Source organism: Dipodomys merriami, unplaced genomic scaffold (genome assembly GCF_024711535.1).
Source record: "Dipodomys merriami isolate MVZ:Mamm:240054 unplaced genomic scaffold, mDipMer1.0.p SCAF_33, whole genome shotgun sequence".
NCBI lineage: Eukaryota > Metazoa > Chordata > Mammalia > Rodentia > Heteromyidae > Dipodomys > Dipodomys merriami.
The window spans coordinates 16,913,672-17,028,920 of NW_027204826.1; the positions used below are offsets into that span (position 1 = coordinate 16,913,672).

A 115,249-nucleotide genomic window follows, 5' to 3' on the forward strand; every position below is an offset into this window, starting at 1 on the left:
GCCACACCTGGAGGCCTCTCCCGGTTAGAGCTCTCTCCTCGAGATTGCAGGGGCCTGGGCAGGTAGGGGCAGGGACCAGCAGAGTGGTGCTCACCGGAAGATGGCGGCATCCCCTCATCCTCCAGTGTGTGTGTGTGTGTGTGTGTGTGTGTGTGTGTGTGTGTGTGTGTGTGTGTGTGTGTGTGTGTGTGTGTGTGTGTGTGTGTGTGTGTGTGTGTGTGTGTGTTGTGTGTGTGTGTGTGTGTGTGTGTGTGTGTGTGTGTTCACATCTCAGCCTCTTCAGCTCAAGGCCAGTGCTCTACCTCTTAAGCCACAGCGCCACCTCCGGTTTCCTGGTGGTTCATTGGAGATGAGAGTTTCATGGACTTTCCTGCCCCGGGCTGGCTTTGAACCTCGATCCTCAGATCTCAGTCTGCTGAGTAGCTAGGATGACAAGCATGAGCCACTGGCACCCGGCTGGGATGCTTTTTTTTTTTTTATAACGATGGCACTAGGATTTGAACTCAGGGCTTTCTAGCTTGTTCCAACTTGAGCCACCCCCTCCTCCCTCATTTTTAATTGCATTTAGTGTTTGTTTTTTTTTCTAGAAGGGTTTTGTGGTTTTGTCCCAAGTGGGCCTCAAACCAGGACCCTGCTACTCCCTCTGCCTTCCATGGAACTGAGACTGCAGGAGTGAGCCTCTGTGCCCAGCCTGACTGGTTTTGAAGGCGCTTGTAGCCTCTGGCACATGAAAATCTGGGCTGGGGACTCAGCAGTCTGGCAGCGGGCTCGGTCCTGGGCTGGCTGCAGCTCAGGGCTCCTGGGCTGGGCATCCAGTGCCCGTGTCAGCCGCAGGGGTGTGTCCAGGCTCTTGGGTGACCAGTGTGACCAAATCCCTTGGGGTGGAGACCTGCAGAGGTCACAGGGGGCCTCCGTCTTCTCCCTCTCAGCCTCCTGAGGACCTGTAAATTAATCCACTAACGGAGCGCTGGGGTGGTTTTCCTTTCTGACTGGGGACTCAGTCACCACCCCCTCCACCCCTTTGTGTGTGTGGCGGGGAGGGGAGATCAGACAATGAGAAAATCCACGGCGGGGGGTCAGAGTGGGAGGGTCCGGGCAATTAACCCCACAATCCAGTGAGGGCGGAGTCAGGGGTTCAGCACGGCTACACCCACTGGACATGGCCTGGGGGGGGGTGCCCCACAGGTGGACTTCCAGGACAGCCTTCCCAAACCCCAGATCTCTACTTCCTCCGGTCCCCAGCGCCAGGCCTCTGGCAGGGGTGGGGAAGGGGGGGGAATCTCCCATCCCGAGCAGCAGCTGATTCCCTCCCCTCCCTCTCCCCCCACCCCGCCCCACTCCACTCTACTTTGGAGCAGAATAACTGGTGATCATTTTTTCCTTCTTTCTGGCAACTAATGGACTCCTTAAATAGCAAAAATTGCGGCCTGTAATTAAGACCTTGCTTTTTAAATGATTAATCATTGTCACCCCTTTGAGCAGTAGCCGGCTCCCCGCTCTTCTCACATTGAAATGCAGATGGCTGGCAGGGGAGGGAGGTGCTCGGGAGCCACAGACGAGCAATTAAACCTTCCCAGCTGTCACCGCGCCGCGCCTCCCCGGCCCGGCCAGACCCAGGGTGCGGGCCAGGGCTCACTCCACGGAGCCGGCGCCGGCCTCGCTGGCGGCCTGGCCGGGGCACCGCGTGTCTGCTCCCCACCTGGCCCTGGCCTTTGCTCGGAAGCTGGGCCTGGGAGAGCAGACGGCCCCGCCCCAGCTCAGGTTTCTCAGCCATGAAGAGTTCTCTGGGTTCTCCTCCTCCTTTCGTCCACTTTTTGATGGTCACGGGGCTTGAACCGAGGGCCTGGGCACGGTCCCTGAGCTCTTTGGCTCTATTTCCAATCTTCTGGTGGTTCATTGGAGATAAGAGTCTCAGACTTTCCTTCCCAGGCTGGCTTTGAACCTCAATCCACAGAGCTCAGCCTCCTGAGTAGCTAGGATGACAGGTGTGAGCTGCCTTGCCTGTCTTCTTCTTTTTCTTCTCCTCCCTCCTCTTCTTCTTCTTCCTCCTCTTCCTTCTATTTCTTTTCTTTCTCCTCCTCCTCCTCCTCCTCCTCCTCCTCCTCCTCCTCCTCCTCCTCCTCCTCCTCCTCCTCCTCCTCCTCCTCCTCCTCCTCCCTCTTTTCCTCCTGCTTCTCCCCCATTCCTTGGCTGTACTGGAGGGTTGAACTCGCTTGCTAGGCAGGATTCCACAGTTCTATGCCTTTGGGCACTGGTTATTTGGGGGAATAGGGTCTTTATCATCTGGGCCAGCCTGGACTGCACTCTTCTACTTATGCCTTGCTGTGGCTGGGGTGACAGGTGTGCATGACCACACCCAGCTCCTGGCTGAGGAGGAGTCTCACTCAGTTTCCACCCAGGCTGATCTCCACCCTCCTAAATGACAGGTGCGATTCGTGGGTACCATCTTTACAAACCAGCGGTGTCCTGTGTCCCACAGCTTCTCATTGGCTGAGGACTTACTGACCTCGTGGGTGGGGTGCCTGGAGGCTACACCCCTCATTTTACTTATTTCTTAGTTTTATTATGTGCCAGCACTAGGGCTTGAACTCAGAGCCTGGCTGTGTTCCCTTAACTTTTTCACTCCAGGCTGGTGCTTTCTGCCAAAGCTCCACCTCTGGCTTTTTGCTGGTTAATAGCACTATGATAAGAATTTCAGGGGCTGGGAAGGTGGCTCAGTGGTAGAGTGCTTGCCTTGCATGCCTGAGGCCCTGGGTTCAATTCTTCAGCACCACATAAGCCAAAAGCAAAAAGCTAGAAGTGGCGCTGTGGCTCAAGTGGTAGAGCGCTAGCCTTGAGCTGAAGAGCTGAGGGACAGCGCCCAGGCCCAGAGTTCAGGCCCCACGACTGGACCCCCCCCCCCAAAAAAAGGGCTGAAAGTGATGCTATGGCTCAAGTGGAGAATGCTGGTCTTGAGCAAAAAGAAGCTCAGGGACTGAGCCTAGGCCCTGAGTTCAAACCTCAAGCCCTCCTCTCAATACTTATCCCTTAACCCATCAGGACACCGGCCGGGGACCCCATTGTGGCACCTCTGAATACTGAGCCTGCGATTCCCCCGACTGTACCACCTTCACCCACATGAGGCCTGGTCTGGCCTGGAGAGAAGGAAGCCAAGGCCTCCTTCCTCTCTCCGCAGGCCCTCACCCTGCATTCCAGGACACACACACACACACACACACACACACACACACACACACAGCCCTCCCCATCCACCCCCCCAGCCCATCCCCAACCCCCCCCAGCCCATCCCCAACCCCCCCCCCGCAGCCCATCCCCAACCCCCCTCCCCCCCGCAGCCCATCCCCATCCTCCCCCTCCCCCCGCAGCCCATCCCCATCCACCCCCCTCCCCCCTGCAGCCCATCCCCATCCTCCCCCTCCCCCCCGCAGCACATCCCCATCCACCCCATCCACCCCCACAGCCCTCCCCATCCACCCCCCTCCCCCCGCAGCACATCCCCAACCCCCCTCCCCCCCGCAGCACATCCCCATCCACCCCCCTCCCCCCCCACAGCCCTCCCCATCCACCCCCTCCCCCCGCAGCACATCCCCATCCCCAACCCCCCTCCCCCCCCCGCAGCCCATCCCCCTCCCCCCCGCAGCCCATCCCCATCCCCCCCCCCGCAGCCCATCCCCAACCCCCCTCCCCCCCGCAGCCCATCCCCCTCCCCCCCGCAGCCCATCCCCATCCCCCCCTCCCCCCCCCCGCAGCCCATCCCCAACCCCCCTCCCCGGGAGGCGTGAGGGTGCCTGTGGAGTCACATCCGAGGCCTGGAAATGCCTCCCAATGGCAGCCGAGACGGCTGGGCCAAGCAGACGTCTCTATTCAGCCGTAATTGACGTCACCCAAACGTCTGTAACTCCGTCTGGAGGGACACAAAGCCCCAGGCAGCCCTTTCTGTGGCCACCTTTCACGTGGCAGTCAGAAGTACAGGAGCCACCCTGCTGCGGGGGGGGGGGGGGGGGACACGGACAAAGAAGGATCTGCACACCGCAGGGCCGGGCCTTCACCTCCCGGGGTGTGTTATGCTAATCCACGATCCGCCCAGAGACCACCGTGGGGAGGGGGGAGGAAACCAAGGGCAAATCTACACCCAACTCCTTTTCTCTTTCATCAGACGTTGATGGATGATCGTAGGATGGCACTCAGTCAGCCTGCACACTGCTGGGAGCTGACCGACACCGGGCAGGTTACTAGAAGGGAAGGATTCTCCAAAGAGGAGCCAAGAGGGACGGGGGACCCAGTCAGTTCCACCAGGAGCTGGCTGCAGCTCCTTGAGAGAAAGCAGGTGTTCCTTCTTTTTCTTGTGGGTCCCGGGGTCTTGAACTCAGGGCCTGGGCTGGCTTCGACCTGTGAGCCTCAGATCTCCTCCTCTTGGGTAGCTAGGAGTACAGATCTGAGCCGCTACAGCCTAGCTTTTATTATTTTTAGTAACATGCCTTAGTTGTGCAGAAAGCAATGGGACAGTTCCACACATGGAACAATGTATCCAGACCACCCTCACCCGCCTCCCAGCCCCCTGCATCTCCCTCTCCCTCTGCTTCTTAGAACAACTGCAACAAGTTTCATTGTTCTACTTTTCTTGGGCTCTCTTGTCTTGTCTTGTTGTTGTTGTTGTTGTTGTGTGTATAAATTGCCCTGGCATCTCACGCTGGTGTTTCAGATGCGCACATGTCCTGTTTTCCTCTCCATTGCTTTCTCTTCCTGGCGGGGAGGGGATTTCAGTGCCAGGGGTCTCTGTCCCTGGCCTTGTGCGTGAGTTTGATGGTTGAATCTTGCACCAGCTCTGTCTGCTGGAATGGCGGTGACATCTCAGGACACACAAAGCAGCTTTTCACAAGTAGCCACTTCTTGTCTCTTTTTGTCTAATATGGAAAAAAAACTGGAACAAAAATGTTAAAGCATGTTTATTGTCTGCCAAGTTTACTCTTGGAGGAGGGTGTGCGTACCTCGCCATACAATCACTCTGCTACTTCATAGAAGATATTGAACCATCTGTGGATTCTGCTACTTGTGGGAGATGCCAAAGCATCTGCATAGTCAGAATTATCTGTAGTAGGGCTGGGGCATGGCTCAAGTGGTAGAGTGCCATCCTAGCAAGCACAACCCCAACACTGTCTCACACACACACACACACACACACACACACACACACACACACACACACACACACACACACACACACACACACAGAGCCCTACTAATCATACTAAGAAAACCATCATCTATTATCATCATCATCCATGAGCTCCCCATAGGATCCTGGGACCAGGACTAGGAGGGCGGTACTTCCTGTTTTTTGGTTGAGTTGAAGAAAGAAAGGAACCCATGTGGTTAGGGAAGGATGAGAGAGCAGAGTTCAAACCTCTGCTGCTTCACTACAGGTGTGTGGCCTGGGGAAAGCCTGGGCTTCTCTGAGACTCAGTTCTTCCTTAAGAAACGCCCCATGTCAGCTGTCCTGGGGTGACAGCACCCACAGAAAGACCCAGCAAAGCATAGCTTGTCCCCCCCCCCCGACTTCGTTAGCACCTCTGGGGATGTCTCTTCTGTCCAGCCCTGCCTCTCTCCACGCCCTTCCTCTCAAGGAACCTTCCAGAGAACCATCTAGGCTGGAGATTTCTGGAACACAAATAAAAGCTGCACAGAGGTAGAGCGCTCACCTAGCACACACAAGGTCCCCAGCACCTCGCAAAAAGCCCCCTAGGACTCGGGCACCCCAGGCCCCCTGCCCCCCCACAGGCCTCTCCCTTCTATTTTCCCAGCCAGGAGTCCTGCTGGTTCCCACATTATCACATGAATGGGGCACAAGCGCCCCCCCCCCCACTCAAGCAAACAATTTGGCTAGCAAATTGACATAATGACCAAAGACAGAGAGGGGAAAAAAAAACTACCCACCGCCCCCCTCACAGCTGATTAGAAACCTTGGGGCCTTTTCAAGAGCCCTAAGTGATTGGTCCCCTTAATCTGATTACAATTTGTGGAGCCCCTCCTGCCACGCTGAAGGGCTGCTCTCAAGCACCGGCTAGATGACACACACACACACCCCATAATATGCACATGCATGCACACCTACATGTGTGTACACGCACACACAATGAACACAATACACAATGCACGCATGTGCACGTGCACACAGTACACACACATGTATGTGTGTATGTATGTAAACATGCACGCACAATACACACATGCACACAGGACATATGCATGCACACGTGTCTGAAGGCCCCTGGGTGGAGAAGTAGCAGACCTCAGGGCAGGGCCAAGTGGGCGCTGCCCCCTCCTGCATTAGGTCTCAGTGCTGGGGGACCGTTGGCTCTGCCACCCCAAATGGGTCCTGCAGGGGGTGTCAGGAGGGGCACCACCCCAATCAGCTGGAATCAAAGCGGCTGCTCCCCTCCTCACCACCCCTGCCCCCTCCTAGCCAGAGTTCCAGTCCCTGCGACCCGTGCCCCTGTCCCCTTCACACTGCACCCCTGCCCCCTCCACACTGCCCCCTGCCCCTCCCCTCCACACTGCCCCCTGCCCCCTCCCCTCCACACTGCCCCCTGCCCCCTCCCCTCCACACTGCACCCCTGCCCCCTCCACACTGCCCCCTGCCCCTCCCCTCCACACTGCCCCCTGCCCCCTCCACACTGCCCCCTGCCCCTCCCCTCCACACTGCCCCCTGCCCCCTCCCCTCCACACTGCCCCCTGCCCCCTCCACACTGCCCCCTGCCCCTCCCCTCCACACTGCCCCCTGCCCCCTCCACACTGCCCCCTGCCCCCTCCCCTCCACACTGCCCCCTGCCCCCTCCCCTCCACACTGCCCCCTGCCCCCTCCCCTCCACACTGCCCCCTGCCCCCTCCCCTCCACACTGCCCCCTGCCCCCTCCCCTCCACACTGCCCCCTGCCCCCTCCCCTCCACACTGCCCCCTGCCCCCTCCCCTCCACACTGCACCCTGCCCCCTCCCCTCCACACTGCACCCCTGTCCCCTCCACACTGCCTCCTGCCCCTCCCCTCCACACTGCCCCCTGCCCCCTCCCCTCCACACTGCACCCTGCCCCCTCCCCTCCACACTGCACCCCTGCCCCCTCCACACTGCCTCCTGCCCCCTCCCCTCCACACTGCACCCCTGCCCCTCCCCTCCACACTGCCCCCTGCCCCCTCCCCTCCACACTGCACCCCTGCCCCTCCCCTCCACACTGCCCCCTGCCCCTCCCCTCCACACTGCCCCCTGCCCCCTCCCCTCCACACTGCACCCCTGCCCCCTCCACACTGCCCCCTGCCCCCTCCCCTCCACACTGCACCCCTGCCCCCTCCACACTGCCCCCTGCCCCCTCCCCTCCACACTGCACCCTGCCCCCTCCTCTCCACACTGCACCCCTGCTCCTCCTCGCCATCCTGTGCTCCTGTTCTCTCCACATTACACCCCTGCCCCTGCACACTGCACCCCTGACCCCTCCTCTCCACACTGCACCCCTGCCCTCCTCACCACCCCGCGCCCCTGCCCTCCTCCTCTCCGCACCACACCCCTGCCCTCCTCTCCACACCACACCCCTGCCCTCCTCTCCACCCCGCGCCCCGCCCCTGCGGAGTGCTGTGCACCTCCTCCTTTGTCACAATGTTTTTCAATCCCACGAAGCAAACTGTCCAATTAGAACCTCGGCCCCTGCCTCCGCTTTGCACACGTTTAATTAACATGCTCTTCCCGCAGCTGCTGACAAGTTCCAGAAACAGGTTGTAAAGGGTTTTTGTCTTTACCCAGCGTGGAAAATGAGCGGCATCACATGGCAGAACATGAATAGGCTCCATCTCAGTCCCTCCCCCTCCCCCGCGCTGTGAAGAGCAGCCAGGCCGTGTGTATGCATGCATGTGTGGGTGCATGCGTGTGCATGTGTATGTGTGCACACATGTGTGTATGCACACATGTGTAGGGTGGAGTTGAAGGCAGGAGAGAGACCCCTGCTGTTTTCCCTTACCCTCCCCTCCTTCCCAGGAGCCTTTGTTCCATTGAACGCCTCCTTCTGCCTGGCTCTCTACCAGCCATCTCCTCCCAGCCCACTGCTCTTCCTGGTGCAAACCTTTGCCCTCTATCTGGTAAACTCCTATTCAGCCTCCAGAGCCCTGCTCTGAAGACCCTGCTCTGGGAAGCCACCTGGTCAGCACTGGCTCTCTAACCACACACCTGCCCAAGTTCAGGGTGCCCCCCCCCGTGCCAGCTCCCCCCCCGACTGTGACCCTGACCAGTGCCCAGCATGGGACACCTGAAAGTCACCCACACTGTAGCTGCTGGTTTGGCAGGGAGGGAGGGCCAGGCTGAGGGAGATGGTGCCTTCCCTCCCCCGCCCCCTCCCCCCTAACTGCTGGTGTGCCCAGAGCAGGCCCAGGAGGAGAGGAGGGCACCACGGGCACTCTCCTCAAGGAAAGAGCCCAGCCCAGCGCCAGCCCGCCGGCCCCTCCCCCCAGGCTGGACTTCTCACCCCAGGTGAGGGCCAGGCAGCCCCAAAGATGCATCCACACCATTCTAGAAAGATCATCTCCATCATTTATTCACAGGATGTCTCCTACGTGGCGTGGAGACCTGGGGCCTCAGGGGGCGTGGGGTGCTGGCTGGGGGTGAGCAGGAGGGCGCCAACAGCTAAGAGACCTCCTCCACCCTGAGGCCCAGGCCCCACTCTGTCCCCGCTCCTGTGCAGGACCAGGCCACCACGCCCCAGGCTGGCAGTCCTTCCCTTGAGGACCCGCCTCTTCCTCCATCCTCAGCCTCCAGGGTGTGTGTGTGGGGACAGGCCTACAGGCCCCCTAGGGGAAGAGAACAAGTGAACAAGCTCCTTCCAATGCGGGGACAGGGTGTGGGGCCTGCAGGGAGAGAGGCGGGGGGCCTACAACGATGCCTGCCTCATTTTCTCTTAGGATGAGCCAGACGCTACCTCACAGAACAGGGGGACACAGCCTGGAAGTTCTACTGCCTAAAACCCCAATCTTTCCCCTGCCACGCACGGCACCCCACCTTGGCTCCCAGACCTCACAATCCGTGAGCACTGGTCTCCAAGCAAGTCAAATAGCTCTAAAAACAAGACCAGTGGCCTGGAAAGACACCGGTCACTCCATGCGCCCTCTGGGTGGCCTCGGGGCTTCCCCAGCCTCTCCCTGAGCCTTGATTTCCCTGTCTATAAAAAGAGAGAGAGGCCGAGCACTGTGGTCCAGGCCTGTAATCCCAGCCCTCTGGTGGCTGGGGCAGGAAGATCTCAAGTTCAAGACCAGAGGCCCTGGAGATCTCACAAGCACTGGGCCGGGGACCCCTGAGTGAGCACCCACTGAGGGAAAGAAGGGAAAAGGAGCGAGTCTGGACTGCACTGTTCCACGGAGCGGCCAGGCCCATCCGCGTGGCATCTCCAGAGAAGGAAGCTGCAGGGATTCAGCGATCCCGACCCCACCGGGACAGCCAGCCCAGTCCCCACCCACAGGGCTCACCTGCTGCTCGCCGGCCCCGGTCAGGATGCCGAGGGTCCTGGGGATGCAGAAGGTCCCGAGGGTCCCGGAGGTGCCGGGGGCTTGAGGGTGGTGTCCTCCCTGCTCTTCTCTTCTTCCATCTGTGGAGAGAAGAGGCCGCTGGGCCAGTCCCAGGCAGGACTGACTGCCCCCCCCCCCCTTAGGCTGCAAGGCCAGGGGCTACAAACGGTGGGCGGTCAGCGCCCCCTTGTGGTCAGCGCACACATCGCTGACCCAGGTGCTGGGATCCCGCAAGAACCAGACTCTGGAGTCTTATCAGCAGGCTGGGGGGGGGAGGGGTTGGGGGAGGGGTTTGGAGGTGGGTGCTGAACCTGGTTGTTGGTTGTTGTTGTTTTTTGTCGGACTTGGGGCCCGAACTCTGGGTCAGGGCAAGGCGAGCGCTCTACCACGCTTAGCCACAGCGCCTCTTCAGGCTTTTTCTGCTTATGTGGTGCTGAGGATTCGAACCCAGGAGGCCAGCACTCTACCCCTGAGCCACCTTCCCAGCCCTGAACCAAGTTTTGGAAGCCGAGGCGTGAGAGGCAGCTGTGGACAGGTCCAAGCGTGGGATGGGGGACAGAGGCTGGGCAGCTGAGCCCGCCTTGGCCTCTCGGTGGCCTCCCGGGGTCATCTGTCCTGAGCTCCATCCTCCGGTGAGCAGGGGCTGCCCGAGGCTCCGGCCGGCCTCTGTCCCCGCAGAACTTTACTGCTCTAAACCACACGTGGGAGCCACGGTGTGAACTCGGAGGGAAGGACGGAGCTGGAAACAGAAGCAGGAATGGGAGCCGCTAGCAGTTCTGACCGTTGGCCGGCGCGAAGCAAACCCATGTGGGTGTCTGGGTAGTTCCCGTGCCCACTTTACCGGTAGGAGGAAAAGAACTGTGCTCCGGAAGAAGAGAGCTTATTAAAGATGTCAGAGCCCTGGGCCAATCTTAGGCTACGGAGGTAAAAAGAAAGAGCTATCTCAACAGAGTAAGAAAAAGCTGTGTAGGCAGAGAAAAAGACAGAAAATGTACCACAAACATTAAGTGTGTTTGAATTTGGGTGATGGGCGTTTTCTTCCTTCTTTCCCTTCTCTCCTTCCCTCCCTCCCTCCCTCCCTCCCTCCCTCCTTCCCTCTGTCACTTCCTTCCTATTTTGGCTGTGGTGTTGGATCTTGAACTCAGGGCCTTGGACACATGCTCTACTACTGAGCTGCACCCCATCTTCTTGCAATGAGACTTCTTTATACTTTTCTCTAACTTTCCTTTAATAAACTCTGTGTCCTTTTATAACTAAAGAAGGTGATAAGGTCCTGGGTTCCAGGGGAAAAGGAGGGGCTTAAATCCACAGCAGACAAGCGGGGTGCATCGCTGGCTGGTGGATGATGGTGGGGAGGTGGGCACAGTTACCTTTGTGCAGAAGAAGTTTCTAGAACTCACCTCCCAGTAGACGCTGTCCTCAAAGCAGTTCTCATCCGCCGCTTGTCCCCAGAAAGGTAATCTTAGAATGAGCCCTGCAGACAGTAGGTGTCACCAGAGAAGCCAAAGCACAGGGATGGGGAGCCCTGGGCGCCGGGCTGCCCCTGTGGCACACCCAGGGGAGCCCCGCAGACCCCGCCCCCCCAGCTTCTCTGCTGCTCACCCATGACGCTGCCGCCCACCAGGGCCATGGCCAAAGTCAGGAGGAGCCCAAATATCTGGAACTTTCCCTGTGTCTTCGCCGTCCAGTTCTGCTTTAAACCTTCAAAGTCAAAGGAATGGACAAGCCTGGGTGGAGACAGCGGCAGGTCAGGCCTGCGGGGCCAGCCCCCGTCCTTCCCCTCCCGGGGGGTTCCCGGCCTCCCCCCTCCACTCCACCCCCCAGCCCTGCACAGTGGGGTCTGGGCAGAGCAGAGGCTCCACCGCTCTGGGGTGGGAGGGAGGTGGCGGGCGGAGGGACAGAGGGAGGGCTGTGATCTGGACTGAGGAGGACCCACCGGGGAGGGAAGAGGAGGAGGGAGGAGGAGGGAGAAGGAGGGAGGACCCCCTCCCACCCCGTCCACCCTTACCCCGCTTTCCCGTACACGTCGGGCGTGGCGCAGGCCGCGGTCACGGCCCCCACGATGGCCCCCACGATGCCCGGGATGCCGTGCAGGTTGTGGATGCCACAGGTGTCCTGGATGCGCAGCCGCGACTCGAGGAACGGCTGGGGAGGGCGTGGAGCGGCGGTGACCACCGCGCCCCCCCCCGACCCGGCGCCCAGGCTCCCAGCACCCCCTCCCCCCTTCCAGGAGCCCAGAGACTCGGGCCGGCCCTCACCGTCAGGAACTCGAAGCCCAGCGTGGAGAGGCCGCCGCAGAGGCCGCCCACGAGGAGGGCCCCGTAGGGCATGAGCATCATCTCGGCCGCGGTGCCCACGCCCACGCCGCCGGCCAGCGTGGCGTTCTGGATGTGGACCTGGGCGGGGGGGGGGGCGCTCAGCTCAGCTCCGCCCCCCAGCTTGCTTTGGGCTTGCACCGTGTGCAAGGTGGGGCGGGGACCCCACGGGGACCCCAGGAGAGACCCACCCGCGTGGAGTCCCTCATCTCAGAGTGGTGGACCGTGAGGGAGCTGCCCCCCCGCCCTCCGCTCACCATGTCCAGCCTGCCCTTCCTGTGCACCGCGCTGGACACGGCCACCGCGGCCAGCACGCTGGCCGCCAGGGAGCAGTAGGTGTTGAGGGCGGCGCGGTGCTGGGCGTCCCCGTGGTAGGACACGGCCGAGTTGAAGCTGGGCCAGTACATCCACAGGAACAGGGTGCCTGGGAGAGACCGAGGGGCGCTCGGGATGGGAACCTGGCGCTGGGGGGGCCCTGGGGTACAGGCCTAGTCCCTGCCCTACGGGCTGAGGGTGCTCCCCCCAACCAGGGGATTATCTGAGGGCACCGCCCTCCCTCACCCCTCCTGCTCACCAAGGGTAGGGCTGAGTGCCAAGCACCGCTGTGGACCCCACCGCTGCAGCCTGGTCCACATGCCCCCCGCCTCAGTGAAGGGACCCAGCACAGGGACGGTGCCCCCCACCCCGCTTCCCCCTCCCCGGCTCTCACCAATCATGGCAAAGAGGTCGGAGTGGTACACGGAAGTCTGCCGCCGCTTGCTCTGCTCTAGGTTGCGGCGGTAGAGGATCCAGGTCACCGTGAGCCCGAAGTAGGCGCCGAACGTGTGGATGGTCATGGAGCCTCCCGCGTCCTTCACCTGGGGGACAGGACGTGGGGCAGAGGCTGCAGCCTCCCCCTCGCTTCTCATCCATCGCTGTCAAGTCCCTCACACACACACACACTCACACACTCACACACACTCACACATTCACATGCACACTCACACACACACATTCACACGCACACTCACACACGCTCACTCACACACACATACTCACACACGCTCACTCACTCATACACACTCACACACGCATATTCACACACACTCACACACATACACATGCACACACACACTCACACACATTCACACACACTCACACACATACGCACACTCACACATACTCTCACACTCACACGCACACATTCACACGCACTCTCACACACACACTCTCACACACTCACGCACATACACTCTCACACACACTCTCTCACACTCACTCACACTCACACTCACACACATTCACACGCAGCTGGTTCTGAGTCCTCAGGTGTCCTCAGGACCATCTGGGTGGAGGAAGGGGCATCTCTGAGCCCAAGGGGTAAAGCTCAATGCCAGCTCCTCAGCCACCCCACAGCACTGGGCACGGCTCCCACATGGGGAGCCCAGCGTGGAGAGGGGTCCCCCAGGCGCAGGGCCACTCGCGACAGCCGGTCCCTGGCCTCCTCATCTTCATTCCCAACCAGTCTCTTCCTGTGGCTCCTTTCTCCACATCCCATTTCACACAACCTCGCCAACACCACCCTGCCCAGGCGGCTGCACCCAGCCCGGACCACACCCCCGCCTGCCAATCCTGTGTCCCCAGTCCTCCACCTCCTAGTGTCCCCACCAGTGGGAGTTGCACTCACCAACAACAGGTTGAGAAGCATGAACTCATTCACCGAGAACAGTGTCACTTGCACGAACGTCATGATGAGTAACTGGACCGGGCTTACTTTGCCCAGGACTGCCCCAAAGGCCACGCAGACAGAGGCCACGCAGAAGTCCGCATTGATGAGGCTGGGGGAGGGGAGACAGGTGCCCAGGGCTGAGCCACGGAACTGGCAAGAGTTCTATACACGAAAGGGTCATTCATAGAAAAACACGTACGTCTGGAATGCCAGAGTGCCCTTGTTACACGACACAGGGAAAGTGACCAGGCTCTGTTGGGGCTGGGTGCCGGTTAATTAATGAAGCCGGTGAATGAGGATATGTAGTCAAAGCAGTTTATAAGCATGGGGAGAAACAGAACAATGAGAGCTACTGAGATTGTTTTAAGAAGTGGGGAGGAGCTGGGAGCTGGTGGCTCCTGCCTGTCATCCTAGCTACTCAGGAGCCTGAGATCTGAAGATCATGGTTCAAAGCCAGCTCAGGTAGGAAAATCTGTGAGACTCTTATTTCCAATAAACCACCAGAAAACCAGAAGTGGTGCTGTGGCTCAAGTGGTAGAGCGCTCCCCTTGAGCTGAAGAGCTGAGGGACAGCGCCCAGGCCCAGAGTTTCATGACCCATGACCAACAAACAAAAACAAAGCAAAACAAAACAAGAAGTGGGGAGGGAGCCAGCAGCTCACACCTGTAATTCTGGCTACTCAGGAGGCTGCCATGTGAGAATGGAAGTTCAAAACCGAACCAGAGGTAGAAGGGGCCAGGAGACTCCTCAGATCCATCCAGGCCCCGCCTTCCACCTCATCCCAGTGTCCTGTCCAGGGTCCTACTCTACTAAAGACCCCGCCCACAGGCAAGCCCCGCCCAGGCCATGCTAATCCACCCTTCAGGCCCTGCCCCAGTGCCACGCCCACACAAGGCCACGCCCATAACACAAGCCCCACCCCAGTGCCACGCCTACACAAGGCCATGCCCACCACACAAGCCCCACCCTGGGGTATGCTAATCCTCCCTTCAGGCCCTGCCCCAGTGCCACGCCTACACAAGGCCACGCCCACCACCCGAGCCCCACTCCACCATTCAGACCCCGCCTGCGGCCCCGCCCCCAGCCGCGGCCCCGCCCACCTCCTCCCAGCCCCGCCCAGGTCCCCCTTCCTCTCACTTCTCCACGCCCAGCAGGATGTGGCCATCTTTGAAGGAGTGGAACCAGCCCTGCATCAGCAGCGCCCACTGGATGCCGAAGGCCGCCAGCAGGAAGTTGAAGCCCAGGGCGCTGAACCCGTAGCGCTGCAGGAAGGTCATGAGGAAGCCGAAGCCCACGAAGACCATGACGTGCACGTCCTGGAAGCCTGTGGGGACAGCAGGCGGGGGTCTGGGCCTGGAGCAGGCCTCTGCCCACCCCAGCCCCCCAGGCGGCCTTCAGGAACGGATCAGGGGCCAGCGGGGTCAGGAGCGCCTGCGCCATCCCCCCCTCCACAGGCTGGCAGACCCCGGGGCCCACTGCTGCAGGCCAGACCCCAGCATGCTGAGCCACGGGTACGGGCCGGAGCCTGGCATGCTGAGGGCTGGGGACACGGGCCAGGCAGCACGGGCTCCGGTCCCATAGCTCGGTTGTAGAGGAGGCAGAGGAGCCGCGTGGGCTCGGGTCTGTCAGGGACGCAAGGCCGGCTGATGTCCCTCAGCATCCCGTGCCACGGCCCCACGTGGCCAGCGATGGTTGGAAATGGAGCTCGGGTATGTAAAGCACCGTAAAAGGTATTCTGGTTATTCTGGGGAGAACTGCTGGGTGACAGACTGTGGAGTGGGAGGTGACGCCTCCAGAGGAGAGTTCTAGAAGCAGTGAGGCTGCACGGGCAGAACCGCAGGCCTGGGAAAATGCAGGTGGGAGGGAGGAGCTGGATCCTGGCCTGGCCTTGGCGACCTTAAGATGCCCCCAGGGGATGGGACCGCCGTGCCTGGCTGGGGGGGCAGGAGGGGCTCCTGGAGGCTGGACAGGCTGCAGACGCTTGTGGGTTGGAATGTGGGATGGGAGAGATGAGCAGACGTGTCTGCGTGTGCACACCAGTGGCCGTGACCAACAAGTGGGGGAGGGATCCCCTAGGGAAAGAGGCCTGGCTTTTCAAAGAGGAGGAGCCATTGCCCGGTGACACAGGGCAGTGCCTGAGGAGCAGGTGGAGCCAAAGGGCAGGGGAGAGGGCGCTGCCATTGGTCTCCCAGTGGCCCCAGAGCAGGCGCATCCTGTACCTCCTTCCCCTCCTCCCTGCTGTCCCTTCTGCCCCCAGCTGCCCGCCCCCTGTTGCCCTCCATCTTTGTCCCTCTCTGGACACTGTCCTTTTCTCTCTCCCTGCTCTCCAGCCTCCTCCTGCCTGCACACCGCCCTTTCTCTTCCGCTTCTCAGCAGGTCCTACTCTTAGCATGAAAGGTACCCGGTGAATTAATTTTCATTCCTTGTGTGAGTCTGCGTGCTGCCTAAAAAGGTTGGCCCAGGATCGACAGCAAAGATGCACGCCATAGGCCTTCCGCAAAGGATGTGATCTGGCCCCCCCCTCAGTAGTGTGTGAGCAGAGACTCTGGGGGTGCACTCCGAGAGGGACCCCCGTCAAAGCCCCCGCCGGGCTCTTCAGTGATTACTCAGTGGTGAGCGCTTACTTCTCTTTTTCCCCTTCAGGACCAACAGGATGCCTCACGGTGAGCTGATGAACTCACTGAGGGTCGGTGGAAGTTGACCCTCACCCCCCCCCATGCTGGGGGCTTCCGTGGCCGCCCCCTGACCCCCAGCCCTGAGCTGCACAACAGGAGGTCAACCAGCAACCTGGCTACCCTTCGCCAGAGGCTCCACTAGGGGGCGAGAGTGCACAGCACTTCTGTGCCCTTCCTTGATTGGTACCCATATCTTCCTGCCCGTAAGGGGCAGTAAGAACTAACTTCCTCTTCCCACTATGGTCGGGGCCTCTGGGGCCTTTCAGCGCCCCCATCCCTATCACAGAGGAGGCTGAGATGAGGAGGATCATGGTGGGGAAGGCCTGTCTAACAAGCACAGAGCCAAGTCAGCCCCGGAGCCCGACGCATACAAACACAGCCCCCAAATCCCGCCTTCCTCCACGCAGTTCTGCCTGTGTGCAGTTGTTTGGGGACCTGAGGGAAACTCTAGTTCTGGAGGAAGAGAACAGGACAGGGAGGAGACACCTGGTGGCACGGCAGCTGTTGGAGCCGCGCTTCAGGGCATGACCACTCCGGCACCAGCAGCTCAGGGAGCTCAGAAAGCCCAGGGCATGGAAGGAGTCCCGGGTGTGCGGGGGTGACCTTGGACCCGACCTTCTGGTTCCCAGATGGTGAGCACGGAAAGGCAACCATGCTTCGTGTGCTAGGATCGGTTGCTGGGTTAGGAAGTGAGTGACTCAGACCCAGCACCGTGCCAGAGTTCTGCACACCGTCAGCACAGGTTGGCTTAGGGAGTCCGCACGGGAGACGCTACCCAGCGGGGCTGCAGCCCAGCCCCTCATCCCAAGGTCACACTCTCAGCCCTGGGTACCAGACAGGGCAGGGGAGGCTCCAGGGCCCTCCCCAAGCCTAGAGAGGGGGGATTACCACAGCCTCCCCACGGGGACCGGGGCCATGCCTCTAGTGAGACCTGCAAGCCACTGACAGAACGTCCCCTGGGCTCACACTGTCATCCTTGCTACCCAGGAGGCTGAGATCTGAGGATCACACTTTGAAGCTAGCCAGGTAGGAAACTCTCTGGGACTCATTTTTTTTTGGGGGGGGTCCAGTCATGGGGCCTGAACTCTGGGCCTGGGCGCTGTCCCTCAGCTCTTCAGCTCAAGGCTAGCGCTCTACCACTTGAGCCACAGTGCCACTTCCGGCTTTTTTTTCTGCTTATGTGGTGCTGAGGAATCGAACCCAGGGCCTCGGGCATGCAAGGCAAGCGCTCTACCACTGAGCCCCCTTCCCAGCCCCTCTCTGGGACTCTTATCTCCCCTGAACCAACCCAAAGCTGGAAGTGGAGGTGTGGCTCAAGTGGTAGAACGCCAGCCTTGAGCAAAAAAAGAAAGGAAGGAAGAAAGTCAAGCAAGAGTGTGTGAGGCGGTGCGGGCGGGTGCGAGCCGGGGTCTTCCCCAGGGTCTTCCCGGGGAGGAGGCCGGGGCCGCGGGAGGTGGTGTGGCTGGATCGGCCAGGGACGGCCAGGATGGGAGCGGCTGCGCCTCCCCGCGCCCTGTGCGCCCCGGGCCGGTGACTCACTCGGGTAGCGGTAGTAGAACTCGTTGTCCAGGTCGCGGGAGCCGTTCCCGGGGCTCCGGGCGCCCCACCAGCGCGCGTCCGCGTCCGCGTCGTAGCGCGCGAACACGCCGAAGAGCACCAGCGTGGCCGCCTGCAGCGCCAGGCAGACGGCCGGCAGCCGCCAGCGGAGGTCGGTGTTCCAGGCCATGCGGGACAGGGGCGCGCGGGGCCGGGCGCGCGGGACAGGGTGCGGGCGCGGGACGGGGCGCGGGACCGGGCGCGGGCCGGGAGCACGCTCGGCTCTCACCACCCCGGCTTATAGGCCGGGGCCGGGGCGGGGCCGCGCCCCAGCTCCGCCCGCCCGGTCCGGGGCCAGCGAGGCCACGCCGCCTGGGGTGGGGGTGTCGGGCGGGGGGCGTCCCAAGCTCCCCACCATGGGTGAGGGAGCAGGAAGGACCAGCTCCCCCCCCATTCTGTGCGCCTCCCTGTCCCTGCACTTCCCCGTTGGTTCTGGGCAACGGGGAAGAAAACCAGGGGGCCAGGGGAGAGAATTCCTGGATGTGAGCCCTCTTTTCCTCTCCTCCTACTCTCCGCCCTTCACGGCCACCTCCTCCTCCATCATCCCCATCACTGCATCTCCATCACCACCACCAGCATCAGCTCCATGGCCATCAGCATTGCACTCACTGCCAACTCTTATCACCCCATCCCACCACCGGCACCACCCCACCCCCACCGGCCTCGGGCTGCTCTTCCATGATCACCCCCACCATTGCTGTCACCACCCTGATCACATCCACATCACCACCACCATCTCCAGCATCACCAAGCCTGTCAGTTTCACATTACAGATTCACTGCGGGAAGGGGAAGCTGAGACTGGTGCTGGGGAGGAGGGGGGGAGCTGGGGAGGGAGGGGGTCCTTGGGGTGGGGTTCCCTGGATTGGCTCCTGGATCCACAGGAGGTGTTTGCAGGCCTGAGACCCAAATAAAGCTGGATGGAGGCTTGATTCATGGTGAGGTGGCTTGCTGGACTTAGCTGGGCGGATGGGCCGTGGGAATTTATGCTGTTATCGCTCGTGACCTGAGAGGAGAACTCTAAAACCTCTTGGCAACTTTTCTGTAAATCCCAAATAAAGGGCAGGTAAAGAAAAAAGCATAGAGGCGGGGGGGGGGGGGGGGAAGGGAGGGGGGAGGGGAGTGGGGAGGGAAAGGGGGGGAAACAGCACACCAGGAACAGGGAGGCCAGGGATGGCCCTGGGGGCCAATGGACTGCCAGAGGGAGAAGAGGGGAGGGGGAGAGGGAGAGGAAGGGGAGGGAGGGGGAGAGGAAGGGAGGAGGGAAGCAGGGGGGAGGGGGAGGGAAGGAGAAGGGAGGGAGAGGGAGGAAGGGCAAGGGGAGGGAGGAGGGAAGCAGGGGGAGGGAAGCAGGGAGGAGGGGAGAGGGAGGGAAGGGGAAGAGAGGGAGGGGGTGGAGGAGGAGAGGAGGGAAGGGAGGGGGGAGAGACCTGCTCCCCCAGGTCTACTGGCCCAGGAGTTAAAGCAGAACAAAGCTACCCCCCATAGTGGGGTGAGTCTGGTGGAACTGGGGTGATCTGGGGCTTTTCTCCTCTCTACCCCTGGCTTGGACTTTGACGAACCACACAGGGCTGGAACCCCCAGTTTGTGGTTTGTCCTTCCATACCAGGTCCCAGGACCCGGCTGCTCTGCACCAATCTCTGCAGCAGGCCGGGGCTCCCGCAGGGCGCAGGACACGGTGTCTGACGTTCCCGGGAGGCCGCAGGAGAAAGCGCGGAGTGGGCCTCCGGTCACCCTCCCGCCTGCCATCCCGCGGGAGCCCAGCGGGTGCAGTGGCACTGGGCACGCGAACACAGGAGTCGGGAGCTCTTGGGCTGGTCGCGGGGCAGGGACTGAGCAACACGGCTCCTCACGTGTGCGTGCCTCCCGCAGTCCCCGCTTGCTGTGGGGACCGGAGGCCGCACACCTGGGGACCAACCACGGCCCAGCCAGCCAGGTACCCAGGGAAGCGGTCGCTCCTTCCCGAGCCCAGCGGTGACTCAGAGTCGGCGGGGAGCGGCTCTCTCTGTCCTCTGGTGCGGGTTTCCCCCGGAGCTTTCTGAAAATCCGCCAGGCTGGGTGTGCCCGCCATCGGGGCCGGGCTGGGCACAGCCCTGGCGGTAAGCCAACCTGCAGGCCCCAAAGCCACTGCCAGGGTGCCGCAGCCCCCGGGGTGGAGGGCGGAGGCCTCCCGGATCACAGAGAACACAGAGAACACGGTGCGGTGCGTGCGTGGTTACTGGACGGGACTTGTTCCCCGGGGTGCCCTGGAAGGAGCCAGCAGATAAACTCAAAGGCTACATTGCAACTGCCCTGGACTTTTTCTTTCTTTCTTTTTTTCTTGGCAGTACAAGGGTTTCAACTCACATGCGCATGCTTGCTAGCAGGTGCCCTACCACTTGGGCCAGGACCCCTGCCCCTCTTTTGCTTTTCAGTTATTTCTCAGATAGGATCTCCAATTTTTTTTTGGTGGGGGGCTGGTCCATGATTCTCCTATGTGTTGTCTCCCTATTCATTCAACACCAGGCCCGGCTTGTTCTGTTTGTGCAGATGGAGGTCTCATTAACTTTGTCTCAAATAAGATCCTCTGAATGTTTGCTTCCCTAGTAGCTGGGATTGCAGGCATGAGCCTACTGTGCTGGGACCATAACCACCTTCTAGATTCTTAAACAAATGGAGGGGCTGCAGGTGACCAAGAAGAAAGTGAGGGTACCTGGTCTGGGTTAAAGAGACATAAAATGTTTTGATGGATCTCTGATGAGTTCTTGGGTCAAAATGGAAAGTTATAAATGCTATTGGAACAACTAGGAAAATAAGAACAGTGTATTCGATGATGGAATTCGCTCAGCTGGTGCTCTACCACCACTTGAGCCATGCCCTATTTCTGGTTGTTGTTTTGGTTGGTCCTGGGGCTTGAACTCTGGGCCTGGGCACTAACCCTGAGCCTCTTTGTGCCCAGGCTAGTGCTCTACCACTTGAGCCACAGCACCACTTCTGGCTTTTTCTGAGTAGTTTTTCAGAAATAAGAGTCACAAAGACTTTCCTGTCTGTGCTGGCTTCGAACCTCAATCCTCAGGTCTCAGCCTCCTGAGTAGATGGGATGACAGGCGTGAGCTACCAGGCCTGCACTCAACAGCAAGGCTGAGGGGCTGAGAACGAGAGCTGAACTTCACAACAAGATCTCCCTGATGGGTGGCAGCTGTGGGGAAGGTGGGGGGGGGGGGGATAGGTGATCTTTTAAAGACACGGAAGCACCATGTCGCTTCACACTATTCAGTAGCTAAACCAGCACATGCGGTCCAGAACGTGAAACTGAGGACTGAAACAGGCTTGTGGGGACTTCAGTTCTCCCACGCCCCCTGCGAGGACTGGGGTTGGGCCCTGGAGCGGATCATGTTAAGGTAGGGAAGCATAGAAAGGCCTGGCTGGGTGGCGGTACTGTGCATTCCCTCTAATCCCCTGAGATTAACATCCTTCTCCCTCTTGTCAGAGCATTCAGTCATTCATTCGTCCCAAATGTCACACAGCTGGGAACGGAGGGTTCAACAAAAGTTTGAGAGCTGGGTGTGGAGAGTAGTGTGTGCCGATCGATCACCCCAGCATTCAGGAAGCTGATTCTGAGGATGGAAGCCAGCCCGGGGCAGGGAAAGTCCTGGAGACTCATCTCCAGTTAATCAGCAAAAAGCAGGAAGGACGCGCAAGTGATAGTAAGAGCACCAGCCTCGAGAGAGGAAACTAAGAGACAGCACCTAGGCCCTGAACTCACACAGCAGACAGACACACACAAGTACACACACGCACACACACATACCCGCGCACTCAGGTAAGAGCGATGCCCTCATGAGTGGGGGGCCAGGCGGGGGACCCTGGGTTGCTCACACTCAGCTCCCCTTGCCACCTGGGCTGCCTCTGGTCTGGCTCCTCAGCGCACACAAAGCTCTTGCCCAGAGCACAGGGCACAGACCCACGTTCCCCCTTGCCCCACAGAGGGTAAGACCAGAGCCGCCCCCCACCCGCTCCCTCCTCCTCCCCCCCCCCCCCCGTGCCAGGCTCTGTCAGTCACCCCTGCACTTAGGATCAAGGCCGGCTTTATCTAAGGTGACCCTGCACCTGCAGCAGCCCAGGAGGAGAAGGGGCGTTAGTAATCATTACACCTGGAATGCAGGGGGCGGTAAACAAAGGGCAGTCACCCTAGCATGACAGATGGCTGCGGCCAGGGGGCCCCATCCCCCTCCCCCCACACAGGGTCTTCATTACCCCAGATCTGACTACAATGTAACTGGCCCATCCCCCATTCCTCCCTCCCCACCGGCCAAGCCTGTTGCACCTCCAGCTGCAGCCGCCCTCAATAATGTCACCCTGTCGCCAAGGGTCCCAGGGTATGGGGAGGGGTCTGGCTGTCCAGGTGGCAGGCCCATCCAGGATGCAGTGTCAGCTCTGCTCTCCACCCCCCCCCCCCCCGCCTCCTCCTTCGAGTCCAGGAGCCGTGGCATCTCTTGCCAGATGGACGGGAGGAAGTTGGGGTGCAGCCCTGTGCAGTGGGAGGAATAGAGAACCCACAAGACAGACCCTCAGGACACCTCCGCTGATTTGCTTGGGCCAGTGGCCAGCCGGAGAGGCTCTCTGACCTGGGGCCAGTCCCCTGGGAACACTGCAGGCCCATGAAGACACCCAAGCTTAGACTGGAGGCGTGGCTCAAGCGGGAGAGCGCCAGCCTGAAGCAGAGAAGGTGAACGAGAGCCAGGGCTCTGAGTTCAAGCCCTGGCATGGCGTGTACATGCCAGGCTAGCCTGGCCTGGCAGAGCCCATTCCAACCGCCAGACCAGGCTGCTGGGCGGGCTTTGGGGGTGAGGGGGTGGCGGGAACTGTCCTGTCCGTGCGGGGCCAGGGCAGCGAGCCAGCCAGCAACCCAAGGAGGTGACCTTGAGCAGAGACAGATCGCTGCAGATAAGGTGTGCCCTGCACACTCGGAGGGAGGAGGCGGGCAGCCAGCTGAGACTATCGCATCTGAAATGGGCCTGTAGGCGCCCCACTCTGCCCTGGACAGGAGCAGAGGCGGGGGAGGAAGGGGGCGAGGGGGTACAACCAGCAGGTATGGGGCCCCTTTCAGTGTGGGCTGTGTTTAGACTCACACAGCTGCTGCCGGTGTCCACTGCAGGACCGACCGGAAGCAGGCCGCCCAGCCCCCCGCGACCACCTTCCCTCTCGTGAAGCAAAGATAATCATGCAGGCCGGGGGCGTGGCTCAGCCGCAGACTCCCACCCCTACCCAGCAAGCACAAGGTCATAGGTTCTTGAACTCCAGTACCACTATCAAAAAGGAAAGAAGCGTAATAACATAGTTCTTGTGAGGAGTGAGAACATGTGGAGCTCTGTCTGCAGGTTCGGGGCTCAGAAAAGGGGGTTCTGCTCCACTGCCCTGCCCTGGCCTGGTCTTACCACTCTGTCCTCCCCCCCCCACCATGGGACCTGGCAGCAGCAGCTGGTAAGGGGAAGAGAGCAGGTTTGACATGGAGTCCTGGCCCAGAGAATGCTGGGAAATGTCTCCTTGTCTTTGGCTAAGATGAGGATCTGGCTGCCCAATGGTTCATCCAGAACACGGATTCAAATGAGTGGCGCTCTCTCTCTCCCTCTCCCTCTCCCTCTCCCTCTCCCTCTCTCTCTCTCTCTCTCTCTCCCTCTCCCTCTCTCTCTCTCTCTCTCTCTCTCTCTCTCTCTCTCTCTCTCTCTCTCTCTCTCTCTCTCTCTCTCTCTCTCTCTCTCTCTCTCTCCCTGTGGAAGGATTCTCTGTCCATACTGACCAGACATAGAGAGCAGCCATCATAGTAATAACAATCATTATAACAATAGTTATTATTACTGCTACTCACAACCAAGTCAAAGCTACTTGTCATGTTTACCAAATGAAAGCATAACAACAGAGCCAGGGACTCGCCCCGAACCTGGCTCCCTAAATCCAAACGTGTTTCATGAGGAGAGGCCAGTGGCATAGTAATGATCGTGCGCCGCCCACCAATCTGCTCCCTGTTCTGGCCTGGCCCATGTGCACACTTGTGGCGTGAACATAGGGAATACACTGAAAGCGGTATGATTGATTAATAGAATGTGATGTAATTCACAAACACTTCCCTGACCTCTACAGTTTGGTCCATATGGTTGGTTCATCCAGGAAAGGAACAATTGAGCGTAGCGTGGTGGTCTACACCTGTGATCCCTGCACTGAGAGAGGAGGCAGGAAGATCTTAAGTTTGAACTCAATCAGGACTACCTAGCAAGTTCTAAGCAAGCCTAGACTATGTAGTGGGACCCCGTGTCTAAATAAATATATAGAAAAGAAAACATGAATTTGATTGATCCTAACCAACCCCCCCCCCAAAAAAAACCCAAATGCTGATCTAAAATGTTAACATGAAACATTTCTCTTAGTGTATCACTGAGCTGAGGAAAGCGTGAACTATCTGCAGTGGTACTCAGTAGATACTATGTTGAGCAATTTGTGGGTGGGGACAGAAGGGAAAAACTGGGAGAGAGGGAAGGGGTGACATTTTCCTTAAAAGAAATGTACTCGTTACCTGACTTATGTAACTGTCGCCCCTCTGTACATCACCTTTACAATAACAATAAAAAGATAATTTTTTAAAGTCAGTTATGCACAGAACTCAGAGATAGGAGCAATGTTGACCCAAAGCTGAGGTTTTGGAGGTAGGGGATCCTGGAGAATGAGAGCTGGCGTTGGACGACTACCCCAAATGGGAAGATAGAAGATGAATGTTCCAGTCCTCCAGGGAGTGGGCTAAGTGCACAGCCACATTCACACATAAATCTTACTGGTATAAGAGAAGTACGCCATTTGCAAATAGTAATCAACCCGCCAATCCTTCTTAGGCAATTAATTCTTGCAAAATACTTCTGTTAGTTTTTTGTTTTTTCTTTTCAAACTCCTATACTGCCATTCCAAGGCGGTAATTCATCACCGTGGGGACACGGATGTTGGTTGACGTTTTGATGGCAGGGAGGAAGAAATAATACAAACGTGTTGAGACCTCATCAGCCACTTATTGGTCAATTATGCAAGCTACTTCTTTGCTGAATCACATAATAATTTCCAAACAATGGCAGAATATTTCCTGGCTATACATAACCCCCCCACACACACACGTATTGGCTACGTGGCTACAGATATAATTTTTAATTTAGTTTGAATCCTCTGTATTTTCCCATCACTCTAGTCTAGAGGACCAACACAATAAACCCAGCACTTGCTGATGGCCATGTTGTAAGTTCCCTCAGCACAGCTGACTTCAGGCTTCCAACTCCAACACATCAGCCTGCGATGAAGGGGAGACCAAGTAGCTGGACTCAGTGGCTCAGGACTGTCATGCTGGCTGCCTGCACGGTGAGGAAACACAGGGAAGCTGACCTGCACGAGAGCACTATCAGGCGGTGGGGTGCTGCCTAGCAAATACAGGGCTACCAGTTCAAACCCAGGTACAGGCTGGGAAGGTGGCTCAGTGGTAGAGCGCTTGCCTTGCATGCATGAGCCTCTGGGTTCGATTCCTCAGCACCACATAAGCAGAAAAAGCTGGAAGTGGCGCTGTGGCTTAAGTGGTAGAGTGCTCACCTTGAGCTGAAGAGCTGAGGGACAGCGCCCAGGCCCAGAGTTCAAGCCCCACAACCAAAAACAAACAAACAAAAACAAACCCCAGGTGCAGGCTATGAGTTCAAACCCCAGGTGCAGGCTATGAGTTAAACCCCAGGTTCAGGGCTATGAGTTCAAACCCCAGGTGCAGGCTATGAGTTAAACCCCAGGTTCAGGGCTATGAGTTCAAACCCCAGGTGCACCAAGAGAGGGGGAGGGGGATATGGAAAAGCATCGAGTCCAGTTTCACACATTTAAAAAAAAAAAAAAGAATTGAGAGCTTCGACCTTTTTTTTTTTTTTTAAGTCCTCAGGAGTTTCTAATGTGTAACTAGTTTGTAACTGCTGGTCTGATCCAACCTCCTCCCTGTGGAGATAAGAGCCTGTGAGCTGATCCAGTATGTGCGTAGAAGGGCCTTGGGCTTGGCGGAATGCTCTGATGCTGTCTGTCAGCTAGAAATTCTTAATTTTTAAACAAGGGCCCAGTGTCATTACTGTGTTGGAGGGCGGGACACTCTGTGTAGCCATTAGAAGCGAAGTGGGTTAGCACCCCACTAAAGAAAGTAATGAGGCAGGGCACAGCCTATAGCGCATGGAGCAGAGGGACGAGGCTTCCGGGGGGCCTCTGGAGCCCACAGAGCACGGAATGGCTGCCCCATCTGGGGAAGGAGTACTAGAGAAGAGATCGCAATCAGCCAGGCTTGTGTTAGACCCACTCTCTTCTTCACTGAGAGAGGGTCTCAGAGCCTTGTTTCTCCATCCTTGAAGAACTTCCCTGAGGAGGGGACAGACTTGGTCCCCAGGGCAGCAGAGATTTGAGTTTAATGGGGCTCTAGCTACTGCTTTTCTTATGCAAACTAAGGACTGGAAGTTCTGGGGAAAGTTTTGGTCCCAGGAGGGTTGCTTCTGCTGCCCTCTGGTGGGGCTTTGTGTGTCTTCTCTAACTTTCTTCTGGGGGTGTGTGTGGGGGGGGGGGGAAGAAAGCTTGATCACATAAAAAATTCAACTTAAGCAATTTATTGAGTATATTCTGCCAGGCCGGAAGGATACAAAGACGAAGAAGGAAACCAAGTGCCTTCTATCTAGGTTCAGAAAGCGAAGTCAGCTCTTAGGGGGGTTGTGGGAATAGAGATCGATGGGATATTGTCATTGGACATGGAATTCTAGGTTGACATTTCTTCTCCTTTCAGAACTTAAAAATATTGGGTCATGTGCATCTGGCCCCATATGGCTTTTGCTGACCCCCGGTGGTGTACTGCGCGTGCGCGTGTGTGCCAGTCCTGGGGCTTGAACCCAAGGCTCACTTTTTTTTCTTCTTTTGCTCACAGGTGGTTTTGTGCTGGCTAGCTGGAGATGAGAATCTCATGGATTTTCTTCCCCCTCAATCCTCAGATCTCAGCCTCTTGCTGCTAGGAGTCCAGGCGTCCTCGGGGCTCTGGGACGGGGTCTTGGTTTGAAGCCCAGGCTGGCCTCGATCTTGTGATCTTCCGGCCTCCACTTCCTCCACCCCTCCTCCACGTGCTGGGATTACCAAAAAAGGTTAATTTTTAACAATTGATTTCAATTTACAGAAAGCTAAAAGTCTTCGTCACCTGATTCTCCTTCGCAAAAGGCCCTGGGTGGTTTAAAACTTGTTTGGAACAAAAACAAAAACCTGTTTGGTACAAACCATCCTAAACTCACCGAGGCCGGCAGTCCACACCGCGCCTGCGCACACCTTCCTTCCCGCCTCCTCCCCCCCTCCCCCCCTCTCCCCCCCTTCCCCGTATCTACATTGCGCCTGCGCAGAATTGCTCAGACGCCTGCTTCTGGTTCCAAAGCAGCTCTTGGCCACGCCCCTAAAGCACCGCCTTTTAAATTTTAAACCGGATGCACAAGCCAATGAATGCTACGTTCTTGCGCCCCGCCCCACAGCCACGCTCTCCACCAATCAAGCTGGGGCTTTTCCTTCGCGCTTCCTTTTAGCGTCAAAAATGGGCGTGCCCACGTTACGGACGTGCGGCAGGCAGCCAATAGGAGCCGAGTTCGGGGAAGGGGCTCCGCCAATAGCGGCCGCCCTCGCGGAGCGCGGGAGCTTTTCGAGCCGGGCCCGTCGGGGAAGCAGTGAATGGCGCCGGAGCTCCCGGAGTGAGGGCCACGGGAGGGGGCGGCGGCCCCGGGCGGCGGCGTGGCCGGCATGGCCCGCGCTCACAAGGTCATGCTGGTGCTGGACACCGCGGGCGGCGCGGCCCGGCCCGGCCGCGTCCGGCGCGCCGCCCTGCGCCTGCTCGCCTACCTGGGCGGCCGGCTCGGCCTGGCCGGGGTGCACTGGGCCTTCAGGTTCTTCGACTCCCAGGGCGCGCGCGGCCGCCCGTCCCGCGCGGCCGACTTCCGCGAGCTGGGCACCCGCTCCTGGGAGGACTTCGAGGCGGAGCTGGAGGCGCGGCTGGGCGGCGGCGGCGGCCGCGGCGCCCGCCTGCCGGGCCCGGCGCCCCGCGCCAGCCACACGCACGGCGCCCTGATGGAGACGCTGCTGGACTACCAGTGGGACCGGCCCGAGATCACGTCCCCCGCGAAGCCCGTCCTGCGCAGCCGCGGCCGGAGGCTGCTGGACGCCGAGGCCGAGGCGGAGGAGGCGCGCGCGGCGCTCGGCGGCTTCGCCAACGCCGTCTTCCTCGTGGCCTCCTGCCCGCGCTCGCGCCGGGAGCTGCTGCAGTTCGCGGTGGGCTGCGAGGCGCAGGCGCCGCCCACCCCCGGCCAGCTGACGGAGAAGCTGCTGCCCCCGAGGATCCGCGAGGCCCTGGCCGCCCGCAGCGTCACCCTGTACTGGGTGGACACCACCGAACCGGCCCAGGTAGGGAGACGGATCGGGACCTCGGGTCCCACTTGAACTTGGCAGCAGCACCTGGGGGTCCCCGCCACGCAGGTGTCCTATCTGCCTTCCCCCCGCCCCCCGCTTTGAGCGGCCCCCCCAGAATTCATCGTGGGAGGGAAGCCCAGCCCGGCTCCCCGCTGGTCTTGACCCAGCTTGCTTCGTCCCATTAAGTCACATTCCACCTTTCAGGTTTGGGCAGAGTGAGTTTCGTCCATTCAGGCCATCAGCCTTTGAATTGTGCCTCCCCTCTCTTCCCCTCTGCCCTCTGTCATGTCACCTTCTCAGAGACAGCCACCAGCCTCACATGGTGATCAGGAGGCTCCACGTGTGTGGGACATGGTGGGCGACCTGTAAATGCTTGTTTATTGACTCAGTAAACTGTTACAGATGCCAAGTCTAAAACTAGTTTGGGGGGGCTGGGAAGGTGGCTCAGTGGTAGAGCACTTGCCTTGCATGCTCGAGGCCCTGGGTTCTATTCCTCAGCACCACATAAGAAAAAAGCTGGAAGTGGTGCTGTGGCTCAAGTGGTAGAGCACTAGCCTTGAGCTGAAGAGCTGAGGGACAGTGCCCAGGCCAAGAGTTCAAGCCCCACGACCAAACCCCCCCCCAAAAAAAAAAGAAGGAAAAAAAAAAATAAAACTAGTTTGGGCTCCTGTGGACGCAGAGAGCCCCTCACTCCTGTGATGCCTTCTCCCCTTTTCCTCCAGCTTGTCAAGTACTTCACCAAGATGCTATGATGAGGTGCACTGAGACCTGGGGGTTGTTTCCTTCCACTGCAGAGAGCAACCGATGAAGGAATAAATGAGCATTAACAGATAACAGCTTCTGGAGGAAACAGGATTTCAATTCAGGCTCAGAAGAAAAGAAAGCTGGGTGCTGGGATGGGGCAGGCAGCTGGGGGAAGTAGAGGCAAGTTTGTACTCCGGGAAGACCCTTTTTGGTCAGCGAAGAAGGAGGAGCATGAAGGCTAGGAAAGACTATTCCAGCCTAGGGAAGACCAGGTGTAAGGATGTGAGCTAGAAATAATGAGCTTAGTTTGTGTTTACAAACCAGGCCAGGAGTGCCAAGCCCTAGTAAACAATGGAGAAGATAGTAGAAGTCAGAAGAGACTGGATCCATGGACCAAGGTGTAGACTGAGTTCTGATCCATGAGAAGGCTTTGGAAGGGGCTGGGACCAGATGAGAGGTATGATTCTACTTCATAGAAACACACGTCACAAAACTAGAAATAAATTAAATAGCAAGATTAGAGATATTTGTAAAAATGAATAATGTGTTTAAGTGTGTTAAGATCACCGATGTACTTTCATCTAAGAACCCATCGAAAGACTTGGCAAATGCAAAAATCAGGCAGTTGTGGTTTGGAAAAAATAAAAAAGGAAAGGGCAAAAATGTTTAGGGGGAAAATGTAATTCTAGAAAAAATTTGTTAGGGCAGCAAAAGTGCTTGGTCTTAGCCCAGAGAGATGCCAGCTACCAGAGAAGAAAACACTTAAAAGTCTTTTGTAGGGGCTGGGAAGGTGGCTCAGTGGTAGAGCGCTTGCCTTGCATGCTTGAGGCCCTGGTCTCGATTCCTCAGCACCACATAAGCAAAAAGAAAAAAGCCGGAAGTGGCGCTGTGGCTCAAGTGGTAGAGCGCTAGCCTTGAGCTGAAGAGCTGAGGAACAGTGCCCAGGCCCAGAGTTCAGGCCCCACGACCAGACCCAAAAAAAAAAGTCTTTTGTAGATAGAATAGGTTTTATAACTAATTGAAATCCTATTAAACCATGGTTTTGTTGTTTTTAAGTTTTATTTATGTGTTACTGAGGAATTGAGCCCAGAACCTCATGTATACAAGGCAAGCATTCCAGCACTAAGCCACATTCTCAGCCCCTCAATTTTCATTTTTCTTTTTTGTCAGTCATGGAGCTTGAACTTGAGGCCTGCCTGGGTGCTGTCTCTGAATTCTTTTGCTCAAGGCTAGCACTCTCACCACTTTGAGCCACAGTGCCACTTCTGGTTCAGCCTCTTGAGTAACTAGGATTACAGGCATGAGCCACCAGCATTCGGCTACCATTGTTATTTTGTGTGTGTGTGTGTGTGTGTGTGTGTGTGTGTGTGTGTGTGTGTGTGTGTGTGTGTGTGTGTGTGTGTGTGTGTGTGTGTGTGTGTGTGTGTGCGCGTGTGTGTGTGTGCGTGTGTGTGTGTGCGCGCGCGCGTGCACATTGGTCTTAGGGCTTGAACTCAGAGCCTAGGCGCTGTCTCTGAGCTTTTCCACTCAAGGCTAGGGCTCTACCATAGAGCTATAGCTCTATTTCCAGCTTTTTGGCAGAGATAAGAGTCTCATGGATTATTAACTTTGAACCTCAATCTTCATATCTCAGCCTCCTTGGTAGCTTGGAGCCAAGCTCAAGGAATACATTCTTGAAGACACCTTACATTCTGGGACTATATAATAATGGTGCTGGCTGTTATTTGGGTCTGGTGCATGTTGATCCCATAACTTGATACTACCAACTTTCTCCTCCTCCTCTTCAGCTTTATTCACAAGTGCTTAATGGATACTGACCTGAGCTTCTTGGTTGCTTTTCTTTTAGTTGTGGGACTCCCCAGACCACGACGGGTACTGGACAGTGTGTGAGCTGCTCCACCACGGAGGCGGTGCTGTTTTGCCATCTGAAATTTTCAGCCAGGGTTTTGGTAGACCTGGGGAAGCCAACTTGGAGCATGAAGGAAAGCTGTCCGGCACACCTCACCTTTCTCCGTGGATTTTAGCTTTGCCAGCTGATGCCACTTTAAACAGCTTGCTCCATAACTCTCCTGAGTACAAAGCCTCATTTCCACGGATTGAAGGCACATTATTTCTCCCAGTTAAAGGTAAGCAAAAAATACTTTGGATAGTTTATTTTTCAGTCTTAGGTACATTTATTTCTTCAAGGTGGACCCATATTTTTGAGTTCTTTTTTATAACCTAAACATTTAATGCTTGTAATGGAATGAAGTAAAATCAGAGATAGCACAGGAAAGGATTGTATATTAGTCCAACCCAACTGCTAGCTCATGAATCAAAACAAAAGAGCCAGGCGCCAGTGGCTTTTGCTTATAATCCCAACTACTCAGGAAGCTGAGATCTGAGGATCGTGGTTCAAAGCCTGGCTGGCCAGGAAACTCCATGAAGCTCTTATCTCCAATAAACTACTCTAGAAAGCCAGAAGCAAGTGGTAGAGCCCTTGCCTTGAGCAAAAGCTCAGAGACAATGCCCAGGTCCCGACTTCAAGCCCCAGGACTAGCAAAAAAAAAAAAATCTCATGGACCTTCCTGCCCAGGCTGGTTTTGAACTACAATCCTCAACTTTCTGAGTAGCTGCATCACAGGTGTGAGCCACCAGCACCCAGCTGTGACAGTATCTCTTGCCCTTGTAGGTTCATTTGTGAGTAGCTTTTCCCATAGAGCTGAATGAAGTTGGCAGAATAGCTGTCAACAATATCATAACTGAAACAAAGGAGGAGGCTGCAATGCTTGATAAGAAATGTACTCATTATCTTGCCCATGTAATTGTAACCCCTCTGTGCAGTATGTTCACAAAAAATAAAAATTAAAGTTAAAAAAAAACAATATCATAACTGAAATGTGAATTAAGTTCCAATACCAAGGTCTCAACTAGAAAGCTGGGTTTTCCGACTTACTATGAAATCTCTTTTTAGTTTCTGTCTGGTTTCTGTTGCTTTGTTGTTGTTTTTTTTTTTTTGGTCGGTCATGGGGCTTGAACTCTGGGCCTGGGTGCTGTCCCTCAACTCTTCAGCTCAAGGCAAGTACTATACCACTTGAGCCACAGAGCCACTTCTGGTTTTCTGGTAGTTAATTGGAGATAAGTGTCACGGACTTTCCTGACTGGGTTGGCTTTGAACCGTAATCCTCAGATCTCAGCCTCCTGAGTAGCTAGGATTACAGGCATGAGCCACCAGCACCCAGCTTGTTACTTTTTTTTTTTTTGTCGGCCGTGGGGCTTGAACTCTGGGCCTGGGCGCTGTCCCTCAGCTCTTCAGCTCAAGGCAAGCGCTCTACCACTTGAGCTACAGCGCCACTTCTGGTTTTCTGGTGGTTTATTGGAGATCGGAGTCTCACGGTCTCTCCTGCCCGGGTTGGCTTTGAACCGCGATCCTCAGATCTCAGCCTCCTGAGTAGCTAGGATTACAGGCGTGAGCCACCAGCGCCCGTTTTTTTTTTTTTAAATTGTGATTCTGTTGCTTTTTGAGACAATGTCTTCCTCCATAGTCCAAACTAGCCTCAAACTCTTTGTTGTTGTTGTTGGTCATGGGGCTTGAACTCTGGGCCTGGGCGCTGTCCCTGAGCTCTTCAGCTCAAGGCAAGCGCTGTACCACTTGAGCCACATCTCCACTTCCGGTTTTCCGGTGGTTTATTGGAGATAAGAGTCTCATGGACTTTCCTGCCCGGCTGGCTTTGAGCCAAGATCTTCAGATCTCAGCCTCCTGAGTAGCTAGGATTACAGATGTTAGTTACCAGTGTTCAGCTAGCCTCAAACTCTTGATCCTCCTACCTCAGCCTCCCAAGTGAGCAGGTGTGTTAGGTATTCGGATGTGAGGCTCAAGAGGGAAGTAGATGTAGAGTTCTGTGCACTATGTCTGGCCTGATGGCCACCTCTCAAGGTAGAATTTTAACATTCTTTGTTGTTTTCTCCCAGGCAGAGAGACGGAAGAGGCGTTGGAAGTTATCCTGGAGCCCTTGGCAGTGCATCAAAGACATTTTCAAAAACCAGTCAGCATTTTCCTAAAAGACTCGGTGGTCCAGTGGTCTCTCCCTGTGGGCGGCTCACTGGGCACAGATTGCTGGATGCTGCAATGTCCAGAGGAGGGCAGATCGGCCCAGAGGCTGGTACTCCAGCAGCTGGCTGACACGCTGATGGCCCAAGGCTTACATCTGGTAGGTGCCCTTCATGCCTGTAATCGTTCTCATTAGCGGCACGCTCTTTATGGCATCATCTTTAAGCACTGTGGTCCACACAGGTTCAGGACAGTACCCATTACTGTAGACGCCATTTGAGCAATGACTTAAATACCTTAAATTCTCATAGGAAAATAGAGCAGTATTCGAACGGGAAATGAGCAGTGGTTTCTTGTTATTTGCTAAGTGTTCTGTCTGTATTCCTTTACTGTGAGCATTTAGGAAAAAGCTGCTACACCATAAAAATGGAAATAGTATCACAAGCTGTATGCTGGTGGCTCACATCTGTCATCCTAGCTACTCAGTAGGCTGAGATCTGAGGATCAGGTTCAGAGCCAGCCCAGGCAGGAAAGTCCATGAGCCTTACCTCCAATTAACCACCAGGAAACTGGAAGTAGTGCTGTGACTCAAAGTGTTAGAGCGCTAGCCTTGAGCCAGATTGCTCAGGGACAGCACCCAGGGCCCTAAGTTCAAGCCCGACAACTGACAAAAAAAAAAAAAAAAAAAAGACATAACAGTTATTCAAACTTTGGAATGTCTTCTGAAAAGGAATATAAATACACAGGATTTAACTTTAAGGTGATGCCTACTTTTAAAATACCAGCAATTTCCTTACCTTATTTAGTTTTTGCCTTTATAATCTCAGGAAGCATCTAGATATACTGCATCCTAAGGTGAAAGGCTAAAAGTTGGATGTGGTGGTACACACCTGTAATCCCAGCTGCTGGGGAAGCAGAGGAAGGAGGGTTGAGAGTTTAAAACCAAGCAAAGATAGTGAGACCCTATCTCAAAAACAAAATAGAGCTGGGCACCTTTGGCTCCCACCTAGCTACTCCGAGGCTGAAATCTCATGGGCAGGCAGGAAAGGAAAGTCTGTGAGACTCTGATCCCCAATTACCCCCCAAAAAGCCTGTTTAGTTGGTACAGCGCTAGGCTTGAGCATAAAACTTCGTGGACAGCGCTCAGGACTGGCACGAAAAAAGAAAAACTAAAACAAGACTGGGAATGTAACTCAAGTGACAGAGTGCTTGCCGAAGCTGTGTAACACCTTGGGTTCATCCCTAGCACTGGGAAATTTGAGAGGGAGGGTGGAGAGAAAAGGAAGGAGGAAGGGAGCAGAAGAGAGATTCTGGAGAAAAACAGGCAGTCAGCGAGTGGCGCTGCTCTGAGCCTTGTGTGCTCTGATGAGTGGTGTGCGGGGTGAGGATGGGGACGGTCTGGGTTAGGTCCTGGCCCTCCGCTCACTGGAGGGTCTGATTAAACCCCCTAGATGCTAATATTCTCTCATCGTCTGGAGGGTGAATTTGAAGTGAGGCGTACGTACCTACCTTCTCCCTCTCCTGGCAGGGCGACCTTGGCCCAGGTACTTTTCCTGGGCCTTAATCCCCGTGTAAAACAGGGATAATAATTGTGTAACCCAGTGCTGCTATGAGGATGGAGGGAGTAAGTGCTAAGTGCTTAGTGAATATTCCTGGTTTATAAATGGAAATTTTGGGACTGTATGATTAATACATTCTCTTCTACCTCCAACGGCCAACTGTTACTCTGCCCCTCACTAGCTAGGGTACATTTTTTTGTTTTTGTCAGTCGTGGGGCTTGAACTCTGGGCTTAGGCGCTGTCCCTGCGCTTTTCAGCTCAAGGCAAGCGCTCTACTGCTTGAGCCACAGCGCCACTTCTACTTTTCTGGTGGTTTATTGGAGATAAGAGTTTCAAGGACTTTTCCTGCCCTTTGAACCATGATCCTCAGATCTCAGCCTCCTCAGTAGCTAGGATTAGAGGCGTGAGCAACCAGCTCCCAGCGTTAGGGTACATTTTTAAGCATATTTACAACATTGTTCTCAACTACTGAACCTTCCTTCCTCTCTAGGTTGTCAGTGTGGACCCTGGTGAGGGTTGGCCTCCCGTCTCAGGAGTCATTTCCCCGCTGTCTGCCTGGGCTATGATTCTCACTGTGTTTCGAACCAAGGTGGCTGAGATGCCAAGATGTGTTCTGCAAACAGTTGCAGCCGAGGGCGCTCAGGACACAGATACCCTTTTTTCTGATGTTGTGGATGGTGTATTGAGTCAGCTTCCCGATTCATTTGGAGATCCTGCCTCATGTGGTACGTTTCCCAGCCAGTAGCCAGCAGCCTGTGGGGGTTTGCAGGAGGAAGCTGGGGGTTGCTGGCAGGCTGGGCTCCGGAGCGGGCGAGTCCCAAAGGTGGGATCTGGAGAGTGGGTTGAGGGGACAGAACAGCCAGGCCGGCCATGCCTTGGAGCCACGTTGCTCCAAAAGCAGAAGAGCTAGTTGCCAGTGGTCCGTGCTTGTCATCCTGCCTACTCAGGAGACTGAAGGTTCAAAGCCAGCCAGAGCAGGGAAATCTGTGAGACTCTTATCTCCAATGAATCACCACAAAGCCGGAAATGGAGCTGCAGCTCAAGAGGTAGAGCACCAGCCTTGAGTGAAAAAGCCAAGTGAGCACACGGGTCCTGAGTTCAAGCCTTATTAGTTTTGAGTGCTCTATATAGTTTTTTTTTTTTTTTTTTTTTGCCTTATTAGTTTTGATGCACATGCACAAACACGCACACGAGCTTGTGGGCAAATAGACAAAATGTGGGAAGGGTGTGGTGCACGGTTCTAGGTTCTGCCTTAGTCCTGTTAGTAGTCTGCGGTAGTCCTCTTCTGATTCAGCGGCTGTACCTGATGGTACAGCACATTAGCGCATGTAGAATTATCCTGTCATTGACTACAACATCCATCCGTGCCTGTGCTCAAGTGTGACCTCCAGCTTGTCTGAAGGTGTAAACCCGTGTGCTGACACGGTGCCATCTCCACACCTCAGTGCGGGGAGTGGGGTCCCTGTACATCAGGGTGTACCCCAGGAGGCCTGCCTCAGCCGCCTGGGTGGTGAGCAAGTGACTGTTCGTGTGCGCTACAAACACTTGGCACTGTGTTGGGGACAGCTGGAGACAGCACAAGCCTGTGGGCCAGGCTGGCGCAGATGAACGCTCTGCTCCGGCTCTGATGCCTCTCCTTTCCCGCCTCTGTCCACCATTCCTGCAGCTCCTGTTCCAGAGTGGGCCCAGCAGGAGCTCCGCCACAGCGCCCCCTGGAATCCAGCCATGGTGGAAAAGTGGTTTCCTTTCTCTAACATCAGTGGTGCCAGTTCAGATTTGATGGAGTCATTTTGGTATTTTTTTTCCCTAATTTCTCTTGAGTATTGACTACTAAAATAAAAAACTCTTTGCTAAATATTTCTTATTAAAGAAAATTGTCACGTTAAATGAAGCACTCATATAAATGGCTGTCAGAAAAAATTTAGGAGTAAGTACCAAAGAAAAGAACAAAGTTGGTGGAAGCCAGTGGCTCACGCCTGTCATCCTAGCTACTCAAGAGGCTGAGATCTGAGGATCACGGTTCAAAGCCAGCCCGGGCAGGAAAGTCCGTGAGACTCTTTCATGTCCAGTTAACCACCAGAAAACCAGAAGTGGCGCTGTGGCTCAAGTGGTAGAGTGCTTGCATTGAGCTGAAGAGCTCAGGGACAGCACCCAGGCCCTGAGTTCAAGCCCCAGGATCAACAAAGGGAAAAAAACAAAAGCCAGTGTTGTACACAAAGGTTCCATGAAGATAACTTAGGGGGATGTTTTCTTTTCTGAGAAAATGTATTTTGAAGGTATCTTATGGAAATATCTTTAGATTGGTTTTTATGAGGAGGGATGGTGGGTCTTTTTGTTTGTTTTGTGTTGTTTTAGAAATATTTTGGACAATTGCGATCTTGGCTTTATACTAGATGTCTTGACTTTACAGGTTACTACAGGCCACCTCCGCTGGTGCAGAAGCCTCTTCTGGAACAGAGAGTGAAGTAACACATGACCTCTCGGAGCTCTACCACAGCAAGCTCAGCCAAGAGCCTACCCTGGTGAATCCAGAGGACAGAAGAAAGAAACGTATGCACACGGAAAGACTGCCTCTTATAAAACCTTTTTTGTTTTTTGAGACTGTATATTTTATAAGATTGACATTCCCTGAAATGAGATTGAAATGCTAACCAGATAAGGAGGGGTGACAGTTCTCACCCTGTGTATTTGATATTTTATATATGTGAAATGAGATTGACATGCTAACCAGATAAGGAGAGGTGACAGTTCTCACCCAGTGTCCAGGCTGGTCTCCAACGCTGTCCTTCCATCCCAGCCTTACCCCCAAGGCCACGAACACCAAGAGGAGTGTGTCATTCATGTGAAAATGGCTAAGCTGTCTAGTGCCTACCGTGGTTGAAGGAAAGGCTCTTTCACCTTGTTATGGGTAGCAGCCTCCTGACTGAAGTCCTGCTGAAGTACACACTTGGTTTCAATGTCCTTCCATGGCCATCTCAACTGAAGTCTTTCCTCTCTCCCCCCACAGGCGGTGTCCCCCGCACTCCGGTGAGGCAGAAGATGAACACCATGTGCCGCTCCTTAAAGATGCTGAACGTTGCCAGGCTGAATGTAAAGGCTCAGAAGTCAAATCCAGATGGCAGTCCAGATGTGGCTGGGGAGAAAAGGACCCAAAAGACAGCCAAGACGGTCGGAGGAAGAACGGCCAATAGACTCGAGGACAGAGGAAGAGCACTGAGGAGTTGTAAACTCAAAGGTCTCCCTCCATTCTAGAACATACTTGTGTCTGTCATGCTTTTTTTTTGTCAGTCATGGGGCCTGAACTCTGGGTCTGGGCCCTATTCCTCAGCTCTTCAGCTCAAGGCTACTGCTCGCCCATTGAGCCGCAGCGCCACTTCTGGCTTTTTTCTGTTTATGTGGTGCTGAGGAATCGAACCCAGGGCCTCATTCATGCAAGACAAGCGCTCTACCACTGAGCCACCTTCCCAGCCCCTCTATCATGCTTTTATACCACAGAGAACGTGAGTTTGTCAATATTCATGGGACAATCTCGTGAGGTCTTTTTATTTGTTTAATTTTGTTGGTCAGTGGTGGGGCTTGAAATCAGCCTGGGCACTGTCCCTAAGATTTTTTGCTCAAAGCTAGCACTCTACCACTTGAGCCACAGCGCCACTTCCGGCTTTTATTCTTTTTGCTTATGTGGTGCTGAGGAATCGAACCCATGGCCTTAGGCATGCAAGGCAAGCGCTCTACCACTGAGCCACCTTTCCAGCCCCAGCACCCGGCTTCTTTCATGGTTTTATACTCTTCCTCAGAGCGTATATATTAGATATATTTTGGTGGTAATGTAAATGGTAATGTGTTTTCAATTTCAAATTCTACTTGTATGTTGCTGATAAGTAGTGTAGCAGAATGATGTACTAACGGCTGGGCCTCAAGTATGCTGGTCAGGCACTGTACCACCTGAGCCACACCCCAGCCTTTGGTTTTGCTGTATTTTTTTCAGGTAGTGTCTTGACTTTTTCCTAGTATTGACCTCAGAATGAGATCCTCCTACCTGTGACCTCCAGCGTGGTTGCAATGGCAGGTGGGAAGCACATGGCTGGCTTGTTTTCTTTTTTTGAGGGGGTATGTTTTTTGTTTCTTTTTGCCCTAATTGGCCTCGAACCTCAATCCTCCCAACCTCTATCTCTGGAGTAGCCAGGATCACAGACATGAGCCGGTTTCCTGCCTAGAAATTTATTCTGGGTTTTCTGTCAGACTTACTACAAAATCATGCCTGCCACGAAAAAGAAAATGTTTTTGTTTTCTGTGTGTTTTCTAACTTTAGTGTTTATATTGTACACTTCACGTGTGAAGCATTTCTTAAACCACTTCGTTCCGCAGTTTCCCACTCTGGACACGGTGGGCGTGGGGGCTGGGTAGTCTCAGTTGGGAAGCGGTCCTGTGCTCTGGAGGCTGTTCATGGCGCCTCTTGTCTCCATACATACACTAGGTCCCGTGACCCTTGCCCCACAGCTGACAGTCCACGCCCGGTCCTCTGCCCAAGGGACAGACACCTCACTGAGACAAGATTTCACCTGAATGTGACCCTTGCACTTTCTCCACAGATTTTAAAACCGAAGAGGAGCTACTATCTTACCTACGTGAAAATTACCAAAAGGCTGTGGCCACGGAAGAAACCGGCTTGTATTCATGCGCCCAGAGCATGCTCTCAACCATTAAGGCATTCCTAAAGTCAAAAGGCACTAAGGAATTCGAAGTAAGAACGCTCAGATCGTGTCATAGATGTAGTGTCGGTTGATTGATTGTTCATTGGGCTCGGGTATCTGGGGAAAATTCCATTATTCTGTAAATGACTAAAAGCAGAATATGTACAAGGGAGTGAGTCTGCTTCCAGATTTCGGAAAGTGGGTACAGTGGGCTAAGTGGGCGGGGGTAATTACTGGTAATTTTTGGCTGGTACCACGACTTGAACTCAGAGCCTTATGCTTTTCGTTTGCTTGGTCACAGCTGGTACTCTACCATTTGAGGCATGCCTCCAGCTCATCTTTTTGCTGGTTAATTGGAGGTGGAGTCTCACATTATTCTGGCTGGGCTGGCTTTACGCAGAGATTCACAGACCTAAGCCTCCTGGGTAGCTAGGATTAACAGGCATGAGCCACCAGTGCCTGACAAAAATGGAGTCTTAAAGACAGCTGTGTAAGCAGGGCATTGGTGGCTCATGCCTGTCATCCCAGCTACTCAGGAGGCTGAGATCTGAGGATCACGGTTCAAAGCCAGCCTTGGCAGGAAAGTCCTTGAGACTCTTCTCTCCAACTAATCACCAGGAAACCAGAACTGGTGCTGTGGCTCAAGAGGTAGAGTGTTGGCCTTGAACTGAAGAGATCAGGGACAACTGACAGAAAGAAAAAAAAAAACAGCTATAACTCTGTGTGCCCACTGCTCATAAATACTTGTCACCATATATGATACAGAGGACAAATACTCATAGGAGAAGGAAATTTGCACACGGACATGTTCTTCGCCTTAGGGCCTTAGTTATTAGCTCCTAAAGAAATCTGAAACAGTAATCATTTATTACTTAGTAGTATTTTGTGTAATGATTGGTTGTATGTTTGCAGGAGACCTGCCTGAATCATATAAAAAGTAACCTCTTAGGAACTAGCAAAAGTCTTCTGCAGAATCTAGAAAAAAAACTGAATAATGAAGATAAAGTCAGAGAGTAAGTACTTACTGATTAATAACTTTACTCTAAAACAAAATTGGGATTTGCTCAACTCAGTTTAAAATGACCGCTTGCTTGAAGATGCAACTGATTCTTTATGCTTTTACGGGCAGCTTGATTATTTATCTAACACTAATTGTTAGGGAAAGTGCTGATCCTTTATTACTATTAGGTAGTGGTACAAAGGAGCTACAGTTCTCCAAGTCAGGTTCTGAGTACAATGCTTCTTGGTCAGTGTCAATCTTTCCTTTACTCTCCCCGTCTTCCCCCTCCCATCCCTACCCTCTAGTAATGTAGTTGATTTTTTACATAATGTACATTGCACATAATGACTGTTTGTTTACCCTTCATTCCCATACCCTGCCCCTGTGTCTATCCCCCCAAAACCACTTCCTGGTATTCATTTTGGTAAATAGTACATTAGTTGTTAGAGGAGTTTCACCTCTGGATTCCTCCCCTACCTCTACCCTTTTTAGTCAGAGTGAATGTTTGTGTGTGTGTGTGTACATACATACGGACGTGTGTGTACACATAGAGCCCTGTATGTGTTATCAAAGCAGTGGTTCTCACTGGTGGTTGTTTCTTGGGTAAATATACCTGGGTGGCCCTCCAAGTAGAGATGACTAAGTATCTTTTTTTTTTTTTTTTCCTCCCTCTCAAGGTGCCAACTTCAGGTATTCCTTCGTCTAGAGATGTGTCTGCAGTGCCCTTCTTTTCTAGAATGTTCGGATGAGATGGAGCAAGTAGTGGAGGAGGAGGCAAGTCCCCAGCCTCACGCCCTCGGAACGTGTCCTCCAGCCTCGTGCTGCTCCGCACCGGACACATGCTTATTTCCTCAAATCTCCCTTAGATGACAGATTTGCTGCGCCTGTTGTGTCGAGTTGAGGACTCGGCGTACCTGTCCGAGTTTCTGGAGGAGATCCTGGAATTGTAAGTTTGGTGGCGACTAACGCCACCTTCCAGTGCATTCATCTGGGGGTTCCCCGTGCTGGGTGCAGGAGGGGAGGTCACTGTGCCCCAGGCTCACCCAGGTACATCAACTGCCCCACAGGTACATCAACTCCATCCCAAAGACGCTGGGAAAGCTTTACGACAACCTCGCATTTCAGATCCCTCAGAAACTGGCCGCCGTCCTTCCTGCCGACTTCTTCAGTGACGACTCCGTCACGCAAGAAAGCAAATCCCCACCCACCTTGGAGCCTGTGGGACCAGGGTCAGGTGGTGCAGAGTCTGACCCGCTGGAGGAGCTCCGCACCAGATCAGCCAAGAAGAGGAGGTAGGAGCGTGGCTGGGAGGCTCGCACCACATGGTGATGGTCCAGTGGCCTCTGTCCATGTCCTGTGCAGAATGTGCAGTTGCCCCACATCTGAGTCTCAGGAGCCAATCAGCTGAGTTCCTACCGAGCAGAGTTCCCCACCTGTGGAGGCACAGGCTCCAGGAGCTAGGAACCCGCCAGGAAATAAGCTGAGGTTCCCGCTTCCTTTCTCAGGGTCCCCTGATGCTTTTCTTTTAGGTTAACTAGCTGGAATGTATGGTAGTTCTCTTACGAAATCCTGGACTTGAATCATTGTCACTGCAAATGAAAGAGTGGCACTCAGATGCTGATTTTCTTTAAATAAGGCTTATTCCAGACGCAAATGTACCTTTGACTCTTCCTTACTCGACTGTTTCTTCCTATTTTTAACAGGAAAAACACATTAATACGACACAAAAGCCTTGCAGAGGTTTCACAGAATCTTCGGCAAATTGAAATTCCCAAAGTGCCCAGGAGAGCTACAAAAACCGTAAGTGCTGTCGGGCAGAGAGGCGGCTCCTAGAGTGGAGGCGGTGTGCAGGGCCGCCCCGCCGCATCCCGCCGTGCCCTTGCTGCATGGCTCCTCGCATGGCAGAGTATCTGCATAGCGTGCTGACATTCAGAAACTTTATAATTTTAGAGTAATTCATTTTTTGGACTTTTGGGTTAGTGATGTTCAACCGGCCTTAAATATTTATGACTTGTGTAAAAAAACCATAACCCCTCAAATAAAGAGTTACAAGCTTGTTAGATTAACCATTTCATCCAAGAGTATAATAGAGGTAATGCAAAGAAAAAACAGTAGGAAAAAGTTCAAAATGAACAAACTAACCTGGGTGCTGGTGGTTCATGCCTGTCATCCTAGCTCCTCAGGATGCTGAGATCTGAGGATTGTGGTTCGAAGCCAGCCCAGGCAGGAAAAGCTGTGCAGCCAGAAGACTTTGAGCCAGGCTCAAAGTGGTAGAGTGTTCACCTTGAGGAGAAAAGCTCAGGGACAGCGCCCAGGCCCTGAGTTCAAGCCCCACGACCAGCAAAAAAAAAAAAAGATTTGAGGCTGGGAAGGTAGCTCAGTGGTAGAGTGCTAACTTTGAGCAAAAGAAGCTCAGGGACAGTGCCCAGGCCCGGAGTTCAAGCCCTAGGACTGGCAAAAAAGAGAGAGAAAGAGAGAGGAAGGAAGCAAGGAAGGAAATACTGATGGGGCTAGGAAGGTGGCTCAGTGGTAGAGTGCTTGCCTTGCATGCATGAGGCCCTGGGTTCCATTCCTCAAACAGAAAATGCTGAAAGTGGTGCTGTGGCTCAAGTGGTAGAGCGCTAGCCTTGAGCTGAAGATCTGAGGGACAGCGCCCAGGCCCAGAGTTCAAGCACCACAACCGACAAAAAAAAAAAGATTTAATCTGTACTTGTGCCTTTGCTCTCTAAAACACCCCCATCCCGTTTCACAAAGCCCAGTGGTTGCTGTGTCTAAGCCTTCCTTGTTCTCTCAGCATCTGCACTGAACTGCGTTCGCCCCGTGGGCATTTTCGGTGTAGGTTCTGTGTGACTCCAGTGCATCCGTCGAGAAGTGTCCGCTTCTGTTTGTGTCCAATGAGTGCAGGGCCCAAGTGCTCCGCTCCCCTGGAACTTCCGGCCTTTTCTTTTAGATGCGTGCCTGTTGGGCTGACGCAGGTTTCTCTTGTCTTCCAGGCCAGTTCTCAGCCTGCTCCTCCTCCCCCGGTGAAAGACGCCGCAGTGCAAGGTAAGTACCAGCCACTGGAAGGACCAGTTGCTTTCCCTGCCTGCATTTAAATGGCTGCAATGTATGATAGAATGTGGCATGTAATCACAAATGTCCAAATTCTGCATCTTAGAGATAGAGTAATATGCTAGTTACGTGGTCTCAAAATTCAGCAAAAAGACTGGCCTTCAATCTATAAACATGCCATTGTCATGAAAGAAAAAAAAGGAGCAAAGAGGAGAGGCTGTGGAGCTCTTTCAAATGCAGTCGTTAAAGGGTAGTGGCTGAAGCTACACCCCATAACCATGGCCTGGGTGCTAAACGAAGAAATGTGAAAGCTACAGGGTCTGTGTTAGACAGTTGGAGAAAGCAGAAGGACTGTTTGCAGCACGCTGCTGTGCTGGCCTATGGGTATTGTCTCAGCAGACAGAGACGCTGAGGCTAAAGATCATAGGCTGCTCTCCTGGGTGTACTAGACGGAGAGGGAGGGAGGAGCAGCTATTGACAGCTGGTGAACGTAGTGGTGTTTACTGGGTTCTTTTGTGACGTTTTCTGTAGCCATCACACGTTTCAGAACTTTGGATATCATACGGCAGTAAGTGAAACGCGTTCAGGTCAGAAGTCAGTCTCACATGGAATCTGAGCAGGTGACAGGGACCAGGGATACACTTTGGTGTGTGTCACCTTATTCATGTCCTTAGCATTTCTGACGTTGATAGATGGACCCAAAGGCTGCTCCCATTTGGGGACTCTTCATCTCTGTGAGTTGCTTAGAGAAGAATTCACCCGTGGTGAATTTTGCGTCACCTACCCTGGCTCTTGCCAACTTTGCCAAGGGTTTTTCAGCTGGACCACTGTCTTCCTTCACCTCGAGTCTAGATGGCCAGAAGGGGATTTAAGACAGTCCATCAGGCCAGTAAATTTATCCCAAGAAATGAAATTGGTGCAGTTGAAAAGAATCCTCTCTGCAAAGCTGGATTGACTGCAAGAGAGCAAAAAGTCTAAAATGGGGGAGAACAATGGGAGCGCTGGAGTTTATTAACAGGATGGGTTCTGCGTTGCTGTGACCCAGTATCTGAGCGCACCAGCTTAAGGGAGGAGTTATTTTGGCTCGTGGCCTCTGGGGCGTTAGCCCATGGTGGTGGAGGAGGCGCCAGAGCACAGAAGCTTGCACGTGGTGGCAGGAAGGAGAGGTGGCTTTCTCCTTTCCCCTTCCATTCCATTCCCGCTCCTAAGGGAATTCCCCCAACTATGCTCATCCGCTGGGAATACCTCCGTAGACACGCCAGGCGTGACTGCCTCATCTGGAGAATCAAGTCCTCTTGCTTAAGCATGATGTCTATTTCATAGCGATCGAGCTTTTAATTGAGTAAAAGATGTGGTCGTCCTTATCTTCTGGGATGTGGGTTTAAACTGCACTTGTAATGGATACAATGATAGACCAACAGGTCGCTAGGTTAAATAGACATTCCTAGAAGGTCACAAGAAGGGGAAAAAATGCCCAGGACTAGATGGTTTCATTAATGATTAAAAGAGAATGAGGAACTAGCATTTATTAAGGCCAAATGATTAGCCACAGTGCCAAGACAATTCCTGGGAATGGCGTTGAGACTATTGGATACCATTGCACGCTTATCTTGTGCAGAATCACACACGTTTTTGGAATCTGGGGTAAACAGTTGGAAGGCGCTGGTGGTAGATGGTCTAAGGAAATGTGCTGTAGTAACTGGGACATGAGATGGCTTCTCAGCAGCTGCTCTGTTCCACTGAGGTCAGAGTCAGTTGTTTATTGTCTTCTGCTGCCCTGTGCTTTCAGAAGTTACCAAAGTTCGCAGAAATCTCTTCAACCAGGAAATGCTTTCTCCTTCAAAGAGATCCCTGAAGCGTGGACTGCCTAGAAGCCATTCCGTGTCGGCTGTGGAAAGCCTAGAGCATCAACTGCACGGCTTCAAGACCCGAAGCACGGCATCGCAAGGTACCAGAGGACAGGGGGCTGCTCCACCCGGGCCTGGACGGCTCACCGGGCAGGCTCCGGCAGGCTCCGGCAGGCTCCACGGCCTGCTGCCCAGACTACACACAGCCAAGGGTGCTTGTCTGGTGTCGGTGTCTCCTGGCTTAGTCTTCTCAGGCTTGCCTCTCTCGGCCAGTTTAGCTTCAGGTTGATTCATGTTACCTGATCTCTTTAAGGAACTTGAACTTTTCTCTCATGATTTTCTAATCTTGATTTTGTCATTTACTTTTATTTACTTGGGTTTTAGTTTTGTGTGTGTGTTTCTTCTTTAATTTTATTTTTCAAGACACAATCGCGCTTTCTAGACCAGGCTGGCTTTAAACTCATGTCTCGGGTTTTGAAGGCGAAGGTTAAGTGGCTGATTGAGACTTCTTTTACACAGGAGCATTTACAGGTATAAACTGCCCACTAAACACTGTTCGAGCTGCATCCTGTCTGATGTCTTTTCATTGTTGACATCTAAAAATATTTTCTGTCCATGGGTTATTTAGAAATGTGTTAAATTCCTTGTGTTTGCGAGTTCCCCAATACCCTCCTGTTTTGGGATCTCTATTGAGACCCTCAGATCTCAGCCTCCTGAGTAGCTAGGATTACAGGCGTGAGCCACTGGTGCCCGCCTCTCTGTAGTCATTTAAATTCACTCTAAAACCCTTCCATGCGTAGAATGGCTATCTACTGAGAGTTATTATATGCAATTAGAGTTATTGTTTGCATACAGTTAACTTTATTTAGTCGTAAGCAGCACTGACAGCATGGACAGATGGTTAAGGAGCACATAGTCTCCCTCAGGATTGCTTTTGTGGTATTTTGGATCCGCCTTTGTGGTCATAGGATTTCCATCAGTGCTGACACACTGTTGGACCCTGGGCACGTAGAACATAGCCTCTAGCTAGGCAGAGTCCACGCGTGGATTCCCACTGCTCCGTCTCCCGTACCGCCGCCTGAGGAGGTCCAGCGAGGCTCATCGTGGAAGGTCTTGCCTTGCAGGTTATCACAGACTGCTGACCAAGCGCGTGGCCGAGACTCCGGTGCACAAGCAGACATCGCGGAGGCTGCTGCACCGCCAGCTGAAGGGCAGGTGAGTACTCGGCCTCATCCTGGCCAGGGCGGGCACACGGCCTTATCTGGACTGGCACAAGTGTGCATGTGCACACGCACACTCACACACACATTATTGTCATCTTTCTTCTGTAGACTGGTTCTTTAAGGATTCAGTGGATTCATACTTTTGTGTGTGTGAACTCAAGAGGCTGGTGCTGTACCACTCAGCCATGCCTCCAGCCCAGACTCATTTCTTTGGTCGGTCATGGGGCTTGAACTCTGGGCCTGGGTGCTGTCCCTCAGCTCTTCAGCTCAAGGCTAGTGCTCTACCACTTGGGTCACAGCGCCACTTCTGGCTTTTTCTGTGTATGTGGTACTGAGGAATTGAACCCAGGGCTTCATATGCATGTGAGGCAAGCGCTCTACCACTAAGCCACATTCCCATCCCTGAAACTTTTGAAATACATTAATGGCATTAAGAGTCTGGCCCGGGCGCCAGTGGCTCACGCCTGTAATCCTAGCTACTCAGGAGGCTGAGATCTGAGGATTGCGGTTTGAAGCCAGCCTGGGCAGAAAAGTCCGTGAGACTCTTATCTCCAATAAACCACCAGAAAACCGGAAGTGGCGCTGTAGCTCAAGTGGTAGAGTGCTCGCCTTGAGCAAAAGCAGCTCAATGACAGTGCTCAGACCCAGAGTTTAAGCCCCAGGATTGGCAAAAATAAAAGTAAAAAATAAAAAGTTACAGCTAAGTATTATACTATCTCAGAAATGCATAGCAACGTGGGAATGTCTTCGTGGGAGTTACAATTTCTGTCAGTTTGCCAAGGACTTCTGACTGATAAATTTCCCTTCTCGCAAGTGAATAAAATCTATATACAAATAATGGTCAGATGGAATTTGACCGGATGAAGATGCACCTCTCTGGACATTATAAAACAAACAGAAGAGAGCATTCTTCAGATTGAACATTCCATTTGATGTTGTAAAATTGCTTTCCATAAAATAGCACTTTAACCCCCTCATCCTCAAGAGAAGCCATTCCTGGGGCTGGACTCATGGTTGTGTGTGCCCTAGCTTAAGTAAGGTCTTGGGTTCAATTCCCAGCACCAAAGGAACTAATGACAGTCATGTAGCTTGCCATCCCCTAATGCTGTCCAGCCCTGTGGTCTTTGCTACCTTATTAGATGAGAAGTGAGTGTGTGTCAATGCGTGGTGTTGAGATCTTTGTGCTGCTGGTTTTCAAGGTCCTCTGATCCTGGCCCTGCAGTTGATGTGGTTGAAGAGTCCCCAGAGAAAGGAGAAGGGGGTGAGTGTGCTCTCTTGTTTGCAATCCCCAGACTTCTCTAGAAATCTTTCTGTACTTGGGTGGCCACTCAGCGCATTCTCAGACAGTTTGAAGCTGTGATGGCTCACGGCCACGGGGGACGATCTTCCACAGAGCACTTGCTGAGTTTCAGGTCACACTGTACAGACCTCATTTATCAGCGCCTGTCATGTCTCTTGAAGGTGACAGTCCAGTAGGTCAGTGGGGTTTAGATTTAGAAGTCTCAAGCCGCTGTGGATTTCCATCTCATGGAGAGCTGTATCGCAATGGATGTGCCCCTTTCTGGTGACACGGGAAGGGACCACGCAAGCTGGACCTCCTTCCCGGGGTCGCTGACTCTGGTTCTGTTTCGCAGAAGCAATCCTGAGACGAAGTCCTCGGATCAAGTCATTGACATTTGGCAGAGCACATTCTAGTTCCTTCTATTCTGTGTCCCAGCCAAAGTCTCGCAGTGTGCAAAGAGTCTGCTCATTCCAGCAGGACACATCAGGTAATCCTGGCCGTGTCAGCCTCCACAGCCTCTACAGCCCCACACGGCTCGGTGGCAGTGTTAAGATCAGTGCGTGACACTTGTCAAGGTGACGCCTGGATGAACAGTCAGCATCCCCCCCACAACCGCTATAACCACTCAAAATGTCTGCCAGGCGGCTCGACTGCGCGGGTCCCAGCAGAGGGGGCTGCTCTGCAGATCCTTCACCCTCAGTCGTGATTAGAGTATCCAAGCTGGGCTTGAGTTGAGGCCTCATTACACCCTGGAGGCTGCGAGCAGTGACTGAGCCATGGGTGCCGCCGGGCAGGTCCCCCGCCCCTGCCCCGTGTCGCTGCCAGTCTCCAGAAGCGTTTAACAATGCTTTTGTTTGTGACTTGCAGACCAGAGAGAGAAATCTCCAGTCCAATATTTCCAGTCCCCCAAGAAGCTCCTCTTCGGAGCTCTGTGTGGGGTGGTGAGCCCCGCAGAGAGGGGTGCAGCCCCAGTACAGAAGCATTCAAGAGGTGCGCTGGGCTCGGAGGTGCCTGCAGCTTACCAGGTATAGAAGTTCCAGTGCTTAAAAGAGGATGGTCTGGAACCTGTGGTCCAGTGGGGAGAGAAAGCAGGGGGTGTTGTTGCTAAAGGGACCTCAGAGGAGGGATGTGGGAGGATGGGGGCGGTCTGGGCACGCCGCTTCAACACCACGCGTCTTCCCTGAGCCGCCTCGGCACGCCCTGGCCTCCGTGTGCGTCTGCTGCCCGCTCCCGCCTTGCTGCTGCAAGCTAGGGGCTCGCTCGGGGCACAGCCACTGAGACGGGCTTGGTACTCACACGCACACACGCATACGCATATGCTCGTGCACCAGTTCAGCTCTACTTCAGACAGGTCACTCTCAAATCCATCCCTCATCCAGAGGTGTCTTTCTGGAACATTCAGCTGACCTTGCTGAAAAGGCTGTCCATCTTGTAAGCCCAGCGGGGTTTCCCTCTGGGGAAGGAAGGAGGGCGCAGCGCATGTGGCTGAGGTGCTCTGGTCCTCCCTGCCCTGTCCCGCACGTGGCCGCTGGCTTCACATCTGTTCCCCTAGCCTTCCTCCCTGGGGTCCTCACAGGTCCCTGCTCCTGCTTCTGCCATAGTGTTAGCGCGAGCCTGTAGCTCTCTGAGCCTGACGCCAGCGCCGTCCCCTGAAGCAATCCAGGAAGGATTGCAGGAAGATGTTGCCAACTTCCTGGTCAGAAGGAAAGCACGCACACACACACACAGAAGGAAAGGGCGCGTGCGCACGCACACGCACACACACACAGTGTACTTGATGCATCGCAGTGGTTGGCAAGTACTAGCTGAATGGAGCCAAGAGCAAAGCGACTTTGGTGAAGGCTAGACCTGTTTATGGGGAAGGAGCGCGGCGCGGCAGGGTTAATGGCCCCGTTGTTAGGTGAGGGGAGAGGCGGCCCTGCTTGGGACGGTGCTGGCTGTCTGCTGGGGTCTGCTGTTCTCATGTGGGGATTCCTGGGGCGGGGCCGTGGGTCACGGCGCTCCAGCACTGAAACAAACATTTCTCTTCCCAGACTCGTAAGAAGAACTGCATGCCATCTCCAACCTTTCCCAAGACCACCCCGAAAAAGCGCCCTGGATCGCCACGGACGCCCTTCCGCACCCCCACCAGGCCGCAGAGCCGCCCCGCACGCCAGACACCTGCAAAGCCGGCCCCTGTCCAGGCCTCCTCGCAGGGCAGCAACTCCCCGGGGACCCCTGGGGTCCCCCAGGAGAGACCTTCTGTGGCAGCAGGGACCTCTCCTCCTCTGGGGACGAAGACCCCAAGAACTCCCCGCAGGCCAGCGGCCCCGGCCCCCGGGCCTGTGCTGGACGAGGAATGGCCACATTTGGTGACTCCCAGCCCGGAGGGCCTGGCCCCCTCCCCCACCCAGCCCAGGTGTGCAGGGCCGAGCATTGTGGAGCTCGCCCCCAGGACTCCTCCCAGGGCTGAGCCCCCGCCATGGGACCTGGCACACAACCTAACCGTCACTCCAAGGACTCGACTTCCCTCACCCAGGAGTGCCGTGAGGAGCGCCCCTACCAGGTCCCCTCCCGGAGAGCTGGGATGGGGAGATCCCCTGCCGGACCCCTCCACGCCCCCCCGAGCCTCCCCTCTGCGGCCTGACGCTGGGACCCGGGGCAGGAGGCCCTCCGATCTCCAATCAGGCCGTTCCGCGGGCTCTGCTGCTCCTGTGCTCAGCCCGGCCATCAGGACAGGCTGCGGAGAGGCCCTGAGCCCTGAAAGACGGGGTCACCCAGGCACCGATTTGGAGAGCGGCAGCCCCGTGTCTTCTGTGTTCCCCGCAAGGGACACAGAGTACCTCACTCTGCTGGAGGAAGCCGAGGGCGGTGGCTGGTCACCAGAGGGAGAGCCACCGGCCCTCGAGTGTGATCCTAGGGTTCCTGTGCCCTCCTGGGAGCCCAGCACCCCCGAGCTACTGCCCCCCACCCTGGGCCGCAGTGCAGACCCCACGCAGCGCCAGCTCGCTGCCGACCGGACCTTCGAGGTAGAGCTGGAGGTACAGGCGGGCGGCCTCCCCAGGCTCCGGATCAGAAAGAGGCCGCCGGGGGCTGCAGAGGGGGCCGAGGAGGAGGACCCCGAGTGCTCCCCCGGGCTGGGCCCGCCCCAGGATGCCCGCTGCCCACTGCCTGCACATAGCACGCCTGGCAAGGCCGGGGCGCAGACGTTCATCTGCCAGGCCTGCACCCCATCCCGCAGGCCGCCCGGCACCCACTCTCCACCCACGGCCAACGCGGGGGTCCCCTGGACACCGTCACCGAAGCAGAGCGGGAAGACAACGCCCGACGCCATCCAGGCCTGGCCACGCAGGAAGCGTGCGGTGGACTGCGGCGCGTGGCCCGGCCCTGAGGACGGAGAGCTGGACGGGGTGAGCCGGCTGCCGGACCTGACGCCGCCGCGGGCCGCCTCCGAGGACGCCTGGCCCTGGGCACCGCGGGGGCCCAAGCGCGTGCGCGAGGCCCGCGGGGAAGACGCCAGGTCTCCGGGCTGGGCAGTGCCCACGGACGATGACGAGGTCTTTGTGTCGGGTGAGTGGGCGCCCGGCCTCCAGGGGCTCAGCGAGGGCGGCTCGGGGTCCCGGGCCCCCACTCACATGTGGCCTCTCTTAGGTGCCACCCCTCCCGGCTGGAACAGCCTCTCGGCCAGCAGCCTGCAGGCCCTCACCCAGTCCCCCCTGCTGTTCCAGGCCCGGACGCCCAGCTCGCAGGGCAGGGACCCCAGAGGTAATGCACGGCTAGCCCCCATGGAGTTGGGAATCTGGGACCCCCCCCACCAAGCCCCTTGTGGATGTTGGGGTCTGGCCGGCTAACTGCACCCCTGGTCTGGGCCAGGCATGCGCTCGGAGTTGAGCCAGCTCAGGCCGCATAGCGAGACCCTATCACCTGAGAGAAAGAGCAAGAGCCAGGCAGCCGTGGCACAGGCCTGAGCCTAGCTGCGCAACAGGCTGCGAACTGAGGGTCATGGTTCAAAGCCAGCCGGGGCAGGAAGGCTGGAGACTTAAACCAGCAAAAAGCCAGAAGCGGAGCGGTGGTTCAAGTGGTAGAACACTAGCCTTGAGAAAGAAAGCTCAAGCCCTAGGACTGGCACACAGAAAAACTGGGTCCCCCAGGGTACATACAAATCATAGCAAACAGCATAAACCCCACAGATCCAAGACCTAGAAATAGATGCAAACTCCGGAGTTTGCACCATGCCCCACGCGTCTTCCCAGGGGTTCTAGCTGCTGACGGCAGCCTAGCCGCACTGGTGACCTGCGCTGGCCCGCTGGGCAGCCCTGGCTCACCCGCCTCTGCCTCCTCCCAGGTGCCGCGGACGCGCACCCCTCCGCCCCAGATGAGTCTCCTTTTAGCTGCGCGCTCCCCCAGAGACGCCCCTTCAGCAGAACCTACACACGCAAGAAGCTCATCAGCTAGTGTGGCAGGCAGAGCGCCGACAGTCCACTGCGGACTCCACCCGCATGCTGAGAACTGCAGCGCCCAGGCCTTAACCGGACTGAGACAGTTCAAAAGGTGCTCCCGCCAGGACCCCTTGGGCTTGAAGTCAGGGGCCTGATCCCCAGTCCCCTCTCGAGATGGAGTCTTGCTGTGCAGACGGTGACCCTCTGCAGTGCTGGGATTGCAGGTTTGCTCCACCGCACAGGCACACCCCCGCGGTGCAGATTGTCCTTGGATTCCACAAGCTCTGGCCCGCGGTGCAGCGCAGGCAGCCTGGGATGGGAGAGCAGGCCGCGGGGCCACGGCCTCCCGCCCCACGCCGCTGGAGGAGGTGGAGAAGGGTCTGCACCCTGCCCACCCTCCTGCAAAGAGCCGCCCACACCAGCAGTGCTCTTTACACTGTGAACCCCCAGAACCCTAACACCTGCGCCGGGCGACAGAGTGAGATTTTTACATTCTCTGTGTAACAATAAAATCATCAGGCTACTCGGCATTCAGTGCTTGGTCCAATGTCCCCACCTCATGCTGGCTGAGGGCATGTCCAGTGCGCCCGGCCCGCCCGTTCACTGCCTAGCTCTCGCTCCGCCTGGCACCCACTGAGCCCAGGAAGCTGCCAGTGGCGATGTCACGGCCTCCCAGGGCCCCGCGAGGAGCTGGCACTGCTCCCCGGCTTTCTCTTTGAGACGGGCTGCGGCATGTGTACAGGAGCCGGGTCACCCCGCGGGCAAGGACACCTGCCACGGAGCTCCCTTCCACCGGGCCACGCCGCTTCCGGGGCGGTCCCAGCGCCTCCCACCACACCACCAGCTAGCGGACATTTCAGATTCAAACCACAGGAAGAGATCACATCCCTGTTTATTGCAAAATGGTTTGTAAAAATTCTAAGTCATCATTTCCCACGTCCCCTGGCTATGTAGACCTTTGCTGCATAGACACCTGCTGCAGCTGACCTGTACTGGAGCCTGTGTCCAGAGTCCCACACCACGAGCAGCGGCTCAAAGTGGGTCGCAAGGATTTACGTCTACTTGCAAAGTAAGGGCTGGAGGTGTGGCGAGAACAGGTGCATCCCAGGTACAGCAGAAGAGCCCACTTCGGGGCTGAAGCCCCAGATGCCACCATCTGCAGGCGTGAGCAGGGCGGAGGCAGCCTGGGCCCCGGCTCTACAGGGGATTCCTGCGGACATCGATCATGCCTGGGCTGGCTCTTCGGGGCTCCCACCGGGACTTGAGCAAGGGTCCGAAGTTCCAGGACAGGCCCCCATCCCCTGCAGGTAACACCCGGGCCCCTAGGGGCTCGGCCACCTCCCGCGGCCTCGGGTCCTCGGGGGAGCCCTGCTCCTCGCCGCCCAGACTGCAGCGCTTCCACGTTAGGGGCAGGGGCCCCCGCACCGGGTCCCTCGGCTCCTCCCTGGCTCGGGGCCCAGCCTCGGGGAGCGAGGGTGGCCAGAAAAGTTCAGGGCCTGCTGTGTGCAGCCCATCTTCTCCAGGAGCCTGTCTGTGCTCCGTGCCGAGGGTCCGCCGTTCGCCCCCTGCAAGAGAACAGCGGGTCCTTGGGGGAGATGCTGTCCTCACACCTGGCTTCCCCGAGGCCCAGTGCTGTGAGCGACTGGAATGAGCCAGCAGAAACAAGCGTGATCCGGCACCGGGGCCCAAGTCTGCCCTAGCTACTTGGCAGACGGATCAGGGATCACAGGTGGCGGGACACACCCAGCCGTTGCTGGGGCCGGGCTGGTCAGCGCAGAGAGGAAGGAAGCACAGAGCCTATGCCAGCCCCGGTAGAAAGCAAGACCCAGCCCAGAAAATGACTTCCACCAAAAGGGACTGGTGGAGTGGCTCAAGTGGTGGAGCACCTGCCTAGCAAGCAGGCAGCTCTGAGTTCAAGTACTGGAAACAACGGTGCAGGTGAGTGGTCAAAGTGTTCCCCCAGAGAAGTGTGTGACTTCCAGCAGTGCGGCCCAGGCTGGGACCGGGTCCCCGGGCTGGGTGAGCTTACTTACCCCTGCCTGGGCCGGCCACGCCGCCCCCGGGGCCCCCGAGCTTCTGCCGCAGCTCCTGGTTTATCCACAGGTGGCGTCCCAGCTCCTTCTCCAAAGCATGAATCCGGGCTTCGTACTGCCTCTTGCTGTCCGCCAGCCCCTCGCCCAGGTGGTCTAGCGAGGGAAGGCGGAGGAGAGGGGCGTGAGGGACTGTGGGGAGGGCTGAGGGACTGTGGGGAGGGCTGAGGGGCTGTGGGGAGGGCTGAGCGGCTGTGGGGGGCTGAGGGGCTGTGGGGAGGGCTGAGGGGCTGTGGGGGGCTGAGGGGCTGTGGGGAGGGCTGAGGGGCCGTGGGGGGCTGAGGGGCTGTGGGGAGGGCTGAGGGGCCGTGGGGGGCTGAGGGGCTGTGGGGAGGGCTGAGGGGCTGTGGGGGGCTGAGGGGCTGTGGGGAGGGCTGAGGGGCCGTGGGGGGCTGAGGGGCTGTGGGAAGGGCTGCGGGGCTGCGGGGAGGGCTGAGGGACTGTGGGGGGCTGAGGGGCTGTGGGGGGCTGAGGGGCTGTGGGGAGGGCTGCGGGGCTGTGGGGAGGGCTGAGGGGCTGTGGGGAGGGCTGCGGGGCTGCGGGGAGGGCTGCGGGGCTGTGGGGAGGGCTGCGGGGCTGTGGGGAGGGCTGCGGGGCTGTGGGGAGGGCTGAGGGACTGTGGGGAGGGCTGCGGGGCTGTGGGGCTGTGGGGAGGGCTGAGGGGCCGTGGGGGGCTGAGCGGCTGTGGGGGGCTGGGGGGCTGTGGGGAGGGCTGAGCGGCTGTGGGGGGCTGAGGGGCCGTGGGGGGCTGCGGGGCTGTGGGGAGAGCTGCGGGGCTGTGGGGGGGGCTGCGGGGCTGTGGGGCTGTGGGGAGGGCTGAGCGGCTGTGGGGGGCGCTGGCTGAGAGGCTGAGCGGCTGTGGGGGGCTGAGGGGCTGTGGGGGGGGCTGCGGGGCTGTGGGGAGGGCTGAGTGGCTGTGGGGGGCTGAGGGGCTGTGGGGGGCTGAGGGGCTGTGGGGGGCTGAGGGGCTGTGGGAAGGGCTGCGGGGCTGCGGGGAGGGCTGAGGGGCTGTGGGGGGCTGAGGGGCTGTGGGGGGCTGAGGGGCTGTGGGGGGCTGAGGGGCTGTGGGGAGGGCTGAGGGGCTGTGGGGGGCTGAGGGGCTGTGGGGAGGGCTGCGGGGCTGTGGGGAGGGCTGCGGGGGGCATGCTGGCCGCCCACCTCGCCCCTGCTGTAGCAGCAGCTGCACGCTCTGCTCGTGCTCCTTCTGCTGCAGCGTCAGCTGCCGGTCCATCTCCAGGCGCTGCCGCTCCAGAGCCACCTCCAGCCAGTACACCAGCCGCTGCTGCTCCTCCAGCTGCATCTCCAGCTCCGAGAAGGCGATCTGCTGCCGGTGCTGCTCCTCCCGCAGCGTCACCACCTGTCACGCGGCGGCCCTGGGTCACGGGCGGGCCCTCAGCCCTGGCCTTGGCCTGTCCCTGTCCCCGCCCTGCCGCCGCTGGAGCGGGCTGCCTGACCTTGTCGAAGTACTTGCAGAGCAGGGCTCTGGTCTCGGAGGAGGAGAGGTAGCTGAGCTTGGCCATGAGGTTCATCTCGCACTGGGACAGCAGGGAGGCCGAGGCCCGCAGCACCCGCTGGCGGCTCGTGATGGCCTCGTTCTTGTACTCGATGGCGGCGTCCAGGGCCTCGATGGCCTCGTCCAGCTGGAACAGCGTCCGCTCCTCCTGCGGGACACGGGCGGAGGTAGAGGACGGGGCTCGCGCCGGGGAGCGGGGGCAGGGCGGCCACCGCGGGGCGCACCTCGGGGGACAGCAGGCTGCCCTGCCGCAGTTTGCCGTCGATCTCCAGGCGCTGCTTGAGCAGCGCGTCCTTCTCCTGGCGCAGGGCGTCGATCTCGCCGCGGATCTGCTGCTGGCTCTGGGCGCTGCCCTGCCGCAGCTGCCCGCTCTTCTCAGACAGCTCCTTCTCCAGGTGCTCGAGGCGGCTGGACACCCGCACGATGTCCTCATTCAGGGCCTGGGGACAGACAGCACCGCCAGGGGTCAGGGAAAGAGCAAGCACGGTCCTCACGGGTGACAGAATGGGCCGTGGACTCCCCGAAAGACAAGGCGGGTACGTCCCTCCCGCAGGAGACCCACAGTCCCGACGCCCCGGCTCCCAGAGCGCAGAGCAGGGCGCGGGGCAGCGGAGGGAGGAGGCCAGCGCCTGGCCACCAACACCCACGGGCCCTAGAGTTCCCGTGGCTTCATTTGCGGTCGCGTAGGGCAGCTTCACCTGCCTGAACTTGCCTGGCAGGAACGTCACCTGGCAGAGACTCATCTTAGGTAAATGTCTCCAGGCTGGATCTCTGCTGGCAGAATCTCCCCAGGCACGGCCTCCCCTAGCCGGCCTCACCTGGCTGGACCGCAGGCGCTTGCTCTCCAGCCCTGTCTTCTCCTGCACCAGGGCCTCCTTCTTGGCCAGGATGACCTCCCGCTTGCGGAGCTCCTCCCCCAGCTCCTCCAGCGCCCGCCGCTGCTGCAGCACCTTCTCCATCTCCTGGTCCAGCCACCTCTTCTGCTCCTCGATCTTCTGAGGGTGCGGCAACGGGGTGGAGAGCCCTCAGCTCCCCGCCCTGGTGGAAGGCTCCACCCACCCACGGCCCGCAGCGGCCAACCCCGCTGCAGAGCACGCGCGCCCCGCCCACCTGCTGCTGCTCCAGGCTGACCACAGAGCCATTGCTGCCGCTGCGCCTCTTCCTCTGGAAGGCCGCGATCTCCTCCGTCTTGATCTTCAGGATCTTCTGCTGCTGCTCGTGCTTCAGCTCCAGCTCCTGGCGGAGGAGCCGGTGGACGTGGCCGGCCAGAGCGACGCCCCGCGCCCCTCCCAGGCCTGCCCTGTGCACCCACAGCCACGGACCGGCACGCGGGCGCAGATGCTCGCCAGGTCCCAGCACACCCATCACTCACGACCTCCAGCCCACTCAGCGCTCCCCAGAGCTGGGTGCCCAGGTCTCAGAGGGGCTGCAGCCCACACATTGTAAGATCACACGGGGAGGAGGAGGCCCGGCCCCACGCGCCCTGGGCCCGGCCTGACCTTGACACGGTGCTGCCGCTTGCTCATCTCCGTCTCCAGGCGCCGCTTCTGCTCCGTCTCGTCCCGCAGCCGCTGCTGCAGCTGGCTCTGCTGCCGCCGCATGAGCTGCACGTTCCTCTCCAGCTCCTGCAGCCGCTTCTCGCGCTGCGCCGACAGCGACACCAGCCGCTCGGTCGCCTGCTTCTTCTCTTTCAGCACCTGCGACCCGTACAGCCGTGCGTGGGGCTCCTGCAGGCCTGGCTTCGTGCTCGCCCCTTGCCAAGGACCAACGGGCAGACAAGGGACGCAGGGCAGAGGGGCCGGGCAGCTGCTGGGCCTGCCCCAGGCACCCAGCGCTGACAGCCGGGCTCTGGGTTTGTGAAACAAACCGCACCAGCGTGACAATCGAGACTCCTATTATCCCCTTCGGTTCAGATTGGGAAACCTTAGCACAGGGAGTTTAGGGAACTTAACCCAAGACACAGCACAGCTGGGGTCCACCCAGCAGTCAGCCCCAGAGCCCAGACTCCTGACCGTCCCTTTGGATGGACGTCTGTACTGAAGGAGGGGACGCAGGGAGGATGGGAAGGAGGGGGAGGGCGAGAGCATGGACAGGTGAGTGGAATCCCATGAAGGTTGAAATTAGGGAAGAAGGGCTGGGGGATGTGGCTCAGTGGTGGGTCTATCCTCAACCCCACAGGACAGATCAGCAAGGATGGACAGTACTATGGCCCAGATGGGAGTCCCGCCCCCCAGCCCCGTACTCGAGACCTGACTGGAGGCGCACCGGGCCCCTAGGCAGCCACGGGGGGTAAATGAGGCCACAAGGGGCCACTCCCAGGGCAGAAGGCGTCGGCACACCTGGAGAGTGGTGCCCGGGGAAGGGCAGCGAGGACAGTGTCCCAACCTAGGACCCCAAGAACACAGCACGGGTAGCAAAGGACACAGCTGCCACAGCCACCAGTGGACAGAGGGCAGGTGCCACATGGGTGCTGTCTGCCCAGCGGCCCATGGGAAGATAAACTGATGGCGTCCGAAGGACGGACAGACGGGTGGACGGGGAGGGGTGGGTAGTGGGAGCGAGCCGGAGGGCAGAGCCCCGCCTTGCTGGGTCTGTGCACGGAGCTGCCCGCCAGCCCTGCGGCGCTGCGGGCCCAGCGGGGCCGGCTCCTGTACACGCCAGACAGAGCGGGCAGGGCTGTGCACGGGGCCCGGGCGCACAGGGCCCCGGCGCGGGCGTGGCACTGACCTGCACCTGGCTTTGGGCGGCAGCCACCCTCTTTTGGAACTCCTGCAGCCGGGAGCGCTCGCCCGCATCCCGCGGCTCCCGGGCCTCCAGCTCCCGCAGCTGCCTCTGGCCCTCGCTCAGCTCGGCCCGCGCCCGCTCCGCCTCCCGCTCCAGCTGCCCGATGCGCTGGCGGTGCTGACGGTTCAGGGCCTGGGCCGCCTTCCCTGCAAAGCAAGGGGGAGGCCCCGGTGGCACGGGCACGGCTCCCGGGGCGGGAGCTGCTTTTCCCACGGCCTGGATGCCTGTGCGTGTGGTGCCGCGGAGGCAAGCAGGAGGCCCCCCTCCTCTCCCGCCCCGCGCCCCCTCCCTTTCTGTGCTTCAGATAGGATCTTGCCCTTTGCTCCTGGGGCTGGAAGCGCACAGCGCCACCCTGGCTCATCCTCTGATAGCGGGTGTCGCTGCTTGGGGGGAGGGGTAGGTGGGGGCCGGGTTGGCCTCGAACTGCAGTCCTCCTAAGTGAAGTGCTGTGAGGATTCCGCTGCGCACAGGGAGGCCGGTCTTGCGCGCTGGGCATGAGAGCGTTTGCAGCGGCAGAGTGCTCGCCTGCCCCAGCCCCAAATGACGTGCGCTTTGTAAAATGTGCTTTATGGTTATATTTTTTTTAAATGTCCAAATATTGTTGAACGGTAACAGGATGGAGGAGGACGGGAAGACACGGTGTCTGCCGTTTGCATCAAATCTACCAGCCCTGAATACAGGGGGAAAAATTAGGGTCTGCAAAGCCTGGACAGGAAGTCTCCAGAAAGGGGAGGCACCCTCGCTACTCAGGAGACTGAGATCTGAGGATCGTGGTTCAAAGCCAGACCCAGGCAGGAAAGTCCGTGAGACTCTCAACTCCAATGAAAGCGCCAAAAAGCCAGAGGTGGAGCTGTGGCTCAGGTGGTAGAGCGCCAGCCTTGAGTGAAAGCTAAGGGACAGGGCCCAGGGCCTGCGCTCAAGCCCCAGTACAGGAAAAACAACGACAAAAGGAAGTCAGTGTGTTCCCGTCACCCCTGCTTCTCAGCCTCTTCACTGGAAACTGCACAGTAATCTGTCACACACTCCCAAGCATTACAATAACTCCAGGGGCTAAACACACACACACCCCAGGCTGCCTTGCTGATGTGGCGAGGCTGGGCATGCGCATGCTGAAGCAGGCAGCCCTGAAAAGTCAGCCCTACCGCGGACGGCCCATGTGAGCCCTCCGGAGCCACTGTGCTTCACCACAAACTGCCGTGGAAGCGCAGCCAGCTCGGGCCCCAGGTTAGAGGAGGAAGCGGACAGGCGGGGGGGGGGGGGGGGGGTCAGGTGGCCGGCTGGAGGCCGCGCAGCTGCACCTCCCTCCCAGGAGCCACGGGCAGGGAAGGGCCGGTAGTGGGGGGCGAGGCCCGGCCCGCGCCAACCTCACCTGTCCGAACCAGCTCCCCAATGAGCTCCTCCTTCATGCGGATGTTGATGGCCAGCTCCCGGATCTTCTGCTGGGCCTGGGCCAGCCGCCACTCCCAGGCCGAGGCGGCGGGGGCCTGGCGGGTGGGGACCACAGCCTGACGGCCACCGGCTGCTGGAACAGGCAGACGCCAGGGCCTCCCTGGGTGAAAAGCTGCCAGGGTGTGTGCCCGGGAAAGAGCCCCGCTCCGCGTCCCTCCCAGCTCACGTTTGGGCCCGGGGACGGCAGCTCCCGGCTCCTGAGGGCAGGCCTCCGGGTCCTTCCTGTCCGGCGGGCTCCCTGGCCTCTGCCTCTGGCTCCAGTGGCTGACTCCATTCCTGATGAGCAGAAGTGAGAGTCTGCCCTGCTCCGCAGCCTGCCCCTGGCCCCTGGTTCCAACCCCAGCCCATCGCCTGGGCCTGAAGGAAGAAGCCACTAGGCCCTCCAGCCCTCAGGACAAGAATCTGGAAGAATCCAGAGAACAGAGAGAGCGTGGGGGTGCTTCCATGCAGCTGGGGGCATCAAGGGCCACCTGGGGGGATTCAGAGGCCTGGGTCACCCCATATTACAGCCTCAGCCCCGACTCCCCGTCAGGCCGGCAATGGACTCACCTGCGGAGGTGTAAGGCCCTCCTGGGCAGCTCCTCTTCTTCCTCTGAAGAGGAGCCGCTCTCCAGCCTGTCCACCTCGGCCAGCTCGGCTCCAGCCTCCCTGCCGTCCGTCACCTGCTAGGGGAGTAGCGGGGGCTGGGGAATCCAGCAGACATCTTCCGGGCCTTTCCCACCCCGGCTCTACCCTTGCAGAGCGCTGCCCCTCCTGGGCACCGCCCCCAGGCCAGCCCAGCCTTCCCTGCCAGGCCAGGCTCAGCTGGGCACGTGCCTGCCCCCACCCCAGCTCCATGGCACCTGGCGCTCAGGCACAAATGGTTCAAACCCAAGTCCCATCTAACTACCCAACCCTGCCAGAGCTGAGCTGTGGGTGGGTGTGCACAGGCAGGCACCCAATCCAAGACCAAGACATTATTTTATCGTTTTGGATGCCGGTACTGGGGCTTGAACTCAGAACTTATGACTCTTGCTCAGTGCCTTTTTCGTTCAAGGTTAGCACCCTACCACTAGAGCCACATCTCCACTTCCAGCTTTTTGCTGGTTAATTAGAAGAGTTTCACAGACTTTTTGGGGAGGGGGGAGAGGCAGGGCCAGCTTCCAACCATGATCCTCAAATCTCAGCCTCTTGAGTAGCTAGGATTATGGGTGTGAGCTGAGATGAGCTGGGCTGGGAGGGAGGAGGGATAGAGGGTTAAATACTGGAGTGAATGCAACACAGGAGATGGACTCAGACAAATCGGGGCTCGGGGAAGAATGAACTTGCCAGGCTAGCCATGAAGAGACGCAGAGTGGCAAGCCTTCGGGAGTGAGAACCAGACCCGTCTCTAACCTCCCCCCACCCTTCCTTCCCTCCGCGGACACGGGAACAGGCAGCCTGTAACTCACAGCTGGCTCCAAGGAAAGGAGGGAGTGCTCCCACGTGGCCACCCTCCCCAGCCAGAGCTGAACCCGGCCCATCCCAACCGACCCCAGCCCCGAGAACCGGCGCTGCCCCTCCTCACCTCACCCCATGGCTCAGGGTCAACTTCATCTCCAGGAAGACAACCAGAGGGCACCATGCCCAGTCGTTGGCTGTGGGCGCCCCCAAGAGGGGCTGTGTGAGGCCTGGGCATGAAGGATCCGGGGGGCAGGCCCTGCAGGAGCCCGGGGTCCCCCCAGCCAGGCCGCACCAACTCTAGCCGCAGCCGAAGTTCCACCATCTCCTCCTGCTGCTCCCGCAGCCGATCACTCTGCAAGATACGGTCCAAGTGGTGCCGGGAGCGTGGCCTTGCGGGGGGCGTGGTGCATGGGCGTGGCATCGGTGAAGGGACGTGACCAGTGGCAGGCAAGGGTGAGGGCGTGGCCTTGCAGGGGGCGTGGCGAAGGGGCGTGACCGGTATGTGACAGACATGAGTGGAGTGTGGCCAGTGGGGGCGTGGCCTTGCAGGAGCATGGTGAAGGGGCGTGGCCGGTAGGTGACGTGTGGGGGCGTGGTTGCTGTGGGCGGGGCCGGAGGTGGGCGGGGCCGGCGGGCAGGGCGGCTTGCTGATGGTCCGGGGTGCTAGCACCCCACCTCTGCGGCAGACTGAAGATCAGGTTCCCGGGTTCCCCAGGATACAGCACCAGTTCAGCGGCAAGCCCCAGCCCTTTCCCCCAGGGCTTCCCATGCGCCCTGTACCCCTAGTCCGGGTGCTGGAGGCGCTGGCTCCCCGGGGGTGCCCGGTGGGCGGGGTGCCCGGCCACAGCCCCGCCTCTCCACACAAATCCGTCCAGCGGCTCTGCAACTGCCCCTTGCCGCCCCCCCTCACCCCCCTCCCGTGCTCATCCTGTCATCCGGGCATCTCAGCCTCCCCGGCCCCCCACCCCCGGACCGCGCCCTGGAAGGCGGCCCCACCTGCAGCTTGTACTGCTCCATGGCGTCCTCCAGCGCAGCCAGAAAATCCCGGTTCTCCTCCTCCAGCCGCGCCACCTGGGCCTGCAGGGCCAGCAGCTGCTGCGCCCCTTCGTCCTCCTGGGGAGAGAGGCTTCCAGAGTGGGCGGCCGGGCCGGCCTTTCCCGGCTCCACCCGACCCCGCTCCGAGCCCCGGGGCCCCAGGGGCCAGCCATGCAGGCCACCTGGGCTACTCCGGCCATTCTTCACCAATCAGTAACGGTACTGTCATTGCCGGCCAGGCCCCGGACCCCAGTCATCAGGGGTGACTGTGTGTCTGTGTCTGTCTGTCCTGGCGCTTGAGCTCAGGGCCTGGAGCTCTTGGTTTTGTCACTCTACCGCTTGAGCCCCCGCGCCACAGGCTCGGTGCTGGTGGGGGACGGGGTGGCACGGGATCCTCGGATCTCGGCGTCCCGAGTGGGAGGGCCCTGGCCGCCTCCCACCCCCCACGGCGGGCAGGTGCACACCTGAGCCGGGGCCCCGCCGGGCGCCGCGGGGTCCTCGGCCGGGGCGCTCTCCACGCCGCTGTCCGGGCCCGAGGCGGAGCTCAGCGCGCTGCGCTCGCCGTCCACGGCGCACAGCCAGTCGCGCACCTTGCGGGCGGCGGCGCCGGGCAGCCCGGGCTCGGCCTGCAGCTGGCGCAGGAGGCTGTAGGCGGCCAGGGTGCGGGCCCGGTAGCGCGCGCACTCGGCGCCCAGGCGCGCGGCGGCGGGGTCCGCGGGGCCGGCGGCGGGGCCGGGGGCGCGCCGGCCGCGGTGGATGATGCGCGTCTCCGAGCGGTGGCGCGGCGGCCCCCGGGGCCCCGCCGCGGCCTCGTCCTCGGCCCCGCGCTCCGCCTCGGGCTTCCAGTTGACGCAGGCGCGGTTGCGGATGTTCTGCGCGCGGCTGGCGTAGTTGAGCGTGTGCAGCGTCTCCTCCAGGTCGGAGGACGAGGGGCTCACGCAGGCGATCATCACGGTCTTGGCGTTCCCGCCCAGCGAGTCTTTGAGGATCCTGGGGGCGGGGCGGGGGCGGGGTGAGGTCGGGGGTGGGGTCAGGGGTCAGGGCCTGCGCCCCCTCCCCCCCCCCCCCCGCGCCCCCTCACCGGGTGATCTTGGAGTCGCGGTAGGGCACGTGGCTGCCGCGCCGCCGCGGGTCCCCCAGCGCGCTGATGACGTTGCCCAGCGCCAGCAGGCTGCTGTTGATGCGCACGCTCTCCCGCAGCCGCGCGCCCGCGCCGCCCGTCCGCAGCGCCCGCTCCGAGCCCGCCAGGTCCACGAAGTGGAACTTGGAGAGCAGCAGGCGGCCGGCCGGCCGGGGCGCGCGGCCCGGGGCGCGGCCGCGCTGCCGCAGCGTCACCGTGAACACCGTGTGCGAGCGGCTGGAGCGCCGGTGGAAGGCCGTGGGCCCCGTGTGCCGCGCCGCGTTGCCCATCTCCAGCAGGCTCAGCACCTCGTCCAGGCCCTCCACGTCCACCTCCTTCACCCCGCACAGCGCTGCGGGCACGGAGGGCCGTGAGCCCCTCCCCGGGGCGGCCACCCCGTCCTCCCGTCCCCAGTCCAGCGGAGCCACCCAGGTAGGCCGGGGAGGGAGCACCGCTCACCCACGCTCCCGCGGTCGTCCTCCCGCAGCTGGATGTCGCGGCTGGCCGTGGTCACCTCCAGCAGGTCGCGGAGCTGCTCCTTGTACACCTCCAGGTAGGACACGTGCACCAGGCAGTCCAGCAGGTCGTTCTCATCGATCAGCTTGAAGGCCTCGGCCATGGCCCTCGGGATGATGCCCTGCTCCTCCTCCTGCAGGGAGGCTGCGGGGGGGGGACAGCGCAGGGTGTGGGGGGACAGCGCAGGGCGTGGGGGGACAGCGCAGGGCGTGGGGGGGGGACAGCAAGGGCGTGGGGGACAGCGCAGGGTGTTGGGGACAGCACAGGGCGTGGGGGGACGGCACAGGGTGTCGGGGACAGTGCAGGGCGTGGGGGGGACAGCGCAGGGCATGGGGGGACAGTGGGGGGACAGCGCAGGGTGTCAGGGGACAGCACAGGGCGTGGGGGGACAGTGCAGGGCGTGGGGGGACAGTGCAGGGCGTGGGGGGACAGCGCAGGGCATGGGGGGACAGTGGGGGGACAGCGCAGGGCGTGGGGGAACAGTGGGGGGACAGCGCAGGGTGTCAGGGGGACAGCACAGGGCGTGGGGGTACAGTGCAGGGCGTGGGGGGACAGTGCGGGGACAGCGCAGGGTGTCGGGGGGACAGCACAGGGTGTCGGGGGGACAGCACAGGGCGTGGGGGGAACAGCGCAGGGCGTGGGGGGACAGCAAGGGCGTGGGGGACAGCGCAGGGTGTCGGGGACAGCACAGGGCGTGGGGGGACAGCACAGGGTGTCAGGGGGACAGTGCAGGGCGTGGGGGGAACAGTGCAGGGCGTGGGGAGACAGCGCAGGGCATGGGGGGAACAGCGCAGGGCGTGGGGGGACAGCAAGGGCGTGGGGGACAGCGCAGGGTGTCGGGGACAGCACAGGGCGTGGGGGGACAGCACAGGGTGTCAGGGGAACAGCGCAGGGTGTGGGGGGAACAGTGCAGGGCGTGGGGAGACAGCGCAGGGTGTCGGGGACAGTGCAGGGTCCCGGGGGGACAGCTCAGGGCGTGGGGGGAACAGTTCGGGGGGGCAGTTTAGGGGGGACAGCGCAGGGCATCAGGCCGCCCGCCCCCCCCAGGCCCTCAACCCTCCCCCCGCACTGCACACCACCAGATTTTTCAACATGAGTGTTTACTCCTACAGAGAACTCTTTATGACACATATTTTTCCATCTCTTGTCTGTCTGTCTGTCTACCTATCTGTCTCTGCGTTTTGCAGTGCCGGGGATCAAATGCACAGACTGAGTATGCTCACAACACTGCAGGTAAGCGACACCCCCGGCCCTGGGATACATCATCCAGAAAATAAAACAGTATTGGAAAGAACGGGTGCCACATACTTTTTTGTTTTTAAAGAAGAATAATTTTCAGAGAGAAACCGGCATGCTCACAGGGTGATTTCTACAAGGCAGTTATCAAGTAGGTTGCTTTGTGCATGTAGTTACCTGTCTGTTTTCCTACAATAAACAAGCATGCTTTCCTAACTGCTATATGCTCCCCACAACTCATGAGTTGGAATCCTTACTCTGGGTGAGACAGTGTGAGTGAGGATTGGGGGGACTAGGTCATGGAGGGGAGGAGAGGAATTTGTCCCTTATTATTTAGAGGAAGAGGTGTCTGAAGGGTCCTGATTCTGCTCTGTTAGCACTAGCACTGACCAGTCTCCAAAACGGGGAGAAATAAACTTGATAATGTGCCACCCGGTCTATGAGATTCAGTCACAACAGCTGGCATGCACTAAAACAGGGAGTGACCTCAGGCAGGGCTGGGGATGTGGCTCCATGATACAGCACTTGCCTAGCATGTAGGAGGCTCTGTCCATCCCTAGCACAAAAACAAAAGAAGAAAGGGGCAGGGCGCTGGTGGCTCAAACCTGTCATCCTAGCTACTCAGGAGGCTGAGATCTGAGGATTGTGGTTCAAAGCCAGCCCGGGCAGGAAAGTCCTTGAGACTCTTATCTCCAATCAACCACCAGAAAACCAGAAGTGGCGCTGTGGCTCAAGTGGTAGAGGGCTCACCTTGAGCTGACGAGCTCAGGGACAGTGCCCAGGACCTAAGTTCAAGCCCCATCACCACCAACACACACACACACACACACACACACAGACACACAAGAAAACAAGAAAAAGGGGAAGAAAAACACAGTAACCTCAGAAAGCACAGTTCCTATTCCAGGCAGGTCCCTTAGTGGAAGGTTGAAGGTGCCCAGGGCCTGGTGCAGTGTCACTCACCCACACTGGCCTCCCCCATGGTGTATGTCTTCCCGGAGCCCGTCTGGCCATAGGCAAAGACAGTGGCATTGAAGCCCTCAAAGAAGGCCTCCAGGAGGGGCTGCACGCAGGCCTGGTACACAGCCTCCTGCCCAGCGTCCTCTGCCAGCACCACGTGGAAGCCAAAGTGGCGGTCACGCCCCAAGGTGACCCGGCCATCCTCTGGCTCCACATGCAGGCAGCTCTGGTGTCCATGGAGCAGCTCCTTGGGCAGCAGCGGGCGGACTCGAAGGGCCACCCTCACTGGAGCCTCTTCGTCGCCAGGCAGCCGCTGGGCCTCCAGCCCCATACCGAATGAAGGCTCTGCGGAAAGAAGGAAAGACCCCCTTGTCCCCGGCACCTGTACTCCAGGGGTCTAGACACACCCTGCAGGTCCCACAGCCTGGACAGACTCTGGAGGGATGGGGAAAGAGCCACACCCCACTGGGGAACTCCATTCCTCAGCAGCCGCGGCTTTCCCTTAGTCTCTTAGATCACAGAACTCCATCCCCACCTGCTAAAAAGCCAACAGATCCTGGCCGGGTGTCAGTGGCTCATGCCCGTCATCTTAGCTACTAAGAAGGCTGAGATTTGAGGATCCCAGTTTGAAGCTAGCCTGAGAAGGAAAGTCCATGATACTCTGGTCTCTGGTTAATCACCAAAAAGCCAGAAGTGGCACTGTGGCTCAAGGGCTAGAACGCTAGCCCTGAGCAAAAAAAGCTCAGGGGCCTAAGGTCAAGCCCCAGGACTGGCATGCATGCATGCGCACGCGCGCGCGCGCGCGCGCGCATGCACACACACACACACAGCCAACAGATCCTTCTAGATGGTGCTGCAACCACCAAATCCTGCCCATTACACCTCCTAAATATCCCAGGATCACCTGAGCTGCTCATCCTACGGTCAGTGCCCTGGTCTAGGTGCTGGAGCGATTTCTGCCAGCACTCTTTCTGTATCTGAGTCTCCCCCCTCCCTGCCCCCTACCCCTCCCACTACAGCAGCCAGGGGCATCTTTCAGAAATGCAAAGGTAATCAAGGTCACCCCCGCCCAGGTTAACCCTCCAAACACAGGTCACTGACTTTAGGATTCAAAAAAAGGCAAGAGTTAAAAGGCTAACCACTCTCCTCCCTGGCACTAAGCCTTCCTCATCTCTCTCCAGCAACCCCAGTTACCAAAGCATCTCTCCATCCCTGCTTAGGCCAGGCCCACCTTCAGAGGGCCAAGGAGGTGCCTCTGCTCTGTGCCAACCAACCCCCCCTCACACACACACACACACACACACACTGCCCTGGGTGCTGCGCCCGTGGACCACTGACCGCGACGATGAAATTGCCAAGCCTCTTCCACTTTCCAGGCCGCGGGACCCCCTCTGTGCCCTCGGAGCTGCCATTACCAGCGCCCAGGGCCAGGCCCTGCCTGCCTCGGCCCGCCTGGGCCTTCCGCGCCCCCCGACCTCGGTGAGCCCCTCGGCGGGGGCCCACCACACAGGGGTCCCCGTGCGCCCCGCCCGGCCGCGGTGCCCGGCGCGGGGACGCCGCACGCGGCAGACTCCCCCAAAAAAGTTTGAAGCAGGGGCTGCGAATGCGGGGCGCCGCCAGGCCCGGCCCGGGATGCGGGCCTCGGCCCCCATAATTGGGAAAGGGGGGGCCGGCCCGCCCTGGGAGGAGTTCCCCGGGGGCCGGAGAGGAAGAGGGGGGGCCAGCTGGGACGCCCGGGCGGGCAGGGTCCCGGGACCACCCCGCCGGGCCCGGCCTCGTCCCTCCCCTCCCCCGGCTGTGCTCCGCCCCCCGGCCGCGCCCTCCCCCGCCTCGTCCCTCCCCCCCTGGCTGCGACCCCCCCACTGCACCCCCCAGCCCAAGCCCGCACCCACCTGCCGGCGCGCGGGCGCAGCCCTCCGCCGTGCGAGCGGGCCCGGCGCCTCCGCGCGGCGCGCCCCGATGCCGTCACCGGGACCCCTGCACCCCCCACATCCCGCCCCTCACCCGCAAGTCCGCCCGCCTCTGGGCTGGGGCGGAGCCGGGCGGGGCCTGAGCGGCCGGAAGGGGCGGGGCGTGATCGAGGGGCGGGGCCTGGCACGGGGCGGGGCCTTGCCGAGGGGCGGGGCGGGGCCGAAGCGTCTCCACCGGGCTCCTCCTGCAGGTCGAGTGTCCTCCCAGCGAGACGCGTCCGCGTCCCCGTCCGGCCGCCCTCGTCTCGGTCCCTCTCTCGGTGCCAAGCCGGCCTCCCACCCCGCGAGCTCCACGGCCCAACCTCCCATCTCCCCCGTCTCCGCGCCCACCCCGATCGCTCTCACGGCTGTGCACCTCTGAGGTCGCCTCGCTTCTGTCCCGGGACAGCGGGTCGGACCACCCGCCCCGTCGGACGCGCGCACGCACACCTGCGCGCCAGGAGGAGGCTCGGACGGGAAGGACGCGCGAGCGCCGGCGGGGGCGCCCGAGGAAAGCACACTCGGGCCGCGTTCGGCTTTAAACTGATTTTATAGATTCCCTCGACTCGCTCAGCACCAGCACTTCCAGAGCTCGGGCTGGGCAGCGGCTGCCCCATGGGGTGTGTGTGCGCTCCCACGCCCGTCACCCGAGCTACTTGGACGGCTGAGATCTCAGGATCGGGGTTCGAAGCCAGCCCGGGCAGGAAAGGTCATGAGACTCTTTTCTCCAATAAACAGGCCAGGCCTCAGGAGGACGCGCGCCCTGGCCGCGAGGAGATGGGCTCAGGCCGCCCGGGGCCCCCTCTCTAGGGTGGGGCTCACTTGCAAGTTTGGGGTCGGGGTTAAAGAAAGCTGCTCGGGACCGTGGGGCGTGGCTGTAAGGGGCGTGGCTCTGGAAGGGGCGTGGCTGGAGCTAAGTGGGCGGGGCGGGCTCTAGGGTCCGGAGCGCGTCTCTGAGGCGGGGCTTGGCGGGGGCGTGGTGATTGGTGGGCGGGGCGGGGCGGAGCCAGGGTGGCGGCGGCCCGGGACTCAGCTCTTCTTGCGCAGCTGGTTGTACTGCGCGCGGCCCAGGATGGGCTCCATGACGCTGGGCCGGAAGAAGCTGTCGCTGACCCTGCGCGCCGGCTTCTCGCGGGGCATGGCCAGGAGGCCGGGGCGCGGGCCGGCGGGCGTCTCCGCCTTGTCGTCCAGCCCGGAGCAGGAGGGGACGCTGAGGCCCCGCGTGCTGCGCGGGCCGCCGCGGGCCGCCGCGGGGCGCGGCGCGGGCTCGGGGCTGGCGGGCCGCGCCCCGGATCCCCGGCGCTCGGACTCGGGGGGCGGGTTGTCGATGTCCTGGAATTCGCTCTCCGGCTCCATCAGCGACAGCCTGGGGAGCTGGGGGACGCGCGGCCGCCTTAGGACCCCCCTCGTCCCCTCTGGGGCCCACGGAGCGGCCATCACGGGACGGGGGGGGCTGGGGCAGCAGGATGGGGGCATCGGGGACCCCCTGGGTTCCAGGCGGCTCGGAGGGCTCCGGGAAGGCCGGAGGCCCTGCGATTCCTGCTGGGCTGCAGCCGCAGGCCGCACTCGGACCCGGCCAGCGCCAGGCTGCCCCTGCCGGACGTGCCCTCAGCCCCAGGTGGGCAGGCCGGCTGCCTCTGAGGGGCTTGCCGGCCCTCCCGTTCCCCCTGTGACTAGCTGGGGCAAGGGGGGGCTTGGGCCCTTTGGGTGACCATTAGAGACCAGCTGCTGTCCCTAGAACTTTACATCCCATCCCCCGGGGAGTCCCTCCCACCTGCCCAGCCACCGCATGCCAGCACGCCAGGCCTTCAGTGGGTACTGTGAGATGAGCACCACGCTGGGCCCCGGGGTTCCTCAGACTGATGATGGGGTGCAGACAAGAGGCCTCAGCCCAGGGGGCCTGGACCTCTGCCCTCAGGGCTGGAGAGGCCCCTCCGGAGGGCACTGAGGGTGGCAGGAAGGTGTCCAGGGATGGGGGGGGGACCGCAGCCCTTCTGGTCAGCTCTCCCTTAGCTGTCCTGTCAGAGCCCCCTTGGGAACAGGAAGGTGGCGGGAGGCTGGGGGGGGGGGGGACTCACCGGTACATAGTGAACCACCGTGTCCACCACGTTGTCAGTCACGCCCTTCAGGGCGTCGGACAGTGACATGGCCCGCTTCTTCGTGGAAGAGACGGCTGGAGCCGGCGTGAGGTGCAGTATCCGCCCTGCGGTGCCCAGCACAGCCGCGGGTGCCCAGGTCACAGCAGAGATGGTGCTCTGGAGGCCCCGCCGCAGGGAGTGGACCGCCCCACCCAGCAGGGCCTGCGGGCTGGGCAGCGCCGACACCTGACGGCCAGGGCACCGTCAGCACCTCCGGCAGCCGGGAGTATGGAGATCAAACCCAGATGATGCTAAAAACAGGATCTACTACTGAGCTCACACCCAGCCCCCATATCTGTGTCTGTGTGTGTCCATACTGGGGCTTGAACTCAGGGCCTAGACACCGTCCTTTAACTCTTTAAGTCAAGGCTGGCACTCTACCACTTGAGCCACAGCTCCACCTATGGTCTTTTAGTGGTTAATTGGAGATAAGAGTCTCATGGACTTTCCTACCTAGAATGGCTTTAAACCCAGGATCCTCAGATGTCAGCCTCCCAGGCGGCCCCCAGGTCTATTAAAAGACCTGATTGCCTGGTGTCAGTGGCTCACGCCTGTCATCCTTGCTACCCAGGAGCCTGAGAGCTGAGGATCATGGTTCGAAGCCAGCTCTGGCAGGAAAGTCTGTGAGATTCTGATCTCCAATGAACCACCAAAAAGGCTGGAAAATGGCTGAAGTGACTTGAGGTAGAAAAAGCTCAGGGAAAGCACCAGGCACTGAGTTCAAGCCCTGGCACAAAAAGAAAACAAGAGCCTAGTATGTAGGGTTTGAGATCTGCCAACGGTAGTGGTAATTATATGCTTTATAATAGTAATTATGCACTATGTTATAATAGTAATTATGTAACTTAGGTAAGATTACAGCCCCATACCTATTTTTGAACTTCCTGTAAGTGGGTCATACAGAGAGGGCTCCTTTATGAAAACCCACTCATGTTCCACACTACAGAAGACAGCTTGGAAGTCTGGCTCTGACCCTTGATGTGTGGCTTTGGGCAAATGTGTTCTCCCTCAACGCATTTCTTCATCCGCAAAACAGGGCGGCTATCTCTGCCCTGCCTCTTTTTGGCAGTACTGGGATTTGAACCCAGAGCCTTCAACTCACTAGACATACTCTACCACTCCAGCCACATTTGAGTGATTTTTCCAGATAACGTCTCTTGCTTTTTCTCCTCCGACCAGCCTCAGACCATGGTTCTCCTACTTGTACCATTGCCTAAAAGCGGGATTATAGCAGCGGACCACCATGCCCAGCTGGTTTGTTGAGTTGGAGCATCATCGATAGCTTTTCGTATGGGCTGGCCTGGAACTTTGTTCTCACCCCATTGCTGGGATTACAGGCATATACCACCACACGGCTGATCCCTGTGAAGGGATCTTGTGAGGATCAGCTGAGAGAGTGAGGTGGAAATGCTGTCCTCCGTGGGTTTGGAGCGGAGAGAGCGAGAGTCGCACACATGCGCCAGGTCTCTGGCTGGTATCAGAGACCCTTGTTTTACCCCCTCCCCCCGCCCCACGGCCCGGGCCTGCGAGGGGCCTGCTTTCCCCCTCACCTCGCTGAACTTCTCCTCCGTCTCTGACTCTTCTTCCTCCGTCTCCTCTCCCTCTGAGTCTGTCTGATCGTCGTGGCTGTCCTCCTGGGCAAGGCTGTGCAGCCAGGCCCCACGCCCCTCGCTCTGCCGCGGCCGGGACACCACCTGCATGGCGGCCGACGCGCCCCACTGGGCCAGGCTGCTCTGGGGAGGGACGGCGGCAGACCTCAGGCTCAGCCGTCTGTCTGCTGACCGCCAGGACCCCAGCATCCAGAGCCCCTCGCTCCCAAGGCCGGGGTGGTTGCAGGGCCTGGTCCCCAAAGACTTTTCTTCAATTTTTTTTTTTAAATGACAGGTCTCTCTATGCAGCCCAGGGTGGCCTGGAACTTGAGATCCTCCATCCTCAGCCTCCTGGGTGCAGGGATTACAGGCATGCACTACTAAACCTGCTGGATAGGAACATTCTTGATGTCTTTCATAGCTTTCTTGAGGCATCAGGGATTCAGTGCTAGGGAAACTTTCTACCCCTGAGCTATCCCCTAGCCCTTTTAAATTAATTAATTTGTTTTTGCCGGTCCTGGGGCTTGAACTCATGGCCTATCCCTGAGCCTCTTGGTGCTCAAGACTAACACTCTACAACTTGAGCCACAGCTCCACTTCCAGTTTTCTGGTGGTTTATTGGAGATAAGAATCTCACAGACTTTCCTGCCTGGGCTGGCTTCAACCCATGATCCTCAGATCTCAGCCTCCTGAGTAGCTGGGATGACTGGTATGAGCCACAGGCACCCAGCTTCTGTTAGCACTGGTTAAATGTTGAGCTGGGGTCTTACTAAGTTGAGATCTTTGTAGCTGGGATTACAGGCATGAGTTGCCACGCCCCACACATCTTTAGGAGACGGGCAGGGCCTCCCTCCTTGCTGTTCAACTTCTACAGGAACAGCTGGGGTTCTGCCCACTGCAGGCTGAGCTGAGACACTCACTCACCAGCAAAGGACCCTTGGTACGGGGACAGTGAGCCCCTTGCCACTCCTGTGTCCTCGTGGGCCACAGCACCTGGCACGCTGTAGGTCTCGGCGCAGGTAGGTTCTCAGCACATGTGTATGTGCGTGAGGGAATGACCCAGGCCGGCGATCCTTCTAAAACTGCCTCTCATGCCGGACACCTGTGGCTCACGCCTGTAATCCTCACCACTTAGGAGTCTGAGATCTGAGGACTGAGGTTGGAAGCCATCCCTTGGATGGACTCTTCATCTCCAGTTAACCAGCGAAGAGCCAGAATTGGGCAGTGGGGCTCAAGTGGTAGAGCACCAGCCTTGGGCAAAAAAGCCAAGGGAGAGCGTGAGGCACTGAGTTCAAGCCCCGGTACAGTCACAGAATCGCCGAGAAGTCCCCATGTGACTTGCCGATCTTTGAGCTTTTATTTTTTTCTCGTTGCTGAGGATCAAACCCAGGGCCTCTGGGATCCTGGCAAGCATTCTTCTACTAAGCGGCACCGCAGCCCGCCCTCCACGCTTAACATGTCAACTTCCCTCTGGGCCTGCGTTTCCTACGCAAGCTCCTCATGCAGACGTTCCAGACTTGTCTGTGCAAAACCACTCAGAGACAGTGCTCCCTTGGGCGCAGGGTCCCAGACAGTGAGCCCACCGGCCTTCCTCGTCCTGAACTGAGGGGCCAATCCCATCAGCAGAGAAGAAGTTCCCAGGAGCAGAGAGGCCGGGGTGGGGTGGGGTGGGGGACCCCCCAGCTGCCAGCCCCCGCCAGCGGCACTCACCAGGGGCGCCACGCCGGGGATCCACATGGCCAGGGCATGCCCCTGCTTCAGCGCCCAGGCGGAGGTCCGCATGGTGTGTCGAGACAGGGTGTTGGCCAGCGCCCCGACCCTGCTGGCCAGGCTGGGCTTGGCCTTGGGGTCCTTCGGGGTCTGGGTGTGTCCAGAAGTAGGGGCTGGGTGGGGATTGATGGAGAAAGAGCCACGCTGGTGTCACCCCAAACCCACCCACCGGCGCCGGACCCCGCCTGCTTCCCTTCTCTCCGGGTGGGGTGAGGGGACTACAAGATTCTGGGTCCCTCTGAAGATTCCGCCCCTGCCCCTGCCCATTCCAGAGGGGCGCTTCACGGGCCGGGCCGCCTCCTGCCGATTCCCAGTGCCGGCCGGTACCTGACTCCTCGCTGGCCGTAGGGAGGAGGAACCCCACCACCTTCTCGATGCCGTCGAGGGCGAGCTCGGCCCCCCCGGAGGCCAGCCGGCCGGCCCGCGTCCCTGCCGCATACTCCACAGTGTCTCTGGCCACCCCCCAGGCGAGCTCGCAGCTGGCCAGCGTGGCGCCCAGGACTTTGTCGGAGGTGCTGGCAATGGGCACGCTGATGCTCTTCCGGGCAGTGCGCAGGCGCGTGGAGATGGTGCCCTTCAGCTCAGAGGCGATCTGGGGGGCGGGTAAGGTTGTGGGGTCTCCTTGCAGGCCCTGGGAGCAGCTGCTCCTGGTCTCAGACCCCACTGAAGAGTCTTATTAAAAGCCTAGGAGGCCGGCATCCACACTGGGCGCTGGTGGAGGCTGGGCGTTTGGCCTCTTCCCAGCCCTCAGGATTCTGCCTCTCCCCCAAGACAACACCAGCCCTCCCTCCAGCCCCCAGGGGGCAGCCAAGGACACAGGGCCAGGGGAAGGGGCGTGGCGTGGAGGGTTGGATCACGGGGATCTCAGTGTGTGCGCCCCTGGCTTAGCTGGCTGTAGTCTCCCAGAGCCCTGCCAGCCCCGCTGCTGCCCTTCCTGAGGGGCGATGGCTGCGAGAGGGGGTGGGGGGGGCTCACCTTCTCAGGTGGGTACTGGAGGGCAGGGATCTTCTCCTCCAGGTGGTCCAGGCCTCGGCAGGCCAGCTCATTGGCAGCTGTGACTGCAAGGGGGTCACTTTTGGGTGTGTTGGATAAAAGCACCTGAAGCCCAGAGGTGGGAACATCTGCCCAGCCTGGGGCTCCAGGTCCTTCCTTGTGAAAGGTGGACGGGGGTTATCGTGGGGAGGAAGGGATGGAAGCTACGAAAGCTGGCAAGGAACATTGTTCTCTTCATCGTCATCCGCCCCCCGCCGCCTCTCGCCTGTCTGGGTTCTGGGTTCTGGGTTCTGGGTTCTCCAGAGGAGGAGAGAAGACACACACGGGTCCCCAAGGAGGCGGGTGACAGTAGAGACCTGGGGGCCTTCGGTGACAGTCCCCAGCCCCAGACAGCTCCAGATCACCACGGCCCTGGCTTTTAGCCGGGAGGGGTTGACATGGCTGACCAGTGGTGGGAGACGGGACAGGGGGGGGGGATTGTAAAGACGTTTGTAGACCCTCATGCATTAATTCATGGAGCCGCAGAGCACGCAGGTGATGTGCTGTCTCCTGTCTTTCCAGGCTGCTGGGGGAAGGTGCTAGACTTCTCTCGCAGTTGGGGTTTCTCTCAGCTTGGTCATGGGGTGCCTTGGAGACCGCAGTCTCAGATGGGACTGAGCGCTGCTTAGGGCCAGGCTGGTGGGGGCCATAGCCGGCGCACGGCTCTCTGCTGCCCCCATGTGTCACAAACCAGCCCAGCAGCGGAGCGGGCGCCCTCCCGCATCCCCGCACGCTGCTGCCTCCGCTCCAGACTCGGTTCTCGCTGCCAGGCTGGATGTGGAGCGAGGGAGGGGATCTGGCCAGTCCCCCACCCCTCTCTCACCAGTGCCCACCCCTTCCCTTGGGCATTGTTTTACCCATCATTGCCATCCATGGCACATGCCGGGTGGACAATTGCTGCAAAGAGAGCCGTATCTACATCTTTTTGTTGCTGTTGGTGGGGCTCGAACTCAGGGCCTGGACTCTGTTCCTGAGTCTCTCTGTTCCCCAAGGATAGAGCTCTACTACTTGAGCCACAGCGCTACTTCTGGTTTTTTGAGTGGTTCATTGGAGCTATGAGTCTCACAGGGACTTTCCTGCCTGGGCTGGCTTCAAACCATGGTCCTCAGATCTCAGCCTCCTGAGCAGCTGAGATGACAGGCGTGAGCCACTGGTGCCCGGCTGTTACCTAAATCTTGATATGGAGATGATGGGCTGTCAGGCAGATGGGTGAACACTTTATCAGTCACCAGACACTGACATACATACAGACAGACAGACAGAATGGCAGGCGGGCAGGTGGCATCAGTGGGCAGTTACCAAGTGTCCTGGGAGAACTTACACTGGGTGGAGAGCCTGCGGACCACGGGCTCCACGCCCCAGGCGGCCAGGCTGCTGGCGCCCTGCACGCCCTTCTCGTAGGCATTGCACACGGAGGCCACCAGCGGGTGCGCTTCCTTGGTGCTGGTGTAGGTCTTCTGAACACACTCACAGGTGCCGCTCACCACCGGCAGCTGCAGGACCCGCTGCAGCACATTCTCCTGCTCCTGTAGACCAAGGAACACCCTGGAGTTACCCCATGGGGGGCGCGGGCTGGGGGCCAGGACACCCACTGCGAGGCTGGACCCAAGAGAGCTGGGAGATACCAAGAACAAAGCAACCTCCCAATGCCCCCGCCACAGGGGAACGGGGCACCCCGTGGGGAGGGGAGAGAGCCCTTCCACCACTGCCGGCCCACCCCAGGGCCCCCCAACCCCACCCCCCTCCCAGCAAAGAGCAGGTGTCACTGCACCCGTGTGCGCATGTATTCCTCCTTTCGTCTGATGTCCCCATCAACACGGTGCTGTGCTCTCTCCCATCCCCCGTCTCCAGATGCTGGTCTCCTGTGAAGTTCCCTCACCTTCCCTCCCATGCGACTTTGGGTGGAAGGCCACTTCCCCCGTGGCTCCCGTGGGAGTATGACCATACACACACACACACACACACACACACACACACACACACACACACACTGCATTGTATCCATTGTGTCCTTCCCCAGGCTGGCTCCACATCTATCCCACAATGCTGTGTGTGTGTGCATGTACTCTTGCACTTTCTTTCTCCCAGCAGAGCCTCGTCTCTATGGCCAGGGCCAGCTTGGAAGTGTGGTGCAGGAAAGGGTCGGAGCACTGTGTTACCGTCAGGGCCGCACCACGCAGAGTGTGGAGCTTCAGATCTTCCCAGCCTCGCAGGATCCTGGCTTCCCAAGGCTCGGAAGCACAAGTGCTAGCCAGCATGTCGATGCTGGGCTTGAGCGTGGACGTCTCTGTGGCTGGGAACTCTCCCCCCGGCCACACACACACACAGGGGCTGGGCCGGCTGTGGGCAGGCACTGCCCAGCTCGGGTCTGCACACTTCCTCGTCTTCCCTCTGTGCCCCGGGACAGCGCTGAGCAAGTCTGTCTCGCCGGACACACACTGGCTCTTCACGGGTTGCAGGTCAAATACATCTTCCTTAAAGAGTCTCTTCTTCACCGGAAGTGGTGCTCATTCCTCAGGCGGTTTATAAATGGTTTGCACTGACCAGGTGCTGCTGGCTCACGCCTGTTGGTGGCTCCTAGCTACTACTCAGGAGGCTGAGATCTGAGGATCATGGTTAGAAGCCAGCCTTCACAGGAAAGTCTGTGACATTCTTTTTTTGTTGTTGTTGGTCATGGGGCTTGAACTCTAGGCCTGGGCGCTGCCCCTCAGCTCTTCAGCTCAAGGCTAGGTCTCTACCACTTGGGCCACGGCGCCACTTCCAGTTTTCTGGTGGTTTATTGGAGAGAAGAGTTTCATGGACTTTCCTGCCCAGGCTGCCTTTGAACCATGATCCTCAGATCTCAGCCTCCTGAGGAGCTAGGATGATAGGCGTGAGCCACCGATACTTAGCTGTGAGATTCTTTTTGTTGTTGTTGTTGTTGATCATGGGACTTGAACTCTGGACCTGGGTGCTGTCCTTGAACTCTTTTTATTTTGCTCAAGGCGAGCACTCTACCAATTTGAGCCACAGCTCCACTTTGGTTTTTGGTGCTTCACTGGAAACAAGAGTGTCATGGAATTTCCTGACGGGGCTGGCCTTGAACCTCGATCCTCAAATCTCAGTCTCCTGAGTAGCTAGGATGACAGGTATGAAGTACCAGTGCTCAGCATCTGTGACATTCTTAGGCTGTTGGCACTGCCTGGTCTTTGGAATAATAAGAATTGTGCACAGCAAAAATAATATGGGAAAACACCCCAGGCCTGGCTTAGATGCTGGAGCTGTGCCCCAGGACAGGGCTCTGACCTAAAGGAGCAGGCCTGGCCTGCTCTGTGTGGCAGGCTGAGCTGGGAGAGCCACGGAGCAGACCCACGGGGTCGCTGGACAGAGTGGGCAGCAATGCCATTCTAGGCAGAGCAGGGCTGTTGCAGACAAAGCTCAAGGGGCTGGGGGAGGGACTCACAATGCTGGAATTTCCTCTCTCTGCGCCCTTAATACAACACCGAGCAACTCAGCGACTCCCAAGGCCAAGGCCAACGTGGGGGAGAGGAGGGCTTATGGTTCCCAATGCGTAAGTTTTAGCAACTATCTGAACTGGGCCCACATCCGAGCGGCCTTGGCAAGAGGCATCCAAGAGAAGTATCAAAATCACCCCAAGTCTCAGTGAGAAACAGGCTAGAGATAAGCAGAGAAGCACTGGACCCTGGCCTGTTCCCACACGGAGCAGCTCAGGCCACGCACGGGAGGTGACCTTCACGGGGGACGGACACCAAGCTGACCCATGGAGTGGATCTACACAGATCACACATGCCCGAGTTGGGGGACTGAGCCTGGGCTCTTTGTTTTGGGGACACAGCTGTCCCCTTCTGTGCCAGCCCCCTAAACTCCCAGCCTATATCTCTGTCCCTTTTTGTTTAGTGGGTTTTTTGTTTGATTGGTTGGTTGGTTGGGTTTTTTGTGGCTATTGTTGTTTTTGCCAGTACTGGGCTTGAACTCAGAGCCTGGGTGCTCTCTCTTAGTGTTTTTGCCCAAGGCTGGTGCTCTACTAATTGAACCACCACTCTCCTTCCAACTTTTTGGTGGTTGATTGGAGATGAGCGTCTCACAGACTTTCTTTCCTTCTAACCAGGATCCTTACCTCTCAGCCTCCTGAGTGTGGGAGGGTCGCAGGTGTGAGCCACAAGCACCTGGAACTCTTATTTTTATTTTTTGGGGGCGGTCCAGTCGTGGGACCTGAACTCTGGGCCTGGGCGCTGTCCCTCAGCTCTTCAGCTCAAGGCTAGCACTCTACCACTTGAGCCACAGCACCACTTCTGGCTTTTTTCTTTTTGCTTATGTGGTGCTGAGGAATCGAACCCAGGGCCTCATGCTTGCAAGGCAAGTGCTCTACCACTAAGCCACCTTCCCAGCCCCACCTGGAACTCTTTTGCTTGGTTTTTCCTAGGAGTCTTTTCTTTTTTTTCTTTTTTCTTTTTTTTTTGTCGGTCGTGGGGCTTGAACTCTGGGCCTGGGCGCTGTCCCTCAGCTCTTCAGCTCAAGGCAAGCACTCTACCACTTGAGCTACAGCGCCACTTCCGGTTTTCTGGTGGTTTATTGGAGATAGGAGTCTCACGGTCTCTCCTGCCCGGGCTGGCTTTGAACCGCGATCCTCAGATCTCAGCCTCCTGAGTAGCTAGGATTACAGGCGTGAGCCACCAGCACCCGGCTGGAGTCTTTTCTTTATCCCAGATCGCCCCCACCCCACGCCCTGCCACCCCAGCCCTGCAGAGGTAATGAAGGCAGCAATAACTGACTCCTGGCCCAGGAATTAGTAGTGCATTGCATACAGCCCGCCTGTCTCCTGAATCTCCCCCCCTCTCCTCACCCCCCGCGTGCGGGTCCACCCGCCTCAGGTTACTCACCGGGGCATCTCCAGCCACCAGGGTCGGGCCCTTGTTTGCTGCCATCCCAGCGGTGCACCCTGCAAGGCAGACCCGGGTGTGTGAGAGACCTGCAGGCCTTCGAGCCCCAGCATCCGCTCCTCCTTTTCACGGGCTCCTGGCCTGGGAGCTCAGCACCCCCAGCAGAGGGTGAATGCCACACACTCAGGCCACCCCGGGGCCCTTGGCAGGGACGGCTGCCCGGCCTAAGATCAGCACGGACATTGCTTAGAAGCGCTCAAGACAAGAAATAACGTAGGAAGTGGCGCTGTGGCGCCCAGAGTTCAAGCCCCACAACCAACCAAAAAAGAAAAAAGAAAGAAAGAAAGAAAGAAATAACACAGGAAACCACGAGAGAGAAAAGAGAAAAGGCTGCCGGGCACCGGCGGCTCACGCCTGTCATCCTAGCTACTCAGGAGGCTGAGATCTGAGGATCATGGTTTGAAGCCAGCCTGGGCAGGAAAGTCCAGAGACTTCTATCTCCAATGAACCAGCAAACAAGCCACAAGTGGAGCTGTGGCCTAAGTGGTAGACTGCCAGCCTTGAGTGAAAACACTAAGGGACAGCGCTCAGGCCCTGAGTTCAAGTCCCAGCATGAGTACCATAAATAAACAAAATTTTAAAAAATTCAGATAGAGTCTCCGAGCCCTTAGCTGAGGGTCTAAAAAGAGACTAATGAGTGTCAAGCTTCAGTTGCTCATAAAACTAACCATTGGGCTGCATTCAGGAAAACCGAGTGGCCCAAGCCACTCACGCGCTCCACTCCTGGCCCTGGGTCCCCTAGGTGTCCTCCTCCCAGTAACCCTCCCCCAGCACTCAACACACACCAGGACCCCATACACACCGCAGCTGATGGCCGCCACACTCTGAGTGCCCGGCCGCAGCGTCTCCACACAGAGACTCCTCTGGTCACCAGGGCACTCTTGGGCAATGCCCACTGGGCTCCCAGCTCGGGGAGGGCAGGCAGGAAGGGAGAGCAGGGGCCACCAGTTGCCATGGTTATCTGACCCAGAGTCCCCTGGGTCCCCTGTAAGGACATTTGGCCAAGGAAGATGTAGCTCACAGGGCAGGAGACCCGAACTCAGAGGGGTTATTATTATTAGCTGTTATTCCGGAGTTAGGAAGCACCGCTTCTGCAGTTTTTGCTCTTGGTGGGATGTATGTCGTTAAAGTTATCGATACTCAGGTTCCATACTCCTCTGCGATCATGGGCTGGGGATGCGACTCGGGTGGTGGAGTGTTCGCTTACATGCCGGAGGCTCTGGGTTCAATCCCTAGTCATGAAACATGAACAATTAATTCTGTAATCATTGGTTCCTTTCCCCAACCTGACAACGTGGTGGCTGAAGGAGGTGCCTGGGGGGGTGTGAGGGGGGGCTAAAGGAGGTGCCTCAGGGCCTCTTAGTTAAGATGGGTAAGAAGGCCGGGCATTGGTGGCTCATGCCTGTCATCCAGCTACTTGGGAGGCTGAGATCTGAGGACCACAGTTCAAAGCCAGCCCAGGCAGGGAAGTCCATGAGACTCTTATCACCAATCAACCACCAAAAAGCTGGAAGTGGCGCTGTGGCTCAGGTGGTAGAGCACTAGCCTTGAGCACAAAAGCTCAGGGACAGCAGCCAGGCCCTGAGTTCAAGCCCCAGGACTGGCACAGGAAAAAACTTACAAAGGTGAGTCCGAGGACAGCCCTGGGGCTATTTCTGGCTGTCGAGGCATGGACTGTGCTGGGCGGGCTGAGTGGGCGCCAGAGACCCCGGCTGCAGCCTGGGTGTGAAATACCACAGCACAGGAGCCAAAGGGAGGTCATGGAGGAGAGTCAGGAAGACACAGGGACGGAGGGAGCCGGCGGTGGGGAGAGGAGGCGGCTCGGGCCTCTCCCCGGCTTCCACGGCGGACGGCAGCCTGGCCAAAGGGCAGCGTGTGTTCTGGGCTCCGAGCCGGGCGCGGTGCTGACACAGCTGGACCGGGCTTTAGTGCTGGGTTCTCAATGTGGGTGAGAGGTGAGGCTGGTGAAAGGGAGGGGAGGGAAGTCCCTGGGGGAGCAAGGGGCGCGGGCAGGGCTCAGGGCACAGGGCACAGGGTTCGATCCGTTCCCCGCCCGCTCTTCTGGCCTGTTCCCCACCTCCACACCTCGGTGGGGGCCTGGTCACGCTCCCTGGTGGATTTCCCACCCCAGGCGCGGCCCTGAATGGACGCGTGGGTCACGGTGCTGGGCTGTGAAGGAGCCTCTTTAGTTCTCGGACTCCCCACAAATGTGGAGGCCGTGGAGGAGGCAGCGGACCTCACGGGGGTGCACAGCAGCTCTGGAGAAAGCAGGTGGCGTTTCCCAGCTTGCCCGCCGCCCACCCCGACTCACAGGGACCCAAGGATGGCTGTGAAGGCCCTGGAGACGCCCACAGCTCCTGCTGCCCACGCCACAGTGGGTGACGGGGCAGCTCACAACACACTGCCACGTGGGGCGCCACGCGGCCCCTCCCCGCGGCAGGCCGCCTCCCGCAGCGCTCCTCTCCGGCCCCCAACACATGCACAGGTGCCAGCCGGCTGAATCTAGAAATTTATTGGTCACAACGCATCTCTAACGGTAGAGGATTGCGAGGTTAAAAAACAGTGATTGGCAAGTATTAGTTGCTTGGTCCCAGAAGCTTCCTACAAAATTCCCCAAATAGTTCCTTAAATCTACCTCAGTTAACCAGGAGCCCAAAGACCTGAGATTACTTTTACAGACTTCCAGTCACATTTCCAGGACACAATTCATTCAGTGAATATTCTTCTGATTTTCTTTTTCTTTTTTGTCAGTCGTGGGGCTTGAACTCTGAGTCTGGGCGCTGTCCCTGAGCTCTTCAGCCCAAGGTGAGTGCTCTACCGCTTGAGCCACAGCGCCACTTCTGGTTTTCTAGTGGTTTATTGGAGATGAGTCTCACAGAGTTTACTGCCCGGGCTGGTTTTGAACCGCAATCCTCAGATCTCAGCCTCCTAAGTAGCTAGGATTAGTGGTGTGAGCCACCAGCACCCGGCCCTCTTCTGATCTTCTACTCAGATAAATGATGTGGTGACGGCGTGACGTGGGCCGCCTCCCTGGGGGACCTCCGCCGTGACACCTGAGACAGGAGGCAGGGACTGAGGAAATGCTGAGTGGATCACAGCCCTGCACGCTCCTGCGCTCTGTGTGAGGTATCAGACACTGTGGTGAACTTCCACCTACTTCCACCCCGGGTCAGGATTTCTGTTTACTCACGGGTGACCCGGAGGCTTCTCTAAGGTTCCAGAGGCTTCTTGCAGGTACAGCTGACACAGGGGCCCGGCGGCTGAGTGTCTGGCGCCCAACAAGCCACTCAGGGCCAAAGGGCTGAGAGGCTCTGCCCCCTCGTCCTGCAGCCCACACCCAGAGGTGGGGAGATGGCGGCAGGAAGGAGGGAGGGCGGAAGTCAGAGTGGAGAGCCGCACATCGCACTCACTGTGGCTGTGCGGAGCCCAGGTGCACACAGCCCAGCCCCCCCCCCCGAGTCCTCGCTCGTAGACTGTTAGCATTTTGCTTTGTTAGCTTTTGCTCCCTGTCCATTCTTACTCAGACGACACCCAGGCTCTCATTGGGAGAAGCTGGGCAAGGGTTAGAAAAATGGAAAAGAAGTATACACGGGGCTGGGAAGGTGGCTCAGTGGTAGAGCACTTGCCTTGCATGCATGAGGCCCTGGGTTCGATTCCTCAGCAACCCATAAGCAAAAAAGAAAAAAGCTGGAAGTGGCGCTGTGGCTCAAGTGGTAGAGCACTAACCTTGAGCTGAAGAGCTGAGGGACAGCGCCCAGGCCCAGAGTTCAGGCCCCACGACCAGACCCAAAAAAAAAAAAAGAAGTATACACATCAGGGCTGGGAACAGGCTTAGTGGCAGAGTGCTTGCCTAGCATGCGTGAAACATTGTGTTCCATTCCTCAGTACCACCGAAGCAGAAAAGGCCAGAAGTAGTGCAGTGCTAGCCTTGAGCAAAAGGAGCTCAAGGACAGTGCCCAGTCCCTGAGTTCAAGAGCCAGGACTGGCAAAAAAATAAAGAAAATGAAAGAAACACACACATATATTCTAACACTTTAAAAAACAAACATCAAGCCAGGCACTGGTGGCTCATGCTTGTCATCCTAGCTACTCAGGAGCCTGAGGTCTGAGGATTGCGATTCAAAGCCAGCCTGGGCAGGAAAATCCATGAGACTCTTATCTCTAATTGACCACCAGAAAATTTGAAGTGCTGCTGTGGCTCTGAGTGGTATGGAATTAGCCTTGAGCAAAAGAGCTCAGGGACAGTGCCCAGGCCTGAGTTCAATGCTTAGGACAAAAAAAAATCCCCCCCCCAATAAAACCCCACACATCAGTCCTTACACCTTATTCTTGACCTTTCTTACATTACCAATCATTAAGCACTCACTCAAAAAAAAAAACCAAAAAACCTTAAAGCCAAGCACCGGAGACTCACACCTGTGATCCTAGCTCCTCCGGAAGCTGAGATCTGAAGATTGCAGTTCACAGCCAGCCTGGGCAGGAGCCAGTCCATGAGCCTCTCATCTCCCATTAACCACCAGAGAACTGGAAGTGGTGCTATGGCTCAGTGATAGAATGCTCACCTTGAGCAAAAAGAGCTCAGAGACAGCACCCAGGCCCTGAGTTCAAGCCCCACAATTGACCCCCCCCAAAAAAAAAAAAAAACCCTAAGTAGAGTCTAACCCGGCTGGTGGCCAACACAAATGCCCATTCTTCCAGACGTATGTCATCCGCACGGCCAGGGGCTGGCGCGGGCTCCGAGCGGCCTAGCGCGTCTTCAGCTTCATCTGGGGGTAGGCCACGGTGACCATGCCCACCAGCGAGGACAGCAGGCCCCCCAGCCCGATGATGCCGAGGCTGGGCCTGCAGAGGCCCAGCTGGTTCAGGGGGATGAGGATATCGCACAAGTTCTTCACCGTGTCCAGGAGCAGGGGCGGGTGCCGCTTCAGAGACCGGAAGAGGAGCAGGACGGAGGGCTGGAGCCGCTCGCTCTCCCCGTGGTCCCCCGCCTGCCACCCCTGGGCATCCCCGGGGGCCTTCTCTCCCCCGGCCCCGCGGTCCGCAGCCTGCGCCAGGTGCAGCGCAATCTCGTACAGGTCTCGGAGCAGGCTCAGCAGGAGGAAGCAGTAGTAGTGGCGGGCGGCGCGCAGCTGCCACCGCTCCCGGTGGACGCGGGAGGCCAGGCCCACGCTCTTCGCCCAGAGGACCGTGTCGCAGACGAAGTAGACCACACGGTTCAGGTTGGCTAGTGTGAGGCACAGGCGCGGCACCGGGTCGGCCGCGCGGATGCTCTGCTCCGTCGCCTGCACGGCGTGCACCACGTTGCCCAGTCTGAACCCTGCAAGGAGAGTGCACGCCGAGAGTCACGTCGTTCACCCGGGGCCCGGGCAGCGCCAGCCCCTCTCCTCACGCCTGCGGGCGCGGGAGGCTGGAGCTGGGGCAGGAAAGGACTGCGGGCTGCAGCCACCTAACGTGACCCTGAGAGGCACTAAAGACAGTGCCCCCCTCCATGTGTCTCCTCCGCTGCTGTGGGCATGCCACACCAGCCTGGGCACACTGGCAGCTGGGTCCCCCCTCTCCCCCTTCTCCACAGGGACTTGGGACATTCTTTCCTTTGCTCGAGGTGAGGGGTCTACCACTTTGAGCCACAGTGCCACTTCTGGTTTTCTGGTGGTTCATTGGAGATGAGAGTCTCATGGATTTTCCTGCCCGGGCTGGCTTTGAACTTCAGTCCTCAGATCTCAGCCTCCTGAGTAGACAGGTGTGAGCCACCAGCACCCAGCTTTCGTGTGACATCCTTATACAGATGATTTTCCAAAGAAGACTGACTTAAAAACACACACACATACACACACTACTGCTAGTGGGGTGGAGTGCAGAGTTGGGGATCCCAGGCAAACCGATCAACTCTTAAACAGCAGTCCTTATGTGGGCCTGCACTTTAGTCAGCTTGGGACCGTCAGCTGACATATGTTTACTGACCCTGGGGGAGGGGCTGTGGACAGAGCAGGAAGACTTTCCCTAAAGGATGGCACTTGAGACTCAGTGCGTTTGCCTGTGCGGACTCTCCAAGTACCTGGCACTAACTACTTAGATCGTCTTGGATCCACACATACTGGATTTTCAAGAGTCTAAATCACCTTTAAGCAACGGCATGCTAAAGAAGCTAAGCTATTTCTAATCTTGGCCTGGAAGGCGTCTAGAAGAGATCACTGCACCCCTGTGGCCTGGACCGCCTTTGTCAGATGAGTTGCGCAGTTTGACACCAATCCTCCCACACAATCACTTGCTTATAACAGTCCTGACTTGGCTCAGGAAAACCTCCCTTCTAGAATGGTCTATTTCTCCAGCCACAACTCAAGTTTCTCCTCTTCTAAAATATCTTACTCTTCTTCTACCTTAAGCCACCATAGCCAGCATTAAACCTCATATCCTTACGTAGGGCAGGCGATTTTATGTCTCTCATAAAGCTAAGGAATGCTCCTTTGGGAAGGAAGTACTCAAACCAAGCCACTCCACAGGTGAGGTGGTAAGTCTTGTTCTGAGGTCCCCGCTGGCCAACTGTGGCAACATCTGGTCAGTAAGGAGTCAGGCTCACAATGTGGCCAGAAGTGTGCCATTCCCCAGGACACATGATCACAAGCATCTGTGTGAGCGAAGCCCAGCTTCACCTGCAGCCTGTGAGGGAAGAATGGAGGCCAGGCCCTCAGGCGCACGCCAGTAATCCCGGCTAGTCAGGAGGCTGAGATCGGACAATCTCACCTAGAAGCCAGCCTAGGAAATAAAGTCTGAGACGCTCGCCTTCATTTAGGCAGTAAAAATCCGGAAGAGGAGCCGTGAAGGCAGGTGGTATAGGACAGGGCTAGTCTGATGTGTGCAAACTCTTCCCTACCCCACACCCACCGTGACTAAGCAGAGGTAGGGTGTAGCTCCATGCTACCCCCTGTGTGAACTCAGGTGGGTGTTTGTCTTCAGCTTTCTGTAGTTCCTTGAGGCAGCCTGACCTGACAGGCTAATTTCATCCGTGATCTTGGTGGACTGGAAATGGTGACCCTGGAGAAGGCAGTGTGAGGGCTGGGCTGGGGCTGAGGGCTCTAACTCAGGAGTCGAGGTACTTACACTTGCGACCAGAGCTCACACTGGACTCCAATTTCTTGAGCTTCATTACCAGCTTCTCACTGCCAGCTTTAGACTCTAACAAATATCTAAGCAACATGCATGTGTACTGAGTGGCTCTGAAATGGAAACACAAATGAGGAACATGAATTGCACGCCCGGCTTGTTTTTGGGCCGACTCCTGTTCTGAGACCCATCTGGGAAAGGAGGTTGTATTGTCATGAGCCCTCTAACCAGAAAACACACTTTAAAAGAGACCTGGCAGACTGATATCTGAGGATCAAGGTTCAAAGCCATCCCAGGCAGGAATGTCCATGAGACCCCTTTATCTCCAATTAACTACCAGAAAGCTGGAAGTGGCGCTGTGGCTCAAAGTAGTAGAGCACTTGCCTTGAGTGAAAGAGCTCAGGGACAGCGCCCCAGCCCTGAGTTCAAGCCCCATAACCCACCAAACAAAAAAACAAACAAGAAAAAAAGTTATTCATGGAGGAAGGGAGAGGGCGCGAGTGCATCCCACACACTGTGGGGCCGCTGCCCTTACAGGAGCAGAAGTCATCCCTCCCCAGGGACCCAGGGGAGAGCTCCAGCGCCACGCAACCCAGCGTTGGGAAAGAACCCTGCAACAAGGCACCGGGCAGCGGGCAGCCAAAAGCGCCAACTTCCAGCCCAGAGGTGTTTTAGAGTCCCACGTGAACTTGTCTATCCCATAGCTAACCCACGAACAGAAACCAACCAACAGTCCACAGTTGGAATAGTACTTCAGTGTCTAAAGCTAAAGGACCAATAAGCTGGTTGTATACCTGTAATCCCACCAACTCAGGAAACAGAGCCAGGAGGCTCAAGAGTTTGAGGCCAGACAGGGTGACAGAGCGAGTTCTGGACCAAACTAGATGACCATCTTAACATAAAACCAACAAATCAAAAGGGCCAACTATTCACCAGGATGCAAATGAGTACACATGCATCTTATATATATGAAGTCTAGGAGGAATGCTGTTTAATAAAATCTTCAATCAAGCAGTTATTGTCAGGCTTGCAAGTGACAATGATTTAGTGATAAATTTGATAAATGAGAAAGTTATCACAATGAGAAATGAGAAAGTTCTCAGTCAAACATCCGAATACACCTAAAACTCCGCATCATAAAAGGAGGTGCTGGTTCCTAGTGTTCCGTAGCTGCCTTTGAGACCCAATATGATATATATATATATATATATATATATATTTTTTTTTTTTTTTTTTTTTTTTTTTTTTTTTTTTTGGTGGTTGTGGGGCTTGAACTCCGGGCCTGGAGAACTGTCCCTCAGCTCTTCAGCTCAAGGCTAGCACTCTACCAGTTGAGCCACAGCGAACTTCCAGTTTTCTGGTGGTTAATGGAGCCTGGAGTCTCACAGACATTCCTGCCTGGGCTGGCTTTGAACCTTGATCCTCAGATCTCAGCCTCCTGAGTAGCTAGGATTACAGATGTGAGCCACTGGTGCCCAGCTTGATATAATAATAATAATAATAATAATGTTATTATTTTGGTCATAGGGCCTGAACTCTGGGCCTGGGCGCTGTCCCTCAGCCCTTCAGCTCAAGGTTATTGGTCTACCATTTGAACTACAGCGCCACTTCTGGCTATTTCTGCTTATGTGGTGCTGAGGAATTGAACCCAGGGCCTCATGCATGCAAGGCAAGCACTCTACCACTGAGCCACCTTCCTAGCCTAAATATTATCCTCAATAAAAACAAGGCCCATTCTCCAAAATGGTGGAGTAGCTTTTGGGAATTAAATGCAAAGGGAACATGGCTGTGCGTGTGTCTCAACAGCAGCGCCCACACCTTGCATGTGGAAGCCTGGCTTGGACCCTGGAGGGAAAGGAAAGGGAGAGGGAGAAATAGGGGTTTTCTCTTCTGGTCTTTGCTCTCTTTACCGGGGTTTGAATCTCAGGCACTCTACCACTTGAGCCACACCTCAGGTACAGTTCTCTTTTTTCTTTTGTCAGTTGTGGGGCTTGAACTGGGGGCCTGGGCACAGTCCCTGAGCTCTTTTTTCACTCAAGGCTAGTGCTCTACCACTCTGAGCCACAGCACCACTTCTGGTTTCCTGGTGATTAATTGGAGATAAGAGTCTCATGGACTTTTCCTGCCCAGGCTGGCTCTGAACCATGATCCTCAGATCTCAGCCTCCTGAGTAGCTAGGATTATAGGCAAGAGTCACCAGGTCTCTTTTGTAAGTGTTTTCTGATTTGAAGGCTCATGACAATACAGCTTCCTTTCTCAGATTGGTCTCAGGAATAGGCCTGAAAACAAGGCCTTATTGGAGGGCCACCAGGCTGTTCATGAGTGTCTACAGCGCGTTCAGAGGAGTAGGAGTTGTTGGAGATCTCAGACTTTGCTAATATAGTGGAAATGATTATTCTAACCACCATCCTCCTTGATAAGCTGGACTTGCAGGATACAATGTAGGCACAATAAAGTGATAGGTTTTGATTTTAATAAAGCCTGAACAGAACACAACTGTTTAGGAGAGCCCATGGCATCCGTGGGAACAGCAGTCCGGCTTAGTCACTGAGAGGTGAGCACTGGAATCAATGGTGTGCATTTCTATCTCACTTGACCATCTACTACACCATCTCCTAACTGTGAAAGATTTAAATCTCTATTCCTGAGGGTTACTTAAGAGTTGCAAAACACTGCAATGTTGGCACCCCAGAGTCTCTCTCTTTTTCTTTTTTTTTGGTCGGTCATGGGGCTTGAACTCTAGGCCTGGGCACGGTCCCTTGAGCTCTTCAGCTCAAGGCTAGCGCTCTGCCACGTGAGCCACAGCGCCACTTCCAGCTTTTTCTGTGTATGTGGTACAGAGGAATCGAACCAGGGCTGCTCACATGCTAGGCAAGGACACTCTACCACTGAGCCACCTGCCCAGCTCCCCAGAGTCTCTTTACTGGGACGATTCTTACTGGTGGGTTTGTGTTAGCATCTGCAGACCCAGAAAAGAGAGTTACTCAGGAAAACCGCCACCGTGGCTCGGTGTAAAGGACTATTGGGCAGGAATCGAAGTGTCACAAGAAGCATCACCAGCGGCGCTGCAGTGGCCCTCGGCCCCGTGTGTTGTGCGACTCCCTGGGCTGCAGCTTCAGAGTCGCTCCCGGGGTCCCCGGCCCCCGCCGGGTAAGGATGGGGGGCGGAAGGCGCTTTTCTGTTTTTGCCAGTCCGGGGACTTGAACTCGGGGCCCGGGCGCTGCGCGAGAGCTTGGTCTTCTCTTCTTCCTCGGCTCGAGGCTCGACCCCTGGCGCCGCAGGAGGGGAGAGCCTCGAACTTTCCTGCTGGGCCGGCTCGGCGCCGCGATCCTCCCAGCTCAGCCTCCCGCGCCGCTGGGGCGCGGCGGGAGCACGTCGGGGGGACCCGGGCCCCCCCCACGCGGCCCGCCCCGCGGACACCCGCGGCCCCCCGGCGCGGCGGGCGCGCGGCCCGGCTTTCCCCGCGGCGACCTCCTCCTCCGCCGGCCGGAGTCCAGGGCGGGGCGGGGCGCGGGCCGAGAACCCCGGCGCCGGACTCACCTGAAAAGTCGGTCCCGGCCCTGGGTCTGGTTAGTGAAGCGCGTGAAGGCGTCCATGGCGCCCGGGCCCGGCCCTCGCGTCGCTCCGGCTCCCCGCGGGTCCTGTGGGGAGCCGCGGATCCCCGGAGGGCGGAGCCCACGGCCCGGGACTCCGCCCACGGGAGGGACACGCCCACCTCCCCCAGGAGGGCGGGCCCGAGACTCCGCCCACTGAGGGGACACGCCCACCTCCCCCAGGAGGGCGGGCCCGAGACTCCGCCCACTGAGGGGACACGCCCACCTCCTCCTGGAGAGCAGGGACTGGGCTCCGCCCACGAGAGGACGCGCCTATCGCCGAGCGCTTCGCGGGCTTCCGGTCGGAACCGGAAGTTGTGGTTACCAAGGCGACGCCACGCCGCCGCCAGACCAGGTGAGCCGGACGTCTGTCTCTTGCCCTCAAGGGCCTCCTGATGGTCTCCAGGTGAGAATGTGAGGGGCCGTCCCCCTCCAGCCGGAGGTCCCGGGGAGGCCGAGTACGGGGGAACGCCGAAGGGAACTTCGGCCGGGCTCCCCAGCCCGAGACCCCCGGGCCTTTGCTGAGGAGATGGGGGGGGTCCCTGCCCTGGAGCTAGGCCCGCTCTGGTGGAGTCTTGGGGTTACTCCACGAAGGATGGAGGAAGAGGGCAGCGAGCGTCGGCCCACTCGAGGCGCAGACCACAAAGTAAGGGCCCGTCTACCTTTGTGACCTTTGCTCCCTGGGTCAGATCCGCCTGCCCCTGACAGGTCTGGAGGTGTGGCGCGAGGCCCCAGTCCGCTATGTTGGATGTTCAAATGTTTAAAAATCAGAAGTTACTCGATAAACCAAGCTCTGTGCTCCCGCCTGGTGAATGTGCCTTCAACAATGACCCGGGAGGCCCAGCTCACTTTTTGGAATTTTTTTTTCCCTTTTCCTTCTTTTGTGCTGGTCCAGGGACTTGAACTCAGGGCCTTGCACTCCCGCCTGGCTCTATCCTAGGAGCTCATGGCTGGTCAGACTGCTCGGGCCACACGTGCACGTCTGTTGTTCTCCTGAGACACTTCTCTCAAATTAACCACCAAAAAGCTGGAAGTGTGGCTCAAGTGGTAGCGGGCCGGCCTGGATGACAGGTGTTAAGCAAGAGCTCAAGGCTCAGAGTTCAAGCCCCACCAAAAAAAAAAAAAAAAGCAACACGATTCTAAATTCTACTCCTCCTTCACAGCACATCTCACCTTGGGTTGACCCATCTGTCATGTTCTAGGACTGTGATCAAGTACACCAGTCTCTGGAACAAACAGTCCTTGTAGGACTCGGCACTCTGTGCCTGCTTCATTTCCGTTGCTTCCTTTGTGCTCAGCTTCTTGTGGGCGAGCAGAAGCTCCCAGGGCCACCTCTGCGATGTCCTCCTCCAAGGGAGGTCAGGCTCAGAAGACAAGACTCCCTAATTTCACAAGAAAGGGGCCGCAGGAGGTTCCACCCCCAACAGAGAAGGACTGGCATAAGGACGATGAGAAGGATTACACCTTCCTTGACCCAGATCAGGGTCTGGATTCCCTGCCACAGCCTTACCGGATGATCAACAAGGTGCTGAACCTCCTGTTTGATCAGATATGGGAAGTTATTGAAGAGAGGGAAACAGTGAGGGAAGCTGAACTCAACCGGGTCAGGCCTACCGTGTATCCTCCGCAGGAGGAAATCCAGGTAAGGTACACACCAGGGAGCTAATGGGGGGGGGGCGTGCACTCTCCCCTGAGTGTGAATGATAGATAAGAAAACCTGAGCCAGGGGAAGAATTCCAGCCAGAAACCTTCATTTTATTTTTTTGCCAGTTCTGGACTTGAACTCAGGGCCTGGGCACTGTCCCTGAGGTTCTTTTGCTCAAGGCTAGCACTCTACTACTTGGACCACAGCGCCACTACAGGCTTTTTTTTTTTTTTCCTATTTATGTGGTACTGAAGAATCGAACCCAGAGCTTCATACATGCTAGGCAAGCACTCTACCACTAAGCCACATTCCCAGCCGGAAACCTTCATTTAATAAGACTGGCGCACATCTGAGCTATTGTAGGAATGCTGTGGTTGAAGAAAACTGATCTAGTAGTTTCCTGGGGAAATAAGGTGTTCTAGCTAATTGAAAATTATATAGGAGTGCTTTCCCACTCAGCTAGAGATATCGAAAACCTACCTTAATGTAGGCATACAGTTGTCTTGCTCCATGGTGGAGAATCTCAGAACCTCAGCTGCTGCTGCTCCCACGGTCCTAGGTGAGCGGAGCTGGGGCCTGTGGTCCTGTTTTGTCTTGGAAATGTACATCACTTCCCCTGGCCTCTTACAGCTCAAAGTGAGACACCATCAATTTGGGGGTGCTCTCTCTAGGAAGGGCCCTGGACCCTCTTTGGAGCATGAGCTCCTCATACTTGAAGACAGCCAAGAATAATTTTTTTTTCTTTTCTCTTCTTTGATTTTGTTTTCCCAGCTCAACAGAATATCCACTTGCATGGCTATTTCCCAAGACTATCTGTTCATCGGCGGAACTAAGGGCTTCTCCATCTACCACCTGTCCAATGCTAGACGGATATACGTCTGGGAGAAACTTAAGGCTGATGTCACTGCCATCTGGGCTGCAGATCTGGGGAGTGAAATACTTATTGCTACAGTGGATGAACTGGGTATTTATCCTTTTGATTTCCCTTTTTAGCCTGATCTACGGGGATCTGTGGGCTGGTGTTCAGTATCTTCTCCCTCCAGGTAGAGGCAGGCTCCAGAATTAGCAGCACGAGTATGACATGCCAGGCACGACGCCCGTGTTTCACGTTAGCCTGTTTGTTTATGCCACTGCCGGGGCTTGAACTCAAGGCCTTGCACTTTTGCTTTGCTTTTTAGCTCAAGGTTGGTGCCCTGCTACTTGAGCCATACTTCCTCTTAGGGGTTTTTTGCTGGCTAACTGGAGATTAAAAAACAAAATCTCTTGGATTTGTTTGCCAGAGCTGGCTTTGAACCTGATTCTTAGCTCTCAGCATCAGTTACATTTACAGGTGTAAGTCACCGGCAGGCAGCACAAAGGAATTTTTGGTGTGCTATCTTTATGCAACTTTCCTGTAAGTGTAAATTCAAAATAAGCTTAATAAAAACCTGGCACCAGTGGCTCATGCCTATAATCCTCACTACTCAGGAAGCTGAGATCTTCGGCTTGCCACTGGAAGCCAGCCGAGGTAGGAAAGTCCATGAGACTTTTACCTCCAATGAACCACCAGAAAACCAGAAGTGGCGCTGTGGCTCAAAGTGGTAGAGTGCTAGCCTTGGGTGAAAAAGCTCAGATCCAGGACCCAGGCTCTGAGTTCAAGACCCCGGACCAACAACAACAACAACAAGAACAACAAATAAGCGAAAGGAAAATACAATAAAAAGACTTAGTGGGTGACAAATGGCATGCGTGGGGTGCAGAGAAAGGGGGTTCCCTGCCCCCTCCCCGGCCTGGCATCACTGGAGAGGACAGCCACGTTGCTTGGTAAGAACTGCAGTGGAGTGCGTGTGGACTTCAGCCGGAGGCTGTCTCTGTGGGAATGCTGATGCCCCGGTGGCAGGAGTAGGTCTAGAGAAAGGACTTGTTTTGCACACGCCAGCCCTCACGATGAGGAATCGGAGGCGTCCTCCCCTGGCATGGAGCAGGGGCCCCACGGACCTTCATCAGGTCCAATTAGACGGATGAGTTCCCCCACAGAGAGCCAGGTGCCTTTATGGGCTCTCTGTCTTGGCTGCCAAGGTAAATCTGGATGTCTGGCGCTAAATTGCAGTGTGTGGGGACGGCACGCTGGGATGGGGCGGGAAGCGGAATGCTGGAGTGGCTGAGTGGGCAGAGCTCCAGGCAGGAGGAGCCTCCTGGCTGAGGTGAGCCGAGGCTCAGAGACTGAGCTGGCAGGAGGAGCTCGGCTCAGCACAGGGAGAAGCAGAAACGACTGAAGAGCCCCAGCAGGGTGTTTTGGGGTGGCAGATGTGCGCCCTGGAGGCATGTGGGGGATGCAGGTAGTCTTAGGTCGGCAGAGGGGACCCAGGAGGGGGCAGGCTCGCTGCAGCTGAGGCTGGAGGAAGGGGTGGGGAGCAGGCAGGTGAGCAGCGGCCTCCCTGGCTTACATCCCCACCTGTGTCTCTGTTTCAGGTGTCCTTAGACTGTTTTACTTTTATAAGGACTCTCTTTACCACATCAAAGCCATCAACGAAGCAGTAAGTTCCTGTTCTTTTTGCTTTTAGAAGAAGGTGACTTCAGATAAAGGGAGAAGTTCATGAAGAAGAAATACCCACACCAAATGTTAACACATCCAAGTTCACCAGACAAACATTTCTGGACTTACAAGTACTGCTAGACCTCAGCACAGAAATAGTGAGGGATGGCTGGGAAGGTGGCTCAGTGGTGGAGCGCTAGCCTTGAGCTGAAGAGCTAAGGGACAGTGCCCAGGCCCAGAGTTCAGGCTCATGACTGACAAAAAAAAAAAAAAAAGAAATAGTGGGGGACTTCAATACCACTCTCCCCAACAAGTCACCCAAACAATGGAAGTCAAAATAAAAGAAACTTCAGGGGCTGGGAAGGTGGCTCAGTGGTAGAGCGCTTGCCTTGCATGCCTGAGGCCCTGGGTTCAATTCCTCAGCACCACATAAGAAAAAAGAAAAAAGCCGGAAGTGACGCTGTGGCTCAAATGGTAGAGCACTAGCCTTGAGCTGAAGAGCTGAGGGACAGTGCCCAGACCCAGAGTTCAAGCCCCACGACTAGACACAAAAAAAAGAAAAGAAAAGAAACTTCAGAACTAGATGACAGTTTAGTCCAAATAGATGTGACAGATATCTCTGGAACATTCCAAACTAGCCTGAGCAGAAAAATCTGTGAGACTTTTATCTCCAACTAACCAGCACAAAGCTGGAAAATGTGGTTCAAGTGGTGTAACACCAGTCTTGAGTTTAAAAAAAGGCCAAGCAAGAGCTAGAGACCCTGAGTTCAAACCTCAGTACTGCACGAGCACACGCGCGCACACACATACACACACACACAAAGGAAAGGAAAGGAAAGGAAAGGAAAGACCTGGGGTGTGGCTTGCTTAGCCAGCTTGAAGCACTGGGATCAACCAATTACCAGTACAGCAAAAATCAATCAAGAAAGATCCCAAAGGAATTAATCCTTCATTAAGGAGCTTATCAACCCAACTAGTCCAGGCTCCTTATTTCACTAGTCATCTTCACGCCCCTTAAAGGTAGCGTGTGATCATCCTGAGCCTATCTCAGCTTCCCACAATCTGAGGTTTCAGGCCACGCTTGCATCTCGCCTTTCATGCAGCAACCAGCTGATTATTTGGTGACATATTAGAGCTTACTTCAATCATCTGAATAACCAAACGTCAGCACAGATTTCTGGGTTTGCCAACCTAGCGGGGAGATTCCCACACCTGGGCCCAAATCACCAGGAATTAGGCCTGAAAAGCCTGTTGCCCTGCTCCTGCCCCGCTGCCCAGGGCCAAGAAGTGGGAAGCAGATGTCTCTGTCCTCGGTGGCGGGGACTCTGCCTCCGGTGACCAGGCTGTGCCTCTCCCGGCAGGAGGAGAGCAGCAAGCAGAACACCTGCCTCCACGTGGAGATCTCCAAAGGCGGCGACTTCATGGCCATCCTCCTGCAAGGCAAGGCCTCATCTGCAGCCACTCCTGGAGCCTCTTTCCTAGAGATCACTTTACACCTAGGGCAGAGATGCAGGGAGAGAACACAACTCTCCTGGGTCCTCCTGCCAGCTCTCCCAAGCCCGCACTGAGGAACACGACCAGGATGCAAATGACACTGGCACAGTACCACCCAATAGCGCGGCTGCTGGCGGCCGATCGCCGGCCAGACTGCCCCAGCCCCCACTGACTGTCCTGCGTGTGTCACTCGTAACCATGTAGATTTTTGCCTGGGGCTGCACTGGATCAAGATCCTCCTGTTCGGGTTTCCTCACAGCTGGGCTGACAGGCAAACCCACCATGCCCAGCTTTTTTTTTTTTTTCTTCCCTTGGTGGTGGGGCCTGAACTCTGAGCCTGGGCACTGGGCCTGAGCTATTCAGCTACCACTTGAGCCACAGCACCACTTTGGTTTTCTGGTGGTTCATTGGAGATAAGAGTCTCACAGACTTTCCTGCCCAGGCTGGCTTTGAACTGCGATCCTCAGATCTCAGTCTCCTGAGTAGCTAGGATGACAGATGTGAGCCACCAGCACCTAGCTCATGCCCAGCTCTTTATTGGTTAAGATGGGGAGGGTGTTAAGAACTTGGGGCTCACAATTTTAGCCCCCAAGTAGCAGGGATTACAGGCATGAGCCAATGAGCCACCTCCCTAGCTTGGCAGGCTTCCTATTGAAGTTGAGCCTGTGGGTGACAAAGCGGTGGCCACAGCCAGTCCAGCCCCTCCTTCCCTGGCCCTCCCCACTTGCTCGGCGGACAGGGACAGCTCTCAGCATGGAGCGAGCACTGCCCGGGCGAAGCCCTGACTCCCTGCAGAGGGCGGCTGGAGGGGACCGACAGCTCTTCCTGGGAAGGTTATTTTGAGAGTGGAACTTGCAAAAACCATTATGAAATGGCTGCCCCTCCAGCCCATTCCAGTTGCTGCCCGGGGCCATGCGGCGGGGCCCATCTCCCAGTCTCCCGGCCAGGCTGTAGTTCCAAGAAAAGGGCCTTCCCCAGCCAAAGGCGCTGCACTTGCTCAATGGCCCTTTGTTCCCGTAGCAGGGGCTGGGGAGCTTTGGCTGGAAGTGTACAGACTGCCCAAGGACATGTGGTTCAAGGAGACGGAGCACCCGCAGTCCAACCTGAATTCAAAGAGAAAAGTCAAACCCATGGTAGGAAACACTGCCATTGCCCCGGCCCCCCCACACCCTGCCCCTCCACACCCGGCGTGTACCCCCCCACACCCAGGAGCAATGGCAGAGGGGGCAGGAGGGCTCCTCAGCAAACCTGCTGGGAATTAACCCCTCTCTTCCCTCCTCAGAACGCGCTCGACAACGTTCCTTCAGAAAACTTAGACACACTGGTAAGAAACTTTAAGGAAGATCCCCAGCATGGCTAGAGGTGCACTTTAAAGGTTGTGGTTTTGAGGTGAATTTGCACCTGGGGGACCCGTCCTCAGTCTTCACCTGTGTGTTCCCACCGGAGAAGTGTCCCTCACCCCGAGTCAGGGGCCTGACCTAAGGGCGCCACCATCATGTCCTCACCCTCGGTCCCTGTTTGCAGCACTTGCTCTGGCTGAGGGCCGGGGTTTCTCCAAGATGGCTCTTCCCATCTCCAAGCCCGGGCTGACCGGCTGTGCCTTCTCCTTAGCAGGATGGGCCCATCAGCTTCCGCGGAGATATTAAGCTGACCCATCCGTCCTACCTTATGAAGATCAAGCCGCCCAAGCCCGTGTCAGGTCAGTGGACCCGCTGACACAGCCATCTCCGGCTCCACTTCCCCTCCTCAGCCTTTTCTATTTATGACGGCAATAGATTCAATGCATACTTCTAAAGAAGAAGCTATTTTAAATTTGTAAGCTTCCGGGACCTAAAAACAGGAAAATGTGGGCATGGGCAGGATGCTAGCAGCCTTACAGATTGGGAAAGGGAGCCGGGGGCTTGTGGAGCCGGTTCTTCAGCTTGAACTCAAGAGCCTCATCTTCTTGCTTGGCTTTTCTGTCCAAGGCTGCCACACTACCACTTGAGCCATGTCTCCACTTCATTTTGGAGATGGAGTTTCAGACTCTTCTGTTTGGGCTGGCTTTGAACTGTGATTGGATCTTGGCCTCCTGAGTAGCTAGGACCACGGGCATGAGCCACCACTTCCTATCTTAAGAGGAAGCTTGTTTTCTTTCTTTCTTTCTTTTTCTTTCCTTCTTTCTTTCTTTGTTGTGGGGCTTGAACTCAGGGCCTGAGCACTGTCCTTGAGCCTATTTGTGCTCAATGCTAGCACTCTACCACTTGAGCCACAGTGCCACTTCCAGCTTTTTTTTTTCTTTTTGCTTATGTGGTGCTGAGGAATCGAACCCAGGGCCTCAGGCATGCAAGGCAAGCGCTCTACCACTGAGCCACCTTCCCAGCCCTACCACTTCCAGTTTCTGAGTGGCTAACTGGAGATTAGAGTCTCTTAGCTGGGTGCCAGTGGCCCACACCTGTCATCCTAGCTACTCAGAAAGTTGAGATCTGAGGATCTTGGTTCAAAACCAGCCTGGGCAGAAAAGTCTGTGAGACTTTTTTTTTTTTTTTTTTTTTTTGTCGGTCATGGGGCTTGAACTCCGGGCCTGGGCGCTGTCCCTCAGCTCTTCAGCTCAAGGCGAGTGCTCTACCACTTGAGCTACAGCGCCACTTCCGGTTTTCTGGTGGTTTATTGGAGATAGGAGTCTCACGGTCTCTCCTGCCCGGGCTGGCTTTGAACCGCGATCCTCAGATCTCAGCCTCCTGAGTAGCTAGGATTACAGGCGTGAGCCACCAGCGCCCGGCTGTGAGACTTTTTATCTCCAATGAAACACCAGAAAACTGGAAGTGGTGCTGTGGCTCAAGTGGTAGAACGCTGGCCTTGAGTTGAAACGCTGAGGGACAGTACCCAGGCCCAAAGTTCAAGCCCCACACCAAAAGGAAGAAAAAAGAGAGCATCTTTGGGGACTTTTCTGCCCTGGCTGACTTTGAACTCCATCCTCAGACCTCAGCTCCTGAGTAGCTAGGACTATACCCGGCAAGAGGAGGGTTTTAAAGGCAGGTGATGCAGTGCACACCAACACTGGGAGAGACCAAGGCTGCCAAATGGAACGGCGCGGGTGCTGGGAAGGGCTGCAAGAGGCATCTGACGGCAGGAGTGGGCCCTGAGCGGATGGAGACAGCGGCGCAGACCCCTGAGCCCTCCCCAGAGATTCCCAAGACAGAAAGCAGGAGGGAGGGGCGCCTGCGTGGCGCGGGGCTGCATCCTGGCATCTTTTCAACCAAGGTACCACATTTAAAAGCCCCCTGGAAGTGTTTAGCAAAATGGAAGACTGGTACGGGCTGGGCTCGGGGCAGAACCACTTCATCCGGGAGAGCCAGTGGGAGCAGCACATGGACATCTTCTACTCCTCCTACAAGAAGTACCTGGACCCTGACCAGGAGGTGGAGGAGCCGCTCAGGTGAGCTGGGCTGGCAGATGCCCTCCCCCCCCCCGCCAGCCAGCATGAGCCCCGCTGACACCGTTCCCCCCCTCAGCTCAGCCATGTTCCACTTCCTGCTCCCCAGCTGCATCACGCTGATCCCCGGAGAAGTCAAGGGCCCCCCGGGTGAGTGCACTCCCGTCCACGTGGCATGTGGCAAGCTGGCGGGGGGGGGGGGCAGGAGAGGTTGGGGGTATAGAGCCTGAGGGTTCCATGGGATCAGGCCACAAGGCCAGCAAACCCCAGATAAAAACCCCACAGGCCAGGGGCTGGGAAGGTGGCTCAGTGGTAGAGCGCTTGCCTTGCATGCATGAGGCCCTGGGTTCGATTCCCCAGCACCATATAAGCAAAAAGAAAAAAAGCCACAAGTGGCGCTGTGGCTCAAATGGTAGAGCGCTAGCCTGGAGCTGAAGAGCTGAGGGACAGCGCCTAGGCCAAGTTCAGGCCCACGACCGGACCCCCCAAAAAAACAGAAAACAAAAAAACCCCACAGGCCAGAGTGGAGGTGTGGTTCAGGTGGAGGAGCGCTAGCCTTGAGCTGCAAAGCCAAACAAGAGCACGAGTCCCTGAGTTCAAGCCCTACCTAGTACACACACACAGCCCTAGTACACACACATACACAGAGGCACATATGCACGCACACGCACACACAAACCCCAGCGACCAAGGAGACACAAATGCCTAGCTGACAGGAAAGCAGCCGAGCGCACTTGCTCCCATTCTCCCGGCCAGAAGCCAGTGCAGGAGCCAAAGTGCGGAAGCACAGAGGCTTCCGGGCTTACCCGGCCCTGGCCTCCCGTCCACCCCAGGAGCAGCCTGCGTCATCGGCGTGCACTGGACTGGCAGCCACAACTTCTTCCTCTACTCCCTGAACCGAGTGATGAAGGGTAAGGTCCTCCCTGGGCGCCTGGCGCGCTCGGCTCACACTAGAACACCACAGCTGTGCAGGTACAAATGGGGTACTCCCTGGCTGAGGAGCCACCTCAAGGGGCAGCCCCTGGACAGATCGGACGTAGGCCACGGGGACCCCACGCAGGGAAGCTGAGGGGGAGGGTGGCCTAGGTTCAGAGGTGGTGCCTCCTGGCTGCATCAGAGCCGGTTAACTGCACGGCGCTGAGCCCTAAAGTGAGTTTCCCGTGACGAGCAAAATCCAGAAATAGAAACCTCCTAGGAAAGCCGGGCGCCAGTGCTCACGCCTGTCATCCTGGCTACTCAGGAAGCTGAGATCCGAGGATCACAGTTCAAACCCAGCCTGGACAGGACTCTGATCTCTAAACTACCAAGAGGCCACAAGGAGAGAGCTGCGGCTCAAGTAGTAGAGCACCAGCTTTGAGTGGAAGAGCTAAGTGACAGCGCCCAGGCCCTGAATTCAAGCCCCAGTGCAGACACTGATGCTACACCATGTTGGAAAGGCCCTTGGACCATCAGAGGGAGAGAGGTGGAGAGTGCGGTGCAGGGGGGGGGGTCTGCAGGGGGGGGCCTGCAGGGAGGGGGCTGACACTCCCCTCCTCTACCCCCCAGACCCCGAGGGGGTGTGGCCCTGCGCGGCACCCATCACCGTGTCCCAGCTCAGCCCCTCCTGCTCCTACCTGGTGCTGGCCTGTGAGGACGGCGTGCTCACGATCTGGGACATGTCTGAGGGTGAGCCACCCCTCCTGCCCCACCAAGACACACACCAACACACAGGCACATACACGCACATGCACACACACACACACACACACACACACACACAGACTGTCCCCATCTGCCACGTGGGTTTCCTCTCTCCAGGATTCCCCCTGGGGGTCGTGGCGCTTCCTGAGGAAAATCTGTGCAAAAGCATTCACTTCCTGCGGTACTTCGTGGTCCACCAAGGGCAGAGCCTGTTCCCCGAGGGCACAGTGAAGTCATGCATGAAGTGCGTGGTGCTGTGCACCAACAGCTCCCTGCACCTGGTGACAGCGGATGGTGCGCAGTGCCCCAGCAGCACCGAGCTCCTGAGAAGGTCTGCGGACAGCGTTTCCTGGTCAAACATGCCCCTTCCGTTGGCCACGTGCAGGCTCTGGTGGGCAGAGCAAACCCATGGTGGCCTGCATCCACACGGTCAAAACGCACCCGCTACGCAGCCCAGGCTGGCCTTGAACTCACAAGCCGACCTCAGCTGTCCAAGTGCGGGGATGGCAGGCGTGCAGCATGGCGCTCGGTGCAGGCCGCTTCCATGTGGCTTTCACGAAGCATCCCCTGCTAGTGGAATGTGGGCGGTTCTAGGTTTTACCTCCTGCTGCACGCGGAGGTTTCCCGGGGCAGAGGCCTAGGAGAGGAGGCCGAAAGCGTGAAACCTTTTAAGTAGGAGCTGCTCGTGTGCTTTGTGTCCGGCAGGACTGAGACGCACCCAGAAGAAGCAGTGTGCACGGTGGCGCCCGTCCCAACCCTGCCTGGCGTGGTAGGTTCCCACCTTGCTTTTCTGTCCTGTGAGTACCGCCACCTTTCCCTCCCAAAATACCTGTTGACAGCGTGCTATGTGCTGGACGGACTGGCTTTTGGGTGCAGAGAAGTTCGTCTGGGGCTGGTGGTGAGGCTCTGGCGGAATGAGAGGATGGTTTGGGGGGGCAGGGAGGTCCCGGAGGAGCAAGGGGGGGCACAGGGGCGAGGCTGGAACCTGCAGAACTCCCAGAAATCAAAGGGGCAAACGGGAGGCCATCCCGATTCACACAGCACCGTGATCACGAGGACTGGAGAGCGGGGATGGGGGGCACGGGGGGTGGCCTGTGCCTGGGCACCGCCTTCCCTGCTATGGGGAGCAGAGGCCGGGCCCTCGAGCTGGGCCGTGGACAGCAGATGGTGACCTGAACGGCCACTCAGTCGACCCTGGGCTTTCAGCGGGGGTGGGGGTGGGGGCGTCCGGAGGCCCCACCCACTGCCGCTCCGCTCCCTAGGTGCTGCTGTTCACCAAGAACGGCTCTGTGAACCTCATGGATGTGGGCAAGGCCCAGGTCCTCTGTGCCTTCGTGCCCCCCGTGAGCCATGAGCTGCCCTTCCCCTGGGAGCCCATGTTTGCCGTGTCCTCACAACACCCGTATTTCCTGCTCCACGGTACGGGGGGGCGGGGCACAGACAGCCAACTATTCCCGGCACCTGGGGGCTCCCCCAGAACCCCAGCAACCACGGAGCAGGCAATGACGCAGAACCTCGCCTCCTCCAGGAGGCTACCCGCGCGGACACACCAAACCCACGGACGACAGCAAGGAAGTCCCCAACTCCATCTTCTGGTTTAACTTCGAGACCTATCCGCCCCTGCAAGACATGTGCAAGAACAACGCCATCTCGCAGAAGGACCTGGCCTACAGCAAGGCCATCCCGCAGGCACAGCCTCTGGAGACGATCTGTGAGCACCTGCTCCAGAGCAGGTGAAGGCTGACCCCGCCCCCCCCCCCCCCCCCCCCGGCTCAGCCCTATACAGGCACAGCACCTGAGATAACCTGACCCGAGATGTGATCGGAGCTTCATAGACCCGGTTCAAAACCTGGCATGATGGGCTGGGAAGGTGGCTCAGTGGTAGAGCGCTCGCCTCGCGTGCATGAGGCCCTGGGTTCCATTCCTCAGCACCACATAAGCAGAAAAAAGCCAGAAGTGGCGCTGTAGCTCAAGTGGTAGGGTGCTAGCTTTGAGCTGAAGAGCTGAGGGACAGCGCCCAGGCCCAGAGTTCAGGCCCCAGAGTTCAGGCCCCACGACCAACCAAAAAAAAAAAAAAAAAAAAAAATACCTGGCATGAGCTGCTTGGCCTCGCAGAGCCTGCTTTCTTCCTCAGCAGGCTGTGTTCTGGATGTGTGTGTATGTGTGTGTGTGTGTGCATATATGTGCCAATACTGGGGCTTGAACTCAGGGCCTTGCCCTTGATTGGCTTTTTCACTCAAGGCTGGTGTTGTACCACTTGAGCCACACACACCCCACTTCCAGCTTTTTGCTGGGTAGTTGGAGATAAGAGTTTCCCTGATTTGTCTGCACAGACTGGCTTTGAACCTTGATCCTCAGACCTCTGTCTCCTGAGTTGCTAGGCATACAGGTGTGAGCCTCCAGCGTCTGGCCTGGACACTGCGCGTGGCTGGTTACACGGGAGCGCCGAGCACAGCGTGACTTCTCAAAACCTGGCAGGCCGGACCACGCAACCGTGCGTGTCCTGCTGGCAGTGCCGGGGACAGCGGCCCCTCCGCGGCCCTCCGAGGGCGGGGCTCCCGAGTCTTGAGGGAGGGTCAGGGGACACCACCTTGACCAGCAGCACACCACCGCTGCCCGGCTATTCCCTACGGAGAGGGTTCTGACCCTCGCCCAGCTCTCCGGAGGCGGGCGCTGCTGTCAATGGCTCAGGAAAGTATCCGTAGACAGAGGCGGGAGGAGAGAGAGAGGAAACGCTAACAGCTGGAGACTAGGGGAAGGCGCGTCGGACGGTGTGTGTGCTTTGACAGGTGTGAAGCCTTTGCACAGTGGAGGCTAGGGCCCAGCTGTCCAGTGCTGTCCACAGCCCAGTCCTGGGCCCAGGTCAGGGCAAGGCGGGCACGTGGCGCAGTGGCGTGTGGCTTCTGTGTGGACAGCCCACGTGCGTGCGTATGTGCGTGCGTGCGTGCGTGCGGTCCACCCACTGTCAGGTGAAATGGGCGGTGGGAAGCGGCCAGGCCGGGTCTGTAGGGAGGGCCGGAGCCTGCGGCTCTGGGAAGCCGGGTTCGGTGGTCTCCGTCCGTGACTGACGGGCCTCCCTGCCTCCCGTGGCCTCGGCGGGGAAGAGGCCGAGTCAGCACTGCTGAGCCATTTCTGGTTGGGAAAACACTTGGTTCTTTTTTTGGGGGCGGGGGGGGATCGGTTGTGGGGCCTGAGCTCTGGGCCTGGGCGCTGTCCCTCAGCTCTTCAGCTCAAGGCTAGCGCTCTACCACTTGAGCCACAGCGCCACTTCTGGCTTTTTTCTTTTTTCTTATGTGGTGCTGAGGAATGGAACCCAGGGCCTCAGGCATGCGAGGCAAGCGCTCTACCACTGAGCCGCCTTCCCAGCCCGACACTTGGTTCTTGTTCTCCCCACTCTGAGGCTTAACGTCTGGGACTCCCCCATAGCCCCTACCCCCCCCCTCTGCCTGTCATTTCGCAAACACCCGCTGCCGGCGGGAAGCCGTGTCATGCACAGAACCCGCGTCAGCAGCACGCTTGTCCCACAGGCTTGCCTCTCCTCGCAGAGCCTCCCTGCAGCTTCCAGTCCCCTCCTGTGTCCCAAGTTGCCTCCACTGCCTCTCAAACTGGGTGAACGGTGAAGCTGTGTGGCAACACGCTGTTTCCAACCTGCCGCCGTGTGCCAAACTGCTTCCCAGCCGCCCCGCCGACGCCGACGCCGCCTCTGCCCAGGATCCAAAGCGGCCGGCGGCCAGCTGCCTGCCTGGCACAGCCCGACCCCGCCTGCGCGGCTGTCCCCATCTCTGCCAGCCCCCGATGAGTTCCCTGGACCCCGGGAAACACAGATTCTGAGTTTCCAGCCCAGTTCCCGCACCCGAATGTGCCCCACAGCCCTACACCCCCAAGAAAGGGACAAAGGAGGGAGGCCGACCCGAGCATGCCCCACAGGGACTCCAGGGTCCATTCCTGTGGGTTTGTTTTGTCTTTGTGTTTTGAGTCATAACGCAGCCCAGGCTGGCCTTGAACCTGCAGCTCACCTGTCTCTACCTCCTTAGCAAGGGGTCATAGCCATGCACTGGCTGTTTCCTGAAAGATTCTAAGTGAGAAAATAAGTGTGCACACAGTATGTCGCACACTTTCATTGGCATCATTTGGTACGAGGGCTTGAACTTGGGGTCTCATCCTTGCTAGGTAGGTGCTCTGACTAAGCCCTGCCCCAGCCTTTTTGTTTTAGCATTTTTTAGTCAGTCTCTGGGATAGTGCCCAAGCCCTGAGTTCTAGCCCAGACTGTGACTGTGTGTGTGTGTAATACAAAAGAATATATGTAAGAAGTTCTTGGAAACAGAAAATGAGGATCTGAGCTAAGAGGGACAGAGAGGCGAGAGCCTCACCGCAAAGCCAGCGGTGCCAGCATCGTCTTGCTCCTGAAACATGTCCGTCCCTCTCGAGCAACTGGGCACAGCGGCGCGCCTGGCTCCCCACTACAGCGGGAAGGGTGGGACTGCGGTCCAGGCCTGGTCCTAGACAAAAAGTGAAGTCCCATCTTAAAGCGACCAGCGCAGAAGGGGGCTGGAAACATGGCTCAGCATTAAAGCACCTGCCTAGCCAGTGGGAGACTCCGCTCCGGATTCAAACCTCCACCACCAAGTGGCCCTCTTGTTGTTGCTCTGATGTCACCTGAGCACCCAGGGCAGAAACGGGGGGGGGGGGTGGACAGCCCGCACCCACAGCCCACTGCCAGACCCATACACACACCTGCCTGCAGCCCGGCTCTGCACACACGGGGACGGGCAGCTGCGTGGGCACTGATGTGAGACCCACTTGGCGCGTGGCCTTGCAGCCTCCCCCGCCCCGCGGTGCAGGGGTGCAGCCTTGTCCTGGGGGGAGGACCCCGCTCACTGCTCACCCCCCATGCTTCCCCCGCCCCGCGGCGCAGGGGTGCAGCCTTGTCCTGGGGGGAGGACACCGCTCACCCCCCCCCCAATTGATCTGCTGCAGCTTCCAGATCCAGAAGAGCCAGGAGCAGTGGGGCCGGCTGCGGAGATTCTCCCTGCTGCTCCACAGAGAGAACCTGAAGAAGTGAAGCGGTGACCCGCCTGGGCCTGGGCGGCCGCCCCGAGAGGACAGGACCCCCAGGAGACAGGAAGCCACGGGGGGGGGGGGGGGACGAGGGGACAGGCATGGCGGGGCCCCGCGTGGCAGATGCCACCCAAATAAATGGCAGTGCTGATCCAGACCGCAAGGCACTCGCTCTTCCCCCTCCCCCCTCCCCCCCCGGGGGCCCAGGTCAGCACGCCTGAGACCGCCGAGACCCCCCCACCCGCGTCCCCTCGTCTCCACACACCACATCTGCACCCCACAGCCATGCAGGGGCTCTCAGCCCTGGGAGGGGGAAGAGAGGCGGCAGGGCAGGGAGGAGAGGCCTGGGGCGCACAAGGGCACGGTGCCCACCGCCACCGGGGAGGGGGAGGCTGTAAGGGGCTCTGGAAGCCGCACCTTCCCGAGCGGCCTGGCCCTGGCCAGCGGACGGCGGCCCAGCGCTCCCCGAGGACGCCGCCGCGTGGCCGCGCAGAGAACTGCAGGAAGGGCGCCCGTGGAGGGCTGCGGACAGGGCTCTGCCACGGCTGCTCCCCCACCTCCCCTCTGTGCCACACGCACTGCCAGCGGCCCTGGACAACCCCCCTCCCCCCTCCGCTCCTCTTCCCCGCCCTTTTCTCTCTTCTCCACCTCCTCCTCCCTCCCCCACCCCTGTTCTCCTCAGCCGGCCCCCTTCCCAGCGGGGCCTGGGGCTCCCCAGAGTCCTGGGCCCCATGATCTTGAGCTGAGCCGGCACACCAGGGGTTAAGCACCCAGACTCTGGAGTCACACCAGGGTGGCAGCACCAACACGGCCCACCGTCCCGCGTGGGCACCAGCACAGGGCGGGGTGAGGGGCTGGCAGTCAGCGGCCCTGGCCAGACGAAGAGGGGGGCTTCCAGCAGGAGGTGACCCCTTCCACCCCCAATCCTGACTCTCCCGGCTATTAGCAGGGATGTGTTAATGAAAATTCACACCCAGATATTCATCCACAGTGGCCACTCTCTTCGGAGGCAGAAGAGGCCTGGCAGGGAGGGGCTGGCCGCACCGCTATCTGTGAAGAGACTTGCTAATAACCTTAATTCCCCAGCCTAAGTCTCCGGGCCTTTGCTGTGCAAACAGATTTTCTAAACTGGGTGGACTCCCACCAGAGAAAGACTTTCCACTTCATCCCGCTTCGGTCCTGGAGGCGCTTCGGTGGGGGCTGAGGCGCAGGACAGGCCGTGGCAGTGCAAGTATCTCACGCACACACTGGCAGGGCGGCAGGGCTCGGCGCCGGACCCCTCTCTGCCCTCTCCCTCTCCGCTGCCCAGCCCCATCCAGCATGGGGCGGGCCCTGCTCAGCCTGGGGGCCACTCCACACGTGGGCACTTTCTAGTCCTGGTCGGGAAGTCCCTGAGATAGTTTTAAAAATGAACCTAGAGCTGTGTGGGCTGGTGGCTCACACCTGTCATTCTAGCTACTCAGGAGGCTGAGATCTGAGGACTGGGGTTCAAAGCCAGCCGGGGCAGGACAGTCTGTGTGAGACTCTCATCTCTAATTAACCATCAAATAACTAGAAGTGGAGCTGTGGCTCAAGTGATAGTCTGCCTTTCGTGAGCAAAACAAAAGCCAAGCAAGAGTGCAAGGCCCTGAATTCAAGTCCCAGTACTGGCTAACATGCATAGATAGATATAGATAGCTGATAGATGATAGATATAGATAAACGATAGATACAGATTACGGATATAGATAGCTGATAGATGATAGATATAGATGATAGATGATATAGATGATAAATATAGATAGATGATCGAGATTAATAGATGATATAGATTGATAGGTGATAGATTTTTGATTGATGATAGATGATAGATTGATTGATAGATAGATACAGAGCGAGGCGGGAGGGAGTCGGCTGTCAGAGTTCCGGGCTGTTCTCTGTGGCAGTGAACGTGAAGCGCCTTCGTACCTGGGTCCTTGGGCTCCGTTGCCCCCTACCCTCCTCTGGCCTTGTCCTCTGTCATGCCCCCTCCTCTGCAGCCGCAGGCAGCCATGCCAGGGCACTGGCCCTCCCCTGGGGTGGGGGTGAGGGTCCTGAGGACCACCCCACCTGGCCCGGAGCCCTCTCCACCTGCAATGGTGGCTGCCTGCCTGCGGCTCAGACCCCAGGAAATGGGCCTTTCCAGTGATGCTGGGGTGGTGGGGGGAGTGGGTTCAGGTAATTCTGAGTCAGGGAGGGAGGGAGCGCACAGTCCCACATAGCCAGCCTGTGGGAGGAGGGTGGGAGGGAGGGCTCCCCTCCTCCGACCCCATTCCCAGACGCATTCCCAGGATCAGGAGCCCTGGAGGCTGAGGAGGCCTGAGGCCTCTGTGGAGCTCGTCCTCTGCTGCTGCTAGGCCCTCTCCCTCTCCCTCTCCCTCTCCCTCTCCCTCTCCCTCTCCCTCTCTCTCCCCCCCCCTTTGATCTCACCCCACCGGCCCCTCCAGTGGTTCAGGGGGAGCAGGGAACGCTGAGTTAATGACTTCTGCAGGCCTCAGGCCCCACCAGCTGGGCCATGGTCTTCACACCTCGGGGCCTGTGTTTTGACAAGTGCCAGAGCCCAGGGCTCCTGCCCCCCCAGCCCGCCCTCCTCTCTCCCGCTGAGCCCGCCCTCCGGGCAACCTGTAACTGGCAAGGCTGGGAAATGAGGCCTCTGGGCAGCCCCACCAGGGCAGGGTGAGAGTTCAGGCCTTGGCCTGGGGGAGGGGGGGAGGGGGAAGGGGGGGCTCTAACCTGGCCTCGGGCCTGCTCCTAGGCCCAGGAGGCTTCCTGGCCTCCTCCGGCCAAGCTGTGCCCTGGACACTGCACCCCCTCTGTGCCCCATATTTCATTTCCCTTCTGACACTGCGGTGCTAATCAGAGTTGCTAGGGAAATGCCCCCCGCCTGCCCGGAGCCGAGCCCCTGTCCGCCAGCTTAGCATCAGGACACCCCAAATTTGGGTGTCCCAACTGCCAGGAATGATCTGCACAACTTCACACCAGCCCCACCCCGCCCTGCCCTGCCGTGCCATCCGTCCAGCCCACCCACCTCTGCCTCGGTGCTGGGGGGTGTAGGTGCACTGCGATCCCTGGGCTCATACGCCGGGCGGGCGGGTGGGCGCCCGCCACGGTGCCCTCACCCCACTCAGCAGACGAGAGCACCCCACCCCACCCCGCGTCCTGCCTCCTTCCACCTCTCGTCACCTTTGGAGACAGAGCCAGTGGCCCCTGAGTGAGGGCCCAACACAGACAGGCCTTGCTTCACATCGGAGACGGGGTCCCGGCCCCACTCCGGGCCGGATGGGTCAGAATCCTGGGGCAATGAGGCTGGGGAGCGGGCCCTGTGGGGGTTAGAAGCCCTGCCCCCTCCCCTGCAGACCCTCCAGCCCCAGCCCACCACTGTGGCCGGATCTCGGCACACCCCAGGGCCCAGCACGGAGGCCCCCACCCGCCCGGAGCCCCACCTCTGTCCTCACACCTTCAGCCCTAGGAGCCACCGAGCTGGCAGGCCATATGGAATAGATTATTCGAGACCCGATAATCTGATTATCTGGCAGGGGGGCAGGTGGGGGCGCAGCCAGAGGAGCAGGGTGGTGATGAGGAGGGAGGGGGTGGGAAGGGAGGGGGGAGATCCGCAGGCTCCAGGAGAGGCTGCAGAGGAAGTGCGGCCGGGCTGGAGATGGCTGTTAATGCCAACGCTCCTTAGGTGCCAACTTTGGCCTCTGGCCTCGCCTGGGTAAGTGGGGATGGGTCTGAGCCTCAGAGTGAACAGCGGAGACACTGAGGCACACGGCGGTGATGGAGCCGAACTAGCTCAAAGCAAAGACGCAGAGCCAGCCCAGCCGTGTGAGTGTGGGGAAGTCCGTCACAGCTTCTCTGCCTGGGAAGGAGGCGTCCTTGGTGGCGCAGCCTCCTCGGCCGAGGGTTGGCCCCGACATTCCCGGGTGCTGCCAGCAGAGGGCGCAGCCCAGCCGCTCCCGAGCTGTGACACGGACCGGTCCGGTCACCAGGGAGGATCGGCCAGGCTTGGCCTGGCATGGGAGGCGGGCAGCAGGGATGCCCCGGCTGGAGAAGGGTGAGGCGTGGCTCAGTGTCCATGTGAAAGGCTGTGTCTGCCCCTCCGCCCACCAGGAAAAATACCCGCGTACGTGCACACGCGTGCACACGCATACACACAGCATACACACACAGCACCGGCCGTGCAGACTTGGGCCCACACACCTCCCCTCGCCCGGCCTCTGCATGGGGAAAGCCACCCTTTCAGGTCCTGCCTTCCCCAGGGAAGAGTCCTGGCTGCCCTGCACCCCAGGTCACCCCGACCTGTCCTGCTCCGCAGCAGGCCCCCGGGGTGCCCGAAAGCTCGGCTGTTCCCCCAGTGCACGGGGTGACCTGCTGGGGGCTCGTCACCAAGCCGTCCAGTAGCACACGGCTGCGCCCGGGGCCAGGGGAGCGCACTTGGGGCTGAGTGAATGAGCTATTGGAGAACCAATCGCACATGTGCACGCGCATACACGCACGCACACCCTGGCCCAGCAGTGGAGGCCTGGCCCCCTCCCCGCACCCCGCGGTGGGCGCTGGGGGGATGGGCGGCTGTTTTGGAGGGCCCTGCACACCCTGCTTCCCACGTCGACACCTCGTCCCTGAAGGAGGCGGCTCTGGTCAACAGGCAGCGGGAAGGTGTGAAGCTGGCCACTGCCCGGCACAGGTCCTGGCCGCCGGCTGGTAATGAGAATTCCACCCGGTGCGGCCCTGCCCCCACCCCCCCGCACCTTCCCACAGCTGAGGCCGCAGTGGGGCTGAGAGGGGAAGAAGGGAGGGAGGCCCGTGACCAGAGGCCAGGCCTCATCACCACCAGGGCCGCGGGCATCCCCGGGGGTGTGGGCCGGGCCTCCAGCAGGGAGGCCGGGGCTGAGGCTGCTCACGGCCGGCCGGGGTGGCGAGTGGGAGCCGGGAAATCGGGACCAAGTGCAGCTGCACCGCGCCACGCGGGCACGTGCTGCGGCTCTGCCACCGAGGCACAGTGGGCACAGGGCTCTGGCCCCGCCGGGCGGTGAACCCCGCTTGGCGCGAGCGGGTGGCGCAGCCCACGCCCTCACTCCCAGCCAGCACCCCTGTCCACTGCTGCCCTACGCCAGTCCAGCCCGCGGGCCCCGCACCTCTGCACCGCCGCGGGGCCCCGCACAGCCCCTCACGACACAGCCAGGGTCCTGGGGCGTTCTTGGGGTCACCCTGAGGTATGCTCCTGATGCCCCCGCCCTGCTCTGAAACGGAACGCAGCATGTGTGACTGAACCCCAGCCGGTGCGTGATCCGGACTCTCACCGCCCCTGGGTCAACTTGAACCCCACACCACTGCACCTCAAGATCCTAAGAGCCCGGTCCCGTGGCTCAGGCCCGTCATCCTACCCACTCAAGAGGCTGAGGTCTGGAGGACCAGGCTTCAAGGCATTCGGAAAGAAAAGTCAGGGAGACACCATCTCCAGAACAACCAACCAAGCCCCAAACGCAGAGTCGTCCCCCACCGGCACGGCCCCCGCCGCAGCTCTGAGGGGAGTGGGCGGGGAAGGGCTGCGGCTGAGTCCTGAGCCCGGTGAGAGCCCAGGGATCCCAAGTTCCACTCCTGCCAGGGCCAGCCCTGCGGGGGGGGGGGGGGGGCCTGGAGCTGCCTTAACCCTTCACCCTTTGTGCGGCTTCTAAGCCTGCTGATGTACGACTCCCCGCCACCCCGTGTGCAGATGAGGGCCCCACTTTACGGGGGGGGGCTACAGTCACAGGACCCCTGCGCTCTCACAGTCGACCGTGAGCCAGGCACGGCCGCCCTTGCCCCCAACCCACGTGGCCTACGTGGCCTCCAGCCCCGGGGAGGCCCTGTCGTGGTCCCCACTGGTCCTGGCGAGTAGGGCAGGTGCCATGTGCCCGTCCTTCAGGAGCCCAGCTCCGGGGCCCAGTGAGGGCAATCTTCCACCCCGGGCCTGGGCTCCCAGGAGAAGCCCAGACCACGGTGGCCAGGCCGGCTGGGGAGGAAAGGGTGGTGTGCGCCGGGCAGGCCTCTCTTACCCACCGTGCCCTTCCCAGGAGTGGCCAAGGGCTGCCTCTTTGGGGAGAGGAGAAACAATTCCTGATATCCAGAACCTTCCCCAAGGTCATGAGGTCACCCTGCCAAGGGGGAACCGTGTGGCAGAACTAAAAACAGATTAAAGGGATGCAAATAAGGAGTAGACAGTATGTGTCCACCCACAGTGGACGATCATATAATAATCAGCAGCTTGGGAAAGCCCGAGAGACTCTTATCTTCAATAAACAGCCTCACAGGAAAGCCCGGGAGACTCTGATCTTCAATAAACTACTCAGAAAAAGCTGGACGTGGAGCTGTGGCTCCAGTGGTAGAGCTCTAACCTGGAGCGCAAAAGCTCAGATACAGTGTCCAGGCTCTGAGTTCAAGCCCCAGGTCTGTCATGAGTAGGAAGAGTGGAGAGGAATCGTCTACGCAGCACACTGGGCTTGTTAGCTGTGGTTGATGCCAATTAATTACATTGTTTTCCAAGTTGCTGATAGGGTTTTCAACATCCCCAGCACAAAGAATTGCTGAGTGACGGGCGTGCCGGTTACCTGATCACCCGCCACCGAGCAGCATGCTGAAATGCCACGCTGTAGCCAATAATACACGCAATTATCACATCACTGAAAACCTAATGGAGTCTGCTGACAGCCCTCACACACGGGCACCTTCCCGCACAAGGTGACCAGAGTGTACAAGGTGACATGGTCTCTACCAAGTAACTGGTGGCCTCCACTATCCTCCACTCTGGATGCCCTGGTTGCAACCGAAAAAGTCTAGGACTGAATGTTTGCTGAGCTGCTCCCAGGACGGAGATTTCTTATTATGTCAGTCTGTCTTCCATTGTGATAGCGAAGCACCCGAAGCCGGGTAATTTATAAAGAAAATAAGTTTGGTGAACTCACAGTGCTGAAGATGGCGCGGGCGCTTCCCGGGCTCCTGGGAGGCGGCTGGCAGGTGGCTGGTGGTGGCAGGAGGCCGGGTGGAAGGGACCCCACTCGGGACAGAAAGCCTCAGGTCTGGGGGCAGACAAGTTTGCTTTTTTTAGAAGTCACTAGCCAGGCACCAGCAGTTCACTTCTGTAATCCTAGCAACTCAACAGGCTGAGATCTGAGGGTCATGGTTCAAAGCCAGCTCGGGCAAACAAGGCTGAGACTCAAGTGGTAGAGGGCTAGCCTTGAGGAGAAAAGTTCAAGAATAGCACCCAGGCCCAGCATAAATAAAACCAAAACTTGATGTCCACAGGTAGGTGGACATCACCAACCGTGACCCCCCGCTGTGCGGAGGCCCAAGACGGGGAAGACTTTGGTTCAAGGACAAACTGGGCAAAAAGTTAGCAAGACTCCATCTCCATCAGTAAGCCAGGCTTCGTGGTGTGCACCTGGGGTCTCCAACGGAAGGTGAGAGCCCAAGATCAAGGCCCAAGATGGGCTGGAGGCAGAGACACAGAACCCTCTCGGAAAAAATAACCAAGGCCAACAGGGCGGGGGGCATAGCTCCAGAGGCAGAGCGCCTGCCCAGCACGTGTAAGGGCCCAGGAGAGCTGGCACTGCACTAGTACAGTTCTGGGCGTCAGGGAGGGTGGAGCGCGCGGAGCCGGCATGTGTGCAGGGCCTCCGTGCGGGGACTCGGTCGCCTGGCCGCGGGGTGACCACTGGCCACGTCCCACTTCTCACCACGCACACACGGACACTGCAAAGTTAGCTGATTTTTTGTAAAAGCCACAAAAACTTTCCAAGGCCATTTACTCTTCAGGCCGCAGCTGGCTGCTCTACTCTTGAACTCTGCTCTTCCGCGCACCTTTCGTAATTGCTTGCTGATATCTTGAATTCTATAAACTGCAGGCACAAAAGTCCCTGCGGCTCCTCAGTAAAACCCAACTCCTCGGCCCAGCTCCAGGCAAAGGTGCCGAGGCTGCAGGAGGTCAGTACTGGCAGGCACCAGGCCCGGTCCACTCTCCCTACCAAGTCCTGCCCATGGTTCAAGGCCCACCTGTGGCTCTCAGCCTGGGGTTCAGCCACTTCCCTGGAGATCAAGGGGTCACAGACACCTCCGCAAATTGTAATCGTTGCTATCGAGATGTTCCTGTGAGCAAATCCTGTAACTGTCAGTCCTGCTTCATTAAGAAAGTCAAACCCAGCCAGGTGCTGGGGGGCACAAACTGCCTGTAATCCCAGCTACTCAGGAGGCTGAGATATGAGGATCGCGGTTCACATGCCAGCCTTGGATTCTTATCTCCAACTAAACACAAGGAAACAGAAAGTGGCGCTGTGGCTCAAAGTGGTAGAATGCTAGGATTGAGCAAAAAAGAGCTCAGGGACAGTGCCAGGCCCTGAGTTCAAGTCCCACCACCGACCAAAAACAAAAAGCAAACACAACAAACTCAGACAGGTCAAGGGCCCAGGACAAGGGCAGTCCTCTTCTGTCCATCCACTTCTGAGCTGTCCTGTCCCCACACCTGTCCTGCCCACTCTCCGCCCCACGAGACCCATCTCTCCCTGGTGTGCCCGACTTTCACCTGCCGTAAATAAACACGAATTAGACAATGCTGCTAAACGCAACGTCAGTACTTTCTGTTTTATTCACTGCTTGTGGGCTGGCCCTGGGTTTTGGAGTCTCAAGCAATCTGCCACTGCAGACAGGGCCGGGGCGTCACACCACACCTCACCTACCAGTTCCTCCCGGCGCTGTGCCATGAGTCATGGGGGACCACTCGCCCAGACCCTCACAGGCTTTCCTGCCGGCTCACTTCAGCGATCCTCAGATCTCAGCCTCCCGAGTAGCTAGGACGACAGGCGGGAGCCACAGCGCCAGGCCCAGAGACTCTTCTCGCCCATTCGCCAGCAAAAAGCCAGAAGTGGAGCTGGGGCTTAAGTGGTAAGCAACGGCCTTTTGCAGAAAAAGCTAAGTGAGGGCTCGAGGCTCTATGCTGGAGCCCCAGCACTGAAAGGGGGGGGGGGGGAAGAGGAAGGAAGGAAAAGGTGGGGGGGGTCCCCGAGGCCGGGGTCCAGGCGGGGAGGAA

At 58.1% G+C, this 115,249-nt stretch overlaps 6 protein-coding genes across 38 annotated transcripts; 2 read left to right on the plus strand and 4 right to left on the minus strand.

Moving 5' to 3' along the window:
- Positions 1–4,446: 4,446 nt before the first annotated feature.
- On the minus strand, positions 4,447–18,052 carry Rhcg (Rh family C glycoprotein). Of its 10 annotated transcripts, none has more exons than XM_070043229.1 (11): positions 17,774–18,048; positions 14,697–14,883; positions 13,518–13,668; positions 12,561–12,708; positions 12,109–12,275; positions 11,795–11,932; positions 11,545–11,681; positions 11,139–11,263; positions 10,937–11,010; positions 9,498–9,616; positions 4,447–4,921 (listed from the first exon to the last, which is right to left on the minus strand). In XM_070043229.1, exons 1-10 carry the CDS (start codon positions 17,958–17,960, stop codon positions 9,518–9,520), a joined length of 1,413 nt encoding a protein of 470 aa, XP_069899330.1. In that variant the 5' UTR covers positions 17,961–18,048; the 3' UTR covers positions 4,447–4,921; positions 9,498–9,517. The 10 variants fall into 10 exon arrangements, 8 of the variants coding, with proteins under 8 accessions (XP_069899330.1, XP_069899331.1, XP_069899328.1 ...); XM_070043230.1 differs by lacking the exon at positions 4,447–4,921 and adding an exon at positions 8,557–8,825 and having other exon boundaries at positions 11,560–11,681; positions 17,774–18,049; XM_070043227.1 differs by lacking the exon at positions 4,447–4,921 and adding an exon at positions 8,557–8,825 and having other exon boundaries at positions 17,774–18,047.
- Positions 18,053–27,621: 9,569 nt separating this feature from the next.
- Positions 27,622–52,659, plus strand: Ticrr (TOPBP1 interacting checkpoint and replication regulator). Its single transcript, XM_070043236.1, has 22 exons — positions 27,622–28,278; positions 30,875–31,154; positions 32,980–33,218; positions 35,108–35,342; positions 36,284–36,410; positions 37,028–37,167; positions 37,625–37,852; positions 39,207–39,358; positions 40,221–40,321; positions 40,986–41,082; positions 41,175–41,254; positions 41,376–41,600; positions 42,012–42,108; positions 43,302–43,353; positions 45,149–45,307; positions 46,331–46,421; positions 47,629–47,690; positions 48,064–48,198; positions 48,579–48,736; positions 49,745–51,260; positions 51,342–51,455; positions 52,036–52,659. Exons 1-22 carry the CDS (start codon positions 27,622–27,624, stop codon positions 52,143–52,145), a joined length of 5,055 nt encoding a protein of 1,684 aa, XP_069899337.1. The 3' UTR covers positions 52,146–52,659.
- A 359-nt stretch (positions 52,660–53,018) lies between these two features.
- Kif7 (kinesin family member 7) lies at positions 53,019–68,226 on the minus strand. 6 transcript variants are annotated; one of them, XM_070043241.1, is made up of 19 exons: positions 68,147–68,226; positions 66,258–66,599; positions 64,002–64,202; positions 63,504–63,894; positions 62,887–63,412; positions 62,384–62,500; positions 61,512–61,739; positions 60,515–60,627; positions 60,132–60,241; positions 59,886–60,038; positions 58,460–58,662; positions 57,232–57,429; positions 56,843–56,968; positions 56,551–56,727; positions 55,957–56,172; positions 55,674–55,880; positions 55,378–55,576; positions 54,163–54,315; positions 53,019–53,694 (listed from the first exon to the last, which is right to left on the minus strand). In XM_070043241.1, the coding sequence occupies exons 2-19, from the start codon at positions 66,583–66,585 to the stop codon at positions 53,327–53,329; spliced, it is 4,014 nt and encodes a 1,337-aa protein (XP_069899342.1). In that variant the 5' UTR covers positions 66,586–66,599; positions 68,147–68,226; the 3' UTR covers positions 53,019–53,326. The 6 variants fall into 6 exon arrangements, with proteins under 6 accessions (XP_069899342.1, XP_069899343.1, XP_069899344.1 ...); XM_070043242.1 differs by having other exon boundaries at positions 59,886–60,035; positions 60,515–60,630; XM_070043243.1 differs by having other exon boundaries at positions 56,551–56,724; positions 60,515–60,630.
- A 514-nt stretch (positions 68,227–68,740) lies between these two features.
- On the minus strand, positions 68,741–82,943 carry Plin1 (perilipin 1). Of its 3 annotated transcripts, XM_070043246.1 has the most exons (10): positions 82,863–82,943; positions 80,475–80,904; positions 79,613–79,671; positions 76,054–76,258; positions 74,676–74,758; positions 74,028–74,292; positions 73,641–73,813; positions 71,892–72,074; positions 70,282–70,527; positions 68,741–69,577 (listed from the first exon to the last, which is right to left on the minus strand). In XM_070043246.1, exons 3-10 carry the CDS (start codon positions 79,655–79,657, stop codon positions 69,233–69,235), a joined length of 1,545 nt encoding a protein of 514 aa, XP_069899347.1. In that variant the 5' UTR covers positions 79,658–79,671; positions 80,475–80,904; positions 82,863–82,943; the 3' UTR covers positions 68,741–69,232. The 3 variants fall into 3 exon arrangements, with proteins under 3 accessions (XP_069899347.1, XP_069899346.1, XP_069899345.1); XM_070043245.1 differs by lacking the exons at positions 80,475–80,904; positions 82,863–82,943 and adding an exon at positions 80,341–80,434; XM_070043244.1 differs by lacking the exons at positions 79,613–79,671; positions 80,475–80,904; positions 82,863–82,943 and adding an exon at positions 76,892–79,424.
- On the minus strand, positions 82,168–90,416 carry Pex11a (peroxisomal biogenesis factor 11 alpha). 3 transcript variants are annotated; one of them, XR_011376586.1, is made up of 4 exons: positions 90,314–90,416; positions 86,771–86,886; positions 82,863–84,989; positions 82,168–82,725 (listed from the first exon to the last, which is right to left on the minus strand). XR_011376586.1 is itself a non-coding variant. In XM_070043249.1 (4 exons), exons 2-4 carry the CDS (start codon positions 89,730–89,732, stop codon positions 84,418–84,420), a joined length of 708 nt encoding a protein of 235 aa, XP_069899350.1. In that variant the 5' UTR covers positions 89,733–90,042; positions 90,314–90,336; the 3' UTR covers positions 82,168–84,417. The 3 variants fall into 3 exon arrangements, 2 of the variants coding, with proteins under 2 accessions (XP_069899350.1, XP_069899349.1); XM_070043249.1 differs by adding an exon at positions 89,713–90,042 and having other exon boundaries at positions 82,168–84,989; positions 90,314–90,336; XM_070043248.1 differs by having other exon boundaries at positions 82,168–84,989.
- Positions 90,417–90,674: 258 nt separating this feature from the next.
- Positions 90,675–106,242, plus strand: Wdr93 (WD repeat domain 93). 15 transcript variants are annotated; one of them, XM_070043252.1, is made up of 17 exons: positions 90,675–90,721; positions 91,530–92,008; positions 92,783–92,975; positions 94,463–94,527; positions 95,888–95,966; positions 97,041–97,153; positions 97,303–97,344; positions 97,632–97,719; positions 99,264–99,438; positions 99,515–99,585; positions 100,269–100,346; positions 100,981–101,100; positions 101,233–101,446; positions 101,821–101,884; positions 102,378–102,534; positions 102,644–102,848; positions 104,643–105,776. In XM_070043252.1, exons 2-17 carry the CDS (start codon positions 91,706–91,708, stop codon positions 104,944–104,946), a joined length of 2,271 nt encoding a protein of 756 aa, XP_069899353.1. In that variant the 5' UTR covers positions 90,675–90,721; positions 91,530–91,705; the 3' UTR covers positions 104,947–105,776. The 15 variants fall into 15 exon arrangements, 14 of the variants coding, with proteins under 14 accessions (XP_069899353.1, XP_069899354.1, XP_069899356.1 ...); XM_070043253.1 differs by having other exon boundaries at positions 90,689–90,772; positions 91,569–92,008; XM_070043255.1 differs by having other exon boundaries at positions 90,700–90,772; positions 91,665–92,008.
- The last annotated feature ends 9,007 nt before the right edge of the window (positions 106,243–115,249 follow it).

Coding starts and splice junctions, on each gene's coding strand:
- Rhcg (XM_070043229.1), bottom strand. CDS start 17,960: ATGGCCTGGAACACCGACCTCCGCTGGCGGCTGCCGGCCGTCTGCCTG. Junction 14,884..17,773: donor GTTCTACTACCGCTACCCGA/GTGAGTCACCGG, acceptor CTGTCCCCACAG/GCTTCCAGGACGTGCACGTC. Junction 11,264..11,544: donor GACGTGTACGGGAAAGCGGG/GTAAGGGTGGAC, acceptor GTCTCCACCCAG/GCTTGTCCATTCCTTTGACT.
- Ticrr (XM_070043236.1), top strand. CDS start 27,622: ATGGCCCGCGCTCACAAGGTCATGCTGGTGCTGGACACCGCGGGCGGC. Junction 33,219..35,107: donor TGGCCCAAGGCTTACATCTG/GTAGGTGCCCTT, acceptor CTTCCTCTCTAG/GTTGTCAGTGTGGACCCTGG. Junction 45,308..46,330: donor CCGAAGCACGGCATCGCAAG/GTACCAGAGGAC, acceptor CTTGCCTTGCAG/GTTATCACAGACTGCTGACC.
- Kif7 (XM_070043238.1), bottom strand. CDS start 66,585: ATGGGGCTGGAGGCCCAGCGGCTGCCTGGCGACGAAGAGGCTCCAGTG. Junction 60,631..61,511: donor ACCCTGAGCCATGGGGTGAG/GTGAGGAGGGGC, acceptor CTACTCCCCTAG/CAGGTGACGGACGGCAGGGA. Junction 60,242..60,514: donor AGGGCCTTACACCTCCGCAG/GTGAGTCCATTG, acceptor TCTGCTCATCAG/GAATGGAGTCAGCCACTGGA.
- Plin1 (XM_070043244.1), bottom strand. CDS start 76,990: ATGCTGGCTAGCACTTGTGCTTCCGAGCCTTGGGAAGCCAGGATCCTG. Junction 74,759..76,053: donor CCGCAGGCTCTCCACCCAGT/GTAAGTTCTCCC, acceptor ACCCCCTTGCAG/TCACAGCTGCCAATGAGCTG. Junction 69,578..70,281: donor CGGTGGTTCACTATGTACCG/GTGAGTCCCCCC, acceptor CGCGTCCCCCAG/CTCCCCAGGCTGTCGCTGAT.
- Pex11a (XM_070043248.1), bottom strand. CDS start 90,369: ATGGACGCCTTCACGCGCTTCACTAACCAGACCCAGGGCCGGGACCGA. Junction 86,887..90,313: donor GGCCGGGACCGACTTTTCAG/GTGAGTCCGGCG, acceptor TTTCCATTTCAG/AGCCACTCAGTACACATGCA. Junction 84,990..86,770: donor TGTGAGCTCTGGTCGCAAGT/GTAAGTACCTCG, acceptor CTCTCCTTGCAG/GGTTCAGACTGGGCAACGTG.
- Wdr93 (XM_070043252.1), top strand. CDS start 91,706: ATGTCCTCCTCCAAGGGAGGTCAGGCTCAGAAGACAAGACTCCCTAAT. Junction 97,720..99,263: donor GCCGCCCAAGCCCGTGTCAG/GTCAGTGGACCC, acceptor TTTTCAACCAAG/GTACCACATTTAAAAGCCCC. Junction 102,535..102,643: donor CCCGTATTTCCTGCTCCACG/GTACGGGGGGGC, acceptor CGCCTCCTCCAG/GAGGCTACCCGCGCGGACAC.